Source organism: Staurois parvus, unplaced genomic scaffold, assembly GCF_062004578.1.
Source record: "Staurois parvus isolate SC_StPar_1 unplaced genomic scaffold, SC_StPar_1.0 ptg000457l, whole genome shotgun sequence".
Taxonomy (NCBI): domain Eukaryota; kingdom Metazoa; phylum Chordata; class Amphibia; order Anura; family Ranidae; genus Staurois; species Staurois parvus.
The window spans coordinates 925,367-1,040,875 of record NW_028318253.1 but is presented as its reverse complement, the minus strand read 5'-3'; the positions used below and the strand labels follow the sequence as shown (position 1 = coordinate 1,040,875).

General features: G+C 43.8%; 1 protein-coding gene across 1 annotated transcript; it reads left to right on the top strand.

The window, feature by feature from the left end:
- The first annotated feature begins 21,564 nt into the window (after nt 1–21,564).
- On the top strand, nt 21,565–88,640 carry LOC149452878 (transmembrane protease serine 3-like). Its single transcript, XM_089688866.1, has 14 exons — nt 21,565–21,793; nt 26,271–26,324; nt 41,631–41,745; nt 48,819–48,956; nt 54,474–54,617; nt 56,274–56,418; nt 59,675–59,797; nt 60,827–60,870; nt 62,270–62,435; nt 66,617–66,786; nt 75,151–75,246; nt 75,469–75,611; nt 83,975–84,127; nt 88,570–88,640. The coding sequence occupies exons 1-14, from the start codon at nt 21,785–21,787 to the stop codon at nt 88,588–88,590; spliced, it is 1,521 nt and encodes a 506-aa protein (XP_089544992.1). The 5' UTR covers nt 21,565–21,784; the 3' UTR covers nt 88,591–88,640.
- Nucleotides 88,641–115,509: the final 26,869 nt, after the last annotated feature.

Here is a 115,509-nt window from a genome sequence, read left to right as displayed (position 1 = left end):
CAGCTTTGTGAGCGTCAACTATTTTCAGTTTCAGTTTTCTAGACAACTGCTTAGAAGAACCCATGGTGCTGATTGTTGGGGCAAGGTCAGATGAGTCTGGGCATTTAAAACCTTTGAGATTGACATCATCAGGTCTTCCCAGACGATGACTTAGAACAATCCATGACACTGGCAGGTCTCAGCTTGGCAAAGGGGGCAGTACAAGATATTAACTCTGCAGGGTGCCCAAACTTTTGCAGACGCCATTTTTTTGTTTTCTGTTATTTTGAAAGTGTAAATGATGGAAATAAAATCTAACTTTTGTTGACATATATAAGATTTTTCCATCTTTCCTTGGCTTCTTTATGCACATTAATACAAATTTTTAGCTGGGGTGCCCAAACTTTCGATCCCCACTGTATGTGTGCGTACATGTGTCTGTGTATGTATGTACATGTATCTGTGTGTATGCGTGTCTGTACGTGCCTGTGTGTGTATACATGTGTCTGTATATGTGTGTACATGTGTTTCTGTGCGTGTGTGTACACGTTTCTGTGTGTATGTACATGTCTGTGTGTGTGTGTTCAGGTGTCTCTGTTTGTGTGTGTTTGTTGGTGGCGAGTAACTCTGAGGCCTGGCTAGTAGCCCTACCTTAGGTAACCACTGACTTGCACTTCACACTGTGTTAACTCTTGCAGGGCTGTCTTCATTCCCCACCCAAACATTGGATCATAGGTGCCAGTTACTTGCATTACACCCCTTTGAGTAACTTCAGACCAGGAGGGAACAAAGTTTCAAAGCTTTACTTTGGAAAAGTGAAAATCTCAGAGTCCCACATGCAAAACAGAATTATTCCTACATCCCTACTCCTAACTCAGCTATGTGCTGCCCTGGCATACCTGCAAAAGGTAGAGTTCATGTACTAGAAGGTCCATCAGTGGCATTTCCCAGCAGCTGGTGTCTATGGGGCGAACCCCAGGTACAGAGGACCTTCTACATTACAGCAGCAGCAGGTGGTATTCTTGCATTCCCCCTGGTGCGGCTTTTACGATCTTCTCCCTTACTCTCTTCTTCTCCCCCCTGTCAGGGGCCCTCTGGGCTCAAAGATTGGTCACACTCAACTCCCCTTTCTCCAGATCACTATCCCTCTAATGTCTTACAGGACCAGTGGGTCAGACCCAAGGAATCCTGCCAAACCAAGACCTGGGAAAAACATGAACCCTAACTCTCCTGTCTGGGGCAGCACCTAACTAGTTAAATTGCAACCTGCTTACAGGCTTTTTTTATGCCTTGGAATATTTATTTATTCATTACAGATACTTATATAGCGCTGTCAATTTACACAGCGCTTTACATATATATTGTACATTCACATCAGTCCCTAACCTGCAAGTGGCGTACAATCTAAGGTCCCTAACTCACATTCATACACAGACATACTAGGGCCAATTTAGACAGGAGCCAATTAATCTCCGAGCATGTCTTTGGAGTGTGGGAGGAAGCTGGAGTACCTGGAGGAAACCCACACAGGCACAGGGAGAACATGCAAACTCCAGGTAGGTGGTGCTGTGGTTGGGATTTGAACCAACAACCCTAGTACTGCTAGGCAGAGCTGCTAACCATTTAGCCCTGTGCTGCCCCTACATACAGCTCTAGCTTATCTAATGTGCATATAGTCATAGCCAAAAATATTGCTCCCAGCATTTTTGTCAGATAATGCACCACTTTGCCCAGAACATTTTTGCATTTACAGGTTTATTTCTTTTGTTTGTGTTGTATGACACAAAAGAGGTGTCATACAAGAGGTGGAGAAACAAAAAGCCAAATCTGACCCATTCCACCCAAAACTCCAAAAATGGCCTGGACAAAATTATTGGCACCTCCTGAAAATTGAAAGAATTTCATTCTAAGTTTGTGAAGCTCCTGTAATGCGTAATTAAACTGCCCTGTATCAATGACCAGGTGCTGACAATATGGAAATCACACCGGCAACCAGTTAAAATGGTGAAAAATTGACTCAACCTTTCCGTTGTGTGTCTCTGTGTGCCACATGGAGCATGGAGAAGAGAAAGAGCAGCACAGAATTGTCTGAGGATTTGAGAACACAAATTGTGGAAAAGCATGGACAATGTCAAGGTTACAAGTCCATCTCCAGAGATCTTAATGTTCCTGTGTCCACTGTGCGCAACATTGTCAAGAAGTTTACAGCCCATGGCACTGTAGCTAATCTCCCTGGACATGGACAAAAGAGAAAAATTGATCACAGATTGCAATGAAGGCTAGTTCGAATGGTGGCTAAACAATCTCGATCAACTTCCAGACAAAATCAAGCTGACCTTCAAGCACAGGGTACAACTGTGTCAGCTCGCATTATACGTCACCATCTGAATGAAAAGGGGCGCTATGGTAGGAGACCCAGGAGGACCCCACTGCTGACACAGAAACATTAAAAAGCCAGATTGGAGTTTTCCAAAACTTACCTGAGGAAGCCAAAATCCTTTTGGGAGAATTTGCTGTGGACAGATGAAACAAAATGACAGCTTTTTGGTAAAACCCATCATTCTACTGGTTAACCACTTGGCAACTGCGCTATAGCCGAATGATGGTTACGGAGTGGTTGTCCAGTCCTGGGAGGGCGTCATATGACGTCCTTCCAGAACGTACCCTCCCGCGAGCCCCCAGCAGCGTGCACCCTGCAATCTACGTGATCGCTGTGTCCTACATCAGTGCCACCCACCAGTGCCCATCAATGCCACCCTCCTGTGCCCATAAGTGCTGCCAGGCAGTGCCCAGCAGTGCCACAAGTCAATGCCATCAGTCAGTGCCACCTATCAGTGCCCATCATTACTGCATATCAGTGCAGCATCATCAGTGCCAGCTCATCAGTGCTGCCTATCCTTGCCACCTTATCAGTGCAGCCTCATCAATGCACATCAGTGAAGGAGAAAAATGACCTGTTTGCCAAATTTAATAATAGAAACAAATAAAAACGTTTTTTAAAAATTTTTTTGTTTATAATGCAAAAAATAAAACACCCAGCAGCGATTAAATACAACAAAAAGAAAGCTCTATTGGTGTGAAAAGAAATATAAAAATTTCATATGGGTACAAGGTTGCATGACCACGCAATTGTTATTCAAAGTGCGACAGCGCTGAAAGCTAAAAACTGGCCTGGGCAGGAAGGGGGTATAAGTGCCTGGTAGGCAATTGGTTAAAGAGAAGAATACAGTCCCTACAGTCAAACATGGTGGAGGTTCAATGATGTTTTGGGGTTGCTTTGCTGCCGTGTGCATGGCATTATGAAATCTGAAGACTGCCAAAGAATTCTGGGGTGCAATGGAGGGCCCAGTGTCAGAAAGTTGGGTCTCCATCAGAGGTCATGTGTCATACAGCAGGACAATGACCCAAAGCACTCGTCAAAAAGCCCCCAGAAATGGTTTCAAAGCGCTGGAGAGGACTGAACTGGCCAGCAATGAGTCCAGATCTCAATCACATAGAGCTCCTGTGGAGAGATCTCAGAACAGCAGTTGGGAAAAGAGACCCTTCCAATCTGAGAGACCTGGAGCAGTTGGCGAAAGAAGAGCGCTCCAAAATTCCAGTAGAGAGGTGGAAGAAACTCATTGGTGGTTACAGGAAGCCATTGACTTCAGTTATTTTTTCCAAGGGCTGTGCTACCAAATATTACATTGAGGGTTCCAATAATTTTGTCCAGTCCGTTTTTGGGGTTTTGCATGGAATGTGTCAGATTTCGCTTTATGTTCCTCCAATTTTTGTGTCATTCCAATACAAAAAAAGAAATAAACATGAGAACGCCTAAACATTTGTAATTGCAGCAATTTTCTGGGCGAAGTGGTGCGTTATCTGATAGAAATGCTGGGGTGCCAATATTTGACTGTATGTAATTTACAAGTATATTGAGCAACATTCAGAGATAAGTGTACTGGAATAATTTACACATATGTGCATAATCTCAGTCTAGTGGTTAGAATAAATGAATATACTAGCCACTAGAATGACATTACACGCACATAAACACCTATAAGGCGCAGTTCGCACTAGTCCAGGATGTGCGAACCGCGCTTGCTCGGGTGCGGAAGCCCATTCATTTCAATGGGCTGCGGTACTACGTGAACCACGCAAAAAATGTACATGCACCTTTTTAAAAACATGGTTACAGGGAACTGCGTGGTCTTTTTGACCATGAGGTTTCCCTGCGGTACCCGCGATCACGCTGCAGGCTGAGATATGTGGGGGTGCCATTCAGAATTAATGGCAGCCCTGCGCGTCTCACAAGAGCAGCGTGGTTCGGCAGCGGTGGTTGCGGGTGTGATTCATGCAGCTAGAATGCACAGTGTGAACCAGGATGAAATACATGCCAGATCGAGCATTTTTTTTACACAGGATTTTTCTGCCAGCTTCAGTGTAAATGGGTTTCTTTTAATAAGCCCATATGCATGTTACCTTATCCAGTGTAGTAGACATGTCAACATTTTACCTGCAAAAAAAAAAGATCCAAAACTGGATGGTTCTGAAATCATAGTGGCAGGTTAGGGCAGTATAGTGTCAGGTTAGGGCTGTATAGTGGCAGGTTAGGGTAGTATAGTGGCAGGTTAGGGCTGTATAGTGGCAGGTTAGGGCTGTATAGTGGCAGGTTAGGGCTGTATAGTGGCAGGTTAGGGCAGCATAGTGACAGGTTAGGGCAGCATAGTGTCAGGTTAGGGTAGTATAGTGTCAGGTTAGGGTATTATAGTGGCAGGTTAGGGCTGTATAGTGGCAGGTTAGGGTAGTATAGTGGCAGTATTGTGGCAGGTTAGGGTAGTATAGTGGCAGTATTGTGGCAAGTTAGGGTATTATAGTGGCAGGTTAGGGCAGTATAGTGGCAGGTTAGGGTAGTATAGTGGCAGGTTAGGGCAGTATAGTGGTAGGTTAGGGCTGTATAGTGGCAGGTTAGGGAAGTATAGTGGCAGGTTAGGGCATTATAGTGGCAGGTTAGGGTAGTATAGTGGCAGGTTAGGGCAGTATAGTGGCAGGTTAGGGCTGTATAGTGGCAGGTTAGGGCTGTATAGTTGCAGGTTAGGGCTGTATAGTGACAGGTTAGGGCAGCATAGTGTCAGGTTAGGGCTGTATAGTGTCAGGTTAGGGCATTATAGTGTCAGGTTAGGGCAGCATAGTGGCAGGTTAGGGCTGTATAGTTGCAGGTTAGGGCAGCATAGTGGCAGGTTAGGGCAGCATAGTGGCAGGTTAGGGCTGTATAGTGGCAGGTTAGGGCAGTATAGTGGCAGGTTAGGGCAGCATAGTGTCAGGTTAGGGCTGTATAGTGTCAGGGTAGAGTAGTATACTGTCAGGTTAGGGCAGTATAGTGTCAGGGTAGGGTAGTATAGTGTCAGGTTAGGGCAGTATAGTGTCAGGTTAGGGTAGCATAGTGTCAGGTTAGGGCAGTATAGTGTCAGGTTAGGGCAGTATAGTGTCAGGTTAGGGTAGTATAGTGTCAGGTTAGGGCAGCATAGTGTCAGGTTAGGGCTGTATAGTGTCAGGTTAGGGTAGCATAGTGGCAGGTTAGGGTAGTATAGTGGCAGTATTGTGGCAAGTTAGCGTATTATAGTGGCAGGTTAGGATTGGCTTTGGGGGATGGAAGGCACAACTAAAATCTGGGGGGGGGGGCATAGCCCACCTCAGTACCCCCCCCCCCCCCCCCCAGATCCGGCCATGATTGCAGTGGCATTTAATAGCAGTAACATAGGCAACCTTCCAACTTCCTAACCCAAGGAACACATGTTCAAAAACTGCTTGCAAATGATTAAAAATTTATAAAAAGCGTATTTTCAATGTGAGATAAAAGTGTGGCTTTTATGGCAGTGCGTTACCGTGTGTCCTGGTGTGTATTGGGGTATCATTCAGAATTCACAATGCCACAGTGGTAATCCACCCTAAAGAAAACGTTGGGACCCATTCAGACTGTGATAACGCATGCACAGTAATATTGCATTTACACGCATTAAGGCACACTCCATCAGACATTCTGTTTGTTTTGAATGGGCTGACAGCGCACCTTAATGCAGTAAGGGTTCTTTCAGGCAGGTGGTAATGCTTACTGCCTTCTGAGAAGCGATCCACAGTGAATTGCTTTTCGGAGGGAGGTATAACAGCACCTGACAGGCGTTCAGCAGATGCTGCTGCCACATTCTGATGCCTTATTTTTAGTTGCCAAACAACAATTTTACATTGAGGGACCAATAGCAACTGTGAGCCAAGCGTTTGGCTCACGGTTATGGCGCTGCCCCATTGGTCTCAGTGGATGGTGCTGCCAGTCAAACTCTCCAAGTTAACATGGTCATGTGCATGTGTACAGCCCAGGGGCGGACTGACAACTCATGGGGCCCCGGGCAATAGGGGATCATGGGGCCCCTGTGTCCTTGCCCAAACTCAAAAAAGACTATGAAAAAGGTACCAGGGGCATCTCATGGGGCCCCCTACTGACCCCGGGCCCTCGGGCAGTGCCCGAGTTTCCAAATGGTCAGTCCGCTCCTGGTACAGCCCTATCAGGCTGTAATGCTAGAATTGCAGTGTGACAGGGGTGGGGGTACAGCGCTATCAGGCTGTAATGCTAGAATTAGTGTGTCGGGGTGGGGGTGGGTGGTTGGAGTAAAACTGTGGCTCAGTCTCCTGTTTTTACTGCCCACCCAGCTGCCAAAGTGAAAGAACCCTAAAAAACAGGCCTGACCCTTTTCTTAAAGCAGCATATTACAACATGTGGCATGCATCATTCAAATATGGTAAAATAAATCACAATTAATTGTGCCATAATTTGCGTGTTATTGTGCGCTGCGGTAAAACGTATATTTGAGGCTCACACATGGTAAAATGCTGATTTTACTTTGCAGGCAACTGCAGAGCATCCCACTGCTTCCTTCTTGTTTTCATTTTATTAGAAGTTCCAAATAGTGACACTTCATTCACGCCTCCATATAGCAGCGTGGTGCTTTGCGCTGCAGTGCGGTGACGCACAGCGGTATCCAGCGCGCTATGTAAACGTGCAGATACTCTGCGCCACACTTCACACCGGCATTGAGGTATGAATGGGATACAATTGTTGTCTATGTGGTGTAGTGGTGACCAGCAGAAAAATGACAACCCTGACTGCAGTGCAATAAATATCCTGAGTGCTTATTCTATATGAGTGACAGCAAGGAAGCTGGAGGATCAGCATGAGGATGGCCATAGAAGCTGCATGTCTCTCTCAGGACAGGTGTGCTTTAAGCCCACGGATGCAGCAAGACCGTAATAATAACGGTAATCGCCGTCCGCGCGTCAGCTCAGAGCCGCTGTTTATAAATAAGTGAATGTCATCCGATCCGCAGTGTCAGAGTACTCGGCTCCTATTGTTAGTAGATAGCAGGCTCTCCTCCTGCGTGGCCAGCGGATCTATAGAATGTTATGGATCGTCATTGTGCGCCTGGCGGTGCCTTTCCATTATTAAACAAAGAGCGCGCAGAGCTCCCAAACCTGCACGGCCACATTTTTTATGAGGAATGCACGTATGCCTGATATATTGGCTTCAGCTGGGGATTATTATTCTTACACGGCTCTGTCGAGTGTCAACATGTTGTGTTATTCCTGCGTTAGGCATGTAATGCGTTGTTAAGTGTACTGTTCGCAGGGTCACATAGCAACACATTAAAAACACCATCGAACATGTGCGATGGGTAAAAACTCAATGAAAACATTGTAGCTGTTAACTGAAATCTGATTGGTCACTATAGATTATTGCACTGCGCATATTAGGAATGCTCAGATGCTAGCTGGTATGACAGTTGTAGACAGAAAGTTGATTGGTTGCTATGGGTTACTATACAACGTCAATCACCATCACTCTTAGCGCTAGCTGATATGGTATTTGTAAACAGAAAGCTGATTGGTTGCTATGGGTTACTGCGCTGTGTCCATTACCATCACTTTTAATGTTAGCTGATATGATATCTGTAAACAAAAACTTGTTTGGTTGCTATGGGTTACTGCGCTGTGTCCATTACCATCACTCCTAGCACTAGCTGATATATCTGTAAACAAAAACTTGATTGGTTGCTATGGGTTACTGCGCTGTGTCCATTACCATCACTCCTAGCACTAGCTGATATATCTGTAACAGGGGCGGACTGACAACTCATGGGGCCCCCGGGCAATAGGGGATCATGGGGCCCCTGTGTCCTTGCCCAAACTCAAAAAAGCCTATGAAAAAGGTACCAGGGGCATCTCATGGGGCCCCCTACTGACCCCGGGCCCTCGGGCAGTGCCCGAGTTTCCAAATGGTCAGTCCACCCCTGATCTGTAAACAGAAAGCTTATTGGTTGCTATGGGTTACTGCGCTGTGTCCATTACCATCACTTTTAGCGCTAGCTGATATGATCTCTGTAAACAGCTTATTGGTTGCTATGGGTTACTGCGCTGTGTCCATTACCATCACTCCTAGTGCTAGCTGATATATCTGTAAACAGAAAGCTGATTGGTTGCTGTGGGTTACTGCGCTGTGTCCATTACCATCACTCCTAGCGCTAGCTGATATAATATCTGTAAACAGATATGACATTAAAAATGCAAAAAAACACCAATTTATTCTCTAGGGCAGGGGTAATGAATTAAAATTCAAGGCGGTCCGGTCGCTAAAATTTTCTTCCAGTTGAGATCCGAATCACACTTTTCAAGTAAAAAAAAATTCATCAGGTGTCCCCATCATTTGTACACAAAGTGTCACTGTACATGAGGATCCCCCATCATTGTGCCTTCATATCAGGTGTCCCCATCAGGGTGCCCCCATATACAAAATTCCCCCATCATAGTGCTCCCATACATCAGGTGTCACCATACATGAGGTTCCCCCATCAGTGTGCCCTCATATCAGGTGTCCCAATCAGAGTGCCCTCATACATCAGATTCCCTCATCAGAGTGTTTCAGTAGATCAGTAGAATCCATTAGAGCCATGTGGGGGTCGGAGCTGGGAGGTGAAGTGTGCTGGAGGCGACAGGGCACACGTGACGTCATTGGATCCTAACAACCAATGAATGACTGCAGCTTAGTGAGGATCCAGCACAGCAGAATGATGGGCTGATGGTCCAGACTGAGCTGTCAGTAGGTCCAGATCTGGACCATGGTCCGCCATTTAGTGAAGACTGCTCTAGGGCCTCTGCTTTAAAAAAGATTTAATGTTTGGGGGTTTTGAGACATTTTCCAACAAAAAATACTGATTTTAAAATGTAAACATAAGGTGCCAGAAATGGCTTGAGGCTGAAATAGTTCTACTTGTAAGGGGGCGTGGCAGGGGGTGTGTCCTATGCCGACATGCTTTTGCTAATAGTGTCCCTCTTTCCCATATTAGAAAGTTGGGAAGTATGGACTGTGCACTTTACAAGTGCAGCTGAACTAGTTTTCCTTAGTAAATGAAAATGTGGTAAAGCTTCACATTGTAAAGAATATCCAATCAGATGCAAGGAAAAAACAAAACAGTAGTTTACTTGCGCATGATTGGATGATTGAAATCAACAGAGCTTTTCCATTCCTATGGAGGCCTTCCCTGGACCCACTCACCCAGACCCAGTGGTCGGAAAGGTGGTGGAGTTGGTTTGCTTCTATCCCCACTGAGCACCTTTCAAGTCCTCCCTAACCCTCCCTCTCTATCCTTCTCTTCTTTCGAGACTCACTGCATCCGGCTGTTTTCTCCCATTTCTCTGAGGATTGCAGTGATCCTGGACTGGTGTCCCGCTTTCTTGATGATTTCTCCGCCTGGCTACCCTACTTTCTCTCCTCTGAACTACCCACTATCATTCTCGGAGATTTTAACATCCTTATTAATGTGAACAGCCCGGCTACATCCCAACTCTTCAGCATAACCTCATCTTTTTCCTTAACACAATGGACACAGTCCTCCACTCACTCTGATGGGAATATATTAGACCTTGTTTTCTCCCATCTTTGCACTCCCTACAACCTCACAAACACCCCCTTTCCTCTCTCTGATCACAATCTCATCACCTTCAGAGTGTCCTCGTCTTCAAACACCTATCCCTCCAGCAGAAAACAATTACCCGCAGAAACCTTCACAACTTGAACCCTGCTCCTTTCCACTCTGCAACTGACCAACTCTACGACAGGATCTCTCCCCTGTCCTGCCCTGGCCTGGCCGCTGCTGTCTACAACAGTTCACTTTCATCCACATTAGATTCACTTGCTTCTCTAACTACACGAAGTATCGGGTCCCGACCATTACAACCTTGGCAGACTGACGACACCACAAATCTTAAGCGACACAGTTGTGCACTGAAGAGATTGTGGCGTAAAACCAAATCTCAGCAAGCTTTCACCCTATATAATCTGCTTTCTTAAACATACAATTCCTCCCTCCATGCTGCCAATCAAGCCTACTTTGTTACTCTCATCAATAGCTTGTCATCCAGTCCTCATCATCTCTTCTCTACTTTTAACTCTCTACTTTCTCCACTTCCACCCAGAAACTCACTCACTGCTTATGAGATTGCAAATCATTTCAAAAACAAGATCGATGTAATTCGTAGGGGCATCTCTACTGCACAGACATCCATCCCACTTAGCATACCTTATACTAAACCTCCCTCAACACTTTCCTCTTTTAACCTTGCTACTACTGAAGAGGTCACTAAGGTTTTCTCAGATGCCCGTCTCACTACCTGCCCCCTGGATCCTCTCCCCTCTCAATTACTGTGGTCACCCTCTTCTTCCATCCTATGCTCTCTCACTCACATCTTCAATCTCTCCCTCTCTAACGGTGCCTTCCCCTCCCCTCTAAAGCATGCACACATCACTCCCATACTTAAAAAGCCCTCCCTGGATCCCACCAACCTGAACAACTTAAGACCCTTCTCCCTGCTGCCATTTACCTCTAAACTCCTAGAATGCTTAGTCTACAATCGCTTGAGCTCCCACCTCACTGACAACAAGCTTCTTGACCCTTTACAGTCTGGCTTTTGCTCACTCCACTCCACTGAAACTGCCCTACTAAAACTCTCTAATGATCTACTAACTGCTAAAACCAATGGTCACTACTCCGTACTCTTACTACTAGACCTCTCTGCAGCTTTTGATACTGTTGACCATCCCCTCCTCCTCAAAAATCTCCACTCTCTTGGCCTCAGAGACTCTGCTCTCTCCTGGTTCTCCTCCTACCTATCGCAGCTCTCCTTCAGCGATACCTATAACTCTGTCTCCTCCTCTCCACTCCCTCTTTCTGTTGGGGTCCTTCAAGGTTCTGTCCTTGGACCCCTTCTCTTCTCCATCTACACCTCCTACCTTGGTCACTTGATAAACTCCCATGGCTTTAAGTACCATCTCTATGCTGATGACACACAAATCTATCTTTCTACTCCTCACCTCACCCCTTCAGTCTCCTCTCGCATTACTAACCCACTAAGTGACATATCGGCATGGATGTCACTCCACTTCCTTAAACTCAATCTTTCCAAAACTGAGCTCATACTATTCCCTCCAGCCCGTGCCCCCTCCTCTGACTTCTCCATCAAGATCAATAACACAATCATCAGTCCCTCCCCTCATGCCAGGGTGCTAGGTGTAATCCTAGACTCCCATCTGTCCTTTCAGTCCCAAATCCAATTGCTGTCCAAATCTTATAGACTTCACCTCCGCAACATCTCCAAGATACGCCCGTTCCTAACCTCGGAAACCACTAAGCAACTTATTTACTCCCCTCTTCAGTCTATCATGAATGCTGCTGCCAGACTCACCCACCTTACTAACCGTTCCATATCTGCCACCCCTCTCTGCAAATCCCTCCACTGGCTTCCCATTGCCCAATTACAATACAATTCTAAACATTAACAGTAACATATAAAGCCATTTATAACTCTGCCCCAAATTACATCACCTATCTTGTCTCCAAATATCACCCAAACCGTACTCTCCGCTCCTCGCATGGCCTCCTGCTCTTTAGCTCCCTTGTCTCCTCCTCCCATGCTCATCTCCAGTACTTCTCCAGAGCTTCCCCCATCCTCTGGAATTCTCTACCCCAATCTATCAGACTATCGCCTACTCTGCTCACTTTTAGGCGATCTCTGAAAACTTATCTCTTCAGGGAAGCCTATCCTGCCCTCAGCTAATAATGGAATCTTCTATTCTTCCTACCAGTCCATCCCCCACACTTATTAACTTTTGTACCACTAGCCCCTTGCTCTTAGATTGTAATCTCCAAGAAACAGGGTCCTCCTAACCCTCTTGTATTGTACTGTATTGTTGCTGTATTGTCTCCCATTATATTGTAACATAGTAACTGAGCAAACTGTTGGCGCTATATAAATCCTGTATTATAATAATAATAATAATAACTAAGCTCTGGGGAAAATTAGTGCAACTGCATTTGGAAAGTGCACAGTCTATTTGCCTTTAGTAAATCAGCCTCTAAGAATCCCCATTTTATAAGCAGAAGTTTGATACATGTAAGGATACTTTTACATTGATCCGTAGCAAAAATGCATATGCATTTTTTGTTGCATTTGTGACGTGTTTGCAGTGCGTTTTTTACAGAACAAGGGACTCAAAAACCACACCAAAAACACAACACATGTGCGTTTTTTATGCCTTTTTGCTGTGTTTTCTATTGATTTAATTGGGGAGGTGTGTTTTTGCACCAAACAGGCATCAAAAATGCAGCAAGTAGGATTTAAAAAATGCACAGGACCCGCAACGGATCATTGTGAAGAGTTCCATAGGAATACATTGTCATACGTTTTAGTTCCGCTTTTGTTAACGCAAAAGCGGAAGAAAAATTAATCAGTGTGAAAGCAGCATAAGAGTTAAGAATTGTTACGCCTCTTTAGTGTCCTATGTGTTGTATATATGAAGCTTTTTGGACCTGAACACTCATATCTCCATTTCTACTGCATGGTGCGGGTTAGCAATTTAAAAGAGAAGTAGGGCCACAGCCTTTTTTTGGTCATAAATCTCTTCTGGGTCACAAGAGAAACAGCAAAAGCTTGTTGTCAGCTGACGTCACAGAGCCACTCTGGGCTCTGAAAGGATCCAGAACATATTGTCGGGATGCACCCAGCTGAATTATTAGCAGCCGGTTCTAGCTCTCAGCGCTTGACCGGGAGTTGAAGCCAGCTGTGCCTACCCCCAGAGGTCCCTTTATGTTTTTTTGCACGGGGGCCCTGAAGGTTCTAGTTACGCCTAGAGCTGGAGGGGCAGAGCAGACTGACAGCAGTCTGCAAAACAGAGTAGGGACTGGCCAGAGAGGGATCAATTTGATGCTGTTGGCTGGCTTGAACATACAGTGGATATAAAAAGTCTACACACCCCTGTTAAAATGTTAGGTTTCTGTGATGTAAAAAAATGAGACAAAGATAAATAATTTCAAACCTTTTTCCACCTTTAATGTGACCTACAAACTGTACAACTCAATTGAAAAACATACTGAAATCTTTTAGGGGGAGGTAGTCAACATAAAAACCTAAAATAATGTGGTTGCATACCATGGAACACAGTGAAGACAGTCATCATCAAGTAGAGAAAATATGGCACAACCGTGACATTACCAAGAACTGGACGTCCCTCCAAAATTGATGAAAAGACGAGAAGAAAACTGTTCTGGGAGGCTGCCAAGAGACTTACAGCAACATTAAAGGAGCTTCAGGAATATCTGGCAAGTACTGGCTGTGTGGTACATGTGACAACAATCTCCCGTATTCTTCATATGTCTGGGCTATAGGGTAGAGTGGCAAGACGGAAGCCTTTTCTTACAAAGAAAAACATCTAAGCCTGGCTACAGTTTGCAAACACACATCTGAAGTCTCCCAAAAGCATGTGGGAAAATATGTTCTGGTCTGATGAAACCAAGGTTGAACTTTTTGGCCATAATTCCAAAAGATATGTTTGGCACAAGAACAACACTGCAAATCACCAAAAGAACACCATACCCACAGTGAAGCATGGTGGTGGCAGCATCTGCTTTGGGGTTGTTTTTCTTCAGCTGGAACTCGGGCCTTAGTCAAGGTAGAGGGAATTATGAACAGTTCCGAATACAAGTCAATATTGGCGCAACACCTTCAGGCTTCTGCTAGAAAGCTGAACACAAAGAGGAACTTCATCTTTTAGCACGGCAATGACCCAAAGCATACATCCAAACCAACAAAGGAATGCCTTCACCAGACGAAGATTAAAAACTTGGAATGGCCCAGCCAGAGCCCAGACCTGAATCCGATCGAAAATCCGTGGGGTGATCTGAGGGTTGTGCACAGGAGATGCCCTCGCAATCTGACAGATTTGGAGTGTTTTTGCAAGGAAGAGTGGGCAATTATTGCCAAGTCAAGATGAGCCATGCTGATAGACTCATACCCAAAAAGACTGAGTGCTGGAATCAAATCAAAAGGTGCTTCAACAAAGTATTAGTGTAAGGGTGTGCACACTTATGCAACCATATTATTTTAGTTTTTTATTTTTACTTCCCTCCACCTCAAATATTTCAGTTTGTTGTTCAACTGAGTTGTACAGTTTATAGGTCACATTAAGCCCTGGTTCACGCTGATGCGGAATTCGCAGAGTTTTCTGTGCGAATTCTGCACCGCATCAGAATCGCACCCCGTTTATGTGAACCGCTGCGGGTGTTTATGTTAAGTTAACAACACCCCAAAAGCGGTCCACAAAACACAGTGCACATGTGCAGAATAGGTGTGAATACCCATGCGATCTGATTCTAGTGCGGACCAAAAAAAAGGGCCCCGTACCTTTTTGGTGCAGGTGTGGTACGATTAGAGTCATACAAAATGTATCGCTCCAGTTGCACCCTACACAAATCGCATGTGATTTGCACAGGAATGCGATGTGGTTCCTGTGATAATCATATGCGATATACCGCACTGCAAATATGTGAACCCAGGCTAAAGGTAAAAAAAAGTTCTGAAATGATTTATCTTTGTTTCATTTTTTTACATCACAGAAACCTGACATTTTAACAGGGGTGTGTAAACGTTTTATATCCACTGTACACTATATTGCCAGAAGTATTGGGCCAGCCCTCAAAATCATGTGATTCAGGTGTTCCAATCACCTCCATGGCTACAGGTGTATAAAATCAAGCACCCAGGCATGCAGACTGCTTCTACAAACATTTGTGAAAGAATGGGTCGCTCTCAGGAGTTCAGTGAGTTCAAGTTGATAGGTTGCCACCTGTGCAAGTTGATAGGTTGCCACCTGTGCAATAAGTCCATCTGTGACATTCCCTTGCTACTAAATATTCCACGGTCAACTGCTTGTGGGATTATAACAAAGTGGAAGTAACTGGGAACAACAGCAACTCAGTGCGCAGAACTCACCAACTGTCTGCAGAGTCAATAGCTAAACATCTCCAAACTTTGTGTGGCCTTCAGATTAGCACAACAACAGTACATAGAGAGCTTCATGGAATGGGTTTCCATGGTCGAGCAGCTGCATCCAATGTTTACATCACCAAGTGCAATGCAAAGTGTCGGATGCAGTGGTGTAAAGCATGCCGCCACTGGACTCTAGAGCAGTGGAGACGTGTTCTCTGGAGTGATGGACGTGTCTGGGTTTGTTGGTTACCATGAGAATGGTACTTGCCTGACTGCATTGTGCCAAGTGTAAAGTTTGGTGGAGGGGGGATTATGGTGTGGGGTTGTTTATTCAGAGGTTGGGCTTGGCCCCTTAGTTTTAGTGGAGGAAACTCTTAATGCGTCAGCATACCAAGACATTTTGGACAATTTAATGCTCTCAACTTTGTGGGAACAGTTTGGGGATGGCCCCTTCCTGTTCCAACATGACTGCGCACCAGTGCACAAAGCAAGGTCCATAAAGACATGGATGAGCGAGTTTGGGGTGGAGGAACTTGACTGGCCTGCACAGAGTCCTGACCTCAACCCGATAGAACACCTTTGGGATGAAGTAGAGCTGTGACTGCCAGCCAGGCCTTCTCATCCAACATCAGTGCCTGACCTCACAAATGTGCTTCTGGAAGAATGGTCAAACATTCTCATAGACACCCTCCTAAACCTTGTGGACAGCCTTCCCAGAAGAGTTGAAGCTGTTATAGCTGCAGAGGGCGGGCCAACTCAATATTGAACCCTACGGACTAAGACTGGGGTGCCATTAAAGTTCATGCGGGCGTCCCAATACTTTTGGCAATATAGTGTATATTGCAGTATATGCAAACTAAGAATCCCCCTTTTTATAAACAAGAGTTTACCATTAGTAAGTGTTAATAATTGATTATGCCTCTTTAGTACCTGATGTGTTGTATATATGAAGCTATTTAGGACCTGAACACTAATAACTCCATTCCACCGCATAGTGTATGTCAGTAATTTAAACAGGCAGGGATGCTTGATGTTGCTGTATTATATTTTTTGCAACTTGATTGTATGGGTTTTTAGAGGTTAAGTGCCAGTTCATGTATAGTGTGGTGACTGGTGTTTTTTTGCAGTGAAAGAATTCCAGTCACCTCTAGGACACACAGAAAACAATTGTTTTATGTGTGCCCTGTTAGTACTGCAGCACCACCCAGAGCTGCGCAGGAAGGCACCACATGTCACTGTACAGAAGCACAATACACCACGCTGCTGTACAGTGACTTGAATGAAGTGTCACATAAGGTTCACAAACACACCAAAAAAGAAGCCCACTTGACTGCAGCTGGAACAGAAATCTGCCCGCACGCTAGACATCTGCAGGACAAAAAAAAAATAGCTTAGTTTAATTTCGTTTCGATTCGCTAATTACCTAATTTTGTTTTGTTAAATTTGTTTTCGTAATTCATTTAAGTTTGTTTCGTTTAGCCATTTTCGAATTCAATGTATTTTTTTTTTTTATTCAATTTTACCAAATTTGGAAAATTCTAAATCAACATTCAAATTTTTTTCGATTCATATGCGGCTGCCCAATTTTTCATATTTAAGAATTGCAACATATTTACATTTCATACTCGTTTCCAAATTCAAATCAAATTTGAATTTTGTTATCTAGTTTTGTTATTTCAAAGGATTCATTTACATGTGTTACTATTATGATTCGGAATTTGGATACATCTGAATTTCTGAGTTTTGAAAAATGAGTCCGCATTTTGGTTCGGACGGAAATGCACATGTCTACCGCATACTAAACCACCACAATTGTGGGCAATGTGAACTGGCTCTAAGCAGGTGGCGATCTGACATAATGCTGCCTCACCGTCTATAAAACACAACACCCACTGAAGAGTGATCCACTGTAGCTTCTTCTTCAGAAAACACTCCTAGTCTAAATGCAGTGCCCCCACCCATATGAAAGAAAGAAAAATATATTTGAAATATATTTTAAAAATATTCTTCCCAAATGTATTGACATATATTTGAAATACTACCATGGCCATATTCAATATATTTCAAAATATATTTATATATAATTATACACTGTATATTGAAATGCATTTTTATTACAAAATATATTAAAAATATTTGTAAAAATACATTTCAAATATACTGTATGTCTTTAAAAATACAAATCTACATTTTTGGAATGCATTTACAAATATATGTAAAAATATATGTTAAAATTACTTTTTGATATGTTAAAAAAAATCTGAAGAATATATAAAAAATATATATATTTTTAATATTATTTTTCATATATTTTGTAATATATAAAAATGCATTTCAACATGCAGTGTATATATATATATATATAGTTTGAAATATATTGAATATGGCCAAAATTGTAGTATTTCATATATTTGGGAAGAATATTTTTAAAATATATTTCAAATATATTTTTCTTCCATGTGGGCAGTGCAATGCAGTGGGATAACTGGTGCAGCTGTGCATGGTAGCCAAACAGCTTCTAACTTACCCTAGATTCACACGCAACTGAAGCATTTCTGCATTGCGTTTTGCATTTTTCCACTTGCGTTTTTGCCACATTTTTGATGCGTTTTTTCACTTTTTTTCTCTTTTTTCCTCTTGTTGCTAGGCAGATTTTAAATGCAAAACGCAAAAAAAAAATGCATCAAAAAAGCAGCAAAAATGCAATACATGCTTTTCTGCAGCGTTCCCATTGAAATCTATAGAACCAAAAACGCAACGTTTTGCGCTCAAAGAAGTCCCTGACCCCTTCCAAAAAGCGCACCGGGTGAAAACGCGGAGATGTGAACCTGTCCAATAGCAAATCATGTTAAATGGACTGTACTGCGTTTCTGCAAAACGCTGCAGAAAACTCTTAAGTGTGAACCTAGGGTAATGCTTGTTCAATTAAGCTTTGATAATAAATCCTGGAAGCTGATTGGTTTCTCTGCAGAGCTGCATCAGATTTTGCACCCTCCAGTTTTAGTAATAAACCTTCTGTGTGTGCCTGAAATGCAGAGAGCTCCATGCTACAATCATGACTCCTGTGCGCATGCACGGGGGTGATGTCATTGCTGCCCAGCCATTCAAACATCTAAAGAGCTCCAATCCAGAAGGGTTCCCAGACTGGGTGAAGATGAAAGCCCCGGGAGCAGTGACAGCTCAGCGCTGCGGGGCACCGTTTAAAAGGTGATATGTCATAAGGTGCACATACTGGGTGAAGATGAAAGCCCCGGGAGCAGTGACAGCTCAGCGCTGCGGGGCACCGTTTAAAAGGTGATATGTCATAAGGTGCACATAATGACATAAACCTGCAGGTGCCCATTTAAAAAAAAATAAAAAGATAGAGTTTACTACTGCTTTAACCCTTTTGCTGCCAGGTCCATATGGACCTGAAAGTGGGGGATTTTACACACAATCTGTTTTGCTGCAGGCACACACCCCCAGTATTGTGCCCCATGTGCCCCCACCATTTTTTCCAGGCTCCGCTTGCCCATCTGCGGGCCCGGGAATGACATAGCGGGTACTGCCAGGTAAGGGAGAGAGGAAAGCGGACACACACCCGCTCTCCTCCCCTTTTTATCGGTGACCCAGAAAGCGACGTGTATGATCACTTCTGGGTCACCCTTTCACTTTCCCCAGTTAGCATAGCTAGGAAAAAAATGTATTGCAATACGATCTGCATTACAATACAGCCATAGGAGCCCAGAGGAGACATCCTGCATGTCTCATTAAACAGAACCTTAAAATCATTACATGGGGGATTTTTTGTCCAATATGTGATGAAAAAAAGAAAATGTAACCCTTTAACGCTGACGTAACACAAATATGCGGCCTCACAGAACTGGGCTTTTTTCCGTGGTGCGTATTTGCGTACCTGTCTTTCTGCTGGGAGCGCACCACACAGCGTGCTCCCAGGACAAAGACTGCGGTGTCACTGAGAGCCCTGGATCCCGTTCTAACAATCGGGACCCGGGACTTCCGATTCCGGGTCACATGATCACTGTGATAGCCTCTGATTGGCTATCACAGTGATCAGTCACTGTACAGCCCGGCCCCCTTTTTTTCTCTCTCTATTTGTATCTGTCTAACTGCTGGCATAGAGGGGAAAAAAATGTTTGTAAAAAAAAAAAAAAAAAAAAGATAAATATTAAAAAATAAAAGAAAAAAATAAAGAAAAAATACATAGATCAAGGTTTGATCTAGTTCAGTGCCATGAGAAGTGTTTGGGTCAAGGTCAAAAGGTCAGGGTCAAAGGTCAGGATTTAAAAAAAAATGGGTGTCAGTGCCAGTGTGTTTTAGGTAAGAAAAACAAAAACAAAATGCGCACTATTGTTTCTGGGCTGTACTACGAGTACAAACAACAAATAACATACACATATATGGTATCGCTTTTATTTTGGGTTTTCTTTGGTGGTAGGTTATGGTAGTAACAAGAAACACACAGCTAAATTTAAAAAAAAATGATTTTTTTTTTACTATTTTGGGTCAGTTTTCTTTTGATAATAAAAAAATTAGGAGATATCCATTACCATTTCCCAACAAATGAAAGCCCAATTTGTCCTGAAAAAACCAAGGTATAATTCACCTGGATGTGCAAAGGAGTTGTGGTGATATGTACGGTTTTACTAACACATGTCAATGTTGCAAATTTGTGCTTAGGCATTTAGATTTGTTTTACCCTTAGGCGTGAAGGAGTTAAGCAAAATCATTTTTTTTTTATTGCAAAATATTAAAGTAACAACAAAACACATAAAATCCTCCCCAAAAAATTTTGATCCCCACCCCAACATATACTTACATACGAATGTAGACGAAAGCATCGGAGGTGCCTGCATGTAAAAAAGGCAATAGCGATACACATGTTACATGTCACTGCGCATGCCGAAGTGAAAGCGATAATTCTAGCACAAGACCTTCTCCGCAACACTAAACTGATGACCTATAGGGGGCTTTTGAAGTGTCACCTATAGAAAATATAGTGTACTGATGTTTGTTGCCATTTGACAGGCACACAAAATATATAATGTTTGACATATTGGGTATCTATTTACTCGTGCAGCCTTGTAATTTATTGCAGTTAAAGATATGTGAATTAGTTCTGCGCAATGGTATTGGACTGTTGCTAACACCTACCACGCCCTAATTAGAATGTGTAGAGACAATATTGCTCCTAAAATATATAAAAGTGGTGCAACTCCCCCACTGGGAGTTGATATAAGTGCTCAGTGCTCAATGCCATTTATATAAATCCTTTCTGACATTGAAGATCCACTCCATACAACATGACACCTTCCCCCTTCGTTCCCTCCATCCTACGGAGCAGCTTCCTCCTTTCCAAAATATAAATTTTTTAAATTATATTTTGGAAAGGAGGAAGGAGGTTTGATCCTACTTTAATTTCACATTGTGGAATAGGTTGAGGAGGTTTTTGTAGTTCCTGCTTGATTCACTTGGCCCATTTTAAAATTAAAGGAAGGTGCTTTGTAGGACGGAGGGATTCTCCAAAGGAGTTGTATTTCAGCACACATTATTTCATTTCATTTTGACACATTCATGGGAATAGGAAGAGGGAAGGTGTCTTGTACTCTGGAGTAGATCTTCAATGTCAGAAAGGATTTAGATTCATCACATTGAGCACTGAACACTTATATCAACTCCCAGTGAGAGAGTTGCACCACTTTTCTATATTTTAGGAGCAGCGCTACACCCTTATGTTTACATTAATTTATTGCATTTCTTTGCCCTAAATTTCCTTTTAGTGTGTTTTTTTTACTGAAATTTTGCGTTTCCTAGACCTTTGTGGTAATATCGTGTGACATAAAAAATTGGAACTATCACTTTTTTAGTCTGCTTTCAGAAAAAAATATAATGTATGGGGATTTTATGTCATCTTCAGGCCTAAAATGATTTTTTAAACGTGTGCAAAAAAAAAAGCAAAACCGGCTCTGGCAGCGAAAGGGTTAAGTAATAGGCCCACTGTAGCAACTCAGTTGTTGATATGATAGACTTTACCCACTTGATCAATAATAGTGATGTCACCCACCAGTACCAATGATCTCTACCTCTGCTTCTTTTGCCATACCTGCCCCATTCGGCCACACAGGAGTATCAGTGTGTCACGCAGACAGCTGTATATCATGACTAGTCCAGTAACTGTATCCGCACAGCGGATACCTGATCCCGCCAGCAGCTCCTCTTCTCTCAGGATGTCACCAGGATACTGGGACGTGCTTTCCTCTGTTCGCTGTCATTTGGGGTAACAAAGGAGTTTCCTACCTGTGGTCTCCTTGGTCAGTAGATACGCAGATACGGTTAAATTATCATGCGTCTGATGGGAGCCAGAGGATTGTCTGCCATCGGTGGTACAGAGGATTGACAGCGAGCAGCCGGCGACCATCACTAGGACAGCTAGCAGGCTGCTGTGGTATGGCCACACAGGATGACAAAGGTAAGCCCCTGTGACATGTCACCTGAAAGGACACCTGTCGTCAGAAACACAGAGGCTGCCGTTGCAAATGCTAGTTGCCTGGCAGTGTCTGGCTTTTATGACTGCAAGTTCATAAGCTGCATCAAACGAACAAGAAAAAAAATCACATTCCTTATTTCTATGCTTAATCAAGATCAATGGTTCAGAAGGCATTGATGCTAAAGCTTCAGTCTGATAGCCAGGCAACCAGCATTTTCAGCCCATGTATTGCTGTCATGGTAAGTTTCAGCATACTTAGTTAAATAGTTACATAGTTAATCTGGCTGAAAAAAGACAAAAGCCCATCCAGTTCAACCATAAAAAAAAAAGTTCTAATCCTACACCCACAGTTGATCCAGAGGAAGGCAAAAAATCCAGCAAAGCGTGATCCAATTTGCTCTTGCAGGATAAAACATTCTTCCTGATCCCCCGAGAAGCAATCGGATATTCCCTGGATCAACTTTACCTATAAATGTTAGCTTTACAACATTATTACACCTGTGCAATATTTGCTGTGTATTCTTCATTTTCTCACGTCTTAGCGCTGGTTCTCACCTCGCCACACGGCAATGCATGTGTATGTCCGCTGCTATGCGGTGTGAATGCATGCTGCAATGCCTATCATAGTGCCTCTTTTCTTATATGTTAAAGCATTTCTAAAAGGTTCATAATTTTATTTTTTGTAAAATAACAAACATGTCTATACTTACCTCCTGTGTGCAGTGGTTTTGCACAGAGCAGCCTGGATCCTCCTCTTCTCGGGTCCCCTGCAGGCTTTCTTGGCTGCTCCCTCCTGTCGGGTGCCCCCACAGCAGGCAGCTTGCTATGGGGGCTCCCACTGCTCCATGTGTCCATTCACACACAGAGCCGTGGCTTGGCCCCACCCCCTCTCTCCTCATTGGCTGACTGTCTGTGATTGACAGCAGTAGGAGCCAATGGCTCCCGCTTGCTGTCTCAGCCAATGAGGAGGCAGAGACCCGGGACAGCCGAGGCTGTGATTCACATCGTTGGATGTCGTTGAGGCTCAGGTAAGTATTGAGGGGGCTGGGGGCACTGCTGCACACAGAAGGTTTGTTACCTTCATGCATAGAATACATGCAGGTAAAGTACCGTCAGCCTTTACAACCACTTTAATCCTTTGCTCTGCAGTGTGTTGCAACACATTACCTGCCTGCAACATTTTATTGCAACACACACCAACGCAGTGCATTAGTATGAACAGACCCTATACAAAGGAAGACTCTTTGCCATGTCTTTGTGTTGGGACTACACTGAGAAGCACTGTAGTTGCAGTCATGTGTGCTGCTCTATGCACACTACAGGTCCCATTGTCCCTAGTCCATCTTGGGAGTGAGCAAGAAAGGGGCCTACATTTCTACATACAGTGGGACCATGGAGGATGAATGTAGACACTGACTGAGAGCAATAGAAGGTACTTTTTTTTAACTAAGAATATATAATTTAATAGATTTGTCTTTTAAAACCAGAATTATTGTCACTTTAAGCTCCAAGGAATGGGGGCATTTTTATTTTTGGGCCCCTGAAACGCGTTGGATTCTTTATTTGATCTTCACCAAAGATCCATTATCTCCTGCGCTCAAAGGCTCAGATCAAGCGGGCATTAGTAACAAACAGCGTGTTCATCTGCTGGTGATCAGAGGTTGTGCAGCTCTATCATGAAGCTGGGGAAGCTTGATAAAACTGTAGAAGAGGATGAAAGAAAGAGCGCACAAATCTTGAGCATTACCTCACGAAATAGTGACTAATTTTATTTTATTTAGGAAATATACTCACAAAAGTGACGGTAAAACAGGCATCAGTTAACCATAATCCACACAAGGTTACAGGTAAATCCAAAGGGGGGGGGGGGGGTAAAAGCTAACGCGTTTCGAAGGGTGCTCCCTTCTTCATCAGAGCTGGGTTTGGCAGATAGAAACTTCAGTATAACAGAGTTCCCATGGCAAGGAGACATTCAGCCACTGAGTTTCAGTATTACAGCAGTTCAGCCTGTTTAGCCAAATACTGAAACTCAGTGGCTGAATGTCTCCTTGCCATGGGAACTCTGTTATACTGAAATTTCTATCTGCCAAACCCAGCTCTGATGAAGAAGGGAGCACCCTTCGAAACGCGTTAGCTTTTACCCCCCCCCCCCCCTTTGGATTTACCTGTAACCCTGTGTGGATTATGGTTAACTCATGCCTGTTTTACCGTCACCTTTGTGAGTATATTTCCTAAATAAAATAAAATGAGTCACTATTCATTGAGGTAATGCGCAAGGTTTGTGCGCTCTCTTTCATCCTCTTCTACACTTCTTTATTTGATCTTAACAGTGTTCTCAAATGTCTGACACAGATCAGCCCCCTGCTGTAGCTTTTTACCTTCTGACAGTGTTCCAGTCTGCTCACTGGTTGACAAAAGTAGGCTGATGATTTTATCTTAGCCTAGCCAAAGTCAATGGACTAAAGCCCATGAATGACTTTTTAACAATAACAGGTGGAGCTCAAAGGAAACAATAGTGTTGCTGTACAATATGACAAGAATCTATTCATGCACACTTCTAAAGCTACTGGAAGATCCACTTTATTCAAAAAGTAAACGTGATACTGCTTTAGATGTATACTATTACATTCCGGTATAGTATATTCCTGCAGTATATGTATTCACCTTACGCATGTACAGTGGGGAAAAAAGTATTCAGTCAGCCACCAATTGTGCAAGTTCTCCCACTTAAAAAGATGAGAGAGGCCTGTAATTGGCATCATAGGTAGACCTCAACCATGAGATACAAAATTAAAAAAAAAAATCCAGACAATCACATTGGCTGATTTGGAAAGAATTTATTTGCAAATTATGGTGGAAAATAAGTATTTGGTCAATATCAAAAGTTCATCTCAATACTTTGTTATATATCCTTTGTTGGCAACGACAGAGGTCAAATGTTTCCTGTAAGTCTTCACAAGGTTAGCACACACTGTTGCTGGTATGTTGGCCCATTCCTCCATGCAGATCTCCTCTACAGCAGTGATGTTTTGGGGCTGTCGCTGGGCAACACGGACTTTCAACTCCCTCCAAAGGTTTTCTATGGGGTTGAGATCTGGAGACTGGCTAGGCCACTCCAGGACCTTGAAATGCTTCTTACGAAGCCACTCCTTTGTTGCCCGGGTGGTATGTTTGGGATCATTGTCATGTTGGAAGATCCAGCCACGTTTCATCTTCAATGCCCTTGCTGATGGAAGGAGGTTTGCACTCAAAATCTCACGATACATGGCCCCATTCATTCTGTCCTGTACATGGATCAGTCATCCTGGTCCCTTTCCGGAGAAACAGCCCCAAAGCATGATGTTGCCACCCCCATGCTTCACAGTAGGTATGGTGTTCTTTGGATGCAACTCAGCATTCTCTCTCCTCCAAACACGGCAAGTTGTGTTTCTACCAAACAGTTCTATTTTGGTTTCATCTGACCATATGACATTCTCCCAATCCTCTTCTGGATCATCCAAATGCTCTCTAGCAAACTTCAGATGGGCCCGGACATGTACTGGCTTAAGCAGGGGGACACGTCTGGCACTGCAGGATCTGAGTCCCTGGCGGCGTAGTGTGTTACTGATGGTAGCCTTTGTTTCGTTGGTCCCAGCTCTCTGCAGGTCATTCACTAGGTCCCCCCCCGTGTGGTCCTGGGATTTTTGCTCACCGTTCTTGGGATCATTTTGACCCCACGAGGTGAGATCTTGCGTGGAGCCCCAGATCGAGGGAGATTATCAGTGGTCTTGTATGTCTTCCATTTTCTAATTATTGCTTCCACAGTTGATTTGTTCACACCAAGCTGCTTGCCTATTGCAGATTCAGTCTTCCCAGCCTGGTGCAGGTCTACAATTTTGTTTCTGGTGTCCTTCGACATCTCTTTGGTCTTCACCATAGTGGAGTTTGGAGTGTGACTGTTTGAGGTTGTGGACAGGTGTCTTCTATACTGATAACAAGTTCAAACAGGTGCCATTGATACAGGTAATGAGTGCAGGACAGAGGAGCCTCTTAAAGAAGAAGGTACAGGTATGTGAGAGCCAGAAATCTTGCTTGTTTGTAGGTGACCAAATACTTATTTTCCATCATAATTTGCAAATAAATTCTTTCCAAATCAGCCAATGTGATTGTCTGGATTTGTTTTCTCATTTTGTCTCTCATAGTTGAGGTCTACCTATGATGCCAATTACAGGCCTCTCTCATCTTTGTAAGTGGGAGAACTTGCACCATTGGTGGCTGACTAAATACTTTTTTGCCCCACTGTGTGTCTTTTAGGTCTTGTTATCAGTATACATTGTACAGTTTATTTGCCGTATCATTGCTAAATAGCATACGGACCCTCGCCGTGCCGCATCCTAAACTACACAATATTAACAATAAACTAGATATTTGTTCCAAATATGGTTTTGCCATATAATTGTGTTTTTTTACTTTTTTATAGGTATCAAAACGAATCTCTGTATTTGACATTTTTCCAGAAAGCAACAGAGACCAGGTGAGTTATAAAAACTATGATTGTGATTTTTATTTTACAGGTTTATTTCCTATGTAGTACTTTATACGGAGCTTTTTTTCTCAAAAAAATAAGTGCAGGAAATCCCCCCTTCTGAGTCACTTTTTGTCTCCGCCCCCCATCCACCTCCGAGCACCATCACTTGGTTCCACCCCCTACCCACCTCCCAGTACTTCTCCTTTTAGAGAATACAGAGCCAAGTATCATTTTGTGGTGCTAAATTTGTATGGAATTTGTTCATGATAAAAGAAAAGCAGAAAAATAGATCCCTTGCAGCCAGCAGCAATAGACCACCCCCTTCCCCAGCAACAATAGATTCCTCCAGCAACAATGGACCCTCAAAACAAAATACCACCCTAGCAACAATAGACCCCCAGCAGCTACAACAGATCTCCCAGCAGCCAGCATCAATAGACCCTCCAGCAGCCAGCAACAATAGACAATAGAATCGTCCCTCAACAGGAGAGACCTTCCAGAAACAATCGACCCACATCAACAATAGATCCCCTACCAGCAACAAGACCCTAATCAACAATAGATGTCCCACCAGCAAAAATAGACATCACCAACAACAATATTGTTATTATTATACAGGATTTATATAGCGCCAACAGTTTGCTCAGCGCTTTACAATATAACGGGAGACAATACAGCAACAATACAGTTCAATACAAGAGGGTTAGAAGGGCCTGATCCTGGGAGCTTACAATCTAAGACCACCGCACAAAATAGATCCCCTTCAGTGACAATAGATCCCCAAGCAGCCAGTAACAATAGAAAATAGAATCCTCCCTCAATAGGAGATACCTCCCAGAAAGAATCTACCCACATCAACAATAGATCCCCCACCAGCAACAAGACCCAAATCAACAGTAGATGCCCCGTCAGCAAAAATCGACCTCACCAACAACAATAGACCACCACACAAAATAGATCCCCTTCAGTGACAATAGACCCTCCAGCAGCCATTAACAATAGACAATTTAATCCTCCCTCAATAGGACAGACCTTACAGAAACAATCGACCGACATCAACAATAGATCCCCTATCAGCAACAAGAACCAAATCAACAATAGATGCCCCACCAGCAAAAATAGACCTCACCAACAACAATAGACCACCGCACAAAATAGATCCCCTTCAGTGACAATAGACCCTTCAGCAGCCAGCAACAATAGACAATTGAATCCTCCCTCAACAGGACAGACCTTCCAGAAACAATCGACCCACATCAACAATAGATCCCCTATCAGCAACAAGAACCAAATCAACAATAGATGCCCCACCAGCAAAAATAGACCTCACCAACAACAATAGAACATCACACAAAATACATCCCCTTCAGTGACAATAGACCCTCCAGCAGCCAGTAACAATAGACAATAGAATCCTCCCTTAACAGGAGAGACCTTCCAGAAACAATCGGCCCATATCAACAATAGGTCCCCTACCAACAACAAGACCCAAATCAACAATAGATGCCCCACCAGCAAAAATAGACCTCACCAACAACAATAGACCACCGCACAAAATAGATCCCCTTCAATGACAATAGATCCACAAGCAGCCAGTAACAATAGATCCTCCAGCACACCCCAGCACCCCTTGCCATTATATACATTCAGTGCTGGAGGTGCCCCGCGTTCCCGCTGAAAAAAAGCCCTGACTTTATCCCATGTTTCCATGTGTTCTCTAACTAGTTATGATATCAGACCTCCTCCACTCTGTTTCTGCTCTGATCTGCCAACAGCTATGAAGGAACTGCAGCTTGTCTGGGCTCTAAACACTTTCTTGAGAAAAGCAATGGCAAGAGGAATGCAGAGGCTGACACGTCCCCCACACTTCTACATTGCTCTTGCTGTTGCTTGTCTCTGGAAAGTGCTCAGAGCCCAGACAAGCTGCAGCCATGATTCAGTAGTCTCCTTTAGTCCACACTGGACATTTTTACAGTGCCTGTTTTTGGCTTTTGACATTTTTTTCTACAGCTAGAAAAACCCCCAGCATGTTATCCTATGTGTCCATACACACATAGATTGTAATCAGCGTTTTTTGGCTGGAAAAAAAACCCAATTCAGTGGGTTTCTAAGGAGTTTTTCAGCTGTAAAAACGCTCTAATGCTGCAAAACGCGGTAAACCGGTGTTTTTGGTAGTTTTTTGGGCAAAAAAAATTTTTTTGCTAAAAAACGCAAAAATGTGGGAAAACGTTGCAAAATGCTGCAAAACGCTAATGCTAAAAAAAGCTGAAAAATGCACATTTTTAACGTGACTTTACACAGCTAACGTTACCAGCATGCATGAGGACTAAGGAGACTTGCTTTTTGCACTTACTTCAAAACGGCCTGTTGGACACACTTTTTTAAAGCACTCTGAATGCCAATCAAAGCACCTGTCACTAAATAATGGTAAGCTTGCAGTGCTGTTCACACTATGAGTTTGCTTTGTTTTGCTTCAAAAATTATACACAATGTCGCTTTCTTGGAGCTTTAAAGCATCTCCAAAGCCTCCATAGAAGTCTATGACAAAGCTCACTAACAACACGTGCAGCTTTTGAGAGGCTTTTATTCAGCTTTAGTCCTCAGGCACACTTGACGTATTGATAACGCTGGTAACGTTAGCTGTGTAAAGTCACGTTAAAAATGTGAGTTTTACAGGTTTTTTTAGTGTTTTTGCATTAGCATTTAGCGGCGTTTTGCTGCGTATAGCGGCGTTTTCCCGCCTTTGCTGATGAGAAAAGGTATTTAGCAGTTTATATTTGCTAAAATAATTGCATTTCCATGTTGTGTGTACTGTAGGAGACCAGATATAGTGGATGCAGGGTCCGGGGAGAGCAAATATAGTGAATGCAGGGTCCAGGGAGAGCAGATATAGTGAATGCAGGGTCCGGGGAGACCAGATATAGTGAATGCAGGGTGCTGGGAGACCAGATATAGTGAGTGCAGGGTCCTGGGAGACCAGATATAGTGAATGCAGGGTTCGGGGAGACCAGATATAATGAATGCGGGGTCCCGGGAGACCAGATATAGTGAATGCAGGGTCCGGGGAGACCGGATATAGTGAATGCAGGGTCCTGGGAGACCGGATATAGTGAATGCAGGGTCCAGGGAGACCGGAAATAGTGAAGGCAGGGTCCGGGGAGACCAGATATAGTGAATGCAGGGTCCAGGGAGACCAGATATAGTGAATGCAGGATCCAGGGAGACCAGATATAGTGAATGCAAGGTCTGGGGAGACCGGAAATAGTGAATGCAGGGTCTGGGGAGACCGGATATAGTGAAGGCAGGGTCCAGGGAGACCAGATATTGTGAATGCAGGTTCCGGGGAGACCAGATATAATGAATGCAGGGTCCGGGGAGACCAGATATAGTGAATGCAGGGTCCTGGGAGACCAGATATAGTGAATGCAGGGTCCTGGGAGACCAGATATAGTGAATGCAGGGTCCGGGGAGACCAGATATAATGAATGCGGGGTCCCGGGAGACCAGATATAGTGAATGCAGGGTCCGGGGAGACCGGATATAGTGAATGCAGGGTCCTGGGAGACCAGGTATAGTGAATGCAGGGTCCAGGGAGACCGGAAATAGTGAAGGCAGGGTCCGGGGAGACCAGATATAGTGAATGCAGGGTCCAGGGAGACCAGATATAGTGAATGCAGGGTCCAGGGGGACCAGATATAGTGAATGCAGGACCCAGGGAGACCAGATATAGTGAATGCAGGGTCTGGGGAGACCGGAAATAGTGAATGCAGGGTCCGGGGAGACCAGATATAATGAATGCAGGGTCCGGGGAGACCAGATATAGTGAATGCAGGGTCCTGGGAGACCGGATATAGTGAATGCAGGGTCCTGGGAGACCGGATATAGTGAATGCAGGGTCCAGGGAGACCGGAAATAGTGAAGGCAGGGTCCGGGGAGACCAGATATAGTGAATGCAGGGTCTGGGGAGACCGGAAATAGTGAAGGCAGGGTCCGAGGAGACCAGATATAGTGAATGCAGGGTCCGGGGAGACCAGATATAGTGAATGCAGGATCCAGGGAGACCAGATATAGTGAATGCAGGGTCTGGGGAGACCGGAAATAGTGAATGCAGGGTCCGGGGAGACCGGATATAGTGAAGGCAGGGTCCGGGGAGACCAGATATAGTGAATGCAGGGTCCGGGGAGACCAGATATAATGAATGCAGGATCCGGGGAGACCAGATATAGTGAAGGCAGGGTCCGGGGAGACCAGATATAGTGAATGTAGGGTCCGGGGAGACCGGATATAATGAATGCAGGGTCCGGGGAGGCCGGATATAATGAATGCAGGGTCCCGGGAGACCGGATATAGTGAATGCAGGGTCCGGGGAGACCGGATATAGTGAATGCAGGGTCCGGGGAGACCGGATATAGTGAAGGCAGGGTCCGGGGAGACCAGATATAGTGAATGCAGGGTCCGGGGAGACCAGATATAATGAATGCAGGGTCCAGGGAGACCAGATATAGTGAATGCAGGGTCCGGGGGAGACGAGATATAATGAATGCAGGGTCTGGGGAGACCAGATATAGTGAATGCAGGGTCCTGGGAGACCGGATATAGTGAATGCAGGGTCCGGGGAGACCGGATATAGTGAAGGCAGGGTCCTGGGAGACCGGATATAGTGAAGGCAGGGTCCAGGGAGACCAGATATAGTGAATGCAGGGTCCGGGGTGTAGTAACACTTTAAGTTTGTAAGAGTTTGTACAATTAGAAACTAGTATGTATGAGTAACTTTAAAGATAAACTCCATATACACTTAAGCTTTAGGCTACGTTCACACTAGCGTTGTGTGCAGGTGGCAGAGAGGCGTTTGGGAAGCGTTTTTACCGCTTCCCAAACGCCTCTGACAATTCTGCACATTGCAGCACTTGGTGCTGTTCTAACGGGAGCGTTAGCGTCGCGTTGTGGCAAAACGGATGCCTCTGGTCGAGTGAGGAGGCGTTGAAGCCTCCTATTCTAGTCTATGGTGCCGCTCCGCAAACGCCCGGCTGGCGTTTGCGACGCGGTTGCGGGGCGTTTGCGGAGTGATAACACCATTTAAACTTCATTATAGGCGTTTGCGGAGCGTTTTTAACGCTCGGCAAACGCCTAGCAACCGCCGCTGAACCGCGCATGTGGCGTTTGCGGAGCGTTAAAAAACGTTCCGCAAACGCCGGACCAACGCTTGCCAAACGTTATAGGGGCGTTTGGCAAGCTATGGTAAAACAGTCAAGTGTGAACGAGCCCTTAGGCTGAATTCCGGGACAATCAAATATTTTCTAAATACAAGAGGCCTGTGTGTAGTGACTTAAATCTTGGTGTTCTTTATGTATTTCTTTCAGATCTGTGCAGTAATCCAATGTGAAATTTTCCCTCTGTGATAAAGACCGGTCACTGCTGCTCTCTCTCCTTGTGTAGGGTGACTGGTCTTGTCTCCGCCCCCTCCTGTAGTTTTCAGCAGACAGCTTGTAGTGGGCGGGGCCTGATGGTCCCCTCCAGGGGCGGACTGACAACTCATGGGGCCCCCGGGCAATAGGGGATCATGGGGCCCCTGTGTCCTTGCCCAAACTCAAAAAAGCCTATGAAAAAGGTACCAGAGGCATCTCATGGAGCCCCCTACTGACCCTGGGCCCTCAGGCAGTGCCCGAGTTTCCAAATGGTCAGTCCGCCCCTGGTCCCCTCCCATAGCTCTACCTTCTGTATAGGCTATGCACAGCACAGTGATAATGTTACAACCAGGGGCGGACTGACCATTTGGAAACTCGGGCACTGCCCGAGGGCCCGGGGTCAGTAGGGGGCCCCATGAGATGCCCCTGGTACCTTTTTCATAGGCTTTTTTGAGTTTGGGCAAGGACACAGGGGCCCCATGATCCCTTATTGCCCGGAGGCCCCATGATCCCCTATTGCCCGGAGGCCCCATGATGCCCTATTGCCCGGAGGCCCCATGAGTTGTCAGTCCGCCCCTGGTTACAACTATTTTTAAAAAGTAATAACTGGGGTTGCAAAGGGATATTTGTGCACACAAAGTAGAGTTATACCTATTGTGGCTGAAGTTCAGCTTTAAAAAGAAACTGTCACCTTGCCCAGGGCATTGTTGTCACCACCTAGCTCAATGAACTGTAAATGAAAAATCAAAGTAGTCGTGCAGCCAAAGAGTGACTGCATCTAATCAGATTTCAGGTATTCAGACAACCACAGGTGCTGTGGCTGTCTGCATACAATAGTCATCAGGGAAGATTTCTTCATCCACACTATTTAGTGCAGTTTGAGGAATCTATGAGAAATCTTTGACTCTGTAGCTAGCTTTGAAGAATATGTCCACCCAACATTTCACATTCCTGATATGTGCTTGCCAGGGGCGAACTGACCATTCGAGCACTCGGGCAGTGCTCGAGGGCCCGGGGTCAGTAGGGGGCACCATGAGATGCCCCTGGTACCTTTCATTGGCTTTTTCATAGGCTTTTTTGGGTGTGGGTGAGGACACAGGGGCCCCATGATCCCCTATTGCCCGGGGGCCCCATGAGTTGTCAGTCTGCCTCTGGTGCCTGCTGAACCATGTATTTGTATGAATACGTATCCTGTTCTCTTTGTATTGCTTCCTTTGTGCGAAATCTCTGGTGTTCCTGCCATTCCCTCTGCTTTCCTATTAAAAACTGACCACATTAGGCAAGAGAGCACGGCGTGGTCAGCAGGACCATCTTAACCGCTTCCCCACTGCCCTATAGCAGATATATTGCTACAGGGTTGTGCAAAATCACGTATATATACATGATTTTGCCTCATGTTAACCCCTTCCTGCCCAATGCCATTAGTACAGTGTCAGTGCTTTTTTTTTTTAGCACTGATTGCTGTATTGGTGTCACCGGGGATGTCAGTGACACAAAGTCAGTTCCCCCCAGTGTCAGAATACCAGCCGCATTCCCACTATAAGTCGCGAATAACCGCCATTATTAGTAAAAAAAAATTCCAGTATCTATACCGCCATTTTTAAACGCTATAACGTTCACATAAACCAGTTAGCAGAGCCATACAAAGCAGTGTAAAGCACACACAGCATACTGTGAAACAGCGCACAGTTAACTCTTTGATCGCCCCACATGTTAACACCTTCCTGCCCAGTGTCATGAGTGCAGTGTCAGTGCTTTTTATTAGCACTGATCACTGTATTGGTGTCACTGGGAATGTCAATGACACCAAGTCAGTTCCCCCCAGTGTCAGAATGTCTGCTGCAGTCCCACTAGAAGTCACTGATCGCCACCATTACTAGTAAAAAAAAAAACCTAAAAAAAGTCCAGTATAAATACCGTCATTTGTAAACGCTATAACTTTCACGTAAACCAATTAATTTACGTGTTGGGATTTTTTAGCAAAGACATGTCGCAGAATACATTTTGGCCTAAATTTATGATGAAATATGATTTTTAAAAATTTTTTACTGGGCATGTTTAATAGAAAAAGTCCAAAATGTTTTTTTCTCAAAATTGTCGCTCTTTTTTTTTTTATAACGCTAAAAATAAAAACCGCACAGGAGATCAAATACCACTGAAAGAAAGCTCAATTCGTGGGAAAAAGAGGATGTAAAATTTCATTTGGGTGCAGGGTTGCATGACCGCGCAATTGTAAGTTAAAGTAACGCAGCGCAGTAACGCAAAAGATAGCCTGGTCAGGAAAGGGGGGGGTAAATCCACAGGAGGGCAAGTGGTTAATAGCATCATGGGCCCCTGGGCAAAGTAGTGCAGTGGGACCCCTATCAGCCTGCCCCAATTTACTCAGCTACTCTCATTATTTAACCACTTCATGTCCGGACACTTTTACCCCCTTCCTCTCCAGGCCAATTTTCAGCTTTCAGTGCTATCACATTTTGAATGACAATTGCGGTCATGCAACACTGTACCCATATGAATTTTTGAGACAGATAAAGCTTTATTTTGGTGGTATTTATTCATCACTGGCATTTTTATTTTTTTTTGCTATGTAAATGAAAAAGTCCAAAAAGTTTGAAAAAAGTGTTTTTCTTATAAAATTTTGCAAATAAATAATATTTCATCATAAGTCTTGGCCAAAATGTATTCCGTTATCTTTTTAGAAAACAAACATAACTCAGATTAGTTTATAACCAAAAATTATAATTTAAAAAAAAATTTTTTACATTTTTATTTTATTTTTTTATATTATTTATGGGCTTTTTTTGTTGTTTTTTTAAATACTGTCACCCTAGCAGTACAGTGTCACCATGGTGACACTGTACTACTTGTGGGGGGTGATGAAGATTTTTTTTTTTTTTTCCACTGATTGCTTTTACACCCATAAAGGCTGTAAAAGCAATAATTTCTCCTTCTCTCTGGCTGCATTCTTGCAGCTATTGAGAACTACTGTGTGAGCTGTGATTGGTCACAGCTTGTCACATGGTACAAGGCTGTTGTGAATAGCCTTGTACCATGTGACCTCTGTGAACATTCACAGATTTCACACGTAGTAAGCAATGATGTTAGAAGTGATATCTTGCTTACTACTCTGCATGTGATCACTGATTGGCCAATCAGTGATCGCATGATCGGGACCTCACACAGTCCGGAGGAGACAGCGTGCACCGGATCGCGGTGCTGCGTGCTCCCAGGGAGCGCGCACAAGCAGGGGGTGGGGAGGCCATTTATAAACGGCCACCCGACCCTGCACTGCCACTGTCTGGCCGTTTATATACAACGGCCGGACGGGAGGTGGTTAAAGTATAAATAGTTGAGAGTTTAACATATATTTGTTGGTACATTTAATAAAATCATTTTTAAACAATAAGAAAACGTGCCATAAATCAAAGACTAATCAACACAAAGGGCACAGTTTGGGTTGGGGGGGGCAGAAGGGCACAGTTTGGGTTGGGGGGGGCAGAAGGGCACGGTTTGGAGGGGTGGGGGCAGAAGGGCACAGTTTGGAGGGGTGGGGGCAGAAGGACACGGTTTGGAGGGGTGGGGGCAGAAGGGCACAGTTTGGAGGGGTGGGGGCGGAAGGGCACAGTTTGGAGGGGTGGGGGCAGGAGGGCACAGTTTGGAGGGGTGGGGGCAGAAGGGCACAGTTTGGAGGGGTGGGGGCAGAAGGGCACGGTTTGGAGTGGTGGGGGCAGAAGGGCACGGTTTGGAGTGGTGGGGGCAGAAGGGCACAGTTTGGAGGAATGGGGGCAGAAGGGCACGGCTTGGAGGGGTAGGGCAGAAGGGCACAGTTTGGAGGGGTGGGGGCGGAAGGGCACAGTTTGGAGGGGGATCAGGAAGGCACAATACTGGGATCAGGAGAGCACAGTACAGGTTCCAGGATGCTGCCCTGTGTACGGTTATCCCAGCACAGTTTAGTAAAAAGCATAACTATCCTGACAAATCCGGGACAGTTGGCAAGTATGATGTAATATAAAATTATCATGGGACCCCCATGCACTTGGAGCCCCTGGGCAGTGCCCAGGGATGACCATGCATGAAGACAGCCCTGGTGGTCAGTTTTCTAGCTGTGCTGGGAACTCAGCCTGCTCTCCTCAAATGATCAGACTTGTGCCGACTCACTCTTCCCTGCACAGCCATTCACTGGGAAGATAAGTGTACTGCTGTTTCTCCTTCCTTTTGCAGCTGAGAACAGAGGGAATGTGATCACTTATAAAAAAAGGGGGGAAAGGTATTTAGCATGTATTTTATATCTAGGCACAAATGTTTGTTCTTTTATTTCTATTTTAAACTGAATGAGTTGTTTTACAAGGTGAGGATTTACATATTCTTTAAAAAAGAATTTCATTAAAATCAGCAACTGTTAACACTATGGCCAGGACCAGGGGCGGACTGACAACTCATGGGGCCCCCGGGCAATAGGGGATCATGGGGCCCCTGTGTCCTTGCCCAAACTCAAACAAGCCTATGAAAAAGGTACCAGGGGCATTTCATGGGTCCCCCTACTGACCCCGGGCCCTCAGGCAGTGCCCAAGTTTCCAAATGGTCAGTTCGCCACTGGTCAGGACTATGTAGTTTGGTGTGCAGGAACCACCAGCGGCAAACCACCATTGTAGGGAATGAATATACAGCAATGACCTGCCAGACTCTCAATCTGTCCAGGTTTGATATCTGTCCCGAGGTCAGTAAACTGTAAATAAGCAATATACACATTTAAAAGGCAGAAAAAACACATCTCTGTTATGGAAATGTTCAGCAACTTGCGATCTTACATTCCCATCGGTAACAATAAAACAAAAGGGAATGTAGTAAAATCAGGGGACTCCACCCTGGAGTGGCATTTCAGTGTTGGGTGCAGTCAAGTGTTTGTTGTTCAGAAATATTCAATCTGTGTGTACATTAAAGCTGGCCGTAGATATGAGAAGGTGTCTGGGCTGTCAGACATGACCTGACCTGACTACCCTCAGCTAACCACATTTAGACAATTACAGGGGGTGCAGAGGTGCAACTAGAGGAGAGAGGACCCTCGCCCCAACATAACTGCCATTCCATCCTATTCTGTTCTATGAGCTCACATAACATCTTGACTAGAATCACCCTCCGGACTGGAGCCCTTTTCTCCAGGCAGGGTTGGGACAAGGGGTGGGTTAGAGGGGCGGCTGACTTGGGCGCATGGTTTACTGTAGGGATGGTGGGGCCTTCCTTCTTTTATAACGCTGACAGAAGTATTGACAGCGGCAGTGATTTTGACAAGTGAGTGACTGCTGGGTGTGAACATCATGAAGGAGAGGTCCAGTTTGGCATTTTTGCCCTGGACGCTGGATGACCTTGCCCTGGCACTGTCTCCAGGTTGTGTCTTTTTGATGCAATTATTGAGCCTCATTCTTCTCCTTGACTTGACTCCAATGTGGCCAGGTGATGACACCAGGGAAGGGGCAGGTTGCATTGTTGCTATTGGCTAATCCAAGGCATCAAGATACATACTTAGCCACTGTATTACAGCGTTTCCTCCTCTCACACTTGCTGAGGTCTGGGGAATTCTTCCGTAGTGTAGAGTCAATATTTTCATAAACAGTTTTTGCTTTCCATGGACTTTATCCAGTGGAAGAGAATAGGCTTTTTTTCCTAACTAACTTTCTGTAAAAATACATCAGTAAATATATTGCTGCGCCTCCCTAAAGTGCAAAAAACTCTCATAAATTCATATATATATATTCTAGAGAAAAAGTGCTATTACTAATAAAGTGCGGGTGCAAATATAATTACCCCTCACATATGCCCAAACAATAAATATATCACATAAAAATCACCCAAATTTTGAAGTAGTACCTACTGAGGAAGTCACGTAATTGTGTAGTACCTACTGCGGAAGTCACGTGATCGTCTAGTACCTACTGAGGAAGTCACATAATCGTGTAGTACCTACTGAGGATGTTATGTGATCATGTAGTACCTACTGAGGAAGTCACGTAATCGTGTAGTACCTACTGAGGATGTTACGTGATCGTGTAGTACCTACTGAGGAAGTCACGTGATCGTGTAGTACCTACTGAGAAAATCACATAATTGTGTAGTACCTACTGAGAAAGTTACGTGATCGTGTAGTAACTACTGAGGAAGTCATGTGATCATGTAGTAACTACTGAGGAAGTCATGTGATCATGTAGTAACTACTGAGGAAGTCACGTGATTGTGTAGTACCTACTGAGAAAGTCACGTGATCGTGACGATACCCGTGTAGGTGGAGCCGGGCCGTCAGGAACTTTGGAACCGGAAGTGATGCGAGAGGGTTAGCTCCATGATATACAGATATGCACATTTGTTTTTATTGCATAAAAATCACACAAATATTAAAGTAGTACCTACTGAGGAAGTCATGTGATCGTGTAGTACCTACTGAGGAAGTCATGTGATCGTGTAGTACCTACTGAGGAAGTCATGTGATCGTGTAGTACCTACTGAGGAAGTCACTTGATCGTGTAGTACCTACTGAGGAAGTCATGTGATCATGTAGTACCTACTGAGGAAATCACGTGATCGTGACGATACCCGTGTAGGTGGAGCCGGGCGTCAGGAACTTTGGAACCGGAAGTGACGCGAGAGCGTTAGCTCCATGATATACAGATATGCACAATTGTTTTTATTGCTTGTAAGTGCATTTTTTTATTTCATAAATGTGAAGTTTTTACATATTACACTATGGGGACTCCTTCTTTTGTGCGAGTTTTCACCGCGGACCAGGAATCACTATTTTACAGGACCACATATATACGAATATAAGGATCCATTAAAATCCATTGAAAGTGAGATTTGTGGATTGGAGAGAGTCCATATATGGGAGAGATATTGCCTCCAGGAATCTAAATCTAAGGAATTAAGCTCTTTGACCTATAAGAAGGCGGGTCGCATAGTGGAGGTGACCGTGGATTTTGAATGATGGAGGATAATGCACCTATGCATGAGTTTGGAAAAGCACATGGACTTTAATTTATAAATTGCATACACCTATGGACGTTCATCATAAATTATATGCACTTTAAGAATAGCACTTTATTTCAATATTTGTGTGATTTATTTATTGTTTGGGCACATGTGAGGGATGATTATATTTGCACCTGCACTTTGTTAGTAATGGCACTTTTTCTGTAGGATATATATATATGAATCTATGAGAAGGTTTTTTGCACTTTAGGAAGGTGCAGCATTATATTTATTGATGTATTGATTGTTTGGTGGGAACACTTTTTGTTGCTAGCAGCCACCCATAATTAGAAGCAGTAGACTCTATATAGGTGGTGGCACAGAATTGAATACAAATGTCTGTAAAAATACAGATGGTTGACATCCAGCGTAATAAGGAGGGAGCAGCTTGCTATGTGGAGCACCCCTTCATTTAGACACATTGCTCCAGGGGCAGCTGCCCCTCCTGCCCCCACCTTGTCTTAGCTCTGATATATTGCAGTTATACGTCTGTAGATGAAGTGGCTGCATTCGTTTTTTTTTTTCTATATAATTTTCTCCTGTGATCCTCCCATTGTTACACTTTCTATCGAAGGGTGACAACACTTACTCTCTGCACTTGCACTGTATCTATAGAGGAGCAGCATTGTTACCCTATATTAAGAGATTTGTTAAACCTGAAGAACATCTCTTCTTGTCTTTATCTCTATAACATAGGCGGAAGCAGTTCTGTAGATCACAAAGTTATGGACAGGGCTGACAACACTGTTTGGGATTTCAGTGCAGCAGAGGCAGTGTTGTCAGCTTCCTACAGGAAGTTATGAGCTTACTGGATGTTTGGAATGTCAACAGGTATTTTTCTGTACTTGCATTGTTTTTATAGGAAAAAAAAGATATATGTGCATATTACTGCATACTGCACAGCTTGTTATTATTATTATTATACAGGATTTATATAGCGCCAACAGTTTGCTCAGCACTTTACAATATATAACGGGAGACAATACAACAACAATACAGTTCAATACAAGAGGGTTAGGAGCTTACAGTCTAATAGGGAGGGGCTAGTGGCACTAAAGGTAATAACTGTGGGGGATGGACTGGTAGGAGGAGTAGAAGATTCCATTATTAGCTGAGGGCAGGATAGGCTTCCCTGAAAAGATAGGTTTTCAGAGATCGCCTAAAAGTGAGCAGAGTAGGCGATAGTCTGATAAATTGGGGTAGAGAGTTTCAGAGGATGGGGGAAGCTCTGGAGAAGTCCTGGAGACGAGCATGGGAGGAGAAGACAAGGGAGAGCAGGAGGTCGTGCGAGGAGCAGAGAGGACGGTTTGGGTGATATTTAGAGACAAGATCGGTGATGTAATTTGGGGCAGAGTTATAAATGGCTTTATACGTTAATGTTTTGAATTTTATCCGTTGGGCAATGGGAAGCCAGTGGAGGGATTGGAAGAGAGGGGTGGCAGATATGGAACGGTTAGTAAGGTGGATGAGTCTGGCAGCAGCATTCATGATAGACTAAAGAGGGGATAGCCTGCGATGAGGTAGGCCAAGCTTGTAAGCTGAAATCCGACTTGGAGTTGTAACGTCTGTGTCACTTACTTGGTAGAGACTGAACTGATGAGAGGGCCCTCCCTTACACCTCCTGTCCTGTTTGTCCCCTGAGATTGATGACAGGGCAGGACAGGACACGGAGGGGCAGGGGTACCTGTAATAAGTTCTGGCCAAGAGAAGAACTGGATCTTGTGATGAAGTAGAAGCTAGAGAACAGGAACTTGTGCCGGATGTCATCACAGTGTCTGCAGAAGCAGGAGGCAGGAATGTGGGCAGACAGGCAGGAGTTGTCAATAGATGGGCAGCGGAGGTACAGATTCATAAGACAGGAGCGTAGACAGGAGCCAGGCCCAAGGTCCGTATCACATGAGCAGAAGATGAGCCAAAGCAAGATGCAGTATCAAAGAACAAGTTAAAGGTCAGGTACTGGGGGGGGTCAAGATTAGGTGTAGCCAGAAGTCAAACCGGGTACAACACAGGAACAAGCAGGGACTGCTCACGGGTCACAGGAGCTGACAACCGCACAGCAATGATCTTCAGCCTTGCAATGCTTTAAATAGGCCACTAGGTGGCAAACGTCCAATCAACAGGTGCGCTCGATAATGAAATGCGCTGATGTGAAATGCGCTGACTTGAAATGCGCTGATGTGCGCACAGCTCTAATTCTGTGCATAATTCTGCGGGCTGATTCATACGCATGCACAGTTCTTTAGACAGGAACATGGTCATGGTTTGCCTGACAATCTGTATGGGCAGGAGGAAATGTATACTTTTAAAGAGGCAAAAGGTGAGAAAATGTGCACGTATCGCAGAGATTTGCTGAATATTTATTGTTTGTAATGTTGCCCAGACATACATTTTAGGTAGCCATAAATTAGCTAAATTCAGCGCGTTACAGCGCCTGTATGTGATAGCAGAGATGCAGCGCTCAAACAGGAAACACACCTGATTCAGCAGCGAGATGCAAGGTGGGTGCTCAGGTTCCAAAGTGTCCTCCAATTACTGGATGCAGGATACAAAAAACAGGAAGAGCCGGCAACTCCAAAATCCTCATGAAAGCTTTATTAGTGATACATGAGTGACATAAAAGCACTGTGACGCGTTTCAGCAAGTGGTTGTGATCAAGGCTGCTTACCGAAATGCGTCAGTGTGCTTTTATGTCACTCATGTATCACTAATAATCCTTTCATGAGGATTTTGGAGTTGCCGGCTCTTCCTGTTTTTTGTATACAGTGCCTGTTTGGGCAGGTGGGGGCGGTAAGCAAACCCATAGCACATGTTGGATGAGTGACCTATCAGCAGCCTGATCAAGCTCTATCTTTAATGTTCATTTTTATCTTGCATTGTTTTTGATTTCCAGAATGGGAATAATCCAAGCAGAAGTGGAGAGGAAAGTGCGGTGGAAGGCTGTACCACACTGCCTGTGGATGAAGCTGGTGTGATCATCTCAACTGCTACCGAACAACAGAATCGGAGTAAGGAGACTATTGGGGGGACATAGGGGACAGGGTTTAAAGTGTCATTAGGATGTAAGGAGAAACCCTTCTAGCTGATGTCTATGGACCTTTATAGCCAAACTCCAGGCACAAAAACTTTCATTTAAACACATTCCTCTATACCCACAATGAATATAAATCTACTTTGTGGGCATCAAATACCTTTGCAAACCCAGGTATTGCCTTGCAAAGGTAGCAGCGACATCATCGCTGTGCAGAGCATAGCTGTAGGAGGGGCCAAGCAGGCCCCACCCTCTACAGGCTGCCTGCAGAAAACTACATTAGGGGCAGAGACAAGACCAGTCACCCTCTCTTCACCGTCTCTTTTTGTCCCTGTGCCTATGGTCTGAATCAGAAATCTTTCAGTTGTCATCAGAAGTAATTTGCCTTCACTTCCTGTCAGGACAGAAAGTAATGACATTTTATTCAACAGGGACACAGAGAAAAACCAAAGTATACTTTTAGGCTAGGTTCACAGAGGAATGCGGACCCGCGGGCGGGTGCCATTCATTCTAATGGCACGCCGCCCGCACTGGAAAACGCAACCGTACTGGGAACCAAGGTTCCCGTGCGGGCTGCGTTTTCAGAAGAAGTGCAGGGACTTTTTCCCTGTGTGTCATGGGGCACGGGAGTTCATTCAAATGAATGGGCTCTTGTGCCCACGCAAAACGCGGCCCGCACGGCCGCATATATGTGAACCAGAGGTTAGCAGAGTGAGCAGGAGTCAGAACCTCTGGCAGTGTTTTTATTGCAGTCCATGCTTTCCTGTTGCTGTGTCATCTGATCCCATCTGATCAAGCTTTTAACAGAAGTTCACCTAAGAAGAGAAGTTCCGCTTTATGCCCTTCTCTCCCCTCTTCTTCCACTTTTGGAACATTTTATTTTTTGGGGGGTGGGGGTAGCAGGTATCTAATTTTGTCAGGTACCGACTCCCACTTCTGCTGGAATTGCCTAGATGATTCAACCAGATCTTCTCCCTGGGTGGCAACAATGCTGGATCCTTGGACAGGTAAGTACAATTTCATTAACAGTCAGCAGCTACAGTATTTGTAGCTGCTGACTTTTAAGTTTTTTTTTTTCAGACTGAAGTATCTTTAACTCTCTTCCACTCTATGAAAACTATATATATATATATATATATATATATACACACACTATATTGCCAAAAATATTGGGACACCTCTCCAAATCATTGGATTCTGGCGTTCCAATCACCTCGATGGCCACAGGTGTATAAATCATCACCTAGGCATGCAGACTGCTTCTACAAACATTTGTGAAAGAATGGGTCGTTCTCAGGAGCTCAGTGAATTCAAGCGTGGTACCGTGATAGGTTGCCACCTGTGCAATAAGTCCATCCGTGACATTTCCTCCCTACTAAATATTCCACGGTCAACTGTTAGTGGTATTATGACAAAGTGGAAGCAACTGGGAACAACAGCAACTCAGCCACAAAGTGGTAGGCCACGTAAAATGACAGAGCGGGGTCAGTGCATGCTGAAGCGCACAGTGCACAGAAGTCACCAACTATCTGCAAAGGCAATAACTAAAGACCTCCATACTTCGTGTGGCCTTCAGATTAGCACAAGAACAGTGCATAGAGAGCTTCATGGAATGGGTTACCATTGCCGAGCAGCTGCATCCAAGCCTTACATCACCAAGTGCAATGCAAAGTGTTGGATGCCATGGGGTAATACACTGGAGGGGGGATTATGGTGTGGGGTTGTTTTTCAGGGGTTGGGCTTGGGATGGAGGAATTTGACTGGCCTACACAGAATTCTGACCTCAACCCCATAGAACACCTTTGGGATGAATTAGAGCGGAGACTGTGAGGTCAGTGCCTGACCTCACAAATGCGCTTCTGGAAGAATGGTCCAACCTTCCCATAGACACACTCCTAAACCTTGTGGACAACCTTCCCAGAAGAGTTGAAGCTGTTATAGCTGCAAAGGGCGGGCCAACTCAATATTGAACCCTACGGACTAAGACTGGGATGCCATTAAAGTTCATGTGCATGTAAAGGCAGGCCGACCAATACTTTTGGAAACACCCACTGAAGAGCTGCTCTAGTGCCACTTTGGCTCCAGTTAGCATACTAACTCTTCCTATCCTCTGGAAGTCCAAGAGTTAGGCCCCTTTCACACGGGTGTTCCGTATATCCGTTTTTCATCTGTCCGTTTATGGATGAAAAATGGACCCCCATGTATTTCTATGGATGAACATCTTTTTACATCCATTAATGTCCTCATCCGTTAACATCCGTTTGTTTTGAACAGAAGAAAACTCTATTTTTCTTCTACAAAAAAAAAAAACGGAACAGACAAAAAACGAATGTAGACAGATGGAAACGGACATAGATGGATGAAAAATGGATGTAAAAGGATCTAAATGGATGAAAAACGGATGTAAACAGATGATAATCGGATGAAAAACATGGAAGGAAATGGATGAAAAAATGGATGTAAACTCTTTTTTAAATGTGACTGAACTGAAGAAAAAAAACGGAACGCCCATGTGAAAGGACCCTTACAACATCAAAGAAGTCTGGTTCCAGCCTGAGCTCCCTATGGATTATTTATTTGGTTGACTTAGTGCAATTTAGAACATCCAAATGAAACATATAACACTAACATGTCAGAAGAAAATGAAAAAAAAAAATCAAAAACAGAATTACCGAGTTGGAAAAAGGATCACCCCCCCCCTCCTAAAAATGACTTGTAAATTCAATCAGGTGTAGCTAATCACCTTCTCAATGGTACACAAAGCCATTTGACTTTCAACTGTGATCAGCTGTGGACATTTTGCTTAGCTCAGTATGAAAAGAGTTTTCCTGGAACATTTCAGTCCCTGGTAGTGCAATTGAAGCAAACAATCAAATATGGGTGGTAAGGCACTGTCAAAAGATCTTTGGTACAGCATAGACCCTCCCAGGATCAGCCCATCACTCCAAACTGGATGAAAGAACCAGGAGTAAACTGGTCAGAGAGGCAACCAAGAGGCCTACAGCAACTCTGAAGCAGTTGTAGGAATTGATGACAGAGTGGTCAATGTGTACATGTGACAACAATATCACAAATTCTCCACAAATGTGGCTTGTATGAGAGGGATGCAAGAAAAAAGCCACTCCTCAAGAAAAGCCACATGCAGTCACCACTGAGCTTTGCCAAAACGCACCTTGAAGATTCTGAGGCCACATGGAAAAAGGTGTTCTGGTCAGATGAGACTAAAATTGAATTATTTGGCCTCAACACTAAACGATATGTCTGGTGGAAATCCAATACAGCTCACCATCCAAATACCACCATTACACAGTTAAGCATGGAGGTGGGAATAGAAACACAGACAGTTCTTTTTTAAAAAAGAAATACGGACAGTATTTTTGTTTTTTTAAAGAAACACAGTTTTTGTTCAAAGAAACAGTTTTTTTAAAAAAAGAAAAACAAACATTTTTTTTTTGTTTTTTTTTTTTTAAAGAAAACCATACCTTTATTTTTTTTTTGTAAGAAACAGACATTTTTTCTTTGAAAGAAATGCAGACAATCTTTTTTTTAAAGAAACACACAGTATTTTTTAAAGAAACACAGACAGTATTTTTTAATGAAACACAGACAGTATTTTTTAAAGAAACACAGACAGTTTTCTATTTTTTATTTTTTTTTTAAAGTGTATTAAATTTGTGGTTATGGCTGTGTTTGCTTGAAGCACAATCATGCTGCGCCTATTGCTTGGTATTGTAATACGGTGACTACTCTTTGCTTTCTTTTCTATATTCTATGCATTTATATATATTGTGACAGTGTGACGATCTGTCACGATATAAAAAGGATATTTCAGTAGGGATTCTCAACAAGGCTGGTAAGGGGGACTAGGGTACTTGTTTGATGCAGAGGAAAGTGGCTTTTCACTTTCTTCATTTGTTTGTAATGTCCATTTTGGGACCCGGAGCCTGGAGATTTCAAAGTGATTTGGGAGGGATGAAATCTACAATCCTCGGACTAGGTTTTGGGAATGGCCAGGAGACTGATTGGCCAGGTGTGCATGGCTCTGTTCTAGAGTCAGGACCAGGGTTCTGGGCTCCACCCCGACAGACAGGAGGTCTTTGTCCAGGAGTCAGGAGGGTTCTACCTAGGAGAGGTGGAAGCCAGAGCAGCAAGAGGCTACTAGCTGTGTGGGAAACAGCCATATTTTGGAAGGAGTCCAATGCGGTGTGCTGGGACTAACCAGGGGTCTGGGAGACTCATATAAATGGAGGTACTGCTAACCAGCAGGGCTGAATGGTTTCATTTGTTTGATGGTGAACACCCCTGCGTGGGAAACTTATGTTATGGAACTTTCTTTTAAATAAAATTGGGCAAAAAATCCCTTAAAAAGAAGAAGCGAGTTGCTGTGTGCTTTAAAAAAAAATCTCTACCATTTGATGCGAGTTCTCACAATATATATAATATCCAACTGGGCTGCCAGTTTTTCTTTCTTTTATACCTTTTTACTTTATATGGGTGCACACAGAATACTCAAAAACAACTCTCTTGGAAACTTCTCGTGTTCTCAAGTACTGTTTGATCTCAACAGTTGTTCTGCAAAGCTGCTGATTGCACATGCATGATATACAATTACAGACTATTCCTAGGGCAGGGTTAGGCAAACTTCATCCCTTTTGGGGAACTACACGTTTCAGGAGGCATTGCAAGACTCTGAGAGCCATAGGCATGACTCCGCCCATGACTCCGCCCATGACTCCGGTACTAAAATGGCTTATTCTGATGTCACTGCACACTGTGGGCTTCTCACAATGTACATTTGAAGCTGCAACTTGTCAGACAGAACCAGTCTCATTTTCTAGCTGGAGGATGTCCAGCATCCTCTAGTTCTTTCCTCCTCAGCCTGACTGTTCCTAGCCCACCCCTTCCGTTCACTGAATTTCACTTTTGTCATTCTTGAAGGCTCAGCATCACTTGCGGGCAGGGGTGGACTGACAACTCATGGGCCCCCGGGCAATAGGGGATCATGGGGCCAAACTCAAAAAAGCCTATAAAAAAGGTACCAGGGGCATCTCATGGGGCCCCCTACTGACCACGGGCCCTCAGGCAGTGCCCGATTTTCCAAATGGTCAGTCCGCCCCTGCTTGCGGGCATTACCTAGGGTGGTCTTCTGCTTTCAAGAAGCTATGTGAATCCCCTCCCACCAGCCATGATCTGCCTGTAATGCAAAGAGAAGCACAGAGACCCAGTGATGAGACTGTTGGGTCTAAAATGAAGTATGTAATAAAAACAGAAAGGTTTTATTTAAAAATGTCAGTAGCATCCTGATGAGGGAGAAAGAAAGGAGATTAACCTCTTCACGCCAGCTGAATGCAAATGTGCGGCCTCCCGGCGTCTGGGCCTAGACGCCGAGCGGCCACGCATTTGCATTCTATTAAAAAAGGACATATGTGCCGAGAACGCATGCTCCCAGCACACATGTCCGGTACTTGCGGAAAGGTCCCGATCTCATCTTTTTCGATCTGAACTTTTCCTGATCATGTGACGGTGCGTCGCAGCGGTCACATGACCCTAAACCCCGCCCCACCTCCCGGCTTCTGAAACTCTTAAAGGGCCGGGAAGTGCCGGCGTGAAGGGGTTAAAATTAAATTGAAGTGTAGGTTCAGATAAAGTTACATGTCAATGAGAGCTCCAGGTACTATCGCCCTATTGCAGACTGCGGTCCTAGGGGTGTGAGAACCCCAGTATCTACTTCCCGTCTGCCAAAGACCAGGATTTTATACTGTGCCACAGAGCCTGGAGACACGTCATAAATAAGCCAGACTTTCATCATGTATATGTTCCTACAAAAATATATGGTGCATGTTCAATATTGACCTTTTTTAGGTTCAGGATCTAATTTTTATATTTCTGAGTGATTGTGCTAAGGAGGAGGTGTGACTACACACAGGTGCTAAGCAGGAGGTGTGACTATACACAGGTGCTAAGGAGGAGGTGTGGCTATACACAGGTGCTAAGGAGGAGGTGTGGCTATACACAGGTGCTGAGGAGGAGGTGTGGCTATACACAGGTGCTAAGGAGGAGGTGTGGCTATACACAGGTGCTAAGGAGGAGGTGTGGCTATACACAGGTGCTAAGGAGGAGGTGTGGCTACACACAGGTGCGGAGAAGGAGGTGTGGCTACACACAGGTGCTGAGGAGGAGGTGTGGCTACACACAGGTGCTGAGGATGAGGTGTGGCTACACACAGGTGCTGAGGAAGAGGTGTGGCTACACACAGGTGCTGAGGAGGAGGTGTGGCTACGCACAGGTGCGGAGGAGGAGGTGTGGCTACACACAGGTGCGGAGGAGGAGGTGTGGCTACACACAGGTGCGGAGGAGGAGGTGTGGCTACACACAGGTGCTAAGGAGGAGGTGTGGCTACACACAGGTGCTGAGGAGGAGGTGTGGCTACGCACAGGTGCTGAGGAAGAGGTGTGGCTACACACAGGTGCTGAGGAGGAGGTGTGGCTATGCACAGGTGCTGAGGAGGAGGTGTGGCTACGCACAGGTGCTGAGGAGGAGGTGTGGCTACACACAAGTACTCAGGAGGTGTGGATACACACAGGTGCTGAGGAGGAGGTGTGGCTACATATAGGTGCCGAGGAGGTGTGACTACACACAGGTGCCGAGGCGGAGGTGTGGCTACACACAGGTGCCGAGGCGGAGGTGTGGCTACACACAGGTGCGGCTACACACAGGTGCCGAGGCGGAGGTGTGGCTACAGCCAGGTACCGAGGAGGAGGTGTGGCTACATACAGGTGCCGAGGAGGAGGTGTGGCTACTCACAGGTACCGATGAGGAGATGTGGCTACTCACAGGTACCGAGGAGGAGGTGTGGCTACTCACAGGAACACACATTCAAATTTCATCACCTGCTTTTGGCCGTTATAAAAATGGGTTTGACACAAAATTCACTTTTTATGGAGATAATCATGAAATCTCACATTATCGTAAATTAAAGTTTTATTTACCTTTTTCCGTGTGAGCAGTTAGTTCATTGTTTGCTAATATGACTTTATTTTTACCTTTCAGATGTTTTCAGATGTGAAAGTCTTTGCAGTTCAGAGGAAAAGTTGTCCCTGTGTTCTTTGCACCATGCGTCCAGAATCCTTGTCGCCATTTCCATCATCGTGTCGATCGTTGCAATATCCCTGTCCATCCTTCTCCTCTGTAAGTTACATTAGGATACATTACACCCTGACTGCCATCCTGTTCTCTGCATTGTACTAGTCTAATCACAACCATCAAACCAGCAGCGTCTGGGTGCACCACTGAGGGGAAGGGATGCAAAGACGGATAACCACGAAAGGCGCCTTGCTCCCTGGACTCCCATCCTGACACAGCTTGCACCTGTTTCCCTGAGTGGTGCACCCAGAAGATTGTGGGTGCCACTGGTTTCGAGATCTATATATCGGGTCCTTTGCAGAAGTGACAGCTGTAACCACTTCCTTTCCGGCCCCGCCATTGATCATGGCATGTGGCCTGTCTATATAGCCTGATATGCGTTCTCCCAAGTAGGACAAAATATATGTTGACACTTTGTGTTTTTTTTTATATAATAAATGTTTATGCTGTTTTTATTACATGAGATCTGTGCTCTTTTTCTCTTTTTCTTCCTTTATTTTCTCTTGTTTTTAGACCAGGGGTAGGCAAGCTTGGAAAAAATGAGATCTGCTTGAACAACATGGAGGAGATCAAAGATCACCAGGGTGTAGCGACATTTTTTTTTTTTTACTTCTCAGTCACGGCTACCACCAGCAGGACCATCAATGTGATTACATGATACAGAATACAGAAGCAGTGCCACGTCCCAGGCATGAGCCCCGGTTCACACACTGATACAGTGCAGGATTTGCGGCAAGTCCTGTGCTTTTCCCGTACCGCATCATAATTGCACTCTGTTCATGCGAAGCGCTGCGGGTGTCAATGTTAAGTTAACGACACCCCAAAAACGGTTGGCAAAAAAATGCAGTGCAATTGGCTGAATCGGATCACATAGGTGTGCACATCCATGCAATACGATTCCAGTGCGGCCAAAAAAGGTGCATGCACCTTTTTCAGGCAGGCGCGGTGCGATTTGAGCCATACAAAATGAATGGGCTCAAATCACACTGCAAAGAATGGCATGTGATTTGAACAGGAATGCGATGCGATTCCCATCTGAATCACATGCGGTTTCCTGCACCACATCAGTGTGAGCCAGCACTTAACCACTTCAAGTCCGGACACTTTCACCCTCTTCCAGTCCATGCCAATTTTCAGCTTTCAGCGCTATCACACTTTGAATGACAATTGCGCAGTCATGCATCACTGTACCCATATGAATTTTTTATTTTTTTGAGACAGATAAAACTTTATTTTGGTGGTACTTATTCACAACTGGGATTTTTATTTTTTTGCTATATAAATGAAAAAGTCCAAATATTTTGAAAAGAAAGTGTTTTTTCTTCTAAAATTTTGCAAATAAATAATCTTTCTTCATAAATCTTGGCCAAAATGTATTCATCTATCTTTTTAGTAAAAAAATAATAACCCAAATTAGTTTATAACCAAAAAGTTTAATTTTTCATACTGTCACCCTAGCAGTACAGTGTCACCACAGTGACACTGTTCTACTTGTGGGGGGTGATGAAGATTTTTTTTTTGTTTTACACTGATTGCTTTTACACCCATAAAGGCTGTAAAAGCAATCATTTCTCCTTCTCTCTGGCTGCATTCTTGCAGCCATTGAGAAATACTGTGTGAGCTGTGATTGGTCACAGCTTGTCACATGGTACAAGGCTATTGTGAATAGCCCTGTACCATGTGACCTCTCGAATCATTCACAGATTTCACTAGTAGTAAACAATTATGTCAGAAGTGACATCTTGCTTACTACTATTCATTTGATCACTGATTGGCCAATCAGTGATCACATGATCGGGACCTGATACAGAGGTCACGTACAGTGATCGGTGTTTAATCTCCAAACATGGAAAGGTTTCTTCACAGCGAGAGCTGTGAAAATGTGGAATAGACTCCCTCAAGAGTTGGTTCTGGCCAGCTCAGTCCTGGATTCTTTCTTGGATACACAGAATATAACTGGATACTAACATTTATAAGTAAAGTTGACCCAGGGATTATCCAATTGCCTCTCGGGGGATCAGGAAGGAATTTTTTTCCCTGCAGGACCAAATTGGACCATACTTTGCTGGGTTTTTTTTTTGCCTTCCTCTGGATCAACTGTGGGTATAGGATTATAACTTTTTTTTTTTTTAACTGCATGGACGTTTGTCTTTTTTCAGCCAGACTAACTATGTAACTATGTAAAAATACACAGTCCTTTGCAAAGTTCTCTAAGTGCCCCTGGTGTAGGGCTCCATGAGGTAGTCATACCTGAGTTATGTAGTAAAGTCCATAAGATGTCCTTTGCAAGGCAAGAGTCCATTATTGGCAGGAAGTCCACATGAAGTAGCAAGTAATCCATAAAAGTTCAGCAACTGATAGCATAAGTCCATATAAGCCTATACCCCTTGAAACCCCAATTCCCGGGGTCACAGAAGAAGTAACAGGTACATTTTGGCAGTCTTTCCCCTCGACTCCCCCTATTTATATGATATGATATAGTACCCCTCCTGAAAAGAACAGGAAAACCTGGCCAGCAACCCTTTGAGGACCAAGGGACGTATTTGTCCCATGTTTTTAATTGCGTGTATCATCTGATTAAGAACTTAAAACTCTTTTTTTTTTTGGTTTGAGTCAAAATATTAGTTCTTACCAACAAACAACAAATGGATCTAGCTTTTTGCCAATTATTTCATGAAATGGCTTAGTTACAGCAACTGAAGTGTACGAACTTTAAAAACAAAAAAATTGATTCTTTTGGCGTTCCAAAATCTTACGGTCCTCAAAGGGTTAACCCTTCTTTCTCAGGAATCACCAACTCACAGATCAACTGAGGACACAAAGTGTAATAAGCCTACTTTGTAACAAATAGTTCTTACACATGAATTCCATTGAAATAACAAAACCCAGGACATAGAAATTAATGGAAAAAGCCTTAAGCCTGGGTTCACATATATGCGGTACATAGCATGTGATTCACACAGGAACCGCACCACATTCCTGTGCAAATCACATGCGATTTGTGTTCGGTGCGATTGGAGCCATACATTTTCTATGGCTCTAATCACACCTGCAGCAAAAAGGTGCAGGACCCTTTTTTTGGTCCACACTAGAATCGGATCGCATGGGTATTCATACCTATGTGATCCGATTCTGCACATCACATTGCGTTTTGCGGACCGATTTCGAGGTATTGTTAACATACACACCCGCAGTGGTTCATATGAATGGAGGGGGGGGGCGATTCTGATGCGGTGCAGAAAACACTGTGAATTCCGGACAGCATCAGTGTGAACCCAGGCTTAACAAACAACACATTTTGGAAGCACCTGCTTACATGCATATGGAGTAAAAGGATCATTGTACATCCCTTGCGGGTTAGGGAGTGATGTGAATGTACTATAAATATGTAAAGCGCTGTGTAAATTGACGGCACTATATAAGTACCTGAAATAAATAAATAATACATTTATTTGGGAATAGGAAATAACATACAAGTCTCAATAATTTTTCAACATACTGGGATAAGAGAAAAACATTGTGTGAGTTTTATCACTGTTGTAAGATCGCTTGTATTACTTTATTTGCATTGGAGTGTGTTAGAGATTTTCTATATAGCCCTACAGAACAGACAGTGCACAGTCTTCATGTATTTATCTGCTGCTTCTCTGCAAACAGGACCTTTAATATAGAGAAAAGACAGTTGAATCATAGATGCAGCTACAAACATATAAACACTGCCATCTACTGGTTGAAGAATATATCTCTACTGAATACTGATTTACAGTAGTTGTCACACAAAATACATGAACAATGTATTCCAACAGAGGCAAAAACCGAAGCCTGTATGTATACATACAGTCAGGTCCATAAATATTGGGACATCGACACAATTCTAACATTTTTGGCTCTATACACCACCACAATGGATTTGAAATGAAACGAACAAGATGTGTTTTAACTGCAGACTGTCAGCTTTAATTTGCGGGTATTTACATCCAAATCAGGTGAACGGTGTAGGAATTACAACAGTTTGCATATGTGCCTCCCACTTGTTAAGGGACCAAAAGTAATGGGACAGAATAATAATCATAAATCAAACTTTCACTTTTTAATACTTGGTTGCAAATCCTTTGCAGTCAATTACAGCCTGAAGTCTGGAACGCATAGACATCACCAGATGCTGGGTTTCATCCCTGGTGATGCTCTGCCAGGCCTCTACTGCAACTGTCTTCAGTTCCTGCTTGTTCTTGGGGCATTTTCCCTTCAGTTTTGTCTTCAGCAAGTGAAATGCATGCTCAATCGGATTCAGGTCAGGTGATTGACTTGGCCATTGCATAACATTCCACTTCTTTCCCTTAAAAAACTCTTTGGTTGCTTTTGCAGTATGCTTTGGGTCATTGTCCATCTGCACTGTGAAGCGGCGTCCAATGAGTTGTGAAGCATTTGGCTGAATATGAGCAGATAATATTGCCCGAAACACTTCAGAATTCATCCTGCTGCTTTTGTCAGCAGTCACATCATCAATAAATACAAGAGAACCAGTTCCATTGGCAGCCATACATGCCCACCCCATGACACTACCACCACCATTCACTGATGAGGTGGTATGCTTAGGATCATGAGCAGTTCCTTTCCTTCTCCATACTCTTCTCTTCCCATCACTCTGGTACAAGTTGATCTTGGTCTCATCTGTCCATAGGATGTTGTTCCAGAACTGTGAAGGCTTTTTTACATGTCGTTTGGCAAACTCTAATCTGGCCTTCCTGTTTTTGAGGCTCACCAATGGTTTCCATCTTGTGGTGAACCCTCTGTATTCACTCTGGTGAAGTCTTCTCTTGATTGTTGACTTTGACACACATACACCTACCTCCCGGAGAGTGTTCTTGATCTGGCCAACTGTTGTGAAGGGTGTTTTCTTCACCAGGGAAAGAATTCTTCGGTCATCCACCACAGTTGTTTTCCGTGGTCTTCCGGGTCTTTTGGTGTTGCTGAGCTCACCGGTGCGTTCCTTCTTTTTAAGAATGTTCCAAACAGTTGTTTTAGCCACGCCTAATGTTTTTGCTATCTCTCTGATGGGTTTGTTTTGTTTTTTCAGCCTAATGATGGCTTGCTTCACTGATAGTGACAGCTCTTTGGATCTCATCTTGAGAGTTGACAGCAACAGATTCCAAATGCAAATAGCACACTTGAAATGAACTCTGGACCTTTTATCTGCTCATTGTAATTGGGATAATGAGGAAATAACACACACCTGGCCATGGAACAGCTGATAAGCCAATTGTCCCATTACTTTTGGTCCCTTAATAAGTGGGAGGCACATATGCAAACTGTTGTAATTCCTACACCGTTCACCTGATTTGGATGTAAATATCCTCAAACTAAAGCTGACAGTCTGCAGTTAAAGCACATCTTGTTCGTTTCATTTCAAATCCATTGTGGTGGTGTATAGAGCCAAAAATGTTAGAATTGTGTCGATGTCCCAATATTTATGGACCTGACTGTAAATAGTGCAATAGGAAGAATGTATCGCCCCTCTTCTGCCATTACCAGTGATGATAATTAATACACTTCTGTTTTCAGTGCAGTACTTCTACCAGCCAGTGGTGCAGCGAGCCTGTCCGGACTACCTAGAGAGTTGTGTCCCCTCTTTAAATTGCACTCCTATTGATGGTGCCAACCCTTGCCCACCAAGCAGGCAGCCAAGCAACCGGACCCTGGTCAGCGGTGAGGAAGCAAATGATGATAGCAAAGTGTTTTTCTTTAACTAGTGTTTTTGCATTTTGTTGTGAATGACTGGTCTCCTAAAGGGAATGGAAACCCTGATTAGGATCTTCTTCATTTACTGTATTTTCTTCAGTTTGTTAAATGTACCATTGAAAGCCTTTTGTTGTATCAATAAGTATAAAAGAATACTTGTTGATCCTAATTCAAAGCTGTATCCTGTGCGCACCCATGTTTTGTCCCTTTATATACCCTGCATGTACTTAAAATACCCGGTGATCTGCCAGAAGTGCACTCTGCTCCTAAGTCCTGTTAACACACAGCAACTTTCTGGACTGAGTGGTGTAAGCCCTGTCCAGTGCCTTTTGATAAGCTACTCAAACTCAACCCCCCCCCCCCCCATAAAGGTGCACTCACACCTGCAACTCCAATTAGATGCGAGAACCCCAAAGGGTTTATCTCAAAGAGCCTAAATAGCTCCCCTGGTTCTTATCTTGGATAACGGAAGAATTAGGGTGCATTCACACCTGCAAAGGCACCTGCACTCCTATTGCATGGGAGAACCCCAGTGGGGTTCCTGCAGTTAGCTGTGGAGGTAGCTCCACTGAAAACAGTGGGAGGCAGTCACTCGCATGTAATCTCTCATGCAGTAATCACATGCAAATAATTGGCCCTGGAAACAGACAGTCTGCTTCCAGGGCCAATCACTCACATATAATTGCTGCATGACAGATTACATGCAAGTGGCTGTGATTAGTTGCAGGAGCCAGCAGCCTTCCAATGCTTTCAATGGGGCTGCCTTCTGCAGCATTCCACAGAACCCCAACTGGGGTTCTCACATCTAATCAAAGCGTGGGTGCATTAGCAGGTGTGAATGCAGCCTAATTGTTCCATTTTCCAAGATAAGACCCAGGAGGGCTCATTAGACTCCTTAAGATAACACAGGAAGTGTTACCCTGCAGGGGTTCTCACATCTAATTGGAGTTGCATGTGTAAATGCACTTTATAGGGGGAGGATTTGAGTAGTTTATCAAAAGGCACTAGACAGGGCTGATACCACTCAGTCCACAAAATTGCTGTGTGTTAACAGGACTTGGGCCCCTTTCACCCTGGGTGGACTCCAGCTTCAGTCTGGTTGCTCAGCAGGAGATCTATCTGCTGATCCCTGTTGAGCAGGTGGATCACAGGTCTGTGTCTGCTCCGCTTATGCAGAGTGGACATGGACACAGCCCGCTCTCCTCTACAGGTGGTCAGATGTAAACGCTTGTACATTTACACCCGACTGCCATCTGATCAGATCCACTGGACAGAAGGGGAAAGGATCCCCTTCCATCTATTTTTAGCAGATCGGATTGGATGTCGACAGGTGTAAATGGGCACATGTCTGCTTACACGCATCACTCCATAGGGGAATAAAGGTTCTGATCAGGTCCGCCTGAAAAAGACAGGCGGACACAATTGGAACATTCATGTTAAAGGGACTTTAGCAGCCGAGTACACTTCTGGCAGATCACCGGGTATTTTGTGGTACTTTCAGGGTATTTAAAGGGACAAAACATGGGAAATGTGTATTTTTGTGTATTACAGATATTATTCTGCATGGACATGCACTTTAAACTAGCACCAGACTAAGATGACGGCCTTTGGTTATATTGTCAGAATACAGGAATCCAGTGCTGCTGCTGACCGGACGCTCACTGCTACAGTTGTACAGCGCTCACACTGGCCGCTATTACACCGTGTGTCACCAGGGCTGGAGGACCTCCCATGGTTGGATGGTGTGCAGAGAGCTGGGCTTCAACAGGTACTCAGTGTGATACTCCAACTGAATGCAATGATTCTGTTGAAAAGGATTTTCCAGGGAATGTATTCATCCTTTCTGCTCAGATTTCTCCTTGTAAATTCTCCCAGGAATATTCGATATAGCAAAGTATATATAAAGTTTAGTAAGTCCCAGATTTTCCAGGTTTACGGTTTCATTGCCATAAATTCCACACGCTGGGGGACTGCATGCAGCCGCATTGCTTTTTCCTTTGCCTTGTAGAAGAATGGTGCCCATGGATATTATAGACAGTTGAGAGTTGGTGCTGCCCCCTTTAAACTTGCTGGCCTCGGCACTGGCCCACTTGCTCCATATTGGTACATAGAGCTCTGGCCATACACACATTCATCATTCAATAAACATCTGGACAATCTTATAACTTGAAGTGATGCTTTTATACCAAATATGTCCTCAAAGCAATTCCCTGTAATAGAAAATGGATTATACATCACTGCTTATCCTTACATCACTCTGTCATTTTCTGGCTGGAGGATATCATCATCATCTAGCCCACATGTGTCAAACACAAGGCCTGGGGGCCGAATCTGGCCTGCCAGACCATTTCATGTGGCCCTCACACCCAGGGCTTTTCTAGCCGGAAAGTGCAGAGGGGAGCAGAGGTCAAAGCTGAGAAGGAGAGGTGGACAGCCCTTGAAATAGAGCTGAACCCTGCACTCTGTACACAGCACACTTCTGAACTCTGCACAACACGTACTCCTGAACCCTGCACTCTATATGTAGTGCACCTCTAAAGCCCTGCACTCTGTATGTAGCAGTACTCCTGAATTCTGCATACATAGATTTACAAATACAACCGGCCCTTTGAAGGTAACCTAATGCTGATGCGGCATGTGATGAAATTGAGTTTGACACCCCTGATCTAGCCCTTTCCTCCTCAACCCTACTGTGCCAGGCCCGTCCTTTTCATTAACCTCCCTGGCGGTATTCCCGAGTGTAGCTCGGGGTAAAATGTCAGTGCCAAAAGCGCTAACCCCGAGCTACACTCGGGCTTACCATGCGGCGCTGCATAGGGAGTCCCTGCAGAGCTTACCTTGTCCTTCGCTCTCGCGATGTGTCCCCTGCAGTGTCCCCGGCCATCTCCTCCGGCCGATGCCGGCATCCGGCTTCTGTGTTCCGGTCCCTGTGACGTCGGGATGTACGGGCGCCGCCTCCGGTGGCGACGGGAAATTTGAAAATATTAAAAAATTTAATTTTTTTCCAAACAAATTTTACATAGCAAAACATTGCTGTTTCGACCCATTTCACATACATTTGGTCCCTAGTGCTTTGTTCTGTGCCCTGCTGTTCTTTCTGCCTGGAAACTAGGAAAGTCCATGGCGTCCAAAAAGCGTCCCTTTAGGTCAAAAGCGGGTTTAGATCAGCTAGAGAACAGCGATAGTAAATCAGAACCACTTGCAGAATTGAGTGATAATGATTTGTGGAGGAAATTCGTCATCAGACACTGAAAACGATTTTGCGACTTTGCTCAGCGATGTGAGAACTTGGCGCTATATTTCAAATTTCAGTGTTTTTGGTTTGATTATATTATTGAATTAAATGTATTATTATTTTTTGTGATTATTTATTCAATTATAATTTATGATTTTGTGTTTCAAATTTTATCATACCCGGGATGTTTAATAGACTCTTGTTCGGACAGATTTCAGTGAGTTATTCCTAAATATTACAGCCTACAATAAAAAAACTACATATTTCCATGCAAAATAATGGTACCGCTTTCAGCACCAAAAATCTGAAATAATCAGACCGCCAGGGAGGTTAATCGGATTTCAGTTCATTTAATCACAAAGGCTGAACATCCTATGTCGGCATTACCTAGGATAGTCTTCAGGCAAATGCAGTCTGCCTAGGAATGTCCACCTCTCCAGATCAACACCCACCCATCAAGGCATTTTGATATTTGCATAACTGCAGGAGCCTCAGAGGAATCCTGAGAGGAGTACAGAGGCAGGGTGCTGTGATGTTTTCAGGAAGCACCCTGCCTGCCCCTCCCAGCAGCCATGTTCTGCCTGCATTGCATACAGAAGCACAGATGCCCAGTGATGAGATCATAGCGTCTAAAATAAAATATGTAATGAAAATGGAAAGGTTTTATTTAATAATTTTATTAACATGTTGATGTTGCGGGGAAGGGGGGAACCAGGGATGGCAGAATATAAGCAGATTAAACATTACCACCAATGTGTGAGAACTGTGGTCTTTGTACAGCAGTCTTACACAACTTCAGTGCCACAGTCAGCAGGCAGAACATGGCTGCTGGGAGGGGCAGGCAGGGTGCTTCCTGAAAACATCACAGCACTGAAATATCACTGAAATCTAATAATAGCATGATTATGCCGCTAAAAATCCACAGGTGTATCCCAGGCTTTAAGGTGGAACTCCAGTCAAAACTCTAGTACTGCAAAGGTACCTGTCTGGGTTTTATCACTGTTCACGTTCCTGTTTGAGAGGTTCCTTCTCACTTCCAGTCTTGGAGTATGCTATTACAGAGACATGTAAACATTGTCATCGAAACAGGAGTTGAGCAGAACTCTGGGGGAGATTTTCTCTCATTTCCTTTTGTGTCTCAGGAACAGGAAGTGAAGAGAACTCACCCCAGTGGTGTCAGTCAGCAGTAAAAAACCTGAGATTCAGTGTTCTATCCCCTTTTCATTCTATTCACAAACTAGAAAAAAAGGTTTGGCTAGAGTTCCACCAATTCTAGAGTACAGAAGCATGACTCTACAGTATAACTTGGGTGAATAGTTTTAGGCCTTGTTGGCACGGGGCAAACTATACCGTATGCCCATGCAGGGCCGTGTTTACCTGTGTGGGGATGCACAGGTGTTCCATGCATCCCGGTGCAAGCAGTCCCATTGATGTCTATTAGGACGCAGCAGTTGCATGGACACAATTTGACATCCGTGTGAGTGCAGGTGCGTGTCCCCAAATGTAGACAGTGTGAGTTTGGGGACACGCACCCACACATATGTCATATTGAGAGCCGCTGGGACCCAGTTGACATGAATGGGACTGCCTGCACAGGGATACAGAGAACTACTGTGCATCATCATATGGGTAAACATCGCCCTGCATTTGTGTACAGTATTGTACGCCCTGTGTGAATGAGGCCTTATAATTGCAGTTTGCAATGGGAGACCTCTGATTTCCCCTCCTCTATACATATAGCAGTGATAATTCTGTTCTGACCATCTCTCCTTTTCTTTCCATGTGACAGCAACACAGTAGTGTCTTCTCCGGTGTCACTGAACACAACAGATGCCGCCTGCCTAGAGTCATTTGCTGTGGTGAACAAAACGATCGGGTCTCCCAGTAACCTCGAGACATTCCTGAGCCCTGTGTAGGTGACAATAAATGAACACTAGATGGCTGTACTCACTAGATCAGTCTTTCTCAACCTTTGGCCAACATTTCTTTAGCTTTGAATACAATGATGAAGGGATGAACATCCTTCAGGTTTTTATTTGTCTTCTGTCCTTTTGGTTTTTTTTAGATACATGACAGGAAGTGAGAGAAAATGTCCTGAAAGTGAGGGTTACTCCAATAACGGCAGTTGGCCCTGGAGCACAATGCATAGTTGCCAAGATTTAAAAAAAGTTTTTAGGGACACCTTTTTTTTCCGTGTCCAGAAATCCACTGTAGTTACATAGTTAGTCTGGCTGAAAAAAAGATAAAAGTCCATCCAGTTCAAATATTAAAAGGAAAAAAAAAAAGTTATAATCCTATACCCACAGTTGATCCAGAGGAAGGCAAAAAAACCCAGCAAATCATAATCCAATTTGCTCCTGCTGGGAAAAAAATTCCTTCCTGATCCCCCGAGAGGCAATCGGATATTTCCTGGATCAACTTTACCTATAAATGTTTGTATCCAGTTATATTCTGTGTATCTAAGGAAGAATCCAGGACTTTTTTTGAAGCAATCCACTGAGCTGGCCAGAACCAACTCTTGAGGGAGTCTATTCCACAGTTTCACAGCTCTTACTGTGAAGAAGCCTTTCCGTGTTTGAAGATTACATTTCTTTTCCTCTAGGCGTAAAGAGTGCCCCCTGTGGGTGGAGCATATACTTTAATTAGGGATGGGCTTTCATAAAAGCATATCATTGACATATTAACTTATTTGATGCAGATATATATATATAGATATGGCTGTGAAGGGGGACTTATTGCATTTCTAGAGGGAAGATGCGATGTGATGGGGGTCTGTGCGCGTTTTTTTTTTGGGGGGGGGGGGTCAGTCGCTGCTCTAATGGGGTGTATTATCTCAAGAGAATGGATGTGATGGGTTCTTATTGTCTGTGGAGGGAAGATGGAAATTGAGAGCAGATTATGTCTTCATATCTGGTGTCCTTTGTTTTTGTTTTTTTTACAGGGAATCATGCCCAGCTCAGGAGGGTGTATCACTGCAGTGCACAGGTAAGACAATGATCACTGCCACAGGCAACTGAGAGCAAACAGTGGAAGGTTTTTTTAATGATTGCAATATAGTTTATGGTCAGACGATGGTGCCAGATACACCGATGCAATTGTAAGCCTTCCACTGTATCCACTTGAAGATCGAACCTTTTCTGGCACTTTTTGTTTAGATGTAACAATCAGTATTTTTTGCAGTATTTTTTGGTATATATATAATTTTTTTTTAAAGCAGGGGCTCTACAGAATAAATCGGTGGGTGTTGCAATTTTGTATGTTACACAGTATTTGCGCAGTGGTTTCTCAAACGCATTATTTTTGGAAAAATAAACTTTTTTTAATTTTAATGCACTAAAACACAATATAATTTGTGCTAAGGTATAATAGATGATGTTACACCAAGTAACTAAATGCTAAACATGTTACACTATAAAATTGTGCATACCCGTGCAATGGCGACAAACGACGTAAATTTTACTATCCGTAGGTGACACTTTAAAAGCCTTTACAGCACAGGTGTGAAATTGCGGCCCTCCAGCTGTGAAGGAACTACAAGTCCCATCATGTCTCTGCCTTTGGGAGTCATGCTGGTAATTGGCAGCCTTGCAATGCCTTATGGGATTTGTAGTTCTGCAACAGCTGAAGGGCCGCAGTTAAACACCCCTGATTTACAGGTTACCACTTTAGATTTAAAGAGGAGGTCTGGTGCTAGTATTACTGCCCATGATCTGATGTTCGTGGTGATACTTCGCATATGTGAGGCGATCGCTGTTTCCTTTTACAAGAGAGCCGGCTGTCAGCTTTAAAAAACCATAACAGGATGGTGCCCGTGGTATAACCACTTGAAGTTCAGCGATGTATCAGTACGTCGTTGGTCCACAAGTGGGTATTCTATTGATGCTTCTTTCTCCTACACAAGTTTAGCAGCAGCAAAAACACATTTTTGCATGTGCATTTATGCGCGTTCATGCATGTTTATGCACATTCCTGTGTCTGGCGTCGATACGTTGTATTGCCCAGAACGTGACTAACCAGCATTAATCCCGTCTATGTGAATTTAGGCACTTTTGAGCATTTGTATATGCTCAATAGCTCCTCTCCTGGATGTGCAAGTAATTTTTTTTTCTGCCTCTAAACTTCTTCTTAAAACTCCTATATAAGCACGGACACAGAGGTTAAAAAAAAAAGTTAAACCGCCTGTAAAAGCAGCGTTTATGAACTCAAGGTGAAGAATGCAACACAAAGCTAAACTCCAGGCAGATAGTATAAAAAAAATCTCCCCTTAATACACTTGCATGTTCTATATGTTAGTAAAAGAAAAATCTAAAAGTGTTTTTTTATTCACCAAGAATAAGTGTTCTGTTTGAAGCCGTTTGCTCTGCCTATTTTGCATTTGTTGCAGATTGCGGGCGGTCAGCTTCCGAGAGTCAGCGTATTGTTGGAGGGTCCCCGTCAGCCTGGGGACGTTGGCCATGGGTAGCCAGCCTGCGATGGGACGGACGCCATGTTTGCGGAGGATCCATCATTTCATCGCAATGGGTGATGAGCGCGGCTCACTGCTTTGTACTGTGAGTCAGTTTATTATTATGTGGTCTGGCTGTATATGCAATACTAGAGTTGTAAAAATATTCCTCAGTAGTATTGTTTATAACAAGGCATCCGCATAGGAGGTGTAGGTGTGAATCATGGCCTTGAACTTCTTTCTGGTTTATCATAGGTATTGTTCTAGTATAATGACGTGTTCTGTTACGTTCTTATACAACTGGCTTTTTTGCCAAAGGATGTGGATTGTTCAGTTCCAAAATGTACTCTTCCAAATATCTTGATATACATATTAAATATGACGGAGCTGTTTTTTTTTTCCTGGCAGTTGTTTCCAGCAAGAGACAATGTTGGAGGAGTATAAATGACAATTCAATTCAAACCATTTATTTAAAAGATGCCAAAGGAATGAATAATTTCCTAGTGTAGCATCTTCCTAGTTAGGTCCCAGAAGTAGATAGATTTAGATTGTAATCAGCAAGGCAGTATCTTTGTTGTTCGGTAAATTTCATTTCACCTGACTGCAATCAGTGTGGCTGCAATTCTGGGTTAGGCAAATTACTCCGAGTTCACATATATGCAGCCATGCGGGCTGCGTTTTGCGCGGACACGTGAGCAGGGGCGGACTGACAACTCATGGGGCCCCCAGGCAATAGGGGATCATGGGGCCCCTGTGTCCTTGCCCAAACTCAAAAAGCCTATGGAAAAGGTACCAGGGGCATCTTATGGGGCCCCCTACTGACCCCAGGCCCTCGGGCAGTGCCCGAGTTTCCAAATGGTCAGTCCGCCCCTGCACGAGAGCCCATTCATTTGAATGAACTCCCGTGCTCCGTGGCACGCAGAGAAGAAGTCCCTGCACTTCTGAAAACGCAGCCCGCACAGGAACCATGGTTCCCAGTACGGTTGCGTTTTTCCAGTGCGATTGGCGTGCCATTAAAACCAGTGCGATTGGCGTGCCATTAAAACTCCGCGGGTCCGCATTTCTCTGTGCGGGTGGTGCGGCTGCATGTATTTTTGTACAGATCCGCAGCGGCACCACCCGCACATATGTGAACCTAGCCTTAAGCTCTAGCTCATTGTAGCAAGTGCATAGGATTGTTTCGTTTATGCCCTATAGCCCCGTACACAGGATCAGAATATCGGACGAATGATCGCCCATTTTTTTTTCTACATTCTAGTCTCATATCAAAAGTGACGATGTTACTAAACTTATGAAAATTCTTTATGACAGAATAAAAATTCTGAAGAATGTAATGTATTTATATTGTATTTTCAGACAATTACTGTACTGATTAAATACAAATCGCACCATATATATATCGTATAATAACAATTTTTGTGCTTTTCACTTCTGTTTTTTTTTTTTTTGGACAATTGCTGTGTATTAACGATCAGAATAATATAAGATCGATTTAAAAGCGGCATTATTGATGATATTATGATATTCTAATCGTGTATACAGTATGGGGCATATGAATCTCAGGCTGCTGATTTAATTACCTTCACTTTATATCTCCAGGGTTACCTAAAATATTCTGGAACATAGGTGTTGAGTAATGTAAATAGGCAGCATGAATATTTATACTGCGTTAGCCAATATTGTGGGCCCTAGCACAAGTGGTTGCTGGGTAAGGGTATAAATATTCTGAAACTTTAGAGCAATCTCCTCTTGTCCTGGGTAAGAGGAGTCCACCCTTGAGGGCATGCTGCCCTCCCAGGCAACCCTGCCCTGCGTTTGCTGTTTATGAAGCCTCAGCCAAGCTAGCCTGGAAGCTGACTCAGGGACTGTGTCAGGGATGGTCTGGTCTGAGACTACTTGAAGACATTGAAAAGATGCATCCATTCAGGCTTGTGAGTACAGACTGTGTGAGAGTTCCTAGAGTCTGTGGGCTGCTGCCACCCCTCTGGTGCTTGAGAGTCAGCTGAGAGTACAGGAAAGAAAGGGGGTACCGGCTGGTATCCTGAAGAGCCTAGTTCACCTTGTTCTGTGCTAAAATTTATTGGAACATGTTTGTGCCTTTCATCTGCTTCAACTAAACCAAGTCCCTTCTGGCCCCTACAGTGCATTCTATGCATGAAGGTAAAAAACGTATGTGTGCAGCCGCTCCCCCCCAGTACCTACCTGAGCCCTATCTTGATCCAGCGATGTGCACTAGCGCTTTTGCTCTCCTGGGTCTCTCGTTGGCTGAGACTACGGTGAGAACCATTGGCTCCGCTACTGTTAATCACATCCAGTGAGCCAATGAGGAGAGAGTGGGGGGTGCGGCTGAGCTGAGCCCGTGTGTGAACACATAGAGCAGCTGCTCAAGTGCGAGCTGCTCAAGTACCTCCATAGCAAACTTCTTGTTGTGGAGGCACTTGGCAGGAGGGAGGGGCCAGGAGCATCGTGGGGGACCCGAGAATAGGAGGATCAGGGCTGCTATGTGCATTTTGCACAAAACAGGTAAGTAAAATATGTTTGTTTTATCTTTATTTTTTTTTAATCTGCCTTTACAATCACTTTAAAGTGCTGCAGAAGAAGAAAGTTAGTGTCCTCAGTTGTACATAGTGCTTTTTGGAGCAGCCCACTCTTCCCTAATCCGTATCCATATTACTCAAAATCCAAAAAGAACATCCCCTAGACTTACTGAGGCATAGAGTGACTGTTCTCGTGTGCCTGGCTGTGGGGCTGAAGACGGGAAAGACCCTTAGGGACCTATTTGAACATTCTGGCTCCTGCAGAGGTACCGCTACACTTTCCTTGAGTTCTGGTTCTGATGATATACTGCAAGTACAATAGTATGGTGCTTCAGTTGTGGCAGTGTGAGTTTGGCACTGCCCAGATCACTAACACTAATTTCCATACTGAAATGTTGTGACAACAGGTGTTCAGAGTCACAAGGGAACTTTACAAATATTTCTCCTTATATTGTGCAGATCCAAGTGCTGATCGGGAGGTTTGAGTCTACAGTAGAAAGAGAAAACATTGCCTAATGGGTCCCTGAGGGCCATAGAGTAACTTACCTAGGGGCAAGCAAAACCCTTGGGTCTTTGGTTAAAGTATAACTAAAGTTAAGGTTTAAAGTTTTATATTCCTATCTGTGCCCCCGTTAGGTTATTCACCCTCTCTATTTGTCCTGTTTACCATTATTACCAAACCTGAATATGAAAGAAAATCCCATATTTTCGGTTGTCCCCAGAACAGGAATAGAGGGAAATCTTCCACCAGGGGCACTAGTTCTGGTGACAACCAGGAATTTCCTCACTTTAGAGGAACTTTCTCTCACTTCCTTTATTGGCTATGGGACAGGAAATGAAGAAAAATCTCCCCAATGGGACACAGGTGGCAAAAGTAAACCTTACATGGTTCATAACCCTCCCTCATTCAATCCAAAATGAAAAAAAAGAGTTTTGCCTTTAGTTCTATTCTCAGGGTCATCAGTATTGTGACACAATTATCAGGCTATTATAATCCTTGCTTTCAGCCTGTCTTTGACTAATTGTTCATTTTAAATTATTTATTTTCACAAAAAAGACACCTAAAGTCAATTTCAGTGTTTTTCAAGATTATTCCAAGAAGAAGGGTTGCAAGAAAGAAAATCGCTCAATTCCCCCATCAACACATTCAATGTTGATGAGGGAATCTCTCCTGTGGAATTATTGTGTCCTGCCAGCGGGGAGCCTTCCCTGCCAGCAGAACACAATGACTACTAATGCTAATGGCTATATCCACTGGCAGCAATCATATGTAAAAAATCTGACATTCTGGTTGATCCATCGAAGGATGGATTGACTTGAGTACAACTATCATGCCCATAGATGGATTGAATATCGGCTGGTCCTTGGTGAACCAGGCAAGATTCAATCCATCTATGGCCGGCTTTACTCTTCCAACTCAACAACATCTGTCTTCATCTGCAGCATCTACTACAATGGTCTCTACAACCCAGAAACCAATTACTTTCTGATTAAAACCAGCTAGCCTGGTTTGCTGTCCCAATTTACACTGATATATACTGCACAATTATTCCCATTATTTACCAGCAAATAAATGTCTATCTGATCACCACTTTACTGGGTCCATTCATGGCTTGTTTGAGTTCACTGAAGAAGCTGTACTGAGAGCCCCTGGGGCACTTTGGTCTCTACCTTTTTTCTTGGTGCTTGTGCTGTATTCCTATGCTTTGAGTACTCTACATTCTGGGTCTGATTGTTTTCCATATGGCAGGTCCAACTTCCTTACTGTGGGTCGTTGGAAGGTTCACGTTGGCTTTACATCTCTCAACCCATCGACAACTGTCTCCATCCGCAGCATCTACTACAATGGACTCTACAACCCCGAAACCAATGACTTTGATGTTGCTCTGATCAAAACCAGCCAGCCTATGGCCTTCTCTGGTATGTCGGTCATGTTGTATGTAATGTTTCTGAATGAGCAGGAGAATCTTCTGAACACTGCCATTTGCTGGTACAAAAAAAAAAAATAAAATAAAATTTGGCATCTCACAGGTAGTACTGAAACACACTTTTATCTGTAGCTGCAAAGAGAAATACTGATATACAGCTCATCGATTTATAGCCAGTAAGAACTGAACATGATTGGTAATCCAGAACAAGAGCACAACACAAATAAATTCCCTGGCACTCTCTTTTATGTAGCAAGATGCACCCAAAACATGTTTCTGAAAGCGTAATGAAGGCAGAAGTGGCATAAATAAAATCTACTTGAAAGCTATAAGGGCTCATTCACACTTGGCTGTTTTACCAACGCTTGCCAAACGCCCCTATAGCGGTTGGCTAGCGTTGGTCCGGCGTTTGCGGAGCGGTTTTTAACGCTCGGCAAACGCTGCATGCGCGGTTTAGCGGCGGTTGCTAAGCCTTTGCCGAGCGTTAAAAACGCCCCACAAACGCCTATAATGCAGTTTGAATGGTGTTACTGCTCCGCAAACGCCCCGCAAACGCTGGCCGGGCGTTTGTGGAGCGGCACCATAGACTAGAATAGGAGGCTTCAACGCCTCCTGACTCGACCAGAGGAGTCCGTTTTGCCACGACGCGACACAAACACTCCCGTTAGAACAGCACCATGTGCTGTAATGTGCAGAATTGGCAAAGGCGTTTGTGAAGCGGTAAAAACACTTCCCAAACGCCTCTCTGCCGCCTGCACACAACGCAAGTGTGAACGTATCCTAAGCCACCCTTAGGGGGGGATTTACTAAAACTGGTTCACAGAATCTGCTGCAGCTGTGTATGGTAGCCAATCAGCTTCTAGCTTCAGCTTGTTTAATTAAGCTTTGATAATAAAACCTGAAAGCTGATTGGTTTCTATGCAGAGCTGCACTAGATTTTGCACTCTCCAGCTTTAGTACAGCTCCCTCTTCGGGTGCTTCTGCAAGAGCCGTTCCTTGTATAAAGCCAAATTAAACTCAGCACATTTGAGGTGCATCAAAACAAATGCAAATATATACAGTTTATTTTCTTTAAATAGCAGACACAGCCTGAGTAGAAGAGCCTGTGTCTTGCCAGCATACTGTAGAGAAGGACTTTTGCTACCTGTGTGAATGCAGTGATCTGCCTGTAGAGCTCCAACAAGTCCCCTGCTGAGTTAGACTTAGAGCTCTCCATTTGGTAAAGCTCAAGCTCCTTTTGCTTGGAGAGCTCTAGCTCTTACTTAGCAGGAGGTGTGTTGGACCTCTGCTGAGAGACTACTGCTTCCCTACAGAGACATAGGGAAGAGTTGGAATTTCTGTCAAGGTTTTATTGCTTTCTGTGTCCCTGCTATATAGATTTGCCTCTCTGTCTTGATGACCACTGTCACAGAGACATAAACGAATGTGAGTTACAACATTTTAAAGATGGCCACAGATTAGGTGCTGAGGGCAAATATTCCAATGGTGACAGCTGCCTAAGTGGGGATTTGTCTGTACTTTGCACAGATTTCCTAACATTAACGGGCATGTTTAATGAAGTAGTGAACCTGACATTCAACATTCACTACAAGTGGATCTTCCTGATGCATATGTTTTCAGTGACAGTGATTGCTCCACCACCAGTGAATGTTAGGTGAAAGACCCATTTACTTAAAAGGATAATTAAGGGAAAACTCCACAAACGCTTCCTTTGTTGGCTCAAAGAGTCCCAGTTCTTATTATGGGACTACCAAATAGTGCCCATGCTTTGGCAATAACGGCAGTGAGAAGACTGAGTAGTTTAGTAAAAAGAAAACTGGACAGGACTGACACCACTTAGTTCACATAAATACAATATGTTGTCAGCCGGGGGCAAACTGACAACTCATGGGGCCCCCAGGCAATAGGGGATCAATAGGGGATTACACATACACTGTGTGTGTATACTGTGTGTGTATTTATGTATATATATATTTATTTAGTACAGGTACTTATATAGCGCCGTCAATTTGTGCAGCACTTTACATATATATATTGTACATTCACATCAGTCCTCAACCCTCAAGGTGTGTACAATCTACTGTCCCTAACTTACATTCATACATACATGTACTAGGGCCAATTTAGACAGGATCCAATTAACCTACCAGCATGTCTTTGGAGGGTGGGAGGAAACCGGAGTACCCGGAGGAAACCCACACAGGGTTTATATCAGAGTAGATTTGATTAAAATCAAGTTGATTTAAATCACTAGTGAAAAGGCTCAACTTAAATCATCATTTTTAAAGAACAACTGTCATCTCTGTCCTGCAGCGGCTCCTCCTCTGAATAACACACAGCCATTAATGTCTAAACCTCTGGCAACAAAAGTGAGTACACACCTAAGTGAAAATGTCCAAATTGGGTCCAAAGTGTCAATATTTTGTGTGGTCACCATTATTTTCCAGCACTGCCTTCACCCTCTTGGGCATGGAGTTCACCAGAGCTCCACAGGTTGCCACTGGAGTTCTCTTCCACTCCTCCATGAGGACATCACAGAGCTGGTGGATGTTAGAGACCTTGCACTCCTCCACCTTCCGTTTTGAGGATGCCCCATAGATGCTGAATAGGGTTTAGGTCTGGAGACATGCTTGGCCAGTCCATCACCTTTACCCTCAGCTTCTTTAGCAAGACAGTGGTCATCTTGGAGGTGTGTTTGGGTCATTATCATGTTGGAATACTGCCCTGCAGCCCAGTCTCCGAAAAGAGGGGATCATGCTCTGCTTCAGTATATCACAGTACATGTTGGCATTCATGGTTCCCTCAATGAACTGTAGCTCCCCAGTGCCGCCAGCACTCATGCAGCCCCAGACCATGACACTCCCACCACCATGCTTGACTGTAGGCAAGACACACTTGTCTTTGTACTCCTCACCTGGTTGCTGCCACACACGTTTGACAACATCTGAATAAAATAAGTTGATCTTGGTCTCGTCAAACCACAGGACATGGTTCCAGTAATCCATGTCCTAAGTCTGCTTGTCTTCAACAAACTGTTTGCCAGCTTTCTTGTGCATCATCTTTAGAAGAGACTTCCATCTGAGACGACAGAATGCAGTGTGAGACGACCAATTTGATGCATTGTGTGGCTTATAGTCTGAGAACTGACAGGCTGACCCTCCACCCCTTCAACCTCTGCATCAATGCTGGCAGCACTCATACTTCTATTTCCCAAAGACAACCTCTGGATATGATGCTGAGCACGTGCACTCAACTTCTTTGGACGACCATGGCGAGGCCTGTTCTGAGTGTAACCTGTCCTGTTTAACTGCTGTTGGGTCTTGGCCACCGTGCTGCAGCTCAGTTTCAGGGTCTTGGCAATCTTCTTATAGCCTAGGCCATCTTTATGTAGAGTAACAATTCTTTTTTTCAGATCCTCGGAGAGTTCTTTGCCATGAGGTGCCATGTTGAACTTCCACTGACCAGAATGAGAGAGTGAGAGCGATAACACCAAATTTACCACACCTGCTCCCCATTCACACCTGAGACCTTGTAACACTAATGAGTCACATGACACTGGGGAGGGAAAATGGCTAATTTGGACATTTTCACTTAGAGGTGTACTCACTTTTGTTGCCAGCGGTTTAGACATTAATGGCTGTGTGTTGAGTTATTTTGAGGGGACAGCAAATTTACACTGTTATACAAGCTGCACACTCACTACTTTACATTGTAGCAAAGTATCATTTCTTTAGTGTTGTCACATGAAAAGATAGAAAAAAATATTTACAAAAATGTGAGGGGTGGATTCACTTCTGTGAGATACTGTATGTTTATCAATATATATATATATATATATATATATATATATACACTGTATGTACACTATATTGCCAAAAGTATTGGGACACCTGCCTTAACACACACATGAACTTTAATGGCAACCCAGTCTTAGTCCGTAGATTTCAATATTGAGTTGGCCCACCCTTTGCAGCTTTAACCCTTTTGAGAAGGCCGTCCACAAGGTTTAGGAGGGTGTCTATGGGAATGTTTTACCATTCTTCCAGAAGCGCATTTGTGAGGTCAGGCACTGATGTTGGACGAGAAGGCCTGGCTCACAGTCTCCACTCTAATTCATCATAAAGGTGTTCTATGGGTTCCTCCACCCCAAACTCCCTCATCCATGTCTTTATGGACCTTGCTTTGTGCACTGGTGTGCAGTCATTTTGGAACAGGAAGGGGCCATCTTCAAACTGTTCCTACTAAGTTGGGAGCATGAAATTGTCCAAAATGTCTTGGTATGCTGACGCCTTAAGAGTTCCCTTCATTGGAACTAAGGGGCCATCCCAACCCCTCAAAACCAGCCCCATACCATAATCCCCCCTCCAGCAAACTTTACACTTGGCACAATGCAGTCAGGCAAGTACTGTTCTCCTGACAACCACCAAAGCCAGACAGGTCCATCAGATTACCAGACAGAGAAGTGTGATTTGTCACTCCAGAGAACAGGTCTCCACTGCTCTAGAGTCCAGTGACAGTGTTCAACGCTTTGCATTACACTTGGTGATGTAAAGCTTGGATGCAGCTGCTCAACCATGGAAACCCATTCCATGAAACTCTCTACACACTGTTGTTCTAATCTGAAGGCCACATGAAGTTTGGAGGTCATTAGCTATTGACTCTGCAGACAGTTGTCGACTTCTGCGCATTGGCGCTTCAGCATGTGCTGACCCTACTTTGTCATTTTTCGTGGCTGAGTTGCCTTCTTAGAAGAGTTGAAGCTGTAATAGCTGCAAAGGGTGGGCCTACTCAATATTGAACACTACGGAGTAAGACTGGGATGCCTTTAACGTTCATGTGCATGTCAAGGCAGGCGTCTCAAAAATTTTGGCCGTATATATACAGTTGTGTTCAAAATAATAGCAGTGTGTTGAAAAAAGTGAATAAAGCTCAAAATCCTTCTAATAGCTTTTATTTCCATACACACAAATGCATTGGGAACACTACACATTCTATTCCAAATCAAAACATGAAGAAAAATATATCAAATTTGTGTTGTTCCTCTAAAAAATTGAAGAAAAGTGAATATTAGACTCTTCAAAAAAATAGCAGTGTTTGTATTCTTCTTTACAAACTCAAACATTCACTATATAAACTGAAAAATGTTTGAAGATTTTGCTTTCCTTTGAATCACTTAATGAATATTTGGTTGTATAAGAACTGTTTCTGAGAACTGCTGTACATCTGTGTTGCATGGAGTCAACCAACTTCTGGCCCCTGTGAACAGGTATTCCAGCCCAGGGTGATTGAACTACATTCCACAGTTCTTCTCTATTTCTTGGTTTTGCCTCAGAAACTGCATTTTTGATGTCACCCCACAAGTTTTCTATTGGATTAAGATCCGGGGATTGGGCTGGCCACTCCATAACGTCAATCTTGTTGGTCTGGAACCAAGATGTTGCATGTTTACTGGTGTGTTTGGGGTCGTTGTCTTGTTGGAACACCCATTTCAAGGGCATTTCCTCTTCTGCATAAGGCAGCATGACCTCTTCAAGTATTCTGATGTATTCAAACTGATCCATGATCCCTGGTATGCGATAAATAGGCCCAACACCGTAGTATGAGAAACATCCCCATATCATGATGCTTGCACCACCATGCTTCACTGTCTTCACAGTGTACTGTGGCTTGAATTCAGTGTTTGGGGGTCGTCTGACAAACTGTCTCCGGCCACTAGACCCAAAAAGAACAATCTTACTTTCATCAGTCCACAAAATGTTGCACCATTTCTCTTTAGGCCAGTCAATGTGCTCTTTTTCAAATTGTAACCTCTTCAGCACATGTCTTTTTTTCAACAGTGGGACTTTGCGGGGGCTTCTTGCTGATAGCTTGGCTTCACATAGGCGTCTTCTAATTGTAACAGTACTCACCGGGAACTTTACACCTTCTTTGATCTTCCTGGAGCTGATTGTTGGCTGAGTCCTTGCCATTTTGGCTATTCTTCTATCCATTCGAATGGTAGTTTTTGGCTTTCTTCCACGTCTTTCAGGTTTTGGTTGCCATTTTAAAGCATTTGCAATCATTTTAGCTGAGCAGCCTATCATTTTCTGCACTTCTTTATATGTTTTCCCCTCTCCAATCAACTTTTTAATCAAGGTACGCTGTTCTTCTGAACAATGTCTGGAACGACCCATTTTCCTCAGAATTTCAGAGAGAAATGCACTGTAACCAGCATGTACAACATTTGCTGCCTTCCTTCCTTAAATAAGGGCAATAATTGCCACCTGTTTTTCAAAGAATGAGTGACCTCACTAATAGAACTCCACACTGCTATTATTTTGAACATGCCCCTTTCAATTAGTGATTCAATTACACAGAATCAGCAGCATGCATGTCATGACTGTTGGATTTCTATGACTCTACTACACCTGCTAGTAAATTATTTGCCATGTAGAAATATCATTTCTACCAAAAACAGTGATTGATCAGGTTAGTGATGTCTGACTGCTATTATTTTGAACACAGCTGTGTGTGTGTATGTATGTATGTATATATATATATATATATATATATATATATATATATATACAGTTGCAAGAAAAAGTATGTGAACCCATTGAGATTACGTGGAGTTTTGCATGAATTGGGCATAAAATGTGCTCTGAACGTCATCAACGTCACAACAATAGAAGAACACAGTCTGCTGAACATAATACTACACAAACATTAGATGTTGCCATGGTTTAATTGCACATAACATGTAAACATTCACAGTGCAGGGAGGAAAAAGTATGTGAGGCCCTAGCTTAATGACTTCTCCCAGAGCTAATTGGAGCCAGGAGTGAGCCAACCTTGACTCCAATCAGTGTGATGATATTGGATGTGTTGCTGACAGCTGTCCTGCCCTTAAAAAACACACACCTGTTTTGGGTTTACTGGTTTCAAGAAGCACTGTCTGATGTGAACCATGCCTCGCAGAAAAAAGAGCTCTCACAAGACCTACGATCAAGAATTGTTGACTTGCATGAAGCTGGAAAGGGTTACAAAAGTATGTCCAAAAACCTTGATGTTCATGTGTCCACGGTAAGACAGACTGTCTACAAATGGAGAAAGTTTAGCACTGTTGCTACTCTCCCTAGGCGTGGTCGTCCTGTAAAAATGACTGCAAGAGCACAGCGTAGAATGCTGCATGAGGTATAGAAGAATCCCAGAGTGTCAGCAAAAGACCTACAGAAATCTCTGGCACATGCTAACATTTTTGTTGACACATCTACAATAAGGAAAACATTAAACAAGAATGGAGTACATGGGAGGACACCACGGAGGAAGCCATTGCTGTCCAAAAAGAATATTGCAGCACATTTGAAGTTTGCAAAAGAGCACCTGGATGTTCCACAGCACTACTGGCAAAATATACTGTGGACAGATGAAACCAAGATTGAGTTGTTTGGGAAGAACACACAATACTGTGTGGAGAAAAAAAGGCACAGCACACCAACATCAAAACCTCATCCCCACTGTAAAACATGGTGGAGGGAGCATCATGGTTTGGGGCTGCTTTGCTGCCTCAGGGCCTGGACGGATTGTTGTCATTGATGGGAAAATGAATTCCAGAGTTTATCAAGACATTTTGCAGGAACACGTACGACCATCTGTCCGCCAACTGAAGCTCCGCAGAGGATGGCTGATGCAACAGGACAATGACCCAAAGCATACAAGTAATTCAACAAAACAATGGCTGCAACAGCACAGAATACGCCTTCTTGAGTGGCCCAGTCAGAGTCCTGACCTCAACCCGATTGAAATGCTGTGGTATGACCTTAAGAGAGCGATTCACACCAGACATCCCAAGAATATTGCTACACTGAAACAGCTTTGTGAAGAGGAGTGGTCCAAAATTACTCCAGATCGTTGTGAAGGTCTGATCTGCAACTACAGGAAACGTTTGGTTGAGGTTATTGCTGCCAAAGGAGGGTCAACCAGTTATTAAGTCCAAAGGTTCACATACTTTTTCCTCCCTGCACTGTGAATGTTTACATGTTATGTGCAATTAACCCATGGCAACATCTAATGTTTGTGTAGTATTATGTTCAGCAGACTGTGTTCTTCTATTGTTGTGACTTAGATGACGTTCAGAGCACATTTTATGCCCAATTCATGCAAAACTCCACGTAATACCAAGGGGTTCACATACTTTTTCTTGCAACTGTATATATATATATATATATGTGTGTGTGTGTGTGTGTGTGTGTGTGTGTGTGTGTATATATTATATATATATATATATAAAATTAATGCAAGTTCATCTCTTTTCTTTAGGTTTGACATGCTTTTGCTGCTGATGCACTGTTTTCTCTTCCAATCACTCTTCTTGCAGAAACTCTTCGCCCGGTGTGTCTGCCGAGGACTCATCAGGAATTTGAGGCCAAAGGAAACTGCTGGATTAGTGGCTGGGGACACGTGAGCGAGGGTGGTGAGGAGCCAGAGGGGCTCAACGTGTGTGGCTGGGCTCCTGTGTATGGCTAATTGTCTGCTGTAATATCTTGATGCACACTTTATGATTGTCTTCCATCAGTGATAACATATAGGCCCCAACAATATCATCCTGAAACACAGCTATTATGCCAAGCCATGGCTGGCTGGAAATGGGAGGTCAAGAGTGGCTTATAGTTTCTTTCTGTCCTGTGATACCCAGGTCAGCTGTCTCCAGTCCTACGAGAGGCCAAGGTCCATCTGATCAGCAGAAACATCTGTAATCAGTCATCTCATTATCCTGGAATGATCAGCGAGAGAATGTTATGTGCTGGCTATCTGGATGGAAAAGTAGATTCCTGTCAGGTATACTTTCATGTACACACATAACCACATTCCATTATCATTTAAAAAATACATATACCCCCATTGAGAGGTGGACATAGCAACTGTGTAGACTGTATAGCTTCACAAGGACCCATGTATACCAGATGTAGGTTGTTTAGGCGTGGGGACCCTTCCCACTGTCACATAGCCCTGGGTGCTGTTGTATAGAACAGTTGCAAAGTAGGAACATTCTTCATAATGCACCAATTTTTCACTTTTTTTATTTTATCCAAGTGGTGTTGGACAGTGAGCACCAACTTCACTTCCTGCCTGACCACCGCTGAGATATACAAAAATGTTCTCATCTTTTTGTGACTCCATTTAGACTGGAAAGATGTTCACTGTCTAACATATAATGCATATAATAAGCTGTGAGAGGGTTCAGAATGCGAAGGCTAGTCTTCATCAGCATTTATCTACCTGTCTGCCCATGAACCTACCTATATACAGTGAATAGGTGTTTGTACTTGAGCAGTAGTTGAATGGAGCACAAAAACTGGTCTCCAACAGAAGCCTTTGGGTGGCTATCTCACCCACTGCCCTACTTCTGTTCCATGGTGTCTCCATGCCAACCGGATGCAGATATTATGATTTTAGCACGTAGGCAACATTTCCACCTACACCCAAATCACAGCTATGAAATGGGAACTTGTTGTTTCTGAGCTTCATATGTCATTCATGATCAAAGATGAATGAATAATAGAAAATGCAGTTCACCTGTAACTCAGGGGTGTTGACTCAATTATCTGTTCTGGCAGGTAAATATTCACATTGCCCAGTGTAATGGTAAGTGGGTAAAAAGAGAACCAAATGACCACTTAGAAGATCACTACTGAAGCGAGTGCTGAGTGGCCCCCAAACAGGAAGGGCACTTTAAGGGATTGCATCATAACTACTCTTATAAGGAAGTACTATACATTTTTGTAGAATAGCACCCCTAAAAAGGAAGTATAATTCTAAAAGGCCACTGAAGTTATGAGGGGTAGTGATTAAAAGTAAGAAACCTATTGGTTCTTCTGGAACACTTGATGTCATCTTGGATAGTAAACCCATGATGTTACCTGAGTGCATGTTTCCTGTTTGGGGACCAATAGAGGATTGGTGAGTGGTCCATGCCAACATGAAGTGAGTCATCCGCATTGGTCAGGAAGTTCTGATTTGACCTGCTTCTTTCTAGTCATAATGAAGCAATGATGGTAGCGGGTACAGACACATCATGGATGATTCTTCTTTTTTTATTATTTATTTATTTCAGGTACTTATATAGCGCCATCAATTTACACAGCGCTTTACATATATCTTGTACATTCACATCAGTCCCTAACTCTCAAGTGGCATACAATCTAAGGTCCCTAACTCACATCCATACACACACATACTAGGGACAATTTAGACAGGATCCAATTAACCTACCAGCATGTCTTTGGAGTGTGGAAGGAAACCGGAGTACCCGGAGGAAACCCACGCAGGCAGAGGAAGAACATGCAAACACCAGGCAGGAGGTGCCATGGCTGGGATTTGAACCAACGACCCTAGTGCTGCCAGGCAGAAGTGCTAACCATTTAGCCACTGTGCTGCTTTTATAAAATTTTTATTACAATACATAAAACAGCCATATAACTTTTGTCATAACAAATACATCTATTTTTACCTCATTTCCATCCCCTCTAAAGCCTTCCCTCCCAACATACTTACCCCGTCCAGTTGTTTCTTATCATCTCTTTCCCCTCCTGTTTACTGACCTGTGTCTGCAACCCTATTTGCTAAGAGCTAGTTAACCACTTTGAACAATTTGATACTCCGACTCTACTAACAGGGCACTCCTCATTTTCAGATATTTTTCAGATGTTTTAAATTCATACCACCTACTCCATTCTATTCTAAATTTTTCACCATATGGCGTAGCTCCTCCATCCTATTAATATAATCAACTCTATCAGTCCAGTCCCTCATTGTGGGAGGGTCCTGAACCTGCCAAAATGTAAGGATTAAACTTTTTGCCGCACTAATCAGATGGTATAATATGCTATTTTTATATTGTTTCACATTCTTCTGAATCCCATTTATAAAACACAAAATAATTCTGGTGCCGAGTTTAGAAAAACAGCTAATCTACACAGCAACAACCAGGAGTGATCTTATTAAAGTATGTGGAAGCCTCTTCTCAGTAATGTACCACCAACAGCAGGTTTTCCTGCGACATGACCCTATGGAGGGTATTTACTAAATCTTGAGAGTACAAAATCTGGTGCAACTACCCAATTAGTTTCCAGGTTTTATTGTCAAAGCTTAATTGAACAAGCTGAAGTTAGAAGCTGGCTAGCTACCATCCATAGCCCCATCAGATTTTACAATCTCAAGTTTTAGTAAATAACCCCCACGAGCCTATGTGACATGACCCATGAGACCAAATTATTAATCAAAATAAAAAAACATTTAGGTTTTTAAGATCTGACTGGCTCAATCATTGGAAACTGCAGGAAAGTTTTGGGTGAGATCAGAGTCAAACTATTAACATATCAGCATGATAACTAGAGCTACAGTAATGTTTGTCAATGGAACAATCAATTGGACTTTGAAACTTGGCAAATCTTCAATTAGTATTTAATTGGTTTTCTTATCATTGCATTCTTCTATTTATTGATTATAACTTATGTTCCTTATAATTCAGAAAAGGCTTTTGCAATGTCGAAAGTAAATAGAGGTCTGATTTTCTCACTCATATTTTGAAGGAATTAATGCAGGAGGGCTTCTTCAAAATACTGAGGTTGAGAAATATCTGCACTACAAGGGGTCAGAGGGTCTTCAGCTGGATCAGTAGCTCTCAGTGGCAGCAGTTTAGCACATGTGTCTCTTCATGCAGAGGGTCACAGAGCTGGATAAGGTAAGCATGATCCACAAGGGGTTACTTTAGCATAAGGGATTAGTTTATGGGTTAGGTTAGTGTTAAAAACTAAGCTAAGCCCCATAGCTTTAGATCCTAACAACTTCCTGCCTGTAGGATGTCATATGATGTCCTAGACCAGAAGTGGAGATATCTGGATGATGCCTGCAGCTACAGGCATCATCCAGATATCTTTCTTTTCAGTCTGCAATTCCCTATTGTGTCAACGCCATCTTATTGGCTGATTAGCCGCTGGATGGCTTTTGTAGGCAATGGGAGGAAACGTTCCCCCCCCCCCCCCAGCACTGTCAACTGGTGCCTCTCCAGGCTCTACCATGTGATTGGGGAGCCTGGGATTCGATCTAGCGGCGAAGGGGGGTTACCACAGAGCTGGCCAAGAACCAGACAGTGTTCGCACCACACATGTGAGGTTTTGCCGCAAATGTTATAGTAGAAACGATAATTCTAGCGCTATACCCAGGGGCGGACTGACAACTCATGGGGCCCCCGGGCAATAGGGGATCATGGGGTTCCTGTGTCCTTGCCCAAACTCAAAAAAGCCTATGAAAAAGGTACCAGGGGCATCTCATGGGGCCCCCTACTGACCCCGGGCCCTCGGGCAGTGCCCGAGTTTCCAAATGGTCAGTCCGCCCCTGGCTATACCTCCTATGTAACTCTAAACTGGTAATGTGTAAACATTTTTAAAGTGTTGCCTATGGAGATTTTTAAGTATACCGTAGATTGGACGAGCAATTTTAAAGCGTGACATATTGGGTATCTTTTTACTCTGTGTAACATCATATTTTATATTTTACCCAAGAATTGGGTTACATATTGTTTTTTTTTTTTTGTATTAAAATTCATTAAAGTGTATTTTTTCACAAATAAATTGCTTTTGAAAAATGCAAATACAGTGTGACATAAAAAATTGCAACAACCATCTTTTTATTCTCTAGGGTCTCTGCTAAAAAATATACCTGTAATGTTTGTGGGTTCTGAGTAATTTTCTAGCAAAACAAAAAGATTTTTACATGTAGGAGAGAAATGCCAGAATTGACCTGGGTTTGAATTTGTTAAGATCAAAGTTGGACTCCAGGTACAAAAATTTAATTTAAAAAAATATTCCCTGATAGTCACAAAATATATAAATCCACTTTTGCAAACACAGAGCTTACCTTCTAAAAGTAGTAGTGATATGATCACTCTTCTGTGCAGAGAGCAGAGCTGTAGGAGGGACCCAGCAGGCCCCATCCACTACAGCCAACTACAGGAGTTGGCAGAGACAAGATCAGTCACCCTGCAGAAGGAGAGAGCAGCAGTGACTGGTCTTTGCAAGAAGCTCCCGCACAAAGGTAACCTTTCACACTGGATTACAAGATTAGATGACAGTGATAAAACCTATTCCAACAATGTTTCAGGGCTACACAGGATCCCTTTATCAAGTTGAACCCTTTATCGAAAGGATTCTCATCTTTACTTTTGAGATGGTAACCTCCATACATTTTTGAGGCTTGGCCTGGAATGCTGCCTATTTTTGTTCTTTGAGCTAAGATACAGTATCACAATTAGCCGTTCACTCCTATAGAGTGGTGTTTTTGGTCTGGTGCTAGGTAGATTTGTCTACAGCAGTGGTCTCCAAACTGTGGCCCAGGGTTCAGATGCGGCCCTTTGCTTGCCTTTCTCTGGCCCTTGGGTCACTGGCATCCCACTGACACCAACAGTGGGTCACTAGTATTTCCACTGACGCTCAGGGGCGTATTTGGCATGAGGATTACAAGGAATTTGCCTTGGGTGGCATTTTTCAGGGGGGCAGCGTCGCCCCCCCCTGGAAAAGGGGACAATGGTTTTTCTGGGCACCAGGACTGGATGGTGAGTCTCTCTCCTTCTCTGGAAGAGGGGTTTGTGGTGGTGTACAGCGGTCGCAGGTGGGGGGGACTGGTGGGTGGTGGTCAGGCTGAGGCTGGTGCCTGGGGTGTAATCCCTTCTCCTCCAGTGTGATGAGGCTGCTGGTGGGTGCTGGTCTGTGCCTCGCCCTGGCCGCCCTCTCCCCTCCTGGCAGTGCAGCGATCATTGTTATGGGACGGACTCCTGGAGACACCGGGACACAGGAAGCTGGGGGGGAACAATCGGGGGACACATGTACACCATGTAGCAGCACTTCCCCCTCTGGGGGGAAAAATCATGGACCACCTGGGGAGGAAGGCCGCTGTCCAGAGGAGTCTCAAGGGTGGGGGAAGTGTCACACTGGAAATACCAGCACCAGAAGATCCCCTCCACCCACCCGTACATGGACATGGACAGCCACTGCACCCTCTGCGTCACCAGGAAAGTGGGGGGGCAGATTTTTTTTGGTGTTGCCTAGGGCAGCACAAAATATAAATACTCATTTTTGACGCCCACAGTGGAACACTATTCCTCCCATTCCCACTATATCTTTCGCTGACACCAATAATTCTTGCCACTTACACTAATGACGGAGCATTATTTCTCCCACTGATACCAACAATGCGGTATTATTCCTCCCATTTCCACTATTTCTTTCACTGACAACAATTATGGGGGCTTTATTCCTCCCAGTGATACCAACGATGGGGCACTTATTCATCCCACTGATGCCAATGATGAGCCAATATTCCTTCCACTGACACCAACGATGGGGTACAATTACTGCCAATATTGGGGCACTATTCCTTCCAATGAAGCAAACAATGGGGCACTATTCTTTCCCCTAGTACCAAAGATGGGCAGTATTCCTATAACTGACACCAGGACATTTTCTACTTCCATTGGCCCCCAAAAGTCTGGTAGACAGTCAACTGACCCTTTGGTTATAAAGTTTGGAGACCAGTGGTCTACAGGACTACAAAGCTGAAATCTTACTTCTTCTCTGCTTCATCCCAAACTAGGAGAAACATTTGGTTGGAGTAAGGCTTTAAGAAACATGCAAGGGCCGTTACACTTTTGTTGAGGGCACACTGCCAGTCTAGAAGTGGATGACTTACCTTTGCTCTCATCGATTTCCTCTACTTATCTCTGCTGGTACTGACGTCTTTCACATCTGCAATGACCTGGTGTGTTTTGATTCCTCCGAGAAAGTCTTAAGGCCTAATCAATATAATGGCTATATAGTCTGCTGATAAAAAAAAAAATGCATTATCTTAAAATTATAGTAAACACATACTGGGGGTGATTTACTAAAACGGCTGAGTGCAAATCTGGAGCAGCTATGCATGGTAGCCAATCAGCTTCTAACCTCAGCTTGTTCAATTAGGCTTTGGCAATAAAACCTGGAAGCTGATTGGATTCTATGCAGAAGTGAGCCTACTTTTGCACTTTCCAGATTTAGTAAATAAACACCATAGTCATGTGGGCTGCACCAACAGGAAAAAGGAGGAAATGAACAGCTTAGAAGGGAACTTATGCTGGAGCATGCTCAGTAGATGTGGCAATGTCCGGTCTATACTTCCTCAGGCTGCAGTGGTGACACAGACAAGGAGAATACAGCAGGGGAATACAATGCAGAATACAGCAAACAAATCCCATAGTGAGTGAGTAGGAACTGCATGTAATACAGCATGTACTGACAGTTTTTAATGATATGGGTTTAATGACACTTTAAAAGAGTTTAACCACTTCTATACTGGATGCTTTCACTCCTTTCCTGCCCAGGCCAATTTTCAGCTTTTAGCACTGTCACATTTTGAATGACCATTGTGCGATCATGCAACACTGTACCCATATGAAATGTTAAAAAAAATTTTGAGACAGATAGAGTTTTCTTTTGGTGGTATTTTGGTGGCATTTAATCACCACTGAGGTTTTTTTTTACTAAACAAATGAGAAAGTCCAAAAATTAAAAAAAAACTCTTTTTTTGCTTCTGTTATAAAATTTTGCAATTAAGTAAATTTTGTTCTTCACTGATGTGCGTGGCACTGATGAGGCAGCACTGATAAGCTGCACTGATGGGCACAGCTGATCACATGGTAAAGGACCGATGTGATTAGCCCTTTACCACGATCTGTGATCAGCTGTGTCCACAGGACAGAGCAGTCACAGAGCACGCCGATGCGCACCCCAGAGAGTGCACACAAGGTGTGTTCTGGGAGGATGTCCATAGACAAGAGACCCATTAAACTTTTGTTGAGGGCCCCTCACCAGTCTAGAAGTGAAATGATTTACCTTTGTTCTCACTGATTCCTCTATCAACCTCCGCTGACGTCTTTTACATTTACAGTGGAGTGTTTTGATTCCTTCGCGAAAGTCAAATTACCATAAAGGCTAATCAATATAATGGCTATATAATCTGCTGATAATGAAACAGATTATCTTAACTGCTGTCACTAACTATAAATAATTATAAATTTATTGTTTCAGGACTGTTACATAGTAAATATTTGAATTTGCAGTTATTGCTGATGAATATGATTTTCTGATAGCTGAGTGGAGCAGGCCATGAAAGAGGGTGGAAACTGGCAAATTATTTTTTTTTAAAGATGACCCAATGCAAAAGAATCTGTTTGCTTCTTTTCAACCAATATTCAGAAGGTTATTTTAGTTTAGTTGTGTTATTAATTAAAAATAGTGGTATGTACTTTTACATGCAACTAGTATTAGTACCTGAATCTGCCTTTATATTAGCCTCCTGTCATCTTTTGCACAGCAGCACTCAGATGGGAGTAAAGAGGGACAAACTAGGAGCCAGTCAGGATTTGCAGCATATACATGAGCTGACAGGGATCATGCTGATAGAAGAAAGCACAGTGAGGAGAGCTGATAATATATTAGCGTTTTGTCACTCTTCTAGTGTCTAATAAGAAAGCTGTGGGTGAAGAGGTGACCCTTAACTCTGTTAGAGAAAGTGAGGTCGCCCTCCTGGGCCCATATACTGCAGAAATCCCACAGAGCCTGCAGAGATGTGCAAAAAACATAAAAGAAATGAAAATAGAGAACTCAAATGACAGGCCTAGATTTTCTCCGGCAAAAAAAAAAAACAGTGCACTTCCTGGTATGTGAGTGTGCCTAGGCACTCCTGTACATTACAGCCCCATAGCTGTATATGTGCAGTGTGGGATCTAAGGCATTGCCACCTCTGGCAGCTAGTCTGAGGAGAGCTGAAATGAGATTTGGTGATGTCACTACTGTGCTGCTCACTGTTCTCTTTGCTGGAGGATCTGACCACAGGAAGTAAAACCCTGCCTCTACTAAGCTGGCCACATCGACACAGACGCGGCACAGAACAAGGCTTAATAGGTCAGTAATGGGGAAACAATCAGCTGCATGAGACCTCGGGCAATACTAGCGACTAACTCTTTGCCCAATGCCTGCTTTTTTGGGGCACAGTTTCCAAAGCCTCTTTAGATGAAATAAAAAATACAGTAATCTATAGATAAGATATTTTTATTCTTGTTACCATACTGCAACGCAGAACAATGACATGGTACTCTCTTTAAAAAACAGGGAGACAGTGGAGGTCCTCTGGTCTGCCAGGAAGGAGGCCTGTGGTGGCAGGTTGGCATCGTCAGCTGGGGAGAAGGATGTGGTCGACCCAACCGCCCCGGAGTTTACACTAACCTCACTGTATTACTGGACTGGGTCTACCACCGCCTACAGGTGAGTGATCAGAAGAGTCCAGGAGGGGAGCTCTGCTACTCTAAAATACATTTTCTAATGCTCAGGGTCAACTTCTTATTAGTAACTTTCAGTATTTGCTCATCATTTTTAAAGTATTTAATGTTCCTCCTACATATTCGGCTGGTTGACACGTGTAATTCATTAATGGAGCCCCTATGCCTACAGAACAAAAAGGGCTTTTGTATTCACCCAAGCTCAACTGGAACTGCTAGTAACACACTGTGTACTTTACAACAACCTCAGAAAAAGAAACTGTACATATATATCTATAACTACCAAGAGGATGTCTCACTCATTGTGCAGTAAATTTTTAGAACTAAAAGTCACAGTTAAAAGCAAGTACCATACCTGAAAAATATCTAAACCCAAAAACAAAAATGTAATACATTCTAGTCCTCAGGGATAGTGGTTGCATTGGAAAAAGAACAATGTGAACAGATTGTTCACAGAAGAAAAGCGATTACATAAAAGACAAGACAATACACAAAAATGTAATCATATAATGCTTTTAATAGTAAAATTGCGGTATGAAACAATTTAATAAAGACTGCATGATAGCCATCACCTCAATCAATGACAATACAATACAACCTAAAAATAAAAAAGAGAGACATCATGGCTAAGCCAAATTGCAAATTATGCCGAATAGGCAACGACTAAATAGTCTTCTGCCAAGACAGCAAACACATCGGGGTGCACCACCCAGATAAATATATGTATAATAACCAGATAAACAGTTTCAGTGCTAAAGGACCAAGTAGAGATATTCTACTGGAATGGATATAGTCCGACTCTATCACAGGATGTAAATAATCACAAACCCAGATGTGGAAAAGGTCACTTGGTGGCAAAGTTCCTGGTAATAGATGCAGGCAAGAAGAGTCAGTATACACAAATGTGTGTCTAAATGACGACATAAAAAGGGCACTAGAATCAACCAGAATGTAACATGGCCTCCTCAGCTGGTCTCTGAAATGGATATGTGTGAAATGAATATGTCATTCAATGATGGTCATATAGAGAACCTCATAGGATTGATGAAAAGATATAGCATTAAAATATCCATGCTGTAGAGGACTGTGCGCCCCTCCATGGATATGCCTCCCCAAACCATCACTGATCCACCACCAAAATGGTCATGGTGAACGATGTTACAGGTAGCATAATGTTCTCCACGGCTTCTCCAGACTCTTTCATGTTTGTCAGATGTGCTCAGGGTGAACCTGCTCTCATCTGTGAAATGGCAAATGCCAATCGAGCTCTATGGTGCCAGGCAGTGAGCACAAGGCCCACTAGAGAATGTTGGGCCCTCAAGCCACCCTCATGAAGTCTGTTTCTGATTGGTCAGAGACATTCTAACCAGTGGTCTGCTGGAGGTCATTTTGTACTGCTCATCCTGTTCCTCCTTGCACAAAGGAGCAGATACCGGTCCTGCTGATGGGTTAAGAACCTTGTACGGCCCTGTCCAGCTCTCCTAGAGTAACTGCCTGTCTCCTGAAATCTCCTCCATGCTCTTGAGACTGTGCTGGGAGACACAGCAAACCTTCTGGCAATGGCACATATTGATGTGCCATCCTGGAGGAGTTGGACTGCCTGTGCAACCTCTGTAGGGTCCAGGTACAGCCTCATGCTACCAGTAGTGACCCTGACCCTAGCCAAATGCAAAACTAGTGAAAAACAGTCAGAAAAGATAAGTAGGGAAAACATGTCAATGGCTTCCATCTGTAAAACCATTCCTGTTTTCGGGGTCATCTCATGTCATTAATTAATTTCATTAACACCAAAGCAGTTCAAACTGATTAAGAACCCCCTCTGTTACTTAACTGACCAGATCAATATCCCAAATGTTTAATTGACTAAATGCTATACTCTGATTAAAAAGTGTTTCCTTAATTTTTTTTGAGAAGTATGTGTGTATGTATATGTGTATATATATATGTATATATATATATGTGTGTATATACAGTGGGGATCAAAAGTTTGGGCACCCCAGCTAAAAATTTGTATTAATGTGCATAAAGAAGCCAAGGAAAGATGGAAAAATCTCCAAAAGGCATCAAATTACAGATTAGACATTCTTATAATATGTCAACAAAAGTTAGATTTTATTTCCATCATTTACGCTTTCAAAATAACAGAAAACAAAAAAATGGCGTCTGCAAAAGTTTGGGCACCCTGCACAGTTAATATCTTGTACAGCCCCCTTTGGCAAGTATCACAGCTTGTAAACGCTTTTTGTAGCCAGCCAAGAGTCTTTCAATTCTTCTTTGAGGTATCTTTGCCCATTCTTCCTTACAAAAGTCTTCCAGTTCTTTGAGATTTCTGGGCTGTCTGTCACGCACTGCTCTTTTAAGGTCTATCCATAGATTTTCAATGATGTTGAGGTCAGGAGATTGTGAAGGCCATGGCAAAACCTTCAGTTTACGCCTCTTGATGTAATCCACTGTGGATTTCGAGGTGTGTTTAGGATCATTATCCATTTGTAGAAGCCATCCTCTCTTTAACTTCAGCTTTTTCACAGATGGCATCAAGTTGCCATCCAAAATTTGCTGAAATGTTATTGAATCCATTTTTCCTTCTACTCGTGAGATGTTCCCTGTGCCACTGGCTGCAACACAACCCCAAAGCATGATTGATCCAACCCCATGCTTAACAGTTGGACAGAGGTTCTTTTCATTAAATTCTGTGCCCCTTCTTCTCCAAACGTACCTTTGCTCATTCCGGCCAAAAAGTTCAATTTTAACCTCATCGGTCCACAGAACTTGTTTTCAAAATGCATCAGGCTTGTCTATATGTTCATTTGCAAAGTTCAAATGATGATTTTTGTGGTGAGGACGTAGAAGAGGTTTTCTTCTGATGACTCTTCCATGAAGACCATATTTGTACAAGTATCTCTTTATAGTGGAATAGTGTACCACAACTCCAGTGTCTGCCAGATCTTTCTGGAGGGATCGTGCAGTCAAACGTGGATTTTGAATTGTTTTTCTCACAATCCTGCGAGCTGTTCTGTCTGATATTTTTCTTGGTCTTCCAGATGTTGCTTTAACTTCCACTGTTCCTGATGACTGCCATTTCTTAATTACATTCCGAACAGAGGATATTGACATCTGAAAACGCTTTGCTATCTTCTTATAGCCTTCTCCAGCTTTGTGAGCGTCAACTATTTTCAGTTTCAGTTTTCTAGACAACTGCTTAGAAGAACCCATGGTGCTGATTGTTGGGGCAAGGTCAGATGAGTCTGGGCATTTAAAACCTTTGAGATTGACATCACCTGGTCTTCCCAGACGATGATTGAGAACAATCCATGACACTGGCAGGTCTCAGCTTGGCAAAGGGGGCAGTGCATGCTATAAATTCTGCAGGGTGCCCAAACTTTTGCAGACGCCATTTTTTTGTTTTCTGTTATTTTGAAAGTGTAAATGATGGAAATAAAATCTAACTTTTGTTGACATATTATAAGAATGTCTAATCTGTAATTTGATGCCTTTTGGAGATTTTTCCATCTTTCCTTGGCTTCTTTATGCACATTAATACAAATTTTTAGCTGGGGTGCCCAAACTTTCAATCCCCACTGTATATATATATATGTATATATGTGTGTGTGTGTGTGTGTGTGTGTGTATATATATATATATATATACACGAAGGGCGTTCAAGTCAAACCGGAACTTTTGAGCTTATATAATAAAAGAACAAATTTCAAAGAGTGGAAACTGCATTTATTTTTCAACATGCTCCCCTGCTACACTTATCTCAGCATTTAACTAATGCCTGGAAAGCTTAGGCAAACAAAGATTTGTCAGTACTTCTAAACCATCCTAGGACAGCTTGCTTCACTTCGTCATCATTGTGTTCACCGTTCCCACAGAAAGTTCCATCTCTTATGCAATTTCATGACAGGTTATGCATCAATTATCCAGGATTCGGTGTTCCACGCACTAAATGTTTAGGGGAATGACTGCTGTGGGCTTGGAACCACCATGGCTGGGATCATCACCGATGGATGTGTGACCATCTTTGAACCTTTACACCATCCAAATGTCTTACTGCGGCTGTGCGTCTCATCACCTTACTATGCTTGAAGTCTTTTGTAGATATCTGTGGGTTTTACGCCTTCACTCACAAGAAACTTCATCACCACACGCTGTTCTTTGCACGCATTTAACACTGTTGTCTGCCAACTTGATCAACGGTATCTGGACTGACCTGCGACATGTGCGCCGCCTATTAGTAATAGGACACACTTGCCACTTATTACTGTGTGTAGTATCACCACGCTAGCATCCCTTTTTATACCTGTAAAATTAATAGTCCCGGTTTGACTTGAATGCCCCTCGTATATACTGAGCATATATATATATATATATATATATATAAAAAGCCCCATAACTGCTAACACTCTCACCCTTTCTTCTCTGCAGACCGACAATGAGATTCCATGACAAGATGAGAGCTCATCAGGGGGAATAAATACTGTATATTTATGCTTTTATCTCTGTCTGCTTGCTCTTTTTTGCATTACATATTTTACAGATGTAGGCAATTGCTCGCCACTATGTAGAATACACACAGGTTCCTGCCCACAAAAGCTTACAATCTCCAATGTCCCTACATATACATGTACTAAAGTAGAACTATTTACCCGTAGACCAGGTTATTTATCTCCAGTGGTGAGTTTTTGAGAGACATAAGGTGGTCTATGCTTCCTTCTATAGAACCATAGAAGTGTTCAGTTTGGGTGGAGTAGGCTTATAAATTTGTTTTGAAGAAGTATCGGCGGTTATACTTGATTTTGTGAAAGATGATTATGTGAGCTAAACTAAGCTTCAATTGTTGATGTGGTGTTCTTAAAATATTGTTTGCTTGGATGTCATGCTGATTCATTGGTTTTAATGCTTCCTGAGTTATTAACTAGAATGAGTATGCAGATCTGGAGTTCTGACTTCACCCTGACTTTGCTTGCTGCATGCTTGTTTCAGGCCTGTAACTTAACAAGCATTGACACCAGAAACAGCAAGACAGCTAACGCTTTCAGATGGAGGTCAGCAATGATACATATGTACATACATACACTATATGGCTAAATGCTTGTGGACACCTCTCCAAATTATGATGTAGAGCAGCTTTCAGTGAATGCTACTGGTAAAGCTACAGCATACAAAAACACTTTTGACAGTTGTGCACTTCCAACCTTGTAGTAACAGTCTGGGGAAGGTTGTTTTCTGTTGCACCATGACTGTACCACTGTGTACAAAGCCAGCTCCATAAAACCATGGTTTTAGGTGGAGGAACTCAAGTGGCCTCCACAGAGCCATGATCTCAACACCTTTGGGATGAATTGGAATGCCTACTGTCAGCCCAGTCTTCTCTAACAACAGTACCTAACCTTCCTTTGATTGAATGGGCATAAATGCCCACAGACACACTCTAAAATCATGTGGAAAGCCTTCCCAGATGGGTGGAGACAGTTATCAGTGAAAAGTGGGGACCAACTCCATATGAATGCCCATGGTATTGAATGGGATGTCCAGCAAACTCATGCAGGCATGGTGGTCAGGTGTCCACAAGCTTTTGGCCATATACTGTGGGTATAGAAAAAAATCACCTCCCTTTAAAATAATCACATTTTGTTGCTTTGCAGCCTGAAATGAAGACAGACACAATTTGTGTTTTATCCAGCTGTATTTACTCAACTGGATAACATCCAATTGAAAGGTATAACACCAACATGTCAGAAAAAAAAAATAAAAACAACGTATCACTGTTGGAAAAATGATCACCCCCCCCTCCTAAAAATGACTTGTAAACTCAATCAGGTTTAGTTAGTCACCTTCTTAGTGGCACACAAAGCCATTAGACTTTCAACTGTGATCAGCTGTGGTCATTTTGATTAGCTCAGCATGAAAAGAGCTTTCTTGGAGCATTTCACTTCCTGGTAGTGCAACTGAAGTAAACAATCAACTATGGGTGGCAATGCACTGTCAAAATATCTCCGGGATAAAGTTGTGGATGGGCAGAAGTCAGGAGATGGATACAAAAAAAATTCATAGGCTTTATCAATGCCTGGAAGCACAGTAAAGTCTATTATTAAGAAGTGGAAGGTATATGGTACAATACAGATCCTCCCTGGATTAGGACGTTGCTCCAAACTGGATGAAAGAGCCAGGAGGAAACTGGTCAGAGAGGCTACCAAGAGGCCTACAGCAACTCTGAAGCAATTGCAGGAATTAATGAGAAAGAGTGGTCATTGTGTGCATGTGACAATAATATCACAAATTCTCCACAAATGTGACTTGTATGGGAGGGTTGCAAGAAAAAGCCACTCATCAAAAAAGGCTACATGCAGTCACCAGCTTTCCCAAAACTCACCTTGAAGATTCTGAGGCCACATCACTCCTACATTAAAGCATGGAGGTGGGAATATCCTGTTATAGGGGTTTCTCTGCAGCAGGGACTGGACTAGTCAGGATAGAAGAAAAATAAGGAAGGGGCAAAATACCATCAAATTCTTGAGGAAAATCTGATGCCCTCTGCCAGAAAGGGAGGCCCGGAGTAGAAGAAAGAAAGAAGACCTGAGCGAAGGGCCGGCATGACAAGGGTTAAAGAGGGTTGGGAGAGGACAGCCCCATTAGCTAAGAGGGGAGTCTAAATGGTTTTAAGGAGGGAGCAGGTGGAGCCACAAGGAGTGGTCTGACAGAGTGTGGCAGGGGGTCTTCAGTCAGAAGAGAGTTTTCACAAGACAAGGTTTCCCTCCCGCCTGCCCGTTTGTTTCATGGTTCGTTTTGGTGGTGGTTGTGCCAGTTGTTGCTGGGGGAAAACCGGCTGAGTGCAAGGTCCTCGTTGGTTACTGTGGGCACAAGAAAGGCACTTTGTAGGAACCCGTCCGAGGTATGGCTTCCAGTTGTTCTGGTGAAGGTATCTGCAGTGGTGCCTCCGAGTCGGTTCTGTTGCGGCTGGAGGCTTAGTTAAGGAGGACGCAGGTATTCATTTTCTTGATGCCTATTGGGACCTTGGAAAACGTATGTTATACTGTGTTTTTGTTATTTAAATGTTATTTAATAATGGTTCTAGTAAAAGGAAGTTTTGGGCCATTAACTCGTTTTTGTTGTCTGTGTGGTTACTTATTTAAAAGGGGGGTAGGTATTAGTCGAGGGGGACGGGAGCAAGCCATCTTTAGTCCCCTGGTCAAGTTGTCAATGGGAAGAAGGTTTACCTTCCAACAATGACCCAAAGAACACAGCAAAAATGTGACCACACAGTGGTTGAAGGAGAAAAAAGTGAAAAAAGGTGAATGTCCTTGCACGGCCTATTTAGAGCCCAGATGTAAACCCCATTAAAAACCCGTGGAATAACTTGGAGACTGCTGTCCACAAACAGTCATCATCAAATTTAACTGAACTTGAGCAGATTTACAAAGAAGAGTTGGCAAATATTGCAAAGTCTAGATGTGCAAAGTTAGTAGACATATCCCAACAGACTAAAGGCTGGAATTAAAGCAAAAGGTTGTTCAACAAAATACTGACACAAGGGGGTGATCCTGTTTCCAACTCCGTGATTCTGGGTTTGATATTTGTTATTTTTTCCGACATGTTGATGGTATATCTTTCACTTGTATTGTATAAGTTGTACAGCTGGATAAAACAAAAACTGTGTCTGTCTTCATTTCTGGCTGCAATACAACAAAATGGGATTATTTTAAAGGCAGGTGATTCTTTTCTATACCCCCTGTAGTTTATTTCACAACAAATCTCCTTTATCAATGCCTGAAAGTGGAATTCTGGTTAAAACTTTTATTGGATAATGTGTATATGGGTTGCATGGTCTATCAGATTTTTATAGCTGCCTGTGTCCCTGTTTGAAAAGCTTTCCTTCACAACCTGTCCTGGAGATACAACAGCAAGTGAAAAGAAATTTCAAGAAAGTGAAGAGAAATCCAAATCTTGCATTTGACAGTTGTCACCAGTTGCCGCCTCACTTCCTGTTCTGGTGGCAATTGTCAACAGTGGGAGAGGAAGTGAGTTTATAACTCACTGACTGACAGCAATTAAAATGTTAATAAACCCCCATGGAGAATATAAAATATAGCAGCATATTTTATATTTATGCTTGCTCTCAGTCCCCTTTTTGTGTGTAGTCTGTGTTTGCAGCATAATGAGCTTTTGCAGGTTCAGTGTAAATCATTTTTGCCTATAAAGGGGGCTTCTTTTCATTGGAGAGTCTCCTTGCAGGCCGAATGTAGCCACCCTGTCATGTGTGGGCTTTGCACCTCAACTGTACACTTCAACTATACCTCTGTTCAGAGATGTTGGAGAATATTCCTCCTGAACTGTAGACTCCTCTTCCTGTGGTCCCCTGGGGACGCTCAAGCCTAGGACCAACTTGTGTCTTCCTGACTAGTCCAGCTAGAGCTGTTCAAGTTCCAAAGCAGGGATAAAATATCCTAATTAAACAGGGCTGACTAGAGGGCCTCATATCCATGCCAACAGGGACCTAATGAGCCTCTATCTTGACATAGCCAGACTTGTTAACATCGCTATACCAGGCATCCAACTCACTCTTTCTTGTACAGGATTCTCCTTTGGGAGAACTCTAAACATAGAAATGTTAAAAATGTCCAGGTCAGAAAATGGTAAATTAGGTTGTCCTTTACTTAGTGAATATTTCTTCAATAATGCAAAATTACACATTTCCACAACAGGGTATACAAAAGCTCTCCTGGGAAGTAATTTTCATGGTGCAACATCATAATTACCAGAAGGATAACCTTAGTGCCCACATCTGTCTGTCAGAGATAAATTCTTCTGAGAGAAGTGGAAACCTTTCATGCTACATCAACTTTTCCACAAGGGAGCAGCTTCTTGAACTCCACAAATGGGAAGCTTTCCAAGACCTCTCTAGTACATGGTGGTGGTGCAGCACCCCTAGACAAAAAAATGTGTTTCTTTTTCTCTTCCAAGGACTACTCCACTCCCTTGACTCTTCCACATTGGATCTTATATACTACCTGGTAAACAGAAAGGATGGGCATAAAATGCTCCAAGTAAATTTCCCTCATAAAAATGACCTATACCTTGTTTACACGTCCATGCTTCTGGTTGGGTCTTTATCATTATGTGCCTCTCTGTTGTAGAAGAGTACAGTGCTTAGGGAATGCATGCCATTGTGACTGGTGTACAACGAACCCTCTCTACACCACCTAAACAGTGCACGTTACTTGACCAGAAGTTCAGGCAAAGCAAAGCAAAAAAGAACACATCATGGAGATCTTTCAAAGGGAAATGTAAGTGTTTTGGTGCAAAATGTTGGGAAAACATTTGTTTTACAGCTAGTTAAATGGAACTAGATGCAAAAAAGGAATTCACACTGATGGTTTAGTACTACTTTACCAAACTAGAGGGACTATGCCTTAACCACTCTAAAAGAAAACATTAATTTGTCTAATTTTACAATTTCCAAGAAATGAAGACTTCAGATCAATCCACCACTTGGCGTAGCCTGTCCCTCCCATTCCTCGAGCAATACGTTCTGAAGCAGTGAATGACTTAGCTGGTCACGTCTACCAGGAAGAATATGCTGAATCATGTTACATAGACAGAAAGAAAGAAACACATGAAGCTTTTTTTACACAGCTCAGACTGCTGCATGGAATGTCTACAGGGGGCCTCATGTAAGCAAGAAAAAAAAATATCTTTGCCGCTTAATGCCCAAAATAGTATTGTGTACTATAAAGCCACTACACAGATTTTATAATGAAAGGATAAGTGTGTTTTGAAAAGTCAGGTAGATGACCTTAGAAATTCACAGATAGCCATTGAACATATATGCCATAGTCTACTGTTGTTACCAACAGGAAACCTGCAAGAAATGTCATGCGACCATCTTTGAGGCGCATGTAGACATGAAGCAGCTTCATATAACCTGCAGGAAATCAGCATTATGGTGCAACCAAGGATGAAACAAAACTGAAAACAGGAATTAATTAAAAAATAGCACTTGTTTATGATACTTTGTGGGAGATGTACTAAATCTGGTGCAGCTGTGCATAGTAACCAATCAGCTTCTAACTTCAGCTTGTTCACTGACATAATTCGGCTGATTGAAAAAAGTTCATCTAGTTCAACCAATAAAAAGGAAAACAAAAATCTCTGACACTAAGGCTAGGTTCACATATGTGCGGGTGGTGCCGCTGCAGATACACACAAAAATCTGTGCAGCCGCACCACCCGCACAGAAGAATGCGGACTCGCGGGCGGGTGCCATTATTTCTAATGGCACGCCGCCCGCACTGGAAATCGCAAACGCACTGGAAACCGAAGTTCCCGTGCGGGCTGCAGTTTCCAAAGAAGTGCAGGGAATCTATTCAAATCAAAGGGCTCTCATGCCCACACAAAACGTGGCCCGCACGGTCGGATATATGTGAACCAGGGTTAAAACCTGGAAGCTGATTGGGTTTAGTGCAGAGCTGCACCAGATTCCATCTGCACCAGTTTTAGTAAATCTCCCCCAGTGTTTTAGCAAACTTCATATTTACCCTGCAATGTTTTGAAAGCTCAAAAGCAAAAATGTAGTTTATTGCAGCTTACCACTTTGGAGATACCCCTTAAAGTGCTTATGAAGTCTCAGGCCTGGCTTATACTAACGTGTTTTTTAGTGCTTTTTGCAGAAACATACTACTGTCTATTTAACACGGTTTCCTATGGGACACATTCACATCTATGCTTTTTTGAGCAGATGCATTTTTGGAAAGGGTCAGGGACTTTTTAAACGCAAAAAGATGAATTTTTGTTACAATAAAGTTCAATGGAAACACTGCTGAAACACATGCAGTGCGCGTTTTGCATTTTTATTCTGCCCGGCAACAAAAATATTTCACAAAAAAAAAAACACAAAACGTGGCAAAAATGTGCCCCCAGAGTGCTGCTTGCTCTGGGGGCACTAGGCAGGAGGGAGGGACCAAGAGCGCCGACAAAACCATTACACAGAGCAGGTAAGTATGACATGGGTTTTTTTTAATTGCTTTTAATAACACTTTAAAGTATTAAAACCCTGAAGCTGGCCATATATTATGTGATTTTGTTTCCTGACCCCCCTATATTGGTGGTCAGTGGAGAAATGTGCCTAAACTGGTGGTCAATGAAGAAATGGCTCCTACATTGGCGGTCATTGGAGAAATGCCTCCCTTATATTCAGGGCCGTCCTTAATCCGGTGCAATTGGGGCAGCTGTCCTGGGCCCAGTCATTATTGTAGGGCCCAAAGCAGCAGCCCCTTGAGCTCATGCTGTCCAGGATTGCTGTCGCCGGCAACGGATGGGGCAGTCCGCCACGTTTACCTCCTCTAGTCCTGGCTGCAGCCCTTTCAGGACAGAGTAATCTGTCCTCTGCCTCTCCCCACACTGCTTCAATTCCACTGGGGGAGCTGCTGTTGCTGTGCACGTGCAAGGAATCTGTGGCCATCTGCCTCCACACCCCCCTCTCCGAGGCCCTACTATGACAGTGTCCGACCAATCCCATCACCACACAGCAAGTGGCCCATGCCACCCTTTGACCACAATGACAAACAAGACTGGCACCGCTGTGGAGGAGGGGGGAGCCATACCGGAGTCAACTCAGGTGAGACTACATGCAGGGCACACCCCGGACGGGCACCTTATCCCCTACACTGCCGGGGGGAGCACAGTGTTCCTGCACAACTGTTACTGCACTCTGCATTTATTTACTATCCCAGGGGATTTCCATTCTAATGTCACCCGACAATAGGAGAGGCCCCTGGACTGGAGGTAGTTGTCTTTCTTTTGAGGGCCCCCTGGACTGGAGATAGTACTTTCTCTACGGAGGAGCCCTAAGCCTCTGAACTGGAGGTGGTAATCTCCCTATGGAGAGGCCCCTGGACTGGAAATAGAAGTCTCTCTATGTAGGGCCTCCATAGAGAGACTGCTACTTCCTGTCCAGGGACCCCTTATAAATAGATTGCCACCTGCAGTCCAGGGGCCCCTCCACTGGGAGATTGCCACGTTCAATCAAGGAGCCCTTCCACAGACAGATTACCATGTTAACCGCTAGCAACCAAGCAGTGAATGGTGATGATGTGCAGTAACCTCTAGCAACCAATCAGTGAGCAGTAATGATGTGCTGTAACCTCTAGCAACCAATCAGTGAGTGGTAAGGTTGTGCTGTAACCTCTATCAACCAATCAGTGACCAATAACGATGTCCAGTTGCCTCCAGCAACCAATTAATGAGCGGTAAGGTTGTGCAGTAACCTCTAGAAACCATTCAGTGAGTCGTAATGATGTGCTCCAACATCGGGTAGCCAATAGCCAATATTGCAAAAGGGGGGGGGGGGTTGAGGCACAAAATATGTTTGTCCAGGGGTCCAATCAATATTAAAGATGGCCCTGCTTATATTGGTGGTCAAAGATGTGAAAAAATGTTCCTAATTTGGTGGTCAGTGCAGAAATATCCCTTTACATTGGTGGGCTTTGTGATTGTCTAAGCAAAAGGATAACAAAACTCCTGAGAGAAACAAGCATACAAATCTAGGTCAGTGGTGGTCTGTGAAGAAATACCCCTGAATTGTGTACATTGGAGATTAGTGGAAAAATGCCCTCCCCCTTGTATTAGTGATCCGTGGAGAAATGCCCCCCTTACATTGGTGGTCCATGGAGAAATGCCCCCTTAAATTGGTGGACAATGCAGAAATGCCCTCTTGAATTGGTGATTAGTGTAGAGGTGGCCCCTTACATTGAATGTCAGTTGGAAATTCCCCCCTTACATTGAATATCAGTAGGCAATTGCCCCCTTACATTGGTAGTCAATGGAGGACAGAAATCATTCTGTCATTGCTCACTGTTCAAGGAACCCTTAGCAACCTCTGAAGGAACCCTGGTTGAGGAAGCCTGACCAATTATGATCCTAAACCCAGAAAGTAATAAATGAATGCTTCTGATATCAGAAGCGATAATTGAACGGGCTTGATCTCAACAAGGAAAAAGATTTTAAAACCAAGAATCTGCAGTTATTGAACGGCATCTTGAAGAGCTGGAAGGGCTAATCGTAGAGCGTCAACATTTGTTTTCAGGAATGCCTCTGGGCATAACAATGTCAATTGTGTACGTGTGTCACAACACCAACATGATGGAAGTTCCCTTTTCTCTGGCTTTTAACCTCCTGAGCAGCAAATTATGAAGCACTGTAATGTGTTTTTAGACACTGCCCTAGTTTATGGCCATTATTAATGGGAGTGTTGTTTAAACACATAAATGTTTCAGAGACTTAGAAGAGTAATATATATTTAAAATGATGCCAGTGCTATCGAGAAGGAGCCTGGCAGGACAGAAAAATGTGAACCCCAACTGAAGGCTAGTTTTTAAAAAATAACTTCGACTGGGACTGCAAAAAGTAAAAGTCAGCAGCTACAAGTACTGTAGCTGTTGACTTTTACAAAACAAGTGCTTTCCAGCCCAGGGTGTCCAGCATCATCGTATAATCTGAAATCTTCTGCACGGTTCTTGGTCCTGTGTCGCCATCTTGGATTCTGGAGCTGGCTGTGACTTCATGATCAGTCAAAGCTGGCTTCCCACACAATGCAAGATGGCAGCATCCAGTCTTGGGGCTTTTCGATGTCTACACATAGGAGACATTTACAGGTAAATGTCATGCATAAAATATGTTAATACAGATATAATCGTATGGGAAAACTTTTGTTAAAATTAAGGATGTCTTTAATCAATTCAATATCGGGCAATTTTACACCTTCCTGCCCAGGCCATTTTTAAGGTTTCAGCGCTCTCTCACTTTGAATGACAATTGCGCGGTCATACAACACTGTACCCAAACTAAAATTTTATCATTTTCTTCACACAACTAGAGCTTTCTTTTGGTGGTATTTAATCATCGCTAGGGTTTTTATTTTTTGCTAAATTAACAAAAAAAGACCGACAATTTTGAAAAAAACATGTTTTTCTTTGTTTCTGTTATAAAAGTTTGCAAATAAATAATTGTTCTTCATAAATTTAGGCCGAGATGTATTCTGCTACATGTCTTTGGTGAAAATAACCCAAATTAGGATGTATTTTTTAGTTTGTAGGACAGTTATAGAGTTCACAAACTATGGTATAGATCTGAATATTGATCAATCCTGAAGTACTGACAGCCAATCTAATTTCTGAAGTCCAAGAATGTCAGAATAGTACAGATATCCCCCAAATGACCCCTTTTTGCAGAGTAGACAGTCCGACGTACTTCATAAGAGGCATGGCGAGTTTTTTGAAGTTGTATTTTTTTGTCATAATTTTTCGGAAAATGAAAAAATGAATTATTTTCACTATTTTTTTTTTACATGTTGTCACCAGTGCAGTACAGCGTCATCATATAACTGGCATGGCGGTGATCAGGGACACTGACTGGTGACAGTGTGAAAAAAAAAATATTTTTTTTAATTTTTTTTATTATTTTAAATTTTTTATTACATTTGTTTTCTTTTTTTTAAGATTTTTTATTTTCATATTTCACTATGTCCAAAGTAGTACAATGTTACCATAGTAACATTGTACTACTTTGTGGAAGTGATCAGTATTTTGTTTTTTTTTTGTTTGTTTTTTTTACACAATTTGCTTATAGCAAAGAATTACTTTGCTATAAGCAAGCATTTACCTGAATGACATTGATTCATTCATAGTTTTTTTTTTGTGCTTAGCTGTGATTTGGCCACAGCTAATCACATGACATGTGCATGTAATTAGCTGTGACCATTCATAGCTAGACACTAGTATACAATGGATGGCATGAATGAAGCTATCCATTGTATAGAACTGTCATGTGACCTGCTGTGATTGGTCACAGCAGGTCACATGTTACCGGCAACGGGGCCGATACTCAGATCTGTCATCGGCCGTGTCCAAGGTACACGGCCGGTGACAGATCGCGCCGCTGCGTGGCTCTGCAAGTGCGCCAACTGCGCATGCGCGGGAGTACGCCAAAGGGCGGCCTCCTGGAAAGCTAGTGCATTTTTCCGGACACCATACGGCTATTGGCAGGGTGTCAAATGGTTAAAGTAGAATTTGCCCCATGCCCCTCCTTTTTCCCAATCCCTCATATTGATCTTTTAAGGGGATGGTGACCTCAGACTGTGGCCTGGGGGCTGGATGCCTTTGCTTGCCTTTATCTGGCCCTTTGGGCACTATTTCATCCACTGTCTCCAGTTATGGGACATAATTCCTCCCAATTACACCAACAATGGTGCACTATTCCTCCCAATTAAACTAATAATGGGGCACATCTCCTCCCAATTACACCAATGATGGGGAAAAATTCCTCCAAATAACACCAATGATGGGGCACTATTGCTTCTACTGACACCAATGGTAGGGTAAAATTCTTTCCAATGACACCAACGATGGTGCACTATTCCTCCCACAGACACCAATGTTGTGGCACTATTCCTCCCAATGACACTGATGATGGGGCACTATTCTTCCACTCCAAGGTTGGGGCCTTGTTTACTCCCATTTAGGCAGGGACGGACTGACAATTTGGAAACTCGGGCACTGCCCGACGGCCCGGGGTCAGTAGGGGGCCCCATGAGATGCCCCTGGTACCTTTTTCATTGGCTTTTTTGAGTTTGGGCAAGGACACAGGGGCCCCATGATCCCCTATTGCCCGGGGGCCCCATGAGTTGTCAGTCCGCCCCTGCATTTAGGCCAATACATTTTCTACTCCCACTTGTCCGGCCCCTTAAAGACTGAAGGACAGTAATTTGGCTCTTTGTTTAGAAAGTTTGGAGGCCCCTGTCATAGACCAATAGGGAAAGCTGGAAGCAGGAGGGTGAGCGCAAACCAGCACATTGTTGCAGACAATTACCTGTGCTCAGGGGCGGACTGACAACTCATGGGGCCCCCAGCAATAGGGGATCATGGGGCCCCTGTGTCCTTACCCAAACTCAAAAAAGCCTATGAAAAAGGTACCAGGGGCATCTCATGGGGCCCCCTACTGAGCCCGGGCCCTCGGGCAGTGCCTGAGTTTCCAAATGGTCAGTCCTCCCCTACCTGTGCTCCTTCATGTCACCCCTCCCACCGCCTTCTATCACCCTCTGCAAGCAATCCACCCTTACTGGTCACTGTGGTACCATCACTGGCCATGAGGATGGCAGATTGGAACAAAGCTTAACCCCAAAAGACAGAGAAATCTAAGTGGTGGGATTGACTTACGAAAACTGGAGAGTGCAAAATCTGGTGCAGCTGTGCATAGTAGCCAATCAGCTTCTAACATCAGCGTGTTCAAATAAGCTTTGACAAAAAACTGGAAGCTGATTGGTTTCTGTGCACAGCTGCACCAGTTTTTGCACTCTCCAGTTTTGGTAAATCAAGCCCTTTGAAACAAAAGGAAACTAAAATCAGTGGGGTGCACAGACTGGACTTTTCTACCTTTCAAAGATCTCATCAGATAACCCGTGGTTGCTGCCCTTATGCAGAACATTTATTTTCAAAAGTTGTTGTCAGGATCATATTAACAATTTGAAATAAACGTAGACATATAGATCAGTTTATATCATCATTATTATTATTATTATTATATTTTCAGTTCCTTCCTTTACAACCTACAGCTGATACATAGATTGTTGTTTACCGGCATAAGCTATTTCTATTATCTCGGAGGAGTCGGTGACAGGTGGAGGGACCAGATCACCATGACTTGCAGTTGTCTAATTCATTCTGACATTGTATATGTTATCTGCTGAAGATGATCAAGTTTCAAAGATCCTTATTCTATCTTTTATCCCTCTGCAGTAACAGATTACCTTTAAATAGCCACTTCGATGGTTACAAGGCCAGGGCTCATATATCATAGCAAGGCAAAGGATTGACAAGTTATGTTTCAATTATTTTTATTGGAGTTTAAAGAACAAATCAAAAAAAAGATCATTATGCAGTTTGGAAGCAATCCATTCAACAATATTTAATGATGAGTTCCATGAGCAAGCTTTTGTCATTTTGGCTGCAAGAAATATATAAGAAATTAAGTTACCAGAATGTCTTTGAACATTAGGGGTGGTGCTGTAAGGACACATATGCCAAACACAAGGTCCATGGGCCGATCCGGCGAGCCAGGCCTTCTCATGTGGCCCTTGTACCCATTTTGCAGCTGGAACATGGCAGGGATTCCATTCTGCCACCTACGGCTCTTGCCCTCCACTCCCAGTCTCTCAGTCACAGATCCCTGCACACACTCATGGCGGAGCACGGCGGTGACAGATTTCTAGAGAGAGAGGTAACAATCTCCCTGCAAGGCGAGGCAGAGCCATCTATACAGGGAGGTACTAGAGCCAGGAGAGAGTAGAGATGCTAGAAAGAAATCTCTACTGGAGGGGGGAGTGTTGGAGGTAGGGTTGTGTACCCTAAACCCTGCACTCTGTACACATCACACCTCTGAACCCTGCACTCTGTACACATCACACCTCTGAACCCTGCACTCTGTACACATCACACCTCTGAACTCTGCACTCTGTACACAGCAAACCTCTGAACTCTGCACTCTGTACACAGCAAACCTCTGAACTCAGCACTCTGTACACAGCACACCTCTGAACTCTGTACACATCACACCTCTGAACTCGGCACTCTGTACACAGCAAACCTCTGAACTCAGTACACAGCAAACCTCTGAACTCTGCACTCTGTACAAAGCAAACCTCTGAACTCTGCAATCTGTAAACAGCAAACCTCTGAACTCTGCACTCTGTAAACAGCAAACCTCTGAACTCTGCACTCTGTACACAGCAAACCTCTGAACTCTGCACTCTGTACACAGCAAACCTCTGAACTCTGCACTCTGTAAACAGCAAACCTCTGAACTCTGCACTCTGTACACAGCACACCTGTGAACTCTGCACTCTGTACACAGCAAACCTCTGAACTCGGCACTCAATACACAGCACACCTCTGAACTCGGCACTCTGTACACAGAAAACCTCTGAACTCTGCACTCTGTACACAGCACACCTCTAAACTCTGCACACAGCACACCTCTGAACTCTGAACTCTGTACACAGCAAACCTCTGAACTCTGCACTCTGTAAACAGCAAACCTCTGAACTCTGCACTCTGTACACATCACACCTCTGAACTCTGTACACAGCAAACCTCTGAACTCGGCACTCTGTACACAGCAAACCTCTGAACTCTGCACTCTGTACACAGCACACCTCTAAACTCTGCACACAGCACACCACTGAACTCTGCACTCTCTAGACAGCAAACCTCTGAACTCTGTAAACAGCAAACCTCTGAACTCTGCACTCTGTACACAGCAAACCTCTGAACTCTGCACTCTCTAGACAGCAAACCTCTGAACTCTGCACTCTGTACACAGCAAACCTCTGAACTCTGCACTCTGTACACATCACACCTCTGAACTCGGCACTCTGTACACAGCAAACCTCTGAACTCGGCACTCTGTACACATCACACCTCTGAACTCTGCACTCTGTACACAGCAAACCTCTGAACTCTGCACTCTGTACACAGCAAACCTCTGAACTCTGCACTCCGTACACATCACACCTCTGAACTCTGCACTCTGTACACAGCACACCTCTGAACTCTGTACACAGCACACCTCTGAACTCTGCACTCTGTACACAGCACACCTCTGAACTCTGCACTCTGTACACATCACACCTCTGAACTCTGCACTCTGTACACAGCAAACCTCTGAACTCTGCAATCTGTACACAGCAAACCTCTGAACTCTGCACTCCGTACACATCACACCTCTGAACTCTGCACTCTGTACACAGCACATCTCTGAACTCGGCACTCCGTACACAGCAAACCTCTGAACTCTGCACTCTGTACACAGCAAACCTCTGAACTCTGCACTCCGTACACATCACACCTCTGAACTCTGCACTCTGTACACAGCACATCTCTGAACTCGGCACTCCGTACACAGCAAACCTCTGAACTCTGCATTCTGTACACAGCAAACCTCTGAACTCTGCACTCTGTACACATCACACCTCTGAACTCTGCACTCTGTACACAGCAAACCTCTGAACTCTGCACTCTGTACACAGCAAACCTCTGAACTCTGCACTCTGTACACAGCAAACCTCTGAACTCTGCACTCCGTACACATCACACCTCTGAACTCTGCACTCTGTACACAGCACACCTCTGAACTCTGTACACAGCACACCTCTGAACTCTGCACTCTGTACACAGCACACCTCTGAACTCTGCACTCTGTACACAGCACACCTCTGAACTCTGCACTCTGTACACAGCAAACCTCTGAACTCTGCAATCTGTACACAGCAAACCTCTGAACTCTGCACTCCGTACACATCACACCTCTGAACTCTGCACTCTGTACACAGCACATCTCTGAACTCGGCACTCCGTACACAGCAAACCTCTGAACTCTGCACTCTGTACACAGCAAACCTCTAAACTCTGCACTCTGTACACAGCAAACCTCTGAACTCTGCATTCTGTACACAGCAAACCTCTGAACTCTGCACTCTGTACACATCACACCTCTGAACTCTGCACTCTGTACACAGCAAACCTCTGAACTCTGCACTCTGTACACAACAAACCTCTGAACTCTGCACTCTGTAAACAGCAAACCTCTGAACTCAGTACAGCACACCTCTGAACTCTGCACTCTGTACACAGCAAACCTCTGAACTCTGCACTCTGTAAACAGCAAACCTCTGAACTCTGCACTCTGTAAACAGCAAACCTCTGAACTCAGTACACAGCACACCTCTGAAATCTGCACTCTGTACACAGCACACCTCTGAACTCTGCACTCTGTACACAGCAAACCTCTGAACTCTGCACTCAATACACAGCACACCTCTGAACTCGGCACTCAATACACAGCACACCTCTGAACTCGGCACTCTGTACACAGCAAACCTCTGAACTCTGCACTCTGTACACAGCACACCTCTAAACTCTGCACACAGCACACCTCTGAACTCTGCACTCTGTACACAGCAAACCTCTGAACTCAGTACACAGCACACCTCTGAACTCTGCACTCTGTACACAGCAAACCTCTGAACTCAGTACACAGCACACCTCTGAACTCTGCACTCTGTACACAGCACACCTCTGAACTCTGCACTCTGTACACAGCACACCTCTGAACTCGGCACTCTGTACACAGCAAACCTCTGAACTCGGCACTCTGTATACAGCAAACCTCTAAACTCTGCACTCTGTACACAGCACACCTCCAAACTCTGCACACAGCACACCTCTGAACTTTGCACTCTGTAAACAGCAAACCTCTGAACTCAGTACACAGCACACCTCTGAACTCTGCACTCTGTAAACAGCAAACCTCTGAACTCAGTACACAGCACACCTCTGAACTCTGCACTCTGTAAACAGCAAACCTCTGAACTCTGCACTCTGTACACAGCACACCTCTGAACTCTGCACTCTGTACACCGCAAACCTGTGAACTCTGCACTCTCTAGACAGCAAACCTCTGAACTCTGCACTCTGTACACATCACACCTCTGAACTCGGCACTCTGTACACAGCAAACCTCTGAACTCTGTACACAGCAAACCTCTGAACTCGGCACTCTGTAAACAGCAAACCTCTGAACTCAGTACACAGCAAACCTCTGAACTTGGCACTCTGTAAACAGCAAACCTCTGAACTCAGTACACAGCAAACCTCTGAACTCGGCACTCTGTAAACAGCAAACCTCTGAACTCTGCACTCTGTACACAACAAACCTCTGAACTCTGCACTCTGTACACAGCAAACCTCTGAACTCTGCACTCTGTACACAGCAAACCTCTGAACTCTGCACTCTGTACACAGCAAACCTCTGAACTCTGCACTCCGTACACATCACACCTCTGAACTCTGCACTCTGTACACAGCACACCTCTGAACTCTGCACACAGCACACCTCTGAACTCTGCACTCTGTACACAGCACACCTCTGAACTCTGCACTCTGTACACATCACACCTCTGAACTCTGCACTCTGTACACAGCACACCTCTGAACTCTGCACACAGCACACCTCTGAACTCTGCACTCTGTACACAGCACACCTCTGAACTCTGCACTCTGTACACAGCACACCTCTGAACTCTGCACTCTGTACACAGCAAACCTCTGAACTCTGCAATCTGTACACAGCAAACCTCTGAACTCTGCACTCCGTACACATCACACCTCTGAACTCTGCACTCTGTACACAGAACATCTCTGAACTCGGCACTCCGTACACAGCAAACCTCTGAACTCTGCACTCTGTACACAGCAAACCTCTAAACTCTGCACTCTGTACACAGCAAACCTCTGAACTCTGCATTCTGTACACAGCAAACCTCTGAACTCTGCACTCTGTACACATCACACCTCTGAACTCTGCACTCTGTACACAGCAAACCTCTGAACTCTGCACTCTGTACACAACAAACCTCTGAACTCTGCACTCTGTAAACAGCAAACCTCTGAACTCAGTACAGCACACCTCTGAACTCTGCACTCTGTACACAGCAAACCTCTGAACTCTGCACTCTGTAAACAGCAAACCTCTGAACTCAGTACACAGCACACCTCTGAACTCTGCACTCTGTACACAGCACACCTCTGAACTCTGCACTCTGTACACAGCAAACCTCTGATTTCTGCACTCAATACACAGCACACCTCTGAACTCGGCACTCTGTACACAGCAAACCTCTGAACTCTGCACTCTGTACACAGCACACCTCTAAACTCTGTACACAGCACACCTCTGAACTCTGCACTCTGTACACAGCAAACCTCTGAACTCAGTACACAGCACACCTCTGAACTCTGCACTCTGTACACAGCAAACCTCTGAACTCAGTACACAGCAAACCTCTGAACTCTGCACTCTGTACACAGCACACCTCTGAACTCTGCACTCTGTGCACAGCACACCTCTGAACTCGGCACTCTGTACACAGCAAACCTCTGAACTCTGCACTCTGTACACAGCACACCTCCAAACTCTGCACACAGCACACCTCTGAACTCTGCACTCTGTAAACAGCAAACCTCTGAACTCAGTACACAGCACACCTCTGAACTCTGCACTCTGTAAACAGCAAACCTCTGAACTCTGCACTCTGTACACAGCACACCTCTGAACTCTGCACTCTGTACACCGCAAACCTGTGAACTCTGCACACAGCAAACCTCTGAACTCTGCACTCTGTACACAGCACATCTCTGAACTCTGCATTCTGTACACAGCACACCTCTGAACTCTGCACTCTGTAAACAGCAAACCTCTGAACTCTGCACTCTGTAAACAGCAAACCTCTGAACTCTGCACTCTGTACACAGCACACCTCTGAACTCTGTACACAGCAAACCTCTGAACTCTGCACTCAATACACAGCACACCTCTGAACTCGGCACTCTGTACACAGCAAACCTCTGAACTCTGCACTCTGTACACAGCACACCTCTAAACTCTGCACACAGCACACCTCTGAACTCTGCACTCTGTACACAGCAAACCTGTGAACTCTGCACACAGCAAACCTCTGAACTCTGCACACAGCAAACCTCTGAACTCTGCGCACAGCAAACCCTTGAACTCTGCACTCTGTACACAGCACATCTCTGAACTCTGCATTCTGTACACAGCACACCTCTGAACTCTGCACTCTGTAAACAGCAAACCTCTGAACTCTGCACTCTCTAGACAGCAAACCTCTGAACTCTGTAAACAGCAAACCTCTGAACTCTGCACTCTCTAGACAGCAAACCTCTGAACTCTGTAAACAGCAAACCTCTGAACTCTGCACTCTCTAGACAGCAAACCTCTGAACTCTGCACTCTGTACGCAGCACACCTCTGAACTCTGCACTCTGTACGCAGCACACCTCTGAACTCTGCACTCTGTACGCAGCACACCTATGAACTCTGAACTCTGTACACAGCAAACCTCTGAACTCGGCACTCTGTATACAGCAAACCTCTAAACTCTGCACTCTGTACACAGCACACCTCCAAACTCTGCACACAGCACACCTCTGAACTTTGCACTCTGTAAACAGCAAACCTCTGAACTCAGTACACAGCACGGGGCCCTAATCCTCACAATACTACCAGTGATGGGGCATTATTCCTCATCCTACCGACCACAGGTATTATGACATTTTTTTCACTCCCACTGACCACCAAGCTGAAGGTGTTGTTTACTCCCACTGATGCTGGGACATTTTCTACTCCAACTGGCCACAGTCCAACCCCCCTACAGTCCGAAGGACAGTATACTGGCCTTATGATTAGGAAGATTGGAGACCCCTGTAAAGCATAAAAGTGATGCATTTGGAACATGTTTATCCAATTTAGTTGAAACTTTACACCTTCATATATGCCTTTATAACCTTTTACAAGGATGTGACTTCTTGTCTCCATGAGCCCGACAGTTATTATCTTTGCATAAAACTGTACGCTGCATCATCTGGGTATGAGACTTGTATTTTGCTAATGTTTTATGTGCCAGATATGTATGCTGCTGAAGAGTTAAAGTTAAGGTTGGACATAGTTTAGAGCACCTTTTCTCAACCAGGAACCTCCAGAGGTTTCTAGGGGTTCCTTGAGCTATGAGCAATTTCTGCCTCTGAGATAAATAACCACTGGCACCAATGGTCTTTTTAGTAATCTGTAAGAGGGGAATCTTTCTACTGACCACAAACGTGAGGAGCATTCTTCCCACTGACCATCATGCTAATGTTCTAAAAGCTGCAGAAATAGTAATTATTATAAGGGTTTCCCTGAGACCTAAAGGTCATTTCAAGGTTCTTCTGTGTTAAATAGTTTGAGAAAAGCCGTTTTAGGAGTCTGGTTAGAAATAGGGGGTAAAGTGTAAGGGCCCATTCAAACCTATGAATTGGTGAGGCGGGCACAAATTATATGCAATTACATTTCCAATAGTACTTCCAATGCATGAAAACAACACTCATTGGTTGCACCAAACCGCAATGCATAGTAACAAACTACCTTGTCTATGAGTATTTCCTTCACTGTTGGGTCTACATGGCAGGAAATAAATAGAAATCTCCCCAATAGGACAAAGATAGCAAAGAAAAATCTGACAGGGGTTTTAAACATGTCCCACTCTATCCAAAATGTAAAAGAAATTTGCTTTAGATATACTTTGAGCTTACATTGGGGATCGAAAGTTTGGGCACCCCAGCTAAACATTTGTATTAATGTGCATAAAGAAGCCAAGCAAAGACAGAAAAATCTCCAAAAGGCATCAAATTACAGATTAGACATTCTTATAATATGTCAACAAAAGTTAGATTTTATTTCCATCATTTACACTTTCAAAATAACAGAAAACAAAAAAATGGCGTCTGCAAAAGTTTGGGCACCCTGCAGAGTTAATATCTTGTACTGTCGCCTTTGGCAAGTATCACAGCTTGTAAACGCTTTTTGTAGCCAGCCAAGAGTCTTTCAGTTCTTGTTTGAGGTATCTTTGCCCATTCTTCCTTACAAAAGTCTTCCAGTTCTTTGAGATTTCTGGGCTGTCTGTCACGCACTGCTCTTTTAAGGTCTATCCATAGATTTTCAATTATGTTGAGGTCAGGAGATTGTGAAGGCCATGGCAAAACCTTCAGTTTACGCTTCTTGATGTAATCCCCCGTGGATTTCGAGGTGTGTTTAGGATCATTATCCATTTGTAGAAGCCATCCTCTCTTTAACTTCAGCTTTTTCACAGATGGCATCAAGTTATCATCCAAAATTTGCTGAAATGTTATTGAATCCATTTTTCCTTCTACTCGTGAGATGTTCCCTGTGCCACTGGCTGCAACACAACCCCAAAGCATGATTGATCCAACCCCATGCTTAACAGTTGGACAGAGGTTCTTTTCATTAAATTCTGTGCCCCTTCTTCTCCAAACGTACCTTTGCTCATTCCGGCCAAAAAGTTCAATTTTAACCTCATCGGTCCACAGAACTTGTTTCCAAAATGCATCAGGCTTGTCTATATGTTCATTTGCAAAGTTCAAATGATGATTTTTGTGGTGAGGACGTAGAAGAGGTTTTCTTCTGATGACTCTTCCATGAAGACCATATTTGTACAGGTATCTCTTTATAGTGGAATAGTGTACCACAACTCCAGTGTCTGCCAGATCTTTTTGGAGGGATCGTGCAGTCAAACGTGGGTTTTGAATTGTTTTTCTCACAATCCTGCGAGCTGTTCTGTCTGATATTTTTCTTGGTCTTCCAGATCTTGCTTTAACTTCCACTGTTCCTGATGACTGCCATTTCTTAATTACATTCCGAACAGAGGATATTGACATCTGAAAACGCTTTGCTATCTTCTTATAGCCTTCTCCAGCTTTGTGAGCGTCAACTATTTTCAGTTTCAGTTTTCTAGACAACTGCTTAGAAGAAGCCATGGTGCTGATTGTTGGGGCAAGGTCAGATGAGTCTGGGCATTTAAAACCTTTGAGATTGACATCACCTGGTCTTCCCAGCTGATGATTGAGAACAATCCATGACACTGGCAGGTTTCAGCTTTGCAAAGGGGGCAGTGCATGCTATAAATTCTGCAGGGTGCCCAAACTTTTGCAGACGCCATTTTTTTGTTTTCTGCTATTTTGAAAGTGTAAATGATGGAAATAAAATCCTAACTTTTGTTGACATATTATAAGAATGTCTAATCTGTAATTTGATTTGGAGATTTTTCCATCTTTCCTCGGCTTCTTTATGCACATTAATACAAATTTTTAGCTAGGGTGCCCAAACTTTCGATCCCCACTGTAAGTAAAGGTTACAGATTAGGTTAACCAGCTTCTTGTCCAACTTCATTGAGTGACCACATTTATTTATTTCAGGTACTTATAAAGCGCCGTCAATTTTACACAGCGCTTTACACATATATATTGTACATTCACATCAGTCCCTAACTCTCAAGGGGTGTACAATCTAAGGTCCCTAACTTAAATTCATACATACACATATTAGGGCCAATTTATACAGGATCCAATTACCCTACCAGCATGTCTTTGGAATGTGGGAGGAAACCGGAGTACCCAGAGGAAACCCATGCAGGCACAGGGAGAACATGCAAACTCCAAGCAGGTGGTGCCGTGGTTGGGATTCGAACCAACGACCCTAGTACTGCCAGGCGGAAGTGCTAACCATTTAGCCACTGTGCTGCCCATTTAGCCACATGTCCTCTTGAGTGACCTGAGACTGAACAGTTTTCTCTCTATGCTAGAATCATAATTTAAATATTTATATATTGCAATCATATCCCCTCTTAAGCATCTATTCTCCAGGGAAAATAAGCTCAATGTGTGTAGCGTTTGCTCATAACTGAGGTCCTCCAACCCCCTTATTAGCTTTGTTGCCCTTCTCAGGACTCTCTCCAGCTCCAACATATCCTTCCTGAGGATTGGTAAGAAAAAAAAAAAACCCTTGATAAAATGTAAAAGTACAAAAACCCCATATAAATTCCATAATTTGACATAACGCTTTAAATTACAAAAGTAGGACAAAGTAAACAAAATGTATGAATTTTGGTGTATTTTATACTGATCTGTCTTTCTGCATTTACTTCCATTTAGGGACAGTGGAGGCCATATATCTGGACCCAGAAGAATTTTCATGGTGGTGGACAGCAGCTGGAGATCAGGCTACTGACAACCAGGACTTATATGTACATTTACAAAACTTTGGAAAAGCAAAAATGTTTTCAATATTTCGATGTCTCAAAAACCCAGAACCAAGACCTTAGGAATCAAACAGTGGAGGCTTAATAATGTCTAGAAGACCTATCACCAAAGACCACTGCTACCTGGAAATGAAAAACTATGACTGGACCGAGACAGAGACTCACTTACAATATGAGAAACCCTTTAAACTTTTCACTGCCAGATCCATTTTTGCTCACTTTTAAAAAATAATTTTACCCCTGAATATTAGTTAAAGTGAATGTAAATGTAAATCTTCAACAAATATGTCATACTTAAATGCTCTGTGCAATGGTTTTCCATAGAGCATCTCCAATCCTCCTCTTCTGGGTTGCTCCTGGCTCCTCCCCCCCTTCTGAGTGCCCCTATAACAAGACACTTGCTATGGGGGCACTTGTGCAGGCTCGAACCCGAGCCTGGCTTTGTGTGTCCTGCTTGGACTTCAGGGATAGCTCGGAAAGTACCCTCTTCAGCAGCTTTGAGCATAAAACAAAACAACCTACAAAAATACAAAATAAAAACAATCAAAATTAATAAAGCCCTTACAAAAATAAAAAGCACAAAAACCAATAAAAATTACATCATTTTAGATTTTAAAAAATTACAAAATTATGAAAAGCAAAAAATATATGAACTTTAATGTATTACCTGTTTTTCTAAATTTTCTTCCATTTAGGGACAGTGGAGGCCAAACATCTGGACCCAGATGAAGACTTCTTCTTCGGGGTGATGGTCAGCAGCCGGGGATCATGCTGCATCTTTATTTTTTACAGGTACTTACAAGGTGCTGTTAATTTACACAGCGCTTTATAAATATATATTGTACATTCACATCAATCCCTGCCCTCAAGAAGCTTACGATCTAAAAGTCATAACGCACATTCATATACAAAGGCCAATTTTTAGACAGGAGCCAAACCTACGAGCATGTCTTTGAAATCTTGGGACGAAACCAGAGGAAACCCACACAGGCACAGGGAGAGCAGGCAAACTCCTTGCAAGTAGTGCCGTGGTTGGGATTCAAACCAATGACCCCAGTGCTGCTAGGCAAAAGTACTAACCACTCAGCTACTTTACATAGCTGGCGAGGTTGAATATACGACATACATTATACAGATATACATTATATATACATCATACAGGTATTCATTATATATACAGTGAAGGAAGTATGTATTAGATCCCCTGCTGATTTTGAATGTTTGCCCACTCACAAAGAAATTATCAGTCTAAAAATAGAATGGTCGGTGTATTGTAACACTGAGAGACAGAATAGCAACAAAACATTCAAAAAACATGCTGGTAGGTTAATTGGCTTCTCTCTAAATTGGCCCTAGTATGTGTATGTATGAATGTGAGTTAGGGACCTTAGATTGTACGCCCCTTGAGGGTTATGGACTGATGTGAATGTACAATGTATATGTAAAGCGCTGCGTAAATTGACGGCGCTATATACCGTATTTTCCGGCGTATAAGACGACCCCCTACTTTTCCTGTTTAAAATGTAGTGTTTGGGCTATACTCGCCGTATAAGACTACCCCTCTTCCAGTGCACACCAGTGGGAGGAATAGTGCCCCATCATCGGTGTCAGTGGGAGGAATAGTGCCCCATCATTGATGTCAGTGGGAGGAATAGTGCCCCATCATTGGTATTAGTGGGAGGAATAGTGTCCCATCATTGGTATCAGTGGGAGGAATAGTGCCCCATCATTGGTGTTAGTGGGAGGAATAGTGCCCCATCATTGGTATTAGTGGGAGGAATAGTGCCCCATCATTGGTATCAGTGGGAAGAATCGTGCCCCACCATTGGTGTCAGTGGGAGGAATAGTGCCCCACCATTGGTGTCAGTGGGAGGAATAGTGCCCCATCATTGGTATTAGTGGGAGGAATAGTGCCCCATCATTGGTATCAGTGGGAGGAATCGTGCCCCATCATTGGTGTCAGTGGGAGGAATAGTGCCCCATCATTGGTATTAGTGGGAGGAATAGTGTCCCATCATTGGTATCAGTGGGAGGAATAGTGCCCCATCATTGGTGTTAGTGGGAGGAATAGTGCCCCATCTATGGTGTCAGTGGGAGGAATAGTGCCCCATCATTGGTATCAGTGGCAGAAATAGTGCCCCATCATTAGTATCAGTGGCAGGAATAGTGTCCCATCATTGGTGTCAGTGGGAGGAATAGTGCCCCGTCATTGGTGTCAGTGGGAGGAATAGTGCCCCATCATTGGTATCAGTGGGAGGAATAGTGCCCCATCATTAGTATCATTGGGGGAATAGCACCCCATCATTGGTGTCAGTGGGAGGAATAGTGCGCCATCATTGGTATCAGTGAGAGGAATAGTGCCCCATCTTTGGTGTCAGTGGGAGGAATAGTATCCCATCATTGGTGTCAGTGGAATAGTGCCCCATCTTTGGTGTCAGTGGGAGGAATAGTATCCCATCATTGGTGTCAGTGGGGGGGGGGAGGAATAGTGCCCCATCGTTGGTGTCAGTGGGGGGGGAGGAATAGTGTCCCATCATTGTGTCAGTGGCGGGTGGAATAGTGCCCCATCATTGGTGTCAGTGGGGGTTGGAATAGTGCCCCATCATTGGTGTCAGTGGGGGGGGAGGAATAGTGCCCAATCATTGGTGTCAGTGGGGGGGGAGGAATAATGCCCCATCGTTGGTGTCAGTGGGAGGAATAATGCCCCATCATTGGTATCGGTGACACCAACGATGGGGCACTATTCCTCCCACTGACACTTGCTGACCCCTGTTCCAGTACGGTGCTGCTGCAGCCAGCATATGTGGTTGCAGCAGCACCTAAGCACGGCACACTTACCTGCATCTCCACTCGATTTTCGCGGGGCTGCTCAGCTCCGCCTCCTCGCCGGTGATTGGCCGCCTGTGTGCCTTTCCTGAGCTACAGTTCTGGCGGCCAATCACCGGTGAGGAGGCGGAGCCGAGCAGCCGCTCGAACATCCAGTGGACGAACCGAAGGAAGGAGCAGCCGTGCTTCCTGGACCGGATCGTCGTGGGACCGGAGCCAGGTAAGAGACAGCAGCCCCTGCCCACCCCTGTACTTAGTTTCCCTTCTGTTGGGAGTGTCAGCATGCCGTTACCGGCGTATAAGACGACCCCCGACTTTTGGGAAGATTTTCAAGGGGTAAAAAGTCGTCTTATACGCCAGAAAATACGGTAAGTACCTGGAATTAATAATAAATAAATAAAAGAAATGAATGTCTAACAAATGATGCACTGATTTGCATGTTCATGAGGGAAATAAGTATTTGATCCCCTTCACAAAACATGACTTAGTACCAGGGGCGGACTGACCATTTGGAAACTTGGGCACTGCCCGAGGGCCCAGGGTCAGTAGGGGGCCCCATGAGATGCCCCTGGTACCTTTTTCATAGGCTTTTTTGAGTTTGGGCAAAGACACAGGGGCCCCATGATCCCTTATTGCCCGGGGGCCCCATGAGTCGTAAGTCCGCCCCTGCTTAGTACTTGGTGGCAAATCCCTTGATGGCAATCACAAAGGTCAGACGTTTCCTGTAGTTGGCCTCCAGGTTTGCACACATCTCAGGAGGGATTTTGGCTCACTCCTCTTGGAAGATCCTCTCCAAGTCATTAAGGTTTGGTGGCTGACGTTTGGCAACTTGAACTTTCAGCTCCTCCACAGATTTTCAATCAGATTAAGGTCTGGAGACTGGCTAGGCCACTCCAGGATCTTAATGTGCTTCTTCTTGAGCCACTCCTTTGTTGCCTTGGCCGTGTGTTTTGGGTCATTGTCATGCTGGAACACCCATCCACGACCCATTTTCAATGCCCTGGCTGAGGGGAGAAGGTTCTCACCCAAGATTTGACGATACATTGCCCTGTCCATCATCCCTTTGATGCGGTACAGTTGTCCTGTCCCCTTAGCAGAAAAACACCCCCAAAGCAGAATGTTTCCACCACCATGTTTGACAGTTGGGATGGTGTTCTTGGGGTCACAGGCAGCATGTTTCCTCCTTCAAACACAGCGAGTTGAGTTGATGCCAAAGAGCTCGATTTTGGTCTCATCTGAGCACAAAACTTTCAACCAGTCCTCCTCTGCATCATTCAGATGTTCAGTGGCAAAGTTCAGACGGGCCTGGACATGTGCTTTCTTGAGAAGAGGGACCTTGCGGGCACTGCAGGATTTCAATCCTTGTCGGCGTAGTGTTTTACCAATTGTTTTCTTGGTGACTGTGGTCCCAGCTGCCTGGAGATCATTGTCAAGTTCCTTATGTGTAGTTCTGGGATGATTCCTCACTGTTCCCATGATCATTGACACTCCACGAGGTGAGATCTTGCATGGTGCACCAGACCTAGGGAGACTGACAGTTGTTTTGTCTTTCTTCCATTTGTGAATTATTGCACCAACTGTTGTCACCTTCTAACCAAGCTGCTTGGCCATAGTTTGGTAGCCCAGTCCAGCCTTGTGTAGGTCTACCATCTTGTCCCTGACATCCTTGGACAGCTCTTTGGTCTTTGCCATGGTGGACAGTTTGGAATCTGATTGTTTGATTGCTCCTGTGGACAGGTGTCTTTTATACAGGTAACAAAATGAGATTAGCACCACTCCCTTTAAGAGACTGCTTCTAATCTCAGCTTGTTACCTGTATGAAAG

Coding starts and splice junctions, on each gene's coding strand:
- LOC149452878 (XM_089688866.1), top strand. Junction 26,325..41,630: donor CAGAAAGCAACAGAGACCAG/GTGAGTTATAAA, acceptor TTTGATTTCCAG/AATGGGAATAATCCAAGCAG. Junction 62,436..66,616: donor GCGGCTCACTGCTTTGTACT/GTGAGTCAGTTT, acceptor TCCATATGGCAG/GTCCAACTTCCTTACTGTGG.